Source organism: Schistocerca americana, chromosome 2 (assembly GCF_021461395.2).
Source record: "Schistocerca americana isolate TAMUIC-IGC-003095 chromosome 2, iqSchAmer2.1, whole genome shotgun sequence".
Taxonomy (NCBI): Eukaryota; Metazoa; Arthropoda; class Insecta; order Orthoptera; family Acrididae; genus Schistocerca; species Schistocerca americana.
In genome coordinates this window covers 522,772,181-522,916,359 of record NC_060120.1, presented here as the reverse complement: position 1 = coordinate 522,916,359, position 144,179 = coordinate 522,772,181, and the positions used below count along the sequence as shown (strand labels likewise).

General features: G+C 42.7%; 1 protein-coding gene across 1 annotated transcript; it reads left to right on the top strand.

Annotated features, from left to right (window-relative positions):
• The first annotated feature begins 24,787 nt into the window (after window positions 1–24,787).
• LOC124595202 lies at window positions 24,788–131,632 on the top strand. Its single transcript, XM_047133840.1, has 7 exons — window positions 24,788–24,961; window positions 38,035–38,365; window positions 62,745–62,917; window positions 72,868–72,974; window positions 94,882–95,057; window positions 117,627–117,850; window positions 129,908–131,632. Exons 1-7 carry the CDS (start codon window positions 24,808–24,810, stop codon window positions 131,407–131,409), a joined length of 2,667 nt encoding a protein of 888 aa, XP_046989796.1. The 5' UTR covers window positions 24,788–24,807; the 3' UTR covers window positions 131,410–131,632.
• Window positions 131,633–144,179: the final 12,547 nt, after the last annotated feature.

Genomic DNA, 144,179 nt, shown 5'->3' with positions numbered 1-144,179 from the left:
TTTTATATTAGCGAGACGCCTACCTGGACACACGCTAACTGGACCGTTGTAGTATACCGTTTTTCTTTTGTTAGTAAATTCCTTAAATCTAGACGGCGTCGGGAGACGTTTTACTTCTGGCTGTGTTGAATGGCAACTTTAGCCTCTGCATGCTGTATTTTGCACCTACAAAATGCAAAAGAACCAATAACCACAAAAAATCAAATAAAAACTAAAAAAAAGTAAAAAATGAAATAACCATTTCCTTCCTTGGATCACATCCGTAGAAACGGGAGGAAGGAGACATTCTGCACAAGCCTCGTGTTGCAACCCTTGCCCACCCTGCGTCAGTCAACCCATGACCTGACCCCTCAAGTTAATGTATTGTGCGTGAAAGTGCTATACGGGATAACATGTTTATGAGATATAAAAGGGCTGTTTGGAGTTTACAGCAACCTTTTTGACAGTCTTCTTTCGCTTAAATTCTTTGAAAGTAGTAAACCTATAGAAAACATTTGAGGTTCTTAAAATATACAATCAGAACGGAAGAATAAAGAAACAATAGCATCGCACATGTGGAAGTAACAGTAATTGTAATAATAATAACAATAATAAAACAAACAGTAGTAATAATAAACAAAATAAAATACCAATAATCAGTACATAAAGTTCAAACAATGAGGCGAAAGCAGACTGCCAAAAGAAAACGGCTACAAACTCCGAAAAGTCCTATTACATCAGGAAAATGTTACCCATATAACAGATCATGTGAAACGGTTAAAAAGATATTGTCGTTAGTAGGACTTGAACGCGATAGCTTTGGTGACGACCGCATGTTCTACCAACTCACTCACGCCACATCTACAAATCAGTCCTTCATAGACACGCCTTTCGAGTGCTCTGTAATAAAGGTGTTACTTTTAATTACCATTTACGCACCTTCTACTGGGTGACAGCACATAACGGTGTTTTGGTGGATACTCTGTCGACGTACAACGTTTCGTAACGATCTGAGTGTCTGACATCTGGAAGTAAGGGCATGAGAACCCTTGACGGCAGCCTTTCGCCCCTCCACCTCCTCCCCCCCCCCGCCCCTCCCTCTGCTCCACACAATCCCAGTCACGACACGATACATGGCCGCAGGCGTCCTCCTAAGGCACCGCCGCTGTACGGTGACGACTCTTGAGTCGATGCACGTGCCTATAATCATCTCCACTACAGAGAGCGCAAAACTTTTCCATACGTCAGAGTTTGACACGGCATTTATTTGTATTAATATCGTCAGTATATAAATTATCGCTTCATTTAGCACTTGCGACTGCTGTTACATGTCTTCTAATAGTGTTTGTGTATATTGCTACAGAGTACCAGCAAATCAACTCTTTCTTTTATAATTCAACATCACAACACTTAATTTGACTGATCGTAAAAGCAATTTGGTTTTTGTTTTTCGTTTTTTTTTAATTACGAAACTTCTTTTCTGGGTTTATTCGAGCTGCTGTTTCAACAGTCAGTATCACAGAAATCGGAAACCTAACATGTTTTTCAGATAAATTGTTGCAGAACGATAAGAAGAGCCTTCCCTTTTAAGGAGACTAGCGTGTTACTTCTTTTATCTTTTTTTTTTTTATTTTTTTTCTTGAGTCATCAGTCTTTTGACTGCTTTGAAACTGGCCGCTACGAACTCCTCTCTTTTGCCAGCCTTTTCATCTCAGAGTACCCTTCAATCTACGTCGTCAATTATTTGCTGGATGTGTTCCAATCTCTGTTTTCCTCTACAGCTTTTACCCTATACAGCTTGCTGCAGAACCAGGGAAGTTATTCCTTGATGTCATAACAGATGTCCTCAATCGCATCCTTTCTTCTTGTCAGTGTTTTTCATATATTCCTTTCCTCTCCGATTCTGCGCGGAACCTCCTCATTCGTCACCTTATCTGTCTGCCTAATTTTCAATATTCGTCAAATGCTTCGATTCTCTTCTTTCCTTGTTTTCCAACAATCCATGTTTCACTATCATACATGGCTGTGCTCCTAAGGTATATTCTCAGAAATTTCTTCTTCAAGTTAAGGACTATGTTTCACATTCGTAGATTTCTCTTCGCCAGGAATGCCCTTTTCCCGGTGCTCGTCTGCTTCTTATGACCTTCTTGCTCTGTCCGTCGTGAGTTATTTTGCTGCCTAGGTAGCAGAACCCCTAACTTCATCTACTTCGTGATCACGAATCCTCGTTGGTCTCTTTCCTACTACTTTTCATGGATTCTGCCTTCCTTCGATTTCCTCTAAATCCATATTTACTAGACTCTTCATCCCATTGAACAGATCGTGATTCTTCTCCAGTTTTACTGAGTATAGAACTGCCATTAGCAAATCTTCACACTGAACTTTAATCCCACTCTTGAACCTTTGCTTCTACATCCCTGTCGTAACATCCTTTTTAATAGGAGCCCTTTGTTCTTGGTCTTCTACTCTTATTGTTCCCTCTTCATACTTTTACATATTGTATACTACCTGCTTCCCCTATAGCTTAAGCTTATATTTCTAAGAATTTCGAACATTTTACACCTTTTGACTTTGTTGAACAGTTTTTTTATTGACAAATCCTATGAACGGGTATTGATTTTTGTTCTTTTTTAGTCTTGGTTCAACTATCAATCGCCACGTCAGAACTGCCTCTTGATCGTCATCAATATTCAATTTTCTTCTCCATTCTTCAGTATATTACGCTTGTCGTCAATTTGGAAGGATTGCGCTGATTGCGCGATAACTTACGTACCTGTCGGTATTGCTACGAAATCATGAAAAATATATTTAACGGTTCAAATGGTTCAAATGGCTCTGAGCACTATGGGACTTAACATCTGAGGTCATCAGTCCCCTAGAATTTAGAACTACTTAAACCTAACTAACCTAAGGACATCACACACATCCATGCCGGAGGCAGGATTCGAACCTGCGACCGTAGCAGTCGCGTGGTTCCGGACTGCAGACCCAAGAACCGCGTCGGCAAAATATATTTTGTAAATTTTGGTTTTTGTTTCATAGACAATCCACGAGGATCACCTTGAACTACACATTTTTCTTTCAGTTTTCAATATAATTTCGACTTGTTTACAAACATTTTTGTATCCGTTGTGCAAGCCCGAAATTCCCCTGCGGAAGAAGGACGTTGCGGTTTCCCGAGGACGCTGACGCACCGTTTCCTGCACGCACGCGAGCGTGGCGTGGCGCGGCGTGGAGCTGGATGGCGGAGGCCTCGCCTCGCAGCTGCTCTCTCACAGAAACTGAAAGGTGGGTGCAGTGGCAGAGCCGCAGGCGGCACGACGGGCGCCCTCGCACCCAACTCTCGCAGTCCTCCACGCAGTGCCACGGGCTCTGCGAGGCCACACGCAGTTCTGCTGCTCTGCTCCAGGGCAGCAGACAACATTTATGATTTGCCGACCAGAATGCTACCCTCTGCTTTCCGCAATACATTGCCTACACCTTTGCCTCAAGGTCTCACCATCCTTCAATTCTTTTTTCATGGGGAATCCATGATTCATCATTCAACACTTCAGAGCTTCGTTCGAGACTCATAATAATTTCCTGTGTCGGACTATGTCCTTTTATAAGTACTGTTGCGATTTCATTCGTAGTCCGACGTCTGTCTTCTCTAATGAACTCGGAAATTCCTTCGTTTCTGCGTACCTCGAAGGCAGTTCGAAGGCGACAGCTACGCAGCTCATTCGGAAGGTCGTCTTGCCATCTTTCGGATGCTTCACTTTATACCTAACACTGCTGGCGCCCACCCACATATCTTCATATGCACAGTTAAGTCACAGACAAAAGTCAGCAGTTGATTTGTCAGCTTACGTTTCATGTCTTAACGCTATCGAAACGAAATTTCAATGACGGAGATTTTTCTCAACATAGTTTGTGAATGCGTTATAGAAAATTGACCACTTCTTACTACACTAACTGATCAAAAGCATCCAGATACCCATTAATCAACACTAATATTGGAAGGGGGGCGGGGGAGAGGGTGCGTCCACTGTGCGCCTTTATGACAGCTTTAATTCTTCTACGTACACTTTCAATGGGGTGTCCAAATGTCTGTGGAGGAATAGCAGACCATCCTTCCCCAAGAGCCGGTGGTGATATTTCCTGGAGTGCAATTGGCGTTTTAGCTCATCCTGAAGGTGTTCCATTGGTTTCAGGTGGGGAATCTTGGCGGGCCAAATGAGTTAAGAAATGTTACTGTCTCCAAGCCATTGTCTCGTAAGTTCACCTTTATAAAAGGATGCACTGTCATGCTGATGGAAACAACAGTCGCCTCCGAACTGCTCCTCTACAGTACATAGTGCTGTAAAATGTTTATATCCTTTCGTATTTAGAGTTTTCTTATGCACAATAAGGCGACCACAACCTAAGCACGAGAGATATACCCATCCGGTAATACCATCTCCTCCACGTTTCGCTGTTGCCACTAAGCCTGAGGGCAGGTAAAGTTCTTCGTGCATTCGTCAAACGCAAACCCTTCCCCCGAAATGTAGGGGGCACAGCATCTATCATCACTCCAGATCGCTCATCTTCAGTCGTCCTCAAACGTCTATTAACGTTAACTACGTAGTATTATGCCGATACTAAATCAATCGCTAAATCCAAGATCACTTGATAATTAAATCAAATTACAGCAAAAAGAACATTTAGTTCAACAAAACTTACATATATGGTTTATGACGAAAATATCGACCGTTGAGCCCCATTCGTTTTATCTCCTTTCTCACATAAATTATAGAAACCGGACAGCCGGTAGCACTTTGAAACTCACGAGTCACTCCTTGCGCTGATTTTTTGCAGACACTCTCTGCAGTATTCGACGATGCCTGAGTGCAAGTACATAAGTACATGAGGTCTGCCTGGTCTTGCTTCAGCTACTGCTCTTCCTTCGCTTTTCCACTTCACAACCCTATCACCAACAGTCGACTTTCGGAGAAGGGCTGAAATATACCGGACTGGTTTGTTACTCAGGTGACATCCCGTGACTGGTCCACGTTGGAAGTCACTGAGCTGTGTCGCTGCTGTGTCGCTGCTCCTCTCCTCACGACACAACACTTCCCGTCTCTCGTAGTACCGGGGGGGGAGGGGGGGGGTCCACCTCTCGTGATGCTTAGGGATCAATCCCGAATTCAGAATTTTTTTGATCACGGCCTGTATGTCAAAACAGAGCGTAAATTCCGTCGGTTACGATATTGCAACCCTTCTTATTACTCTGTAGAGACTGTATTTGTAACAAAGGGCTATTTACGACTTTCCGTAGGATCTTGATATTATAGCGTCACCCACAGTGCCAACACAAGGTCCACTTGACGCAACAGGCAGCTCTCATCTCATTCATTTATCATTACGACTTGCTTCAATACAGCACGCCACCACTGTTTGTCGTTGTTGCGTCCATCAGTCCGAAGACTGGTTTGATGCACTCTCCATGCTAATCTATTCTGATCAAGTATCTTCCTCTCCACGCACTATCTACGGTGTTAGGAGACAATGCCTCAACGGCTGATCTAGGGCGGTTCTTATCATTCAAACTAAGGGCAAATGTGTTGCCTTCTCTCCCAGGGCTTCACCCTACCTCCACTTTAACTCTCCCTCGCTCCCTCTGGTGCTGTCCGTTCGTCTTTTCACTATCTGTGTTTCTCTTATCTTATGTTTTCAGGCTGAAGATTTTGTTGTGTTGCAAAGTGGCTGGCTCATCCTCTTTTTATTCTTGCTATCAGCCAGCCCAAGCTATCTGCTTTATTGTTTTAACACCTTCTGCCGCTTTTTTCCTTTTAGTAAATGTGCTCACTTTTGGCTCCCTTTCTTCGTTTTCTCCTTCAGTGTGGTTCTAAGGTTCCATTACGCCCTCTCTCGATTTGGGAAGACAGAATTCTTTTGGGGTATGCTTTTAATTGGTGCACTATGTGACTAAGGAAAAAGGGACTGATAACTGCGCCGTTAAGTTCCTTTAATTCACAAACGAACCAACAAACCATCTTTGTCTCCGAATAACCATTGAAACCTACATCCTTGAAACCTACATCCTTGTGTATCTGCTTACTGTATTCATCTCTTGGTCTCCCTCTGTGATTTTTATCCACCCCCCCCCCCCCCCCCCACACCCACACGCTTTCCTTTCATACTAAGCTGACGATCCCTTGATGTTTCTGTATGTGTCCTATCAATCGATCTCTTCCATTAGTCAAATTGTGCCACAAGTTTCTTGTCTCCCCAAGTCCGTTCAGTACCTCCTCATTAGCCACCCGGTCAACCCACGTAATCTTCAGCATTCTGCTGAGGACCACATTTCAAAAGCCTCTATTCTCCGCTTATCTAATCTGTTTATCGGCAATGTTTCATTTCCACACATGCCTAAAATACCTTCAGAAAAGGCTTTCTAACTCTTATATATATACTCGATATAACAAAATGTCCCTTCTTTAGCAACACATTTCTTGCCATTGCCAGTCTACATTTTATATCCTCTCTAGTCTGATTCCTTCAGAATCACTTGATGTTATTCGACTACATACCATTGTACTTGTTTTGCTTTTCTTTGTGTTCATCTTATATCATTCGTTCAAGAAACTATCCATTCCTTTCAGCTGCTCTTCCAAGTCTTTTACTGTCTCTCACAGAATTACAACGTCATTGGAAAACCTTAAAGGTTTTATTTCTTCTCCCTGAGCTATAATTATTGCTTCAAATTTATCTTCCGTATCGTTTGCTAAACTGAACTGAATAACATCAGCGATATACTGCGACTCTGTCCCACTCACTGTTCAGCCACTGCTTCCCTTTCATAACTCACGACGCTTATAATTGCCGTCTAGTTTCTGTACAAGCTGTAAATAGCATTTCCCTCCTTGAATTTTACCCCTGCTATCCTTAGACATTGAGAGAGGGTATTCCAGTCCACATTGTCAAAAGCTGTCTCCAAATTAACAACTGCTATAAACGTTTCTTTTTTCCTTTCTTTATCCTATCTTCTAAGACGAAAGTAAGATGTAACTTTAGTTCTGCCTGACGTGTCCCACATTTCTCCCGAATCGAAACTGATATTTCCCGAGGTCGATTTCTACAGGCTTATTATATAAAATAATTCGTGTTAGTACTTCGCAGACATGATTTATTAAACAGATAGTTTCGCAATAGTCACTCCTGTTAGCACCCGCATTCTTTGGGATAAGAATTATTACAATCGCCTTTCTCATGCAATTTGGGCACCATGTGGAATATTTATTTCTTGGCTACCTCTCTCAGGGCTATCAGTAGTTCTGACAGAATGTCATCGACATCTGGCACCTTGTTTCTACATAGATCCTTTACTGCACTGTAAAATTCTTTTCGCAGTAACTAATCTCCCATCTTATCTTCATCTACGATCTCATACCTAGTTATAAGATCATTGCATCTTCATCCACGGCCAAAAGTAGACGTTGCAAGTCGAGGATGACGCAACCGTCGACCAGCAACACGCCCGCGAATGAGCTACTGCCGACGAAGGCGTTATGAGCGCGGAGACATCCACCCGTGTGGCTGTACTCGTCTCCCCGACGCCCCATGTGGACGTTGTGTATAATATTTCCCCTCTACACATTTATACTCTGAGATACCAAGTAGTAGTCGTCTGGAGCCTCCAAAGGTAGTATGACCACATAAAAGCAGATCTCAGATTGAAATTCATTGGTGGTATCTTAAGGAGACGTAAATCATCTACTAAAGAAGTCGCTTACTCTCATTCGACAAAGTCTTGAATTCTTATCATTGGTGTTGGGTCCTTAGGAGGTAGGATAAATGGAAGCGATAGACGAAACCGACGAATCTTTCCGCAGATGTTCCAGAGACAGTAACGGGACGCGCTACGTGAGAGGCGTTCTGCTTCACGGGAAGTTTTACTATTACAATTTTGAGACCTTAGTATCCAAGAAGATTCGGAAACTTATTACTTCCTTGCGTGCAGGTCTTCCGAAATGATCCCGACGAGAAAATTACAGACTTTGGATGTCATGTGGAGTTTAGGCGAGACTTACTTATCACTAACGCCATTCGTGAATGGATTGGGGAGGGAGACGAAGAAAGGTACCAGAAGTAGCCTCCGATACACCCTGTAAAGTGGCTTGCAGTGCACAGAGTCCCTGTCCGAAACATGGTTATAATCAGCTAGGAAGTTTCCGAAAAATCTGTTTATAATTTCGTCTAGTTCATACTCTGTACTTAAATAAGTTTTTCCTATTTTCAGTATGCACTTTGGTGTTGTGGTAGTTACATGATGAGTAGCATGGAAGGCCTTCTGGCCCTCCCACACATGGTAATAAGACTCATCAAGCCAGACCATCTTCAGTTGTTGTGTTTCATTCCGCATATATGCATATGTTCTTTAGTATGCAATGGACATATTTCGTTATGCGAATGAATGATCGGACGCTCTGTACCGGCACGTAAGGGAAACAATTTGCACGGGTGACGGATATAATTTTTTTGAATCATTTCTCCTTGCACCTTGCGACCGCCGTGGATGCTGAGGATGATGTTTGGTTTGTGGGACGCTCAACTGCGCGGTCTTCAGCGCCAGTACAAAGTCCCAAGTTTTACTCAGTCCAGTTTTTTTCCACAGTCCAATCTAGCCATTGTCATGAATGATGATGATGATGATGAAATGATGAGGACAACACAGACACCCAACCCCGGGCAGGGAAAATCCCCAACCCGGACGGGTTCGAGCGTAACCGGCGAGGGGAGAGAGCTGATGGATTCCCAGAAAAGCTGCCGGCCTGCAGAACATCCGCGCCAGCCCAGCGGGTGAACAGACCGTGGGAGGCCGAGGTCACCGAGTTGCCTTCTGATGTTAGCAGTCGGCGGCCGGCGAGCGCCCAGGAAACCGTCTTATGAGGGCGAACGCCGTTGTCCAGAGCGGCGTCTTTTGAGAGAGACGCTAAGGCCTCCAACACTGTCTGCTGGGGCTTCGCGGAAGCGGGCATCCATCTGGACAGGGCTGTGCCATGGCCGCGTCTCACATATATGCAGATATTCCGTAAGTCATCCTGTGGTGCGTGGCGGAAGGTACCCTGAGCCATTACTAGCCATCTCCTTTCCTGTTCCACTCGCAAACTCAGCGAGGGAAAAGCGACTTTCTATGTGAGTCCTAATTTCTCGTATCTTATCTTCGTGATCCGTACGCGAATGTACATTGACGACAGTAGAATCGTTCGGCAGTGAGCTTTAAATACCGAGCCTCTAAATTTTCTCAGTAGTGTTTCTCGAAAAGAATGCCGCCTTCCCTCCAGGGAGTCCCATTTGAGTTCCCGAAGCATCCTCGTAACCTGTACGTATTGTTCGAACGTACCACTAACAAATCTAGCAACCGCCACTGAATTGCTTCGATGGATTCCTTCAATCCGACCTGGTACGGATTCTACGCACTCAAAAATAGATCGAATCAGCGTCTATATGCAATCTTCTTTACAGGTGAAGCTCACTTTCCTAAAATTCTCCCAATAAACCGAAGTGGACCTTTCGTCTTCCCCATCACAGTTCTCACATGTTCGCTCTTTCTCTCTCTCTCTCTCTCTCTCTCTCTCTCTCTCTCTCTCATGTCGCTTTGAACCGTTACGTCCAGATAGTTAAACGATATGAATGTGTCGATCATGGTACCGGTAGTACTGTGTCCGAACATTTCAGGTTGCATCTTCCTACTCATCCGCATTAACCTATATTTTACCACATTTAGGGCTAGCTGCAATTCATACACCAACTGGTAATTCTGTCTGTCTTGTACGTTCCTACAGTCACTCACCTTCGACACCTTATCGTACACGATGGAATCACCAGCTGCTGCCCACCCTGTGCGCCAAAACATTTACGTGTATAGAGAACAACAGTGGTCCTATCACACTTCACTGGGGCATTCCTGACGATACACTTGTCCCTGATGAACGCTCGCAGTCGAGGAAAACATACTAGGTTCCATTTTTTAAGAAGTATTTGAACTTGTGCCGTATGCTTGTACCTTCGTTAACAGCTTGTAATGGGCTACCGTGTAAAATTCTGTCCAGAAATCTAGAAATATTGAATCTGCCTGTTTCCCTTCAACCATTCGAAGAACATCAAGTGTGAAATTGGCAAGCTGAGATTCGCACGGGCGATGCTTTCTAAACCTATGCTGATTCGTGGATATAAGGTTCTCAGTTTCAAGGAAATTTATTATATTCCGACCTAGAATATGTTCAAGAATTCTGCAGCAAACGGAAGTTAGAGATATTGGTCTGTGATTTTGCGGGTCCGTTCCTTTATCGTTCTTATATACAGGTGTCACCTGCTTTTTTTTCCAGTCGCTTAGCACTTTGCACTAGGAGAGAGATTCACGATAAATGCAACCTAGGTAAGTGCCGTAAAATTGTGACCATATAATTAGCAAATTCCGTCACTGTCCGACGCCCGAAAGCTTCCGGCTTAGACATCTCGCGGAGGCCGTGAGAGGAAGGTTGACTACGGCAGTCATGCAGACTGGCGGGAGGAGTTGTCAATGGTGGCTACGGTGACGAAATTTGATAGTGAAAGATTTGATGTTTTTATTTAATAACCATGACTGGCGGAAAAATTGTTGTTATACAGCATTGGCTGGTCACTAGCGCAGCGGAGCTGAAGCTGTGACGAAGAAAACACAAGGTGGAGGCGTCCTGAGCATCGCAGGAGTCGGATGTTATTCTCTCTTCCGTACTTTATCGGAGAGTAGTTTGCTACAGACTTATCTCTCCAGTCAACCTGGGCAAGTAGAGTGTCGGGGTCGATTGTGGAGCCCTCTGCCTAGGACACCATCGGCCTCATAGCAGCGCACTCGACCACGGATCGCAGCCGTCGGCTACACGCCCAAGTTTACCGTCTGTGGTAACGAACGCCATTCTGCCAAACAGGGAATCCATCGGTCGATGTCAGGCTTCAACGCAGAAGCCTTTTCTTCACAGCGGATGCACCCAGGTAGGCACCCTATTGGATTTTTTCCAGTGCCTCCATCTATTTTTGTCCGTAAATTTGTCAATAACTCGCGGCGCTTCTGATTTTCATACAGCTCATATTAGAATTTCATGCTCATATTTGTCTTTTAGTCAACAAATCCCAGCCGGCCTTGGTGGCCGAGTGGTTCTAGGCGCTTCAGTCCGGAACTGTGCGTCTCCTACTATCGCAGGTTCGAATCCTGCCTCGGGCATGGATGTGTGTGATGTCCTTAGGTTAGTTAGGTTTAAGTAGTTCTAAGCTCTAGGGGACTGATGACCTCCGATGTTAAGTCCCATAGTACTCAGAACTATTTGAACCATTTTTGAACAAATCTCACTGTAATATTCTAGATCAGAATATCTCCTTTCCTACCAGTCATTATTTGTGGAGTTTAACCGGCTCAAGACGTGTTACATTGGGTTCAAATTAATTCAGCTTCTTTCCGTGCGTGGAACTGAGGGTGTGAGGTAAGCATCAGAGCAGCACTCTGGTCCTAATTATGCACATCGGTTAGGTACACCCACACGCAACCACATGCATAGTTCCACCTGTCACGTAGCATTCCCAGAGATGCTGGTCAGTACCTGAGAAGCAATGTTACAGTAGCGATCGACATTGATTTGGAGGGCCACACCAACCTCTGCTTTCCCTCCGGTTGAGGTGGCGTCAGATGACGGCGAATCCTACTCCAATACGGAACAACTAGTCCGCAAACAGAAGTCACTGACGAATCTCAAGAAACTTAGTCTTACGCCATCTGACGACGCCTCGATCTCGGAAGGCGTTACGCCTCGATCTCGGAAGGCGTTCTATTGAGCGCGCCCCCTTCCCCTCTAGCTCAGCGGTTTGTCCTCCGTAGCCTCTGACGCCTTCCCCTCCACCGCCTGCGCCCTCTGTTACAAGCCGTCATTGGAAGATGCCAACCAGCAGCGCGGAACCGACGATTGTACACCTGAACAACGCACTGTTGCTCTTCTATTTCTTGGACGAACGAAGTAAAGAAGGAAACGGAACGGCCTATGAAAACTGCGGGCGGGTTCGTTCCGCCGGTTGTGCCGTACGCCATCTCATAACAGTGAATACCGCCTTGTGCGGTCTGCCCTAGGCTAATGCCACTGGCGGACAGTAGCATTTACGGAACAGTTCTAAGGCGACCTACGATTACTGTCAATCCGTGTGCCGGATGAACTGGCGATGCTGACACCGAAGTGAGCCTATTACAAGAAGTGATGCTGGTGGTTATCTTAACCTATCAGGGTGTACCCCTTACGTTTCCCACGCGTCGTGTTCCGGTAGTGGTATGGCCATCCTACTTCATGAAGGGTAACCTGTCGACAACGTCCAGTATCTTCTGGCAGGGAGGGGCACGGCTGTCCCACTCTTCCACGTCCGAGTTATTAATGTCTACGCTCCTCCAGAATCAGAGAGGCGAAGGGAGCACTCTGCCTTCTTTGCGGACACAGTCTTACCTCTTCTCTTGGGGTGGCACGACGCATTGATGATAGGTGGTGGTTTTAATTCCACCCTGAAGATCAACTGCTGCGTCATTCGCCTGGGGCATAGTTTGCCATGATTCTCGACCGTCTCACCTTGTAGATACGTGAGGACACGTTCATGGTGACCCTCCCGGTTCCATGCATTACACAGCACATTCTTCTAGTCACATTGCTCAGCTTTGTATCTCGAGCTCGCTGATCGGAGGAACCCGACTGTCGGAGATTTGGCCTGTCGCATTTTCCGACCATGCAGAGTATGTCTGCACCATCACCTCTGTCGCCAGAGACTGTGCTATGGAAGAGATATTTGGAAGATGAATGTTGCTCTACTGGAGTCTCCTAACGAGGTGCTTAGTGCGATAGGCGTGCCCCCTGTCGTTGCTGCTGCATACCTAGTGTTATGTGGCCTACGACAAAGGCTGACGGGGTCTTTGGGTGGACAGTGACTTTGCTGCACTGCCTGTGCAGAAAATTTGTACCATTGCCTACGAAGTTCCGACGATATCTGGGCAACGTTTGCGTCAGTGGCGATCTACAGTGAAGCGTCGAGCAGCTCCCTTAATATTCGTTAACCGAGGAAATTTCTATCGGTACAGGTTCGCCTCGAGGGGAACGTTGGACTGTTCAACGTGGCTGATGTCTTACGTTGCCTTGGCATCGATTTTACCGCTGACCTGTGGCGTACTGTGGTGCAGTGCGGCGCTCAACTGCAGACGACTACTGCAACGTGTCAAGTTCTGACTCGTTGAACGTTGTCTCCACTCCCTTGAACCCCTGCAATACGCTCTATGTCAACACTCACACACCATGGCTCGACGCATGTCTTAAAAGTCCGCTACGAGTCCCTCACCCTTCCCCAGGCTTGACGACGTGTGGGTCTTTACCATGTTCCAGATAACAGTTGGTGACGTGGCGGCATTGCCTGGCGTGCTTCACCACATTATTGCTTGGTGCACATGCCCCATCGAATATCTCAACTCCCTACTATCACAGAGGACTCTTTTTTCGGAGCGTAGCTACCTTTCCGCCTCTATGCCAACTGGGTGGCCTACACTGAGATGCAATAGGCCCACACTCCCACTGTGACAGTGTTGTGTTAGCAGAAGAGCCAACATCGTGTTACTGGAGGAGGCCTAAATGCACGCGTTTTAGCTCACTCAGGCTGGCGTGAGAAGGGAAGGACTATACTGACGTGAGACTGGAACATGAAAAGGAATTAGAATACAGAAAGCGGACGTAATTAGTTTGATAATTAACTTTAATCCATTAATGATGAACGTCTCTCTTGACGGTACATGATTCACAATATTATCTGTTCAGATTATAGTAACTGAATATAGCGCCTTGCTAGGTCGTAGTAAATGACGATGCTGAAGGCTATGCTAAACTGTCGTCTCTGCAAATGAGAACGTATGTAGACAGTAAACCACCGCTAGCAAAGTCGGCTGTACAACTGGGGCGAGTGCTAGTGGAGTCTCTCTAGACTAGACCTGCCGTGTGGCGGCGCTCGGTCAGCAATCACTGATAGTGGTGACACGCGGGTCCGACGTATACTAACGGACCGCGGCCGATTTAAAGGCTACCACCTAGCAAGTGTGGTGTCTGGCGGTGACACCACAGACAGAACAGAGGTACCCGCATTACATGTGGTGCAATATATGGCAGGCCGTGAACGCCCCTTTTCTTGACACTGCCCCCACACTCTGCATGGTATATCACCGTCAAGGACATACTACCCAATCTTTCTCGTCTTCACCAAGTTCACCTCGCCGACTCTCCGCTTTGTGTCGCGTACTGGGTGTCGCACATGGACGATCATTACTTCTTTTGGGCCCCGCAGTAGATGTCTGGCACATGGTCCAGTGAATTCTGGAATTCCTCACATGTGCCACTCCTAACGGAATTACACTGCATGTGATGTTCCTGGATGGCGCGTATTACTCGCACACAAAGACTGACTCTGTGAACTGTTCCGTGGCCATGCAGTTCGATATCTCTTGGTTACTGGCGAAGAGAGTGTTCTCGATAATAGGACTAACGCGAAAGAACGACATTGCGCCGTTGTCTGTCATCTAAAATACAGGCAATACTTACCCAACTTCCTTTGGAGTGCTTTCTACGACCCACTACGTTGGTGAAATGCCCCTGGAATGAGAACCTGATTTGACCAGATTCACTATTTTTGGATTTCTGATACCATAATCCCCAACGGTATTTCTCTTTATTTTCTAGATGACGTGCACGGATTTCTGCATGGCTATGAGCGAATTCATGCCCTTCACTACACGGTTTAATACAAAGATTAAAAAAATAAAAATGAATAAATGAAATTCTTCTCTGTTACAGCTTTATGATACCCTCTACCTCCCATTCCTTTCCTTCTCTCCTAGATTAGGCAGAGCTACTGGGATAGTTGTAGTTTGGGGTCAGTGCTTGAAGTGGCAAAAATATTGCTTTTTTTAAGATGAAAGTGACGGTGGCAGATAGACTTTTTGTGTAGGTTCCTCCATAATGAGGAACGTGAAGTGGAGAAAAACAATAAAAAAAGGGGTAGCGTGTTTGCAGCGCAATCAAAACGTCCTCATTTACTGGTTAGAACCCACCCACTGATTAAACTTTGAATGAAAATTTTTAGCAATGGCGGCTGAAGATTTACTGAATAAGAAGTGAACCCTCATGTGGCCAACGGCCATGTCAAGGAGGGTACAGGTTCAGGGCACTATCTTTCCCTTGGTGTGGGAATCCGGAATTATCAGCAACGACAAATGGCATTAAGATACAGAAGGCAATGAAAACCACTGGATTAAAAACACATAACGTATCTCCATAGGACACATAGCCTGCAACTGGAAAAATGATATCTCCATTGGCAAAAGATTTCGAATTAGTCCCCGATTAACCTCCGGGAGGGGGTTGCCAAGGAAAAGTGACCATGATAAAAAGATGGAATAAGCAACGAATGAATGACTTCTGCGAGTCGAAGCAAAGAATGTCAGAAGTTTGAACGTAGTAGAAAAGCCAGAAAATCTGAAAAACGAAATGCAAAAGCTCAGTCTAGAAATAGTAGAGGCCTGTGGCGTGAAACGGAAAGAAGTTAAGGATTTCTGGTGAAACGCATTAGTATAATAACAAAAGCAGCATAAAACGGAATTACAAGAGTAGGACTGCGAGCAGTTTAGTGACAGGATTGTTCTCATGAAGTTCGAAGCAAACTAAAGCTGACCGTAACAGTTCAGTTATGCATGACGACATCACAAGCAGCTCAAAAGATATAGCATACATGGGGATACTGAACTGGTAAATCAATATGTAAAGGGAGACCAAAATCTGATAATTATAGGGGACTGGAAGACGGTTTTAATGGATGGAAGACAGTGTCACGGGATATTATGGGCTTGGCAGTAGGAATGAAGCTCGTTAAAGATGTAGATACTGTGATAAGGTGCAGCATAGTGGGCACTTAAGTTTAAGAGAAGTACTGAAAATAGCAATTACTGATGTTTGACAGACAAACATAGGTCCAAGGGAAGAAACTGCGAAGAAACCCTGAGTAACAGAAGAAATCACGACTTTCAAGGCGGGAAGGAGCGCCTGGTCCCCGGCACGAATCCGTCCGGCGGATTTGTGTCGAGGTCCAGTGAACCGGCCTGTCTGTGGATGGTTTTCAGGCGGTTTTCCATCTGCCTCGGCGAGTGCGGGATGGTTCCCCTTATTCAGTCTCAGTTACACTATGTCGGCGATTGCTGCGCTAACAAGTTCTCCATGTACGCGTACATACCCATTACTCTACCACGCAAACATAGGGGCTACACTCGTCTGGTGTGAGACGTTCCCTGGGGGGTCCACCGGGGGTCGAACCGCACAATAACCATGGGTTCGGTGTGAGGCGGTGGAGGGGTGAAGTGGACTGCGGTAGTCGTTGTGGGGTTGTGGACCACTGCGGCTGCGGCGGGGACGGAGCCTCTCCATCGATGGTAGGTTCAAAAATGGTTCAAATGGCTCTGAGCACTATGGGACTCAACTGCTGAGGTCATTAGTCCCCTAGGACTTAGAACTAGTTAAACCTAACTAACCTAAGGACATCACAAACATCCATGCCCGAGGCAGGATTCGAACCTGCGACCGTAGCGGTCTTGCGGTTCCAGACTGCAACGCCGTTAACCGCACGGCCACTTCGGCCGGCTGTTTGTAGGTCCCCAGTTAACATACAATACATACAATACAACAGAAGAAACACTGCAGTTGCTCGACGAAAGAAAGGAGTTCGAAAGTATTCAGAGAAAGATAGGAATACAGTTATACAAATGGCTTAAGATTAAATAAATAGGAAGAAGAGGGCAAGCAAGGCATAATGGCTGCAAGAAATACATGAAGAAATGGAAAAACTAATTTGAACCGTGTTGTAGCTCGCGTTGGTGTTGTTGGTAGGTTGGGATCGTGTAATAGGGTCTCATTCTCTTCTTGTGTTTACTGGCGCCACTACATTTGCTAGCGCTGTCTGTCCATGAGTGGCAGCAGCAGCGGTTATCGATATTTATTACTATGGTACTATGTTTGGAGGGACGTCAAGTGTTTTCCCCGTCGGAGTGAATCAGGGAGTTCGGTTGCGATGGAGCAGGAGTGAGGTCCGGCAGCGCGGGGACATGCCGGGACCACTGGTGGCACACAGGCACTGCTGGATCGAGGAGGCTGTAGTTGCGAGGGCCACAACCTCGTCGTCCACCGGACCCAGGACGTTTTAGTTGAGTGAATATTAAATCAGTAGTGAAATATCCACGATTTTGAGATCACGCCATTTGTTTGCACGTTGCTGCTCGCAGGGTCGCTGAGACGAAGATCAACGAGTGGAGTGTTTGGAGTTGGCGAAATTAATTAACCATCCCCCACTTCTTATTATTAGTCATTGAATTCCTTGTGTTATTATTGGTGAAGTTTAGCCAGCGGTATTTTCTGCCTAGTGGCTGCTTACGCCCCAGTACCTGACCTGGAGATTAGCGTATTTTCACGGCAGTGTACCTTTCCTCGCCTTGCCGCTGCTGTCCGGTAAGGCGTGTAGTTCGACAGCCTCCTTGGTTGTGGCTCGGATATTTTGTTTCTTTTGGACTACTTTGGCCGTAGTGGTTGCTTCTGTTTCTGGATATTCTAAATACCAGATTCTGAAGGCGCAGTGCTGTCAGCCGGTCCTGCCTTGCCTGGGTTATTCCATCACTGTATTGGTTATCAGACGTTAGGTAGATTTTGCAAGAGTGTTGGTATGCGTTTAAACTGTCACTAGTTTGAGTTGCCATCCTATTAAGCGAATACAACTCTTGGCTGCCTGTCTCATCGTTCACGAAATTGAGTGATTTTCCCAGGTCGATCCATGGAGCACTGTCTGAGGCCCACTTCTCTCTTGATTTGGTCAGATTGTGATGATTATTGTATTAAAAAATATTTTAATTTTGAATTATTACTGTTTCGGCCTTCAGTCGACAAAGACTTTGAATTTCTTGCTAATAAGGCCTGCAGTCATGAGTTTAACTTGTCTTAAGAAATTTTAATTAGACAAAATATCTTACCACTGAAATGTTCATGATTGTTCTTTAAATATCTCTCGAAGAAGACTATTTGCTCCTCAAAAATTTGCTATCCAGGCCTTCAACCGTCAAATTGTTTTTTGAGTTATTACTATTGGGGCCATCAGCTGACAAATAATTTGAATTCCTGGCCTTCAGCCGTGAGTGCAACTTGTTTAAGAACTTTTTTAATTAGACATTGTGTCTTAACAGTCAAATTTGATAATTGTTCCTTATTGTCCACTTATTTGCAATTCCTTCCAAATAAAGTGTACGTGATATAAAAAAAAAACCTGAGCAACCAACTGTAACTGATTATGGCCCAGTCCACACCGAATCCTACCTTTCACTAATACCAGGTCTCATAATTATCGTCGTGAGGACTGACTTAGCATACAGAAAAGTCGAAACAACATTCAGGGGAAATTAAAAGCAAGGGTGGTAATACTAAGAGTGCAATGGAAATTCAGTTGTTAAGCGAAGAGGAGAAAGCGGATAGGTGGAGAAAGTGCATTGAATACTTCTATGAGGGGAGGACTTGTCTGATGACATGATAGAGAAGTAATTGAAGCAGACATGGAGTAAATATATGATCCTCTATTAGAATCGGGACATAAAAGAGCTCTGGAAGACTTAAGACCGAACAGGACAGAAGTAATTGTTAACATTGCACCGGAATTTCAAATATCGTTGGCGGAAGTTGTAACCAAATGACTATTGAAGCTGGTATGCAGAATCTATGAGATTGGCGATGACCGTTAGACTTTCGGAAAAATAAAATTCACGCAAATTCGAAGACAACAATAACCTGTAAGTGCAAGAATTATCACCCAATCACCCAATCAGCTGATGTATCCAAGTTCCTGACGAGAATAATGTACACAAAGTTGGAAAAGAAAATTGAGGATGTGTTAGATGACGGTCAATTTCACTTTAGGGAGATAAATGCACCAGAGGGGCAGTTCTGACTTTGCGCTTGATGATGGAATCGAGACTGAAGAGCCGGCCGAAGTGGCCGTGCGGTTAAAGGCGCTGCAGTCTGGAACCGCAAGGCCGCTACGGTCGCAGGTTCGAATCCTGCCTCGGGCATGGATGTTTGTGATGTCCTTAGGTTAGTTAGGTTTAACTAGTTCTAAGTTCTAGGGGACTAATGACCTCAGCAGTTGAGTCCCATAGTGCTCAGAGCCATTTGAACCATTTTCGAGACTGAAGAAAATTCAAGACGCATTCATACGGTTTCTTCACCCAGAAAAAGCATTTGACAAGGTAAAACGGTGCAAGAGCTTAGTAATTCTAAGAAAACTAGGAGTAACCTACGGCGAAAGACGGGTAACATACAATATGTAGAAAAACAAGAAGGGAATATTAACACTAAAGGACTAAGAAAGAAGTGCTCGGATTAAAAAGGGAGTAAGACAGTGATGCAGTCTTTCAGGCCTACTGTTCAATCCATACGAGTACGTAGAAGAAGCAATTAAGGAAATAAATGAGAGGTCTGAGATTGGAGATAATATCCGGTGTGAAAGGATATAGTAACTTTTCTTCTCTATATGCCGGCCGAAATGGCCGTGCGGTTAAAGGCGCTGCAGTCTGGAACCGCAGGACCGCTACGGTCGCAGGTTCGAATCCTGCCTCGGGCATGGATGTTTGTGATGTCCTTAGGTTAGTTAGGTTTAACTAGTTCTAAGTTCTAGGGGACTAATGACCTCAGCAGTTGAGTCCCATAGTGCTCAGAGCCATTTGAACCATTTCTCTATATACACACATCAAAAAAGGCTTTGCATCGCCTCGGTTCCGAGAGTTCAGCAACCTGTATAGAAAATTGGAATAGAGATCGACATACACATCATTTCGGCCCTTTTTATTGTTCATGAAAACCACACATTGCATGTTGCACAACTATACAGCGAGACCTTCAGAGATGGTAGTCCTGACTGCTCTACACACCGGTACCTCTAATGCCCAGTAGCACGTCCTCTTGCTCTGTTGCATGCCTGTCTTCGTCGTGGGATACTTTCTACAAGTTCATCAAGGCACTGATGGTCCAGTTTGTCCCACTCCTCAACGGCAACCTCAAGACACTGACTGCGCCACGTGTGCATGGCGACACCTGATGGCACGGACTGTCGCCGTGGACAGTGGTCATGACGTTTAGCTTATGACTGTAGTGTCTTCTTAATACAGGTGTTCCAAAATAATGTAATCGAGACGCCCTGCTACACCCACAGGACAGGACAGGTAGTTAAAATTGCGGAAAGGGACCAGAATATGTGACTGTCAGTTCCTCTCGAACATACAACTTTATTATTTGATCAAACATTACAGGAGCCCAAAAAAATTTTTTTTGAAATACACAGCTTTAATCTTTGGTACTTAATTACCGGCTGAAAGCCACTTTAATTTAATAATGGCTGAAGGCCAATAACTTAAAACGCAAGCATAATCAGAAATTTAAAAGGCAAACCTTATCTTACAACAGTTCTTTATTTAGGCTGAAGGCCCAAAGAATCTGTGATTTTCAGAGCAAACAATTTGAATCCAGAAATCGGCTGAAAGCGCAACACTTAAATCTAAACAACATTATTAAAAAAAACAAAGGCATTACGTAAAACAGTTCTTAATTAGGCAAAACGCAACCAAAACAGAAATTTAAAAGCAAAGCCTTATCTTAAAACAGTTCATCAGTTAGGCTGAAGGCCCAAAAAAACAGACAAAAGTTAAATTCAAATCGGCTGAAGGCCTAACACTTAAAACTCCATAACATTAATTTTTTTTAAATACCAAAGGCCTTACGTGAAACAGTTCTTTAATGTAGGCTGAAGGCCTTAAGAGCAAAACAACTCAAACTCAAAATCGGATGAAGGCCCAACACTTAAAATTCAACAACATTAAAAACTTTAAAATTCCAAAGGTCTTACGTGGAACAGTTCTTTAAATTAGGCTGAAGGCCTAAAGAGTCTTACGACTTAAGGGCAAAAACAACCTTAATTTTTAAAAAAATCGGCTAGAAGTCATACAGGTACAAACAACAAGAACAAATCAAAAAAATTGCAGTACGCCCAAGGGCGCTCAGATGTTCGGAGGGTAAGCCTGGAATTCAGACACTAACGCTCGCTTAGGTGAGACAGGCAGTTGGGCCAACCATTCACGATCCGACGACACCCCAACCGACCGACAGTCAACGGACCCACCGACAAGAAAACTGCCACTTCACCTGACCAGGGCACAACAGATAGTTCAACGTAACAACGTAGAAGATATTGGCGCCCACTACCAATCACACATGGAACTGTCAAACTACACACCGTGCTGGACAACCACAACACAACGAGGAAACTACACTGCCTTATATTTACGTCAACGGACAGGGCAGGTAACCGGAACGTTAACGGCCACAAAGCAGACGATTCCTCTGGTGCACTTCAATTCAAATAACCAAATACAATGAAACTCCACCGGAGGGTGGCTAGAATTTTCCAACTTGAAAACCACGTCGTTGCTCGCGGGAATATCCCAACAGCCGACAACGAATTCCAAACGACACTATGTGAACAGTCTTGACTTGCTTGCAGGTTAAATCCAAACTCAACATTCGTGCCCAGGGTCGGTGAGCCACGAGCCTCGTAACAATGGGAACAGCCGCACACACTCCGACACGGCGTAGACACTGCCAGCGCCCCCGGCCAAACTACGTCCCGTGGAGAATTCCTCGCTGCTCCACGCCTACCAACCGACTGAAGGCCCGGAAGTATTCAAAGGACCAAATATACGTCGGCCGATGAGACGACCAACCGAACGACCAACCAACGATCGTCCCGCTCCAATCTTCCTCCGTCGGACAGTTCATGTGTATCGCCAGCGGTCGGCGAGCACTGTCTGTTAGCGCCTCACTGGCGCTCCGTCCCTCGACTTCTGTACTGCTGCTTCCCGACTGCACGACGACCCGGAAATGCTATCGGTCGCTCCAGAGATGGTGCGACAGTGCACTTATCGATACGCGCTGCTGATGCCACTCACAGGCAAGTAAGGTAGGAAGTTAGTGACGCCAGTAAAGGGAATAAGTAAACGAGGCGGCAGCACCGTAATAGAAGATGACAGACAATAAATGGGATAAACGCGAGCTGTGCACGGCTCATTAATACTCATTGAAACTGAATCTCTCTTCAATTATAGGAGATAGAAGTACAGTACAATTTTTGTGGTGCATCTTAAAGTCCAACCAAAGGTGGTAAATGTTCGAAATGGCCTTCTTCCACAGCAAAACGCCGTCGATAACGACTTACATCAGGGCAGCATGCCAACTGTACTCCCCCCCCCCGAATAGAATAGCATCACAGGCCTGCTCAGATTTCTCTTTAAGATTAACCAGTGTTTGTGGTCTTGAAGTGTAAGTGTTCTTGAGAGTACCCAACAGACAGAAGTCTAGAGGGATTAAACCGGGAGAGCGGGCTGGGATCTACACACTCCCACTTCGTCCTATCCATGTGGCAGGGAATGTCCGATTGAGAAATGTACTCACATTAGTGTGACAGTGAGGTAGCTCTCCATCCTGTTGAAAATAATAATCTTCATTTTCAAGAAAGGCGTTAAGACCAGGAGCTATCATACGGAACATTTCTACGTAAAAGGCCCCTTTGACAGTGTTTTCAAAGAAGCAGATCCGATTAAACCCTCTAGAAGACAGACCACACCAGACGGATACTCCTGGTAGATTATCATGCCTTTCGTCGGTTGCGTATGGATTCTCACTGGCCCAATATAGATAATTATGGCGGTTAATTGTGCAAAAACAGACATAATGTGTGATGCGATAGCAGCATCAGTGATTGTATAATGTTACTTATAATCCGTCTTGATTGCAAAAATTGTTTTTTATTCATATGACCGGTTTCGGTTCATTCAGAACCATCTTCAGATCTGATATTTCAGTTACAGGAGTAAACCGTCCAAATCCAGCAGCTTTCACACGTTGCGTCACTGAAATATCAGATCTGAAGATGGTTCTGAATGAACCGAAACCGGTCATATGAATAAAAAAAATTTGCAATCAAGACGGATTATAAGTAACATTATAGCCGTTAATTGTTGCATTACGTTTATAGCTCGGTTCATCCGACCAGAGAATTAGATCATTGAAACGTTGATGTTCTGCACGTTTGCTAATGAATACTCGCAAAATTCACTTCCCCTATCGGTATCGGTATCATTCCCCTTAAGAGCATGGGAAAGTCTTGGAATGTAAAGCTTAGATTTCCGAGACCGCAGAAATCTATGAACACTCCTTTTGCAGACCCCAGTCTCACGAGAGCATTATCTCACAGATTTCTTAGGGGACTGTGTGTACACATGAATTATTGCTTCAACTCTTTCGTGTCTGTAATCCTTACCCTTGTTGGTTCTGGTGTTCCAAAGACAATTCTCCAATGACGTCGTATCTCACTCACATTTTTTTTTTCCAGTAACACTCCAGTACCCACTTCCGTGATCCAGCTATACCGTCTTGGTTATTTACAATCCTGAAACAACATACAACGTTGTTATGTTTTCGCCGCCTTCTGATTTATTACCCGCAGAAATTGTATTTCTACCTTTTACTAAAAAAATTAAAGAGATATTCAATGTCAAAAACTGTTTACATTATTTTGGGACTCCCTCTATATTCATCGTCGCCGGCCGTTGTGACCGAGTGGTTCTAGGAGCTTCAGTCTGGTACCGCGCGACTGCTACGGTCGCAGGTTCGAATCCTGCCTCGGGCATGGGTGTGTGTGATGTCCTTAGGTTAGTCAGGTTTAAGTAGTTCTGAGTTTAGGGGACTGATGACTTCAGATGTTAAGTCTCATAGTGCTTAGCGTCGTTTGAACCATATTACATTCTGGAAAAAATTGGAGTCAGCATCAGTTACTTTTCTGTCCAAATAACCAATCTTATCTACTACTTTCAGTGTCTCGTTTCGTAATCTAATTCCCCGGCGTCATTCATTAGCCTTATTTTGCATTCTGTTTATGTTCACCTTGTATACTCCTTTGAAAACACAGTCCCTTCCGTTCAACTGCTCTTCCAGGTATTTTGCTGCCTCTGACAGAAATACAGTGCTATCGGCGAACCTCAAGCTTTTCTTTCTTCTTCCTGAACTTTAACTCTTCCTCCAAATTTTTCTTTGGTTTCCTTTACTGCTTGCTGGACGGGGTGGCCGAGCGGTTCTAGGCGCTACAGACTGGAACCGCACGACCGCTACGGTCGCAGGTTCTAATCCTGCCTCGGGCGTGGATGTGTGTGATGCCCTTAGTTAGGTTTAAGTAGTTCTAAGTTCTAAGGGACTGATGACCTCAGATGTTAAGTCCCATAGTGCTCAGAGTCATTTTTATATTCATCGTCACTGTGATCAACACAGTTATTTTCACAGTAAGTTCTGTCTTGTACAATCAGCTTGCGATTTAGTCCTAAATAAGGGCAGGCCAGACGATTTTTGCGTCCTCTTCACGCCCCCTACAAATCTCTTAGTCAAACTCACCGTCTTCCTAAAAGCGTGACGCAGACGTACGTATAAATCGATCGAGTAATTTTCTCTGTCGGCTTTGTGTTGGCGGATGGCCACCTTCACGGCATAAAGAAATGTGCCTGTGATCCGGGCTGATGGTGTCATCCTTCCTGTGGTGCAATCGTCCTGCGGAAAGACTTCCGCCGCACTTGTCGTTATAATGTGGGCCCGTGCTCCCAGCAACGCGGCCCACTCTGTGTTACCGCCTCAGTCTCAACAGTCAGTGATGTATCCAGCAGGCCTGGCCACGACGCTGCTGGTGCTGCTGGCGAGAAATGTCACCTCCAGCCTCGACTGTGTCTGCAACGACATCGACTACGTCACCGACGGAATCTGTGATGGTGAAGGAGTGATCTGGAAGATTTACTGCGAAGGTTTCGGTGAGTACGGTCTCGTACAGTATCGATTCACGCTTCGTCATCGAACATACAGTCATAGCTACTCAGAGACGGTTTCACTTGCTAGTACTGTTGTGAAACGAAGTAAAACATTCTCGACTCAACAGCAAAGAACTATTTTTATTAGGGGAATAACTGCACGAGGTACTGGCGGAAGTAAAGCTGTGAGGACGGGGCGTGAGTCGTGCTTGGGTGGCTCAGATAATGTAGGTCACCAGTAAAATGCAAGGTGCCATCTATGAAAACAATTGGCTGTCCGTTGACATTCTCCAACGCATGCGACTCCTAAGCAGTTATACATTCAGTAAAGCGTACTATACGGACCAAATATTTCCAGTCCCCAAGATGCAGGCCAAACACGTGATGAAACTCTCTAATAGATTTATCTGGCAAGAGCATCTGTTCAAAGTGAAATACACCGCGCTGACGTCTTCCAGACAGGCTGGCGGACTCAATATGCCTGACATTAACGGAAAGCGTACTGCGTTATATATTAAACGAATCACCCACTTGTTGGACAAGGAACCTCTCAGCGTAACCAGTTGGCTCTTCCGAACCTTACAACCCACCGATTTGCACCCACCCATTGATGTACATTACAAACTACGACATGTCAAGCAGTTTTTTCTTGAAGTAAGCTATTTTGATGGACATTATATCACGCAGGATTTACCGACGACGCACCTGCTATTAAAAAGATGGACATCTCCAATAGTCCGGAATCCCACTGAACTTATATGCCCGAGTGTTCATTGGAAGGCAGTTTGGGACAACATAAGTTTAACCGTCCACACTGCTGAGGTGGGGTCCACATGGTATAAAGTGGTAAACGATGTTATACCCACTAATGAAAGGTTGCATAGAATCGGCTTATGTGACAGTGATAAATGCGTCCGCTGTGGTCTGGTCGACACCTTACGCCATCACTTCATTTGTGGCGGCCATCCGATTAACTGGAAATGGGTGCAGCAGAGGCTGGGCCTGATTACCCGCAGCAGCCCAGCCAGCCACTGCACTGACATCCTGCTCTGGCCGGACACGAAACATTTTCCCGCTACCAAGAACAACACCGTGATGTGGATGTTAGGACAGTTTGTGACATATATCATCATCCACAATAGTGAAGATAATCTCATTAGTTTCAAGGCTTATATGAAAACGGCACGTTGGAAGATGAAACGTTACCCAAATTTCAGGACGATGTTTGGTAACATGTTAGACATACTGTTTGGAAAACAAGGCGTAGGGTAATTCCCCACGACGGTAAGGACACAAACTACGTGCAAGAGTATGTAGCGAACAAAATACACAACGAACAAGGGGTTACACCTGTTCCTAGGACTGCTCCCGACTTCTCAATGGTGTTATTAACTTCATTTGACGTGTTCCTTAATTTATGTTGCCTGTGCATGTCTTTGTTATTCGTTTGTATGCTCCAAATGACTTTGTGTGAAGAATTTGGACGGTTGTGAATCAATCGACAGAATTGCAATTCTAATTCTGCCAATTATATCCAAATATATATATATATATATATATATATATATATGTTTGCATTTTCGTTCTATGTCTTTGCCTGGACTGAAGATGCTCTTGTCAGTTTAACATTTGTGTTCTGTTTTGTAAGCTTACAAATGTCACTATATGGTACTATGTTGAAATGTGTTCTTCAGTCTATTGTAGGATACAATTCGCGTTGAAACAGTTCCAGTACTTCATTATTTTGTTTTTGTACTTTTGTGCTTATATGATTGTTTTAATAAAGAAAAAAAAGATGGTAGAGCACTTGCCCGTTAAAGGCAAAGGTCCTGGGTTCGAGTCTCGGTCCGGCACACAGTTTTGATCTCCCAGGAAGTTTCATCATGAAGTATGCTTTGAAAAATACCCGCCCATAGCTGAGATAACGTTTTTATTGAGTCCAAATCGTTTCCCATATGTGCGAGACTAGGTGGAAAGCAGAGGTTGCCAGACGTGACGGATATTTTTTTGAACATCGAGGCGTGTTCGCGGGGAGGTTGTGAAGTATCTTGTCATATTCGGACCCTTTATATAGTGTATATAATTATGCGTTTCACATATTATGTAGATTCACACACTACAATACAGAGCAGCTGTAAATGGATGTAGCGAATACAAAGAGTGTGAAGTTCTTCCATTTGTAAATTAACTATATTTATTCATATGAGATGTGGGTTACTGTAACGTTGAAGTTGCTTAACTAAAATAAAAGTACTTCGATGGAGTCCCTATTTTCGGTTAACAGTGATAACTACCCGCAATCTTATCAGAAATAATGATAGTGCCATAGATTACGGGCGACATCTTCAGAAGTAGCGGTAACCCGCAGTGGATAGGAAATGGTTTAAATGCTTGTTGAGGAGAACGACCGCCGAGATAACCTCATCTCGGCTCCTTTGTGGAAGATCGTACTTGTACGGCTCTGAGGTCACTCCTCGCGGCTAAGCGTCTGTTTCTTTACAGAGATATTAAGTCTTATTCTTTTTTTCTTAACTTCACAGCAGAGGACTCTCACTGTCTGTTTTCTCACGCATTTACTCAAAAAGTTTTCAGTCGGACTTGCCAATTATTATTCTATCCCTTCGTAAGGTAATCAGCTGGAAGAAAAGCTTTTGCGCGCCAGAAGGCCCTAAAGTTACTGACACATGAAATTACACTGAGGTGACAAAAATCATGGCATAGCGACATGCACTTATACAGATGACGGTAGTACCACGTACACAAGGTGTTAAAGGACAGAGTATTGGCGAGGCTGTCGTTTGTAATCAGGTGATTCAAGTGAACTCTTTTCCGACGTGATTATGGCCGCACGATAGGAATTAACAGATGCTGGACGCGCAGTGATTGTTGGAGCTAGAGGCATCGGACATTTCATTTTTGAAATCGTTAAGGAATTCAGTATTTCGAGATCCAAAGTGTCAAAAGGGTGTCGAGAATACTAAATTTCGGGGATTGCCTCTCACCACGGACAACGCAGTGGCCGACGGCCTTCACTTAACGTTCGAGAGCAGCGGTGTTTGCATAGAGGTTTCAGTAGAGTTTTCAGTGCTTAGAGTCAAGCAACACTTCCTGATACAACTGCAGAAATCGATGTAGGACAAACGTACGACGAATGTATCCGTTAGGACAGTGCGGCGAAATTTGGCGTTAGTGGGCTATGGCAGCAGACGACCGCCGGTGTGTCTTTGCTAACAGCATGATACTGCTTGCAGTGCCTCTCCTGAGCTTGTGACCATAGGGTTTCCCCCTAAGTGATTCGAAACCCGTGGCCTGATCAGATGAGTCAGATTTCCGTTGGTAAGAGCTGACGGTAGGGTTCTAGTGTGGCGCTGACCCCACGAAGCCATGGACCCAGGTAGTCAACGAGACACTGTGCAAATTGATGGTGACTCTGTAATGGTGAGAGCTGTGTTTATATGGAATGGACGAGGTGCTCTGGTCCAAAGGAACCGATCAATGGTTGAAAATGACTATGTTTGGCTATTTGGAAACCATTTGCAGCCAATTTTTATGGATGATGTTACGCCATGTAACTGGCGATTTTTTGAAGAGCCTTCTGGACATTTCGAGCGAATGATATTGCTAGCCAGAGTACACTATTGGAGGGTAGTCCTGTTAATAGGAAAAGCTAATCAGTAGAGTTACCATTTTTACAGGCTTTGACCATACGTTGTGTCTAATGGAAAAGGAAATCAGATATTGACTTTTTATAACCAACCAACTTAAATACTAAAATACTTAGATACAAAAGTACACACTTATTTATACTGAACATTTCACTTCAAGAAAATCTGTTTCTTACAGGAATTTACTTTTAAAAGCTATTACTCTCATTATTTATGACTATTTTATACACACAAATAATTTAAATACAAAATATCATCAAGAAGTTGTTTAACGTAATAAACTATTTAGATAGTATTTTACATATGTAAACGTAGGCTTCCGAGGCCGTTGTCACAGTCAATAAAATTCTTCACGGTTTGAGTCCGCATTGTCATCTGTAAAATTCCGACGTTTCGGTGACTGTTGCAAGCGGCCTTCCTCAAACTGTATTGCAATACACCCTGAGGAAGACGCCTTGCAACAGTCGCCGGAACGCCGGAATTTTACAGATGACAATGCGGCCTCAAACCCTGAAGAATTTTATTGACAGTATTTTACATACATTACTTACATTCAATACAAATAACTTCAACCTCCAGTATATCACATTTTATCATGTAGTACCAATAGGAAAAATATTCAAAGCAACAAATTTAAAAAGTATAGATGAACTATAAACCAATAGTATAATACACAGTGTCAGACACATGAGTCATTCTGCTCCAAGCTATAAGATTCTCTTCATATTTATATGCAATGCCACCATTTTTAACAATTTTCGTGTTTTCTTTAATGCATTAAATTCCTGCGTTTTTCGACCCATACACCAACATATGGCTATTTGCGGTTGCTTTGGTTTGCACAATTACCGGCTTTCCAGAGGTTTTCTTTGCTTGTGTTAAGAATAAGGACAAGACTCATTGTCTCCATGACAATAATCATGGGGCTGGAAAGGACAGCTACACATCTTTTGATACATGGCTGCCTTGACAGCACAGATTTGGGTAAATAATTGTATCAACGTGTCAAGCAGACGTAATTCATTACCTTAAACGACATAGTGTTCTAACACTATAACATAAAACATTATTTCATAAATGTGATTAAGTTTCACCACGCCACGCAACTGTCAATATGCACTTGCATAAATACCGATCAGCCTCTCCCATCCAATCTACAATTATTTTCCTCCATAACACTTTTCCGATTTTTGAGGTGAGTTATGTACAAAATATATGGATTTGTTCGTCAGCTTGGGACTCCTACCTGCTTGGATTTATAGATGTGTGGATAATCTCCATGTTTTATCTGCACTGTGATGTAGCACCATCAAAAATTCGTACTACGAACTACACTCTGCAGCATGTGTAGATGTCGAAGCGTTTCCAACTCTAGCAACAGCTGCAGTTCTCACATCATTGCCCCTATACTTACTGCACTAAAATGCTTACTGATCACGTATGCTATTTGACTCTCACAGGCAAGGCACGTGACGTCTCTGTGTGTGTACGGTGCAGCTGGAGATCTGAGACAGGCAGAGGACGTAGCACATCAACAGACGCTGCAGGCATGACGTCTTGCTGCTGTACAGCCTGTCCCTTTGTTCATTTACAGATATGCATCAAGATGTGGTGCTGATGTATATGTGGGCGCAAGATACACGCTATTCCAGTATTTGAGGTGATGCTCGCTAGATGGTGCAGCAGGCGACTGTGTAACTCAAGTAAAACCTTAATATCCTAATGAAATTTAAACGAAGTACAGACTATAAATGTATTTGCAGCTGAATTATTAGCATCAGTACAGCTCATCTTATAACTGAACTAAAAGGGCTTTAACTGATATCAATATGACACAGCAATAAGAGCTTAATAAACTTATATGAAACAATTGATCTAATTTTATGTAATGCCCTACCAAAGTGGTAATTCACAATGATTTGCTGGGCGCAATTCGTGTCTCTGTTTAAGTGGCACACACGTTCTCATAGTATAAAGAACATCATTATCAAATAAATTATGGACCATACATGAAGTCAAAAAAAGGTAGACAATTATTCTCATAATGACAGTAACAAGTAATAACAACAGATTACTCAGCTATACAAGAGAAAAAAGATACGAAATAAGTGATACTGCAAAGGACATGGAAACACATTATTAATGTATAAAACTGCATGTGGCTCAGTACCATGATACTAATACTCTCCACCACCAGGTTGACATTCCTGCTCTTAAGAGCAGAAACGTGCAGATTAAGTAATTATGTGCTATGAACATTGCACCAGTGAAATCAGTCCTCGTATGCGTCCAATTCAAGGTGTTAATATTACCCAAGGTCTAGGTTAAAACGGGTGTAAAATAGGAACCAATGTGATAAAACTGTCTCCCTCAGACAAAGCGTGATAATTTATTTCTGTATGTCTGTATTGTTTGTAATGTGCATGTGTTTGAAAAGAATATGATGTAATTTTTGAAGGCTAGGTGTGAATGTAACGGTACATCGATTACTGCCAACAATTTAACAGTAAATCCTAGTATAATTATATGATTAGTGTGCTTATCTGCTTTTCTCAATTTCCACAGGCATGATAAATGTATGAGTTTGTAGTATATACTAACTGCAGCTAGCAATAAGTTGTCGCTCAGGGCTTAGGTAGTAATGTTACCCAGGACTCAGGTGCAGCAGGTAAATGACAGGAAACCAATATGAGTAAACTGCTGTTTACAATATACATGGGTATATACATATATATATATATATATATATATATATATATGTATGTATACAGAGAGCAGTTGTCAAGACGAGTCATATTTGTTGCCTAATGCTAAGTGGTAATGTTGCCAAGGTGTAGATTATAGCAGGTATAAGTTAGGAAATAAAATGATTAATCTGCCTATCTAGAACCGAGTATAATAACGTATTCCTGAATATCTGCATTGTATATCATGTACATGTGCCTGAAAAGATGCAGCAGCAGTTCAACCAGGTGTCAGTCTCAACATATGCCTTGGTTACTGGCTTATATTAAATATAAAATAACAGTATGAAAGTCCTGAGTATTTAAGTTGATTCCTGTTTGGTCCTATTTGATGCTGAAGACGTGATTTCAAGATATTGTCAGTTCTGAAGCCTACTGTGATATTACATTATTTAATGTAGTGCTCAGTTTCTTCAGATATAATCCCGCTGTAAGGCCTTGAAATGTATCTTTTACTTTCCTTTTTATAGTTTTTTCTAAAGAATTGTTTATTTTTACTTAATTTATTGACAACATTATCACACCTGTTTCTTTGTAATCGTTAATATTTGTTATTTATTTAAATATCAGAAGCTGCTTCAGAATCACATTTTGTGGCAATGGCACATTAAGTAACTGCTGTACCCCTGTGCAGCAATAAGACATCTTATATTGTACAGCATATTGTACAGAATTTATGATGGTGTGTGTACATATTAGTTTGCGATAAATACTGAATATGTGTTAACCTTTAGTAGGCTCTTATTATCATTTTATCTTCAGTTATGTCATTTCATTATCAGTTATTATCAGTCAGAGCTCTGGTCGTTCAATTTTTTAAGATGGACTGAACTGGTGAATTTTAAATGTATTTATATCCTGTTTTTCATTTAAATTTCATTAGAATATTAAAATTTTACGTAAGTTACACAGTCGTCTGCTAGCACCGTCTAGACACCATCGCCTCAAACAGTTCATCAAAGGTAGCAGCCATCAGACATGTCATTACTGCAGTTGTGGCAACTCATGTTTAGGTGATGTGTATTTCAAATACTGTGTTTCTTGAGCATTGTAATGACCATCAGCTGCAATACTATAATCATATGCCATGTTGTAATAACGTACTTTACGATAGTCTCCTCTATAAGATAACACATATAGCGATTAAACTGTGTCAGTTACTAAGTTTTAAAGCATAACGTCTTAAGTAAGACGATAACTGTTACATGCACATATTCATTCTAGTGGATAGTTCTGAGTTTTGTCAATATGTTCCCTCATTTTCACTGCCTCTTTCTTACCTTAACATACGTTTTTCAGTTTTATGATTTTCGTTGTACTTGATTTGTCATGAACGATATAAAGTTCTTTCACCTATACATAATGTATGGACGTTGCCTCTTTTACAAAAGATTTTAAAGATGTGTTGAGCTGTTGTGGTAATTACAATATCAAGAATATTTTTATGGTACGCCTCCTGTTATTACATCTTGTTATATGCATTTGAACTTTGCTATAGCTTTGTGTGAAATTTCGTATTTTGGATCTGTAATTTGGTTTGTATAAGCTGTTTATGTTGCTGTATTCATTTCGGTAATTTTAAATCTTAGATGTGAAGATGACTTTTGTGCAGCAGAAACTGTTAATCAATATAAAAAGTTATTTGTTATATTAACTTCGAGGACTTTCAACCCTTAATATAAAAAAAGTCTTATATTTGTTGCATAACATATTGGAAAGTCGAAGTACCTCAAACAGAATGCACTTCCCCGTGGTAGCAATTATAGATCCTGGAAAACTTGGTTCATACGGAAAAAGACTGAAGCTTCCTGCACATGTTATGCGATGGACCATGGTTCAAGGCAATCAGAGGGGGTCAATATTGACTTACAAGTAAATTATAACTAATGATCACAGAAATAGTTATTAAATGGAGTGCTATCAAATTGTCCATGAAATGATTTTTTTTAATGGGCGACTTAGCATGGATAGAGAGTCCTCCAACATACATAGAAGTAGCCACGGAGAATTAGTTTGGCACTCTTAATATTTGTGTTTTGTGTTAATTACCTAGCAGAAACTTTTAACACAAACCTCAAGTTGTGGAGGTGTCTATATCGAAGTGCTACATGAAAAAGCTGCAGATGCTGATACGATTTGAGACTGGTGTCTAGAGGGACAACTTGGATGGAAAGTTCATAAATAAAAAATTCGGCAGGTCACAAATCGGAACATGTCAGCTCGTAGAAATTGTTGGGTATAACAATTTGTGGAGATATGATGTGGTACTGTCACACTGGAATAATAGCTGGAGAAGCAAGTACTAGACTATGGTCCGTTAGTAGAAAACTGGAAAAGGAATCAGTGTATACATGCGGATGAGAATAAAACGGTTGTTACTCGAGTGTATAGGATCAAAATCCAATGTGACTATCTGGCGACATCAAACATACACACAGAGGGCAAAACGGATGGTCATAGGCTTCTTTCAGGGTGTCATGGGAATCTTGCAGAAGCAATACTGCAGAAGATGGAGATCAGCTACACCACAAGAGACTGCGAAGTATCAAGATCAGTACTAAGCGAGGAGTCTGTGAATAAACTAGAGCCAACTACGCATCATTCGCTTAGGCACCATGAAGACAAGGTTAGACTAATTACCTCATGGCCAGAGTAACTTAGGAAGTCATTCTTCCAGTGCACCTGTACACAGCTCTGCCATCTTTGACATCAGCTGTGGCTCTTAACTGGCTGGTCGTCTAGTCGAACAGTGCTTGGATGTGAGGGGAGGATATGTCGTTCAGTGCTACCTCAGCTCTGTCTCAGTGGCTGCTGACTGGTGGTTTGCCAGTCTCTCAGCAACCTGCGACAAAATGTTTACAGTGGCTGGCAGAACTGGGGAAAATCCTGATCAGGGGAAACTTCTAAGCTCTGTATCCACCGTATTGAAGAATGGCGTGACAGCATGGGCTCCATGTAGTCTTGAACTTATTTGTGCAAATATAATGCCTGAGTCGAACATATGGCAGAGTCATCGGCTTGAGAAGTCGGAAGTGCAGTGAAGACTGTCCAAATTAACGGATATGAAATATGTGTCAGATGGCACACTGTAGTACGACGCTAGGTGCTGGGCATGCATGACAGTGACGAATTCAACCTGACAACCTTCTCTCTCCTTGGAGCGTCAACACAGGGAAACGTCCGTCGTGATGCTGAAGTCAGAACAGGGACTCGTCTGGAAAGACGACGTGTTTTAACCTTTCAGAAGGTCGTCGTGCAGCACACCATTACTGGCGATCCTTTCTCTGTGTCCGCGTTGAGGGTACCCACCACCATGGTCGCCGTGCTGACGGTCAGCTGAAAAACTGATCCTTTTCCCGTGGAAACATGTGGTACACTTGACGCCATGTTGACGTTTATTCGTTTCATGCTGTTGTGATTTTAATAGTTGATAGTGTTGATGTAACTAGAACTTGAGTGCCTGCCTAGCTGGGATGTTAGCAGATATTTACATAAGCCACTTAGAACAAACATTTTTCAAGGTTAACAGTCACATAAACAACCAACTCATCTACTACAAAAGGGAATGTTCATAGTACAATAATTCTTTTTGATGGTACCTATGGGTAAATTGTTACATTAGCGTCAGATCTGAGCAGCATCAACAGAAACGTTCAGTTCACTGTTGTACATGAGACCAGCAACAGCACCAATTTCTTAACTTAAAAATCACCAACAAGAACCACAAACACCATTTTCAAAATTATAGAAAACCGACAACTACTGATGTGTGTATCAACAGCTCATCTTGTCATCCAAATCAGCATAACATGACATATTTTAGCTCCACGCTAAATGGCATACGTAAGACTGCACTTGAACCAGTTGAAAAAGAAAGCAATGTCAATAAAATCATAGCCTCAAAATACTGATACAGCTCTCTCACGATAGATAGACTATCACGAAAATCCAAAAACTTTCAGACAACAAAGCTTCTCATCAGAGAACAAAGCACTTAACACAAAATAAAGTAAAAAGCACTAGAAATATGCACTACTTTTCTTAGGGAGCATATCTTACAAAACAAAAACGCAATCTGTTTAAAAACACAAACATTTAGATCAGATTCCACATAAATAAAGATCTTGAGCAGATAGCAATTCACAACTTAAAGAATAATGAACCCCTGTACAGAAAATCTGCCTGATACAGACTCAGCTGCCAAAGCTGCCCTTCCTACTATATAGAATGAATTGAAAGGAGCTTTCTGACTCATTTGAAAGAGCATATAGATGTCATACGTTTGAACAACAGAAATAAATCTATGTGCACAGTGTGCACAACTATCGACAATCACGGAGTAAAAAGCACTGAAGACCACATACAAGTATGACATGATGCTGGAAAATGTGGCTTTATGAATTTGCTTGAAGAGATTGAAATATATGTACATAAAAGCAAATCACCAGGAAGTCTGAGCAATGAATAGACTGAGCTAGTCAGTGGCGCCTTTCTTGAAAATTTCATTCATCTGCTTTCTAGTTTAAAATAAGCACAACACCATTTCACAGTAACAAGACGCAGGCACTAACTCAACTTGAAATAGTACATAAAATATAACACCTTGCTTATTCATACAATGTCTTCAACGAGCTGTGAAGCTTTAATGTAATGTCCACTATTGTGATATTCAATTATGTACGTCTATCCCTCATCATTTACGTTGCTTGCTGTGTATACTACAATATTGATGTGCCATTCCAGTAACGGTTTATAACAAACTGGCTTGTTTATTTGTTCATCTTGATTTTCATCAGTTGCCATTTAGTATAACTTGCAAGTAATGAAACGTTTGTAGTTTGTAAAATTTCTGCTGTCACATCAATGTACATACCAAAATGTCTGTGAATGAAATTCTGTAGCATTTTTCAAATGGTTCAAATGGCTCTGAGCACTATGGAACTTAACATCTGTGGTCATCAGTCCCCTAGAACTCAGAACTACTTAAACCTAACTAACCTAAGTACATCACACACATCCATGCCCGAGGCAGGATTCGAACCTGCGACCATAGCAGTCGCGCGGTTCCGGACTGCACGCCTAGAACCGCGAGACCACCACGGCCAGCTTTAGCATTTTTATGGTTGTGAAATAGCCACACTTCCATTTAGCTAGATTTTTGATGTTCATGAGTGGTGCTTACACTGAGTATGTACACATACAAGATTGATTATTTAATCCATAATTGGGAACAACTCAAAATAGAAATGAGATACAGCCAAATGCCTTAGATAAAAGATACAACTGACAAAGACGGTAACGCATTGCTACTAATTGCCATGACTTACAACGTCATTTTCAAGACTATTTGGAGAATAAATTTATTTATTTAAATGGGAAACCTAATATTTGATTTAAGATTTGGAAAGAGTAGCAACTTTTACCTACGAAATACACTATACAGAGTCATGACAAGGTTTAATGAAGGTCAAATAAGCAAAGTTGGTTTTAGTTGTGCTACTTATTAACTCGGAATAGAGGAGGAATGCAGCAAAATACACATTTAGATATAAATTAGAAGGGGCATGAGGGGTCACGTATGATTACCAATAACAGTGATCTTAAAGGTAATTATTGACAGTCATTCGAAGGCTGAGTTCTGTTTCAGGGAAATTCCTATTTATTGTGTCGGATTTGGAAAGAACAAAGAGAAACTCTAACTTCAAATTGTAAGTAAGGTATTTCTTGACAAAAATAAATACAACGCAACTTATAAAAGTTATTTTGGCATCTACAAAACAGAACAAACATCCACAAGATATAGATCATTAATTTACAGTCGCTGTGTGAGTTCCATCACATCTCATTCCTCAGGACGTCGCTCCGAATTTCTATCTGACATTATATTGTGCTTTATCCCTCCACTATCCCGGGTTAACCCCTAGTACAACTAAACACATATTGGCTTATTTGACCTTTACTAACCAAGGCTATGATCTTGAATAAGAATCGTTTTAAAAGCAAAATTTTTCGCTCTTTTCAAATCTTAAATCAAACAGAATGGATACAATTAAAAAAGAGAAACACTAAACTTTAAATCACGTTCATGTACCGGCCACCATTAGTAGAAATGTGTGACCCATGTTTGCCACCCCATCTGCAACGTTTATCTCAAACATTTTACTGTATCTCATTTCTATCCCTATTTATTCCCCATTATGGATTAAAATAGTCAACAGTGAGTATCAAAAAGTGCTTTAAACAGTCTTCTCTATGCACGAAACAAGCAGTCTGCATTGCAACATAATTGTGCGCTATTTTCAAAGTAAGTAAATAAAATATTATTTATAGTATTCTGTTTGCATCGTTTGAAATTGGTATGAGGCACAGTTACAGATAAATAGACAGTTTATCACGTCGTATTTTGGTTGTAAGGCACCATTACTCCAAGAAATTTGCAGCACATGGGGGAATAAAAGAGGAAATTAATCCAAACTGCCACAAAAAGATGTACATTAACGTCAACAAGCCGTCTGATGATGAACCTATCGATTCGAAACCGGCAACAGCGCACTGTAAAAGGTGGCTGGTTACTGTTACCTTTTCTGCAAACTTCAACCTGTGGTCAATAAAACCTGTCTAAGCAGCTGGTACGGTAGCCTCACGGTGACTGACCAACGTTCCACAGATGATTACTGGGTGCACGAGACGTGCGAGACCCTCGCACCGCCGTCCGTGGCAGCGCTGGCCCTGGCACGCCTGGTGCCGCGCAGCTGGAGCCGCGGGCTTTCCCCACCAGTGGAGTGGGAAGCCCCGCGACCTGCAGGGGCAGTCCGGCGGCCTACAGGGGGAGTCCCGCGGCCTGCAGGGGGATCCCCGAGTCCTACGGCAGAAGAGGGGTGCGGCGGCGCCCTGGCGGCGTTCCGCGGCCTTCAGGGACAGCAGGCCAGGGAGCTGTTCTATATAGACATTCCGTGCCACATCGCTACCGACTGCATCGACTCCTGCCGTGTACACGGGTGAGTATGCCACTAAAGGCCACATCAAGTAATCGTACGCCTGATCCGCTCCTCTGCTTCTTAAATTTATTCTCTACCCTGCCAACTACTTTTCTTATTTTCTCAGACTGACGTCCATCAGTAAACATTGGTCACTTCCTACGAGTCATTGGATAAACGCTTGTGACTCCTGTATACGCGAGAGACGTTTCATAAATGATGCACACAAACTTTTTGTTTCACTTACACATTTACTTATTTCTTGCTTTTTCAGTATATCTTTACAGTCCTTGAATACATTCTCCCTGCTTCTGTATAACTGAACCCCAACATCTCAGAAGCCCTATTATTCCATCCAAGACCTCTTCCTTTCGTCTATCGAATGTCTTGAGTAACGATGGTAGGAAGCTCTTCCAGAGAAAGATAACGACGTCCATGTATGTCTTTTCAGCTTCCACAACAATTAGAAGTGTGGTCGATTCTTGTCCGAGCTGTAGGGAGGCTTGGGCAACGCTTTCAATTCGCATTCGCGCTGTTTATGGGTTGCAGCACTGCCGATATGCGAGCGAGTATCGTCATAGAGAATGAGCGGCCTAGCCTTGAGCAAATGACGACGGGTTTTGTGCATTTTTCTGCTCACATTTTGCATGAATTTACGATAATACACTGCTGTCACACTTCTTTTACGAGGGACTCCGTCAGTCATGACGATTCCTTGGTAATCATAAGTACACATCATCAATTGCTTGAATTCTGATTGAACGAGTCGAAAATGTTTTGTAAGTGGAGAATATGAAGATTTTCGCTCACTGGACTGTCATTTTATTCCGCTTTCATCAATAACGACTATTCGACACAAGAATGCTTGACCTTCACTGCCGAATCGTTGTTTGAGCAAGGTTATAATGTCCAGACGTTTATGCTTCTCTTCAGCAATCAGTGTGGGACCCAAGTCCCAGAAACTTTTCTCTTCAACAAACTATTTCTCATAATACGGAATATCGAGTTTGGGGGAATTCTTGTGGCTTCAGAGAGTTACTCACAAGTCGTACAGCTATCTTCTTGAAGAGCGTCTGCCACAAGTTCCGCACTTCGTTCTTCTGTTGACGTTTTTGGCCTTCTGAGTTCTGGATTGTCGTCTACGCTCATACGACCTCCACTGAAACGACTAATGCAAAGTGAAACTGTACTAGGGTGCACTGTAAACTCACCACAAACTTCACTTAACGCACTGTGGATCTTGATGTACGACGTCTGATCTTCAACAGTCACATTATGGAAGTCCCCCACAGGGTCCATTTCCACATCTCGTCAATTTCAGATCAGAGTACACATCGAAAAAACAAAAACTGTGCTTCTTCCTCAAACTACCAATTAAATTTGACGTAATTCTCGTTGTTGTTGCATCAAACCATCCGCAGTAATACCAACCTCTGTATTATTTATGAAATGTCCCGTATAAGAAGGATAAAAGAACGAACCCGAAAAATTACAGGCCATTATCTTTAACATAGGTTTACTGCAGGATCCATGTTCATGCGAAACCCAGCTTGCCCTTTTCTCACGTGAGATCCTCCGAACCTTTGATGAAGGGCATCAGAGGGATTCCATATGCCTAGGTTTCCGAAACGCACGTGACACGGTGCCACACTGCCGACTGCTAACGAAGGTACTAGTATACGGACTAGGTTCCCAGATACGTGAGTGGCTAGAAGAGTTCTTAAGTAATAAGACCCAGTATGTTGTTCTCGACGGTGAGTGTTCATAAGAGATGAAGGTATCGTCAGGTGTGCCCCAGGGAATTGTGAGGTGACAGCTGCTATCTTCTATATACATAAATCATCTGGCGGACAGGGTAAGCAGCAGTCGGCCGCTGTTTTCTGATGATGCTGTGGTGTATGGGAAGGTCTGGATACAAGATGAGTGAGCCAAAATTTGGAGTTATTGTGATGAACGGCAGCCATCTCTACACGTAAAAAAATGTGAGGTAATGCAGATAAATAGGAAAAACAAACCAATGTTCGACTACAGTATTAGTAGTGTGCTGCTTGACACAGTCATGATGAATAAATATCTAGGTGTAGCGTGGCAAACCAAAATGAAATGGGATGAGCATATAAGGACTGTAGTAGGGAAGGCGGTTTATTGGGAGAATTTTAAGGAAGTGTGGTTCATCTGTGAAAGAGATTGCATATTGGACACCAGTGCAAGTCGTTGTTAAGACTGTTCGAGTGTTTGGGATCTGCAGCAGGTCGGATTAAGGGAAGACATCGAATCAATTGAGAAACCGGCAGCTAGATTTGTTACTGGTAGATTCTAACAACATGCAAGTACTATGGAGACGCTTCGGAAAAACAAATGGGAATCACTGGGGCCGGCTGGAGTGGCAGAGCGGTTCTAGGCGCTACAGTCTGGAACCGCGCGACCACTACGGTCGCAGGTTCGAATCCTGCCTCGGGTGTGGATGTGTGTGACGTCCTTATCTTAGTGAGGTTTAAGTAGTTCTAAGTTCTAGGGGACTGATGACCTCAACAGTTAAGTCCCATAGTGCTCAGAGCCATTTGATCCATTTTTGAATCACTGGAGGGAAGACGACGTTCTTTTCGAGAAACACTATTCAGAAAGTTTAGAGAACCGGAATTTGAGGCTGACTGCCAAATATTTCTACTGTCGCCAAAGTCATCTCGCGTAAGGGCTATGAAGAAAAGATCACAGAGATTACGGCTCGTGCAGAGTCAAACAGATAGTCGTTTTTCCCTCGTTCTGTTTGTGAGTGGAACAGAAAAGAAAATGACTAGTGGTGGTACAGGGTACCCTCCGTCCCGCACCACACGGTGGCTTGCAGAGTATGGATGCAGATGTAGATATACAGTAGACATCGCCTTTAGCTTTCACAGCGGCCTCCACTGGGCGGGCAAGAAACTCCACAAGTTTCTTCAGTTCCATAACACACAGCGGAAGTTACCCCCTGACGATCATTCGGTAAAATTGCCATTCTGTAATTTCCACTTTCTTCGTTGCTTTTTTTCGCCCAGTGGTAAAACTAGTCCCAGATGATTTGCACGAGATAATCATCGGGTGATTCAGAGCGCCACTCAAGGTGTGGTGGGTTGACTGAGCGTTTGTCAGACCAGGAATGTGTGCGTGCGGCCCTATAGACATGGCTGCTTCTCTCATCTTGTAAGATGAGAGTGTCCACGGCACACTTATCACAAAAATATAGGAGAAGGGGGATCGTTTGGTGACTGAGGATGAGGAAACCGTGGTTCGTGTCCACGGTAACCTGAAACAGCTGGTCCAAGTGGCGGTAGGAAAACTAACCCCCCCCCCCCAAAAAAAAAAAAATAATCACAGAACCACTTTGGACCTGAGCTTAGCCCTCTGCACACAGCAGGGTAAACGTCTCTCATGGCCGTCGGTGTCCTGGGCGCCTCGCATCATTTCAGACGAGCTGAAATAGCAACATATCGGTTCACGCTAAATGCCTCCCCACAGCTGCAGCTCGCTGCCTGTGTTAACTAGCCCACTGGAGATGCGTATCTTAACTATGCAATTGCGAGCAACGGCATTTCTCCAGGCATTCGACTCAAAGTTTCTGGTCTCTGCAATTCCCTTCGTGATGCTAGCCCGGAAAATGGTTGAGGCCACCCTGCTTTCTATGGCAGCACAATTCGTGTCGTGTTGGAAACACCCTGCCATTGACCAGGAGTGTCACTCGTCTCCGCCATCTGCCGGCTACGATCATTTTAAGATCACTGCCGTTACGCAGCGTCAAGTGGTAGCGACTGGTACACCACTCCTTACACACATATTGGACGGTCCACGTTGATACACCAGAAAATCGGTAACTACTTTCATGGTACAGTCATGGGCAGTTCGAAACGCAATAGCCGCTTTCTGCCATTCTTTAATATCTCCGCGTCGATACATCACAATCATCAACACGACTGAGATGGGTCGATGCAGAGATACTAAAGATACAAGGAACTGGCACATCCACACAGCAATTACCTCCACATCGTCACGACTGATGACTGCAGCCGAGGGTCACGTTGTGGGACGGCGAGTAAGCTACTTCACTGGTTTAATGTTTTGATGCCGTCTTTAATCACGTGAGCCTGGCAACTAATTTGGTGGTCAGCCAGAAAGGGAAAGTAAACATACTGACCTTAGTTTCCAGTCTGCACGGCCACATTCCGGTCCAGCCCACTGAAATAAAAGTGTCTATTTCCCATTTGTTTGCGGGATCAGGACTATGACTTCAGTAAAAGTTTAAAGTTCCAATCATGATTTAATTTAATTAAAGTTTCTCACAAACAACACTTAAAATTGCTTTATGTTCAATTGAAAACAAGTATTTCTAATCTAACAGCATCTTTGGCAGTTCAGAGGCGACCTCTACGGTAACTTCCTACCAGATTGTTTTTCGCCCTGACTAGCATCACTCAATTGAAAGTTCCCAATAAATGTTCAAAAATTAATGCTCGCCATAAAAGTGGAAATAAATTCACCACTTGCCCCGCGGAATTGAATTTCACACGGACGGCGCACTAACAGTTACTTTACCGAATTCTAAACGATCCAGGAAGGTGTACAGTCCTCGCGAGTTCACTATACGTTTTCACTCCCAAATACGCGCTTGTCACAGTTCGGCTCTGACGTCATCCGAGGCAGAGCGCGACCAGACGTTTAACTGGCGTGGACGTCACAGTGTCTGAGAGCGAAGCGAACCTTCCTACTGCTTCAGGGGCTGTATTTATAAGGTGCCGGTGCGGACTGCCGAGAAAATATCAGTTGTCTCTGTCTACTTGCATTCGGCGGCAGTCTACAAACGACCGCTATCTCGGGCACATAATCTTTAATAATATAATTACCAATTATTTCAGAAACTTCTTAATTTTTGCTGGTATGCAGATAAGCAGTTTGAAAGCACGTAGAAAGTTTCAGCTCGCTAGAATGAAAACTTTGCTTAATAGAATTTATTTAGTGGAACTAATGGTAGATTGTTGCCTCTGAACCATACCTTTGCTAAGACTTATATCAGTTGCTATTTATGTTACAAGTCTTAAACTTGGTGTAGCTCTATTATTTGATATATTTGATCCTCTGGTTTAACCAAAATCCTCTATCATTAAAATTTCAAGTACTTAATCTACAACACCTAGATACATTTTAGTTACAAAATTAGTTTCTATTTATTTACTCAAATATATAAGAGGTAGATTAACGTGGACTCTCTGTTACTATTTTTAGGGTGTACTGAAGCATAAAACAAATTTTCAAGTTTCTAAGTCCATTGTTTAGCGCCTCTGATTTTTCCGAAAAACGTGGATTCTGGTGTTAATTTTTGTTTTATGGTTTTGGAAACCAGCATCACTTACTTCTAACTTCTAACTGCACCTTCTGACCAAATTCTGGCTTCCTAGCGTCATTATTTAGCGCCTCTGATTTTTCTCTTAAAACGGCATTTTTCCGTAAACTATTAAGTTTAGAACATCAAGACTTGGTGTGGAACATTATTACACTAAACTATAATTTAAAGTTTTAAACATAAATTTTGACTTTTAATTTCATACTAAATTGTGGTGTAATACTTGTGCGCTACATGTAGACGCGTTAAGGTGACGTGGCGCTACTAGCAGTGAACTGGTGTAAGTCCTGGTGCACTCGCTCGCCTCTGTATCTCACACATTATACAGCACTTGGTCTGCTTCAACGTGGCTGTGTGACACGGGATTACTTAGATATTTGCCGTTCCCAGGCAGAGAAAAAGCTTTCTGACCCTCATTTCGACATAAGTGTACCAGCAAGTAAATTACTTCTGTTCGTAATTGACTTGTACAGCTACTGCTGCTGCTAATAATACGAGTGGCGTTCACTAAGCAATGCAATATTTTTTTTCTGACAGCGGGTTGGTTTTATTCAAATGGTTCAAATGGCTCTGAGCACTATGGGGCTTAACTTGTGAGGTCATCAGTCCCCTATAACCTAGAACTACTTAAACCTAACTAACCTAAGGACATCACACACATCCATGCCCAAGGCAGGATTCGAACCTGCGGCCGTAGCAGTCGCGTGGTTCTGGACTGAAGAGCCTAGAACCGCTCGACCACAGCGGCCGCCGCACAATTACATTTCTTTGCCATTTATGGGCAATTTTAGTTATGAACTAACAAAACTTTTTCGGGGTGGGGGGGGGGGGGGCTTTCTTACAGTATTTTCCGCGGTAATGTTGGTAAACTTTTTCCCCATTTCCATTTTATAGCTACATTGAAATGTGTAAAATTCGTCGACTTTTAAAGCGACAAACTCGCAAGTATCATATTTGAGTCAAAAACCCCTAATGGCTTGGCTTACAAGACGACATAAGGCCGCAGACGAACAGGGCTCATATTTCTGCAGAATTACGAGAGCCCCAATATTACGTTAATAGTACCGATTTCACAACTTAAAAAAAGGCCTCACTGGCGCCATATATTTGGTCGTTAAGGAGGGACAAATCTTTGTCGTCCATATGCCTAAATTTTTCAATTTCTTCCTAAATGTTTAACTTCTTACCCTTTTGCCCAAAATACAAGATCTTAAGATTTACGTTTTTTAGAGCAATGATCACGCATGTATGGGAATTGCCATTATCTGACGACGCAGTTAACAGAGAACTTGACAATCTAAAGTGTATCGTCCGTAATAATGGCTACAGTGTTGCGTTAGTTGATATGTTATACCAAGACAAAACAACGGTGTCCCTTCGGAGTACACTTAATGCACCTTCTGTCGCGGAGCGCAATTACAAATGGTTCAAATGGCTCTGAGCACTATGGGACTTAACGTCTGAGATCATCAGTCGCCTAGAACTTAGAAATACTGAAGCCTTACTAACCTAAGGACGTCACACGCATCCATGCCCGAGGCAGGATTCGAACCTGCGACCGTAGCGGTCGCGCGGTTCCAAACTGTAGCGCCTAGAACCGCTCGGCCACACCTGCTGGCTTGGTTTTATTCACGATTCCAATACACCATATCATCCTCCACCCCTTTGTCTGCAAAAATCTATTTTTCAACATACTCTCCGTTCAATACGACGACATAACACCGCCTAACTGGCAGGGCCTGTATGCCCGCATGGTATCACTCTACTGGTCTACATTGGATCCCACGTCTCGCTGTACCAATAACATCCCCATCATTCACATACTCCTACCCGCGGAGTACATGCTTCACTCCGACAAACATATGAAAGTCTGAAGGGGCGAGATCCGGGCTGCAGGGTGGATGAGGGAGAACGCTCCAGTGAAGTTTTGTGAGCTCTTTTCGGGAGCGCAGGCTTGTGTGAGGCCTTGCATTTTCGTGGAGAAGGAAAAGCTCTTTTGCGTTTTTATGGCAACGAACGTGCTGAAGTCGTTTTTTTATATTCCTAAGGGTAGCTTAGTACACCTAGGAGACGATCGTTGTATTATCAGAGAGGAAATCAGAATAACCCCTTCAGAGTCCCAAATGACAGTCGCCATCCCTTAACCGGCTGAGGGGACGGCTTTGAACTTTTTGATCTGAAGAGAGACGGATGGCGCCGCTCCATGGATTGCTGCTTTGTTGCCGGATGTGATGATCACATGTATTATCACGTATGACGATGTTCGATGAAAGAATTGTCACGATCAGGCTCGTACTGTGCATGCAATTCCTCACTGACGGTCCTGCGGTGCTCTTTATGGTGTTCTGTTAGGTGGCGAGGAACCCAGTTGGAACACACCTCCGTGTACCCCAACGGGTGGACGAGTGTGTCCGCACTACCAACAGAGAAGTGCAATTGTGCAGCGAAGTGTTTCCGTCCATCACCTCGAATGAGAGTGTCCGCAGGTTCCAACATTGCAGCAATCACAGCTGTATGCACTCTTCCAGCACACGGGAGCTCGGACTGGTTTGCTCGACCTTGTTGCAAAGATAACTGGCGCCTCGCCCAACGACTCACCGTGCTTTTGTCCACTGCCTGGTCTCAGTAGACGTAGAGCGAGCGTCTTTGGTTTGCCGCCAAAAGAAACTCAGTGACAACTCTCTGCTTGGAACGCACCTCCGTTTTACACTCAATTTTCAAGGCTACGTATTGCACCGCCACCTGTTGTAACATATAACTGTAGAAGCGAGAATACTCACGCTTCTTCCACAACAAATTCTGCATTAGCCACGAAAAAATATGCGTTGCATTATTTACTGAACGCCCTCGTAATAATAATAATAAATATATGCGTACTGAACCCAGCACATTCACATCAGCAAAGAGTGCTTCCCCTGTAGTAAATTCCTCAAACACATCTTCACAGTATAGTTGCTGCGTTATGTAAGAGTTCATAGAGACCACTTCAACACTGTTGACTCAGTCCTGCGTAATGGATGACCGTAAATAATAAATGAGTCTTTTCAGGTGCGTGAAAGAGCAGTCAGTGAACAATTGTTTGTAGCAGCTGACTTACAAATTCGTAGTGCAATCTCCAATTTAGAAACAGATGTCGAACGTGGTTTTCATGCAACCTTCTATGCAGAGCACTTTAGGTTTTTATTCCGTTGACCTTAGATTAGTCATGGGTCAGCACACCACATTGTGCATGGTGTGCTCCAGTTTCACAAAGTGTCTGCAAGATGGGTGCCACGGCGGCTGACTCCTGAAATCAGAGAACGACGTGTTGATGCTTGCGAAGAACTTCTTCGGCGCTTTGAACGAGAAGGTGATGGCTTCCTTGCAAGAATCGTTACTGCGGACCAAACCTGGGTTCACTTCCACCAACCGGAAACGAAGAGAGCGAGCAAGGAATGGCGCCACTCCTCATCACCAAAACCAAACAAGTTTCGAACAGAACTATCAGCAAGCAAGGTTATGCTCTCTTTTGGGACGAAAAAGGCTTCATTTTGGAGCATTACATGCCTAGAGGGACCACTGTCACCAGTGCGTCATACACAGATCTCCTAAAAATCATCTGCGGCCTGCAATCAAATCAAAGCGACCTGGATTGCTGTCAGCAGGTGTCCTTTTGCAACTTGACAATGCAAGGTCCCACACAGCCCGTACAACAGTTTCAATAATCACAGACCTGCATTTTGAGTGTCTTTCCCATCCACCATACTCACCAGACCTTGCCCCAAGTGATTTTCGTATGTTTGGACCACTCAAAGACGCAATGGGAGAAAAGAAGTTCCGTTCTGATGAAGAGGTACGCCACGCGGTGTATGAGGGGTTGCGAGGACTACCAAAGGAATTGTTTCTAAAGGAATTTATGCACTTTGTAAGCGCTCGGGGGCTTGCATTGAGCGTGGGGGAGATTATGTTGAAAAGTGATACAGCTTTGTACCACTTCTGCACAATAAACAATATTTTAAAAAATATTTAAGACTTTCATTTGACTCACCCACGTACTTAAAAAGCCTACGTTGAGATGATGTATTTACGTGATACTTTGCAGCTTCGATAGGAAAAGCATTTAAGTGGAATCAGAGAGATAGACAGCCGGCATTTAGTAATTTTATTCGTTGGTAGCATATCTTTTACGGTGTTGCTTAGCGAAATTCGCCATCATATTGCCAGTTCATATACTGGAAGATTTTAGTTTATCGCTGCAAGTATTAAATTGAAATATTGGATTTCTATCCATCGTATACTCCTGTGCATAGTACTTTTTCATCGTGATTGAGGTTAGCTTTGGTAGTAGTTAACCTTACGAACCTAGTCATATCATGTGAGCCAGATACCTCATTAAGACCAGTATTAACATATCCCGGCAGCTACCAATAGCCCCATTATACCACTAAAATATTAATTGTGGCAATCCTTCAGCACATAGCGTCGTTGTAGTGATAGTGTGATCTGTAGTGAGAGAAAATTAACATCCAAGCATACTTGCCATCGTTGTGTCTGGATGGACGATCATTCCTGAATACACAGATTACGTCGTTGATCTTAGGTATTGTTTTGTCTGCACAGTTAATGACGTGTTCCAAGGTAGAGGCTACACTGTTCGGCGTTGCTTTCTCTCTCACGTGTCGCAGTGTTGCTAGAATCTGCTCATACTGTGTTAGTTCTACGAGTAGTTTGTTTCTAAAGGGTGGCTCAGTACATGTTGCAAAGATCAGCTCGCTAATGCTATGGTTTTGTGCACTTGCCCTTCACCTTCTGTTTCGATCTGAAACATTTCTACCTCCTAGACGAAACAGGCTTGGAAAATTGAGGATGATTTAAAATCCTATTGTTTACAATGCTCCCTTGAGTTCTCCAAAGACCTGCTGACAGTCCTCTGTCCATCTATATGGCACATTCTTCCTTAACGGTGTCCTCAAATAAGGCGCTCTGAATGAACATCAGGATCCAGTAAAATACCTACACCACTGACAGCGTATCCCAAGAACTTCTTTTCTTTTCTCGTAAATTGCATTTTGCACAATTTCAACTTTATTTCATCACTTTCTATAGCTTCTAAAACTGCATCCAACAGCACACAATGTTCTTAACAACTAGGAATCGAAATCAACACATCGTCCACGTAGATTGTAATCCTCTTTAACAATTCGTCAGCTATTGCTTAGGACATTGTCCTAACTAAAGAGCGAGCTTTGACTCTCAGTTCAAAAACTATCATCTTTTAATGGTCACACAGACCCACAAAGCCGCGCAGAGGGGCCGCGCGGGTTGAGGCGCCATGTCACGGGTTGCGCTGCCGCTACCGCCGGAGGTTCGAGTCTTCCCTCGTGTGTGTGTTGTTCTTTGCATAAGCTAGTTTAAGTAGTGTGTAAGTCTAGGGACCGATGACCTCAGCAGTTTGTTCCCTTAGGAATAGACACAAAAAAAGAAGACAATCTCACAAATAGGAAAGGTGTGTACATCCTGCAGTCTTTTGCTAATGGTGGGTTCCAGTATCCATAAGTTACATTCATAGATGTGACAAAATTTTGCACATTTAAACCTCTGTAATAATTTTTCTATATTTTTAGGACTACCACTCACTGGTAATGTCATTTTGTTTAAAGCTCTTGCATCCAATGCAGGCGTGATTCATTGTCTTTTAAGGGAAAGACAAATAGGGGATTATTACAAACACTAATATCCTGTTCAAAAACTTTCCATTTGAGCGTTTCCTGAATCAATTCCCTTAGCGCTTCCTTATGTACATCATCCACAGCAAATAGCTTCCTAAAAGGAAGTGTTATATTCGTGTGTGGTTAGATAACATTCATAACCGCGAACTAAGCTTCTCATAAAATATTTCATTAGGCTTCTGCAAGACCCAATTTAGCTCATTCTTCTGCGTTTCTATCAGAGCCGATATTTCCTGTACTCTTCAGTTCTTATCTCGATCTCTCGGATTTCAGTGGTTTCTACTTCCGCTCATTCTCTGTACGTGTATTGGCTGTTATCTTCGCTGTTATGGTCTCCAGTCCAAAGACTAGTTTGATGCAGCTCTCCATGCTATCCTATTCTGTGCAAGCTTCTTCACCTCCGAATAACGACTGCAACTTACATAATTCTGAATCCGCTTGCTGTATACATCACTTGGTCTCTCTCTACAATTTTTACCATCCCCCCCCCCCCACAACAGTACAACCCAATAGTAAATTGGTGAACCCTTGATGTCTCAGAATGTGTCCTACCAACTGATCCCTTCTTCTGGTCAAGTTGTGCCACAAATTTCTTTTTTCCCCAGTTCTATTCAGTAATTCCTGTGATATGACCACCTAATCTTCGGTATTCTGTAGTATCACATTTCAAAAGCTTCTCTTCTCTTCTTATCTAAATCGTTTATCGTCTATGTTCCACTTTCACCAAAATACTTTCAGAACAGACTTCCTAAAACCTAAATCTATATTCGATGCTAACAAATTTCTTTTCTTCACAACGCTTTTCTTGCCATTAACGGTTTATATTTTGTATGCTCTCAATTTGAGTCAGCATCAGTTATTTTTCTGTCTAAATAACCAATCTTATCTACTACTTTCAGTGTCTCGTTTCATAATCTAAGTCCCCCTGCGTCGCCAGATTTAATTCGACTACATTCATTAGCCTTATTTTGCATTCTGTTTATGTTCACCTTATATACTCCTTTGAAAACACAGTCACTTCCGTTCAACTGCTCTTCCAACTATTTTGCTGCCTCTGAAAGAAATACAGTGCCATCGGCGAACCTCAAGCTATTCTTTCTTCTCCCTGAACTTTAATTCTTCCTCCAAATTTTTCTTTGGTTTCCTTTACTGCTTGCCGGACGGGGTGGCCGAGCGGTTCTAGGCGCTACAGTCTGGAACCGCACTACCGCTACGGTCGCAGGTTCGAATCCTGCCTCGGGCGTGGATGTGTGTGATGCCCTTAGCTTAGTTAGGTTTAAGTAGTTTTAAGTTCTAGGGGACTGATGATCTTAGAAGTTAAGTCCCATAGTGCTCAGAGCCATTTGAACCATTTGAACCTTTACTGCTTGCTCAATATACAGACTGAATAACATCGGGAATAGCGTTAGAGCGAAATTTCATGGAAGTTTTGGGAATCAAAAGTGTTGCTGCCTAGTTTGTTCCTTGGATTCTGACTGAAAATCACACCATAACAGCGAGAAACACGGAAAAATGTGGCAGCCAATTTGTTAGAGCAAACGGAAATAAATCCAGAATTGTTGAGCCATGCTATCACTGGTGATGAAAGTTGGTTTTTTCAGTACGATCCAGAGACAAAACGCCAAAGATCGCAATGGTGCTCAAAGGATCACCCAGACCAAAAAAAGCTCGCATGTCAAAGTCAAAAGTGAAATGCCTGCCTGTGTGCTACTTTGATTCCAATGGTATTGTTCATAAAGAGTGGGTGCCTCATGGACAAACAGTTAACTAATATTACCACAAAGAAATTTTTGAAAGACTTCGTAAAAGAGTTCTTCGTGTCCGTGACAACATGGCTGATAATTGGATTCTGCATCACCATAATGCGCTATCCCATATTGCTCTGTCAGTACAGCAATTTTTAACCTGAAAACAAATTTCAGTACTACCACAGCCACCTTATTCACCACATATCACTCCGTGCGACATTTTTCTATTTCCAAGAGTAAAAACGGCTGTCAAAGGGACACCATTTTCAAACAGCACAAGATGTCCAAAAAGCTGTGAAGAGGGTCTTGGAGGATATTACAGAAGATCAGTTCCAGAAATGTTACCATCAATGGAAGAAGCGCCGGAGAAAGTGTGTGCAATCAGAAGGGAACTACTTTGATGGTGACAACACTTAACTTGACTAAAACGGTAAGCAACATTTATATTTTCACATCAGTCTCATTACTTTATTGTCGCACCTCGTACACCGTTGAATGTACCTGCATAATTATATCTATGTGCAACACATATTTCAAGATATATCACAACATCAAAAATAGATCAATATGTATCACGTCTTCAACGCTGAGATGCGTGAAAATCTGCCGCGTCATGCAATGACTTTTAGATTAATTATTAGTCACTCGCTGATCCGATTTAGAAAAAAATATTGATATTGAGATGGACTGAATGCTGAGGAAGGACATAGGCTACTTTATAAAGTGTTGGTAGTAGATACTAAGTTGAAGAATATAACGCGAATTGGGGAAAAATATTTACCCTTTCAAAAACCAAATTACTCTTTGACTTTCGGTGTTCTTCATACATGAGAAAATTATTTTCTTGGTTGATATATGTTTCATGATACGAAAAAAATGGTTCAAATGGCTCTGAGCACTATGGGACTTAACTTCTAAGGTCATCAGTCCGCTAGAACTTAGAACTACTTAAACCTAACTAACCTAAAGACATCACACACATCCATGCCCGAGGCAGGATTCGAACATGCGACCGTAGCGGTCGCGCGGTTCCAGACTGTAGCGCCTACAACCGCTCGGCCACCCCGGCCGGCTTCATGATACGATTCAAAATACTGAATGCAAGGCTTATGTAATCTTCAACGTGTTTATTGCATACTTCCGCACTATTTGTTGCATAATGTACACGTTGCGTAAAGTACAGCTACTACGCGCACTGTCCAGTACTTGAGAACGGGAGAACTTGGTGGCTTGCAACGAAATTTACACATAATTTCAAACCGTTACGAAATTTGTCTCGTTGACAACACTCACAAGACGGTGAAAGGTAAAAAGTTTTTCGCTTACTGCATTTCCGCTGTTCATGTAGTAATCTGTCTTGTCAGGCATGACGTCATGATGTTTACACTTACTGCTTCTTTGCTACTAATTCTATTTGCGACACATTTACAAGACAATATGCAAATATGCTGCTGAATGTACCTACAAAATAATATTGCTGTACGACTCGCATGTAGTTCAGGTGACATGAGGGAAGGAGCCAACGGACAGATAAAATGGGAGCAGGAGATGGGCATAGGGAGGGGAAAGCAGCAGGTGGATGAAGGCAGGGGCAGGAGCAGAAGCACAGTGTGTCAGCAGTAGGTGAAACAGAGAAGGGGGAATAGGGGCGTAAAGAGGAGAAATAAACACATACCACGGCAACGCCAGGTACTTAACTAGTTTACAATATGATCCTGCTCTAAAATTTTACTATCCAAAATTCGTTCCTTGTCAATCTAATTCCTATAATCGCTGTTATTATCCTCTCTTTCACGAAAATCTGCCACGCTCCCCTTAAAAATACATAGCCTTCATCTCTCGCTTCTATTACAACTGTTTTACTGCACCAATATTGCAAATTTTTGTTTGGTGTGGGATTACAAATAGATTTGCTAACGGATTTGACATGTGCTCGTACAGTATGCAAATGCTAACCCTTTTACAGACTCCTATTAATTTTCCTCACCTTCTGTGCTATCATGAACGCTAGTACTACTTTCTACTGGCTGTCTAGAATATCGTTCATCTCATTCGGTTGGTTGCTGCTGTTGGTAATCGGGATTCCTTTCCCTGTTCCCTGCCACAATATCTACTTCTAGCAGGATAGCCTCGTCATCTATACCTTCTCCTAGAATGATTCAATCGTAGTACATCTATTCTATTTACATATGCTTTGATCCTATCCTCATTTTGCCTATTGTGAGGCCTATAATCTCTATGTGCATTCTCCTCTGACTTCTACCCTCTCCAGACAGAGAATAAACTCATTAATGGCATCCCTGGATACAGAAATTACCTTGTATGGCCAGTACAAAGGCAACTTATTCTCAGTTCCCATAAAAATCTTCTCAGTTTGTAATTCAGTGCTCAGTTGCATAAAGCTGTTACCCACTTTTGCACAAATGTGTTTTAGAATCAAACTAACATTTATTTCAGCTTAACCAATATTCCTCAAAGAAACCTGTTAATTAACTTCAGATAAGTTTCCCCATACAGGAGCTTCTGCCATTTACTTCGATATCACAGAGCCTATTTTCTGAATGTTGTTCCATAATATAGGCAATACATCCTCAAAGTTACTCCAGAATTTCTTATGCAGCACGGTTTAATTAGGGTCAAATCTCAAAACATTTTCTGTCGGTAACGTATGCAATTCTAGATGATTCTCCACACCACAGTACATCACATGACCATTACTGTTAGGTAAAATTTGTTCTACTCTTTGAAAATTACAATCACGGTGATGCAAGTTATCACTCAGAGCTGCACTACATTGCGTCAAGTTATTTTCCAAGTTGTTAACTCTTGCTCACACGGTCACACCAAACTCTTTGCACCTATATTTTGTTCCTTTTTTCAAAATATTATGGTTATTGTCACATTGTTCTTCAATACAATGTTCTTGAACCTGAATTCAACTTTACCTCGAACTGTTGGTTCTCTTCAGCAACTTCCTCACTTTCCACTGTTACATAAGCGTTATTACATTTCTGTTCCACTTAACCAATTTGTCCTTTCAAGTTATTATTAAGTTCTGAGATGTCATTTGTCAATGAATCTATTAAATTAGAAACAGTTTATTCGGTTCCCAGTGTATTTCACTTTTGAACTCTTTAATTTTGCTTAGAATTCTGCTTAATGTTTAATAAACCTCTGGTTAAGCCCAGAAAACAATCCAGTGGTTTCATAGCTCATATCAGATATCAAGCAATTCATTTTACTATTAATGTCGCCACTCAACCAATTCATTTCAAAAGTCAGTCCGATTCTTAAATAGACGTATTTGTTCTCTGTGTAGATCAACCTGAAGATGCCTAAATAAGGCGAAACGCATAGTTGAAAAATTAAAAATTAAAATTGCAGCCAAGACTGTTTTTGACCAATGATCTCGATATTTCAATAAACGGTTTAAAATTGAAGTCTCTTCACAATCATGGTAAAAGAACCGAGAGAACGAGCGATTTACTTCTCCTTAACTGAAGTTGGTGTGGAGCGTTTGCGAAGTTCAGTACAGGAGAGACTCCAGAAGACATTGCACAATGACAGCACCAGTCCTTCCGCTAAGCACGGGAAGTGCTTGATTCTCACTGGGTGATGACCTGAACAGCCCATCACAATAGCTCCTGCTCTCAAATATCCTCTGTAGTCCCTACGTTGTCATACGCGGTATCAGCGATGTATTTCGCTCCAAAGGTGACCAAACAAGCTATTAAGTTGGTGTTCATAAAGTTTTGGCTCATCAGAGTACATAATAGTCTGAGCTATTAACGGTACAGCTGTAGTAGCAATGCAAGAATCTGTGTCGGGTATGAAATAAATAGAAGAAAAATTCCATAATGAGATTTTCACTCTGCAGTGGTGTGTGCACTGATATGAAACTTCCTGGCAGATTACAACAGTGTGCCGGACCGAGATTCGAACTCGAGAACTTTGTCTTTCGCGGGAAAGTGCTCTGTCGATTGAGGTACCCAAGCACGACTCAGGACCCGTCCTCATACCCTCAGTACTGCCATAATGCCGTCTCTTCCCTTCCAAACTTCACAGAAGCTCTTCTGCGAACTTTGTAGTAATAGCACTGCTGGAAGAAAAGATATTGCGGAGACATGGCTTAGCCACAGCCTGGAGGATGTTTCTAGAACAGGGAAGGGAAATACGTAAAGCCTCCATACTAAAACAAAACAAATTTCAAATTTTAAAAATTCTCGTTTTCACCTCTAGTAATTATCCGCCGTCCACACAACTCTTTGCTACTACAGTGTGGTGCCAGTTAGTACTTGTGGTGCCAGGTTGAGAGGTGTGTAACGACAGTCAGGAAAGAAGTTTGTTGGCAATTCAAAATAGCATCAATTTAAATCATATCCAAATCAAGAAGCGAACTCCAGTTAACATTTACAGTTTAATAACATAACTGATAGCTACTCTAAAGCAAGTCCAATAAGAAAGGAAATATCGAACTTTATAACTACTACAGTAATATTTCAGACTTAACTCTGACAGTACCCATCTCTTAATGTCACAGTTTAAAAGGTATCCCCTAAAACTCTCAGGTCTATGCCAGCGTTCACATTCCTTTTTAAAATAATTTCGTAACTCACGTTTTGATTTCAGATCCAGATTGTCCCATCCACAGAAATCAGACCCAAACTTTAATCAGCAGAAGTTTAAAAAATTAAGGCATAGTCTAACCAGGGCCACCCAAAAACAAGCAGTGGGCAAAACCTTAACAATAAAGATAGGAACCAAATTATCATCGACGCCACTGACGACAACCACAACAACTGTCATTCGATTGGCAACATTACCATGGAGCCTGTGAATGATGGTCAGCACCGAGTAGAAAACATCTGTACAAATTTTAAAAAAATAATAAAAAATAAATAAAAAATACCACTTTTAAAGCTGTCAGTAAGAAAGGATGTAGGATGTCCGTAACCCAGTCCCTACGACACAAAACAGGTTGCTATTGAGCCAAAATTCGGTACACTGGAGCTCCCTTTAATACAAGCGGAACTGAGCTGACACTGAGCCAAGGTAATATGCCAAAGGCGAACCAAGTTTATGAAGACAGTTTCCAGCCAGATGGAGACTCATGGCACAATGGACGCACTCACCGCCGTTGTGATGTTAGGCGACGTTTTCTTACTGGTGCCTCGACAGGGAACGCGGCGCTGGGAAAGCCCCGCCTCTGAAACGGTCCCAAGATGGCCCGCTCGCCAGCTGCTGCCAGCGTGCGTTCTCCTTCAGCAGCGCGGGCAGCACACCATCTTCATTATACGGCAAAGTCTTTTGGTATTGCACTGTGATTCATACACCCTACTCGCTAAACTGATACTCTAAGCTTCTCATATGACGTCTCTGAAGATATTATCAAGTTCAAATCCTAAAGCAGGATTGACAGAGAGGTACCACACGTAACGCTGACACCTGTAAAAGGAAATCATCAAAGACGCAACTAATGGTCGTGATAACCAGTGTTGTAGGATCAACACAGTATGTTCTTACTTTGTTCTTTGGAATTTTACAGTGGAAAATAAATAAATGAAGAACGCAAATGTTTTCTTTAATCTCTCTACGTGGAATACAATTTAATCTGAATCCTGAACTCACCACATAGTATGATACAAGTTTTTTCTCGTAAGTAACATTTAACAGAAATTTTCAGATGTAAATGCAGGCTTTCTTGAAAATCATTATCGTTAAAAACATGATTTCAATAAGTTACACTGCTGGAAACAAACTTAGTTCAGTATTTTAGTGATTTCCAATTCACTCAAGATACATTGTTGCAACAGTTCATATGGAGTACATAAAATGATTAGGTTTACAGGTCAATGGCACAAGCGACTCTGAGGTACGAGGTATCCATCCTGCTGAAACAGCCGTATTAGTACACAGTGAGCCTCCACAGGCGGCAGTGCAGGCCCTGAGTCTGGCATCCAACCGATTTTACAGAAGACGTTTGTTATCCTGGGACACAATGGATATCGCTTCCCAGGATCCCACCTGCCAGACCTGTCCATGTAGTTTTGTGAGAGTTGTTGGCTGGCGAGTCACACGAGCCACTTCCCGTCCTGTCATATCCCACACGTGCCCAATTGGAGACAAGTCCGGAAACCGTGCTGGCCAGGGAAGTTGCTGAAGGTCTTGCATGGCATTTTGAGTTTCACGTGCAGTGTTTGAGCGAGCATCATTCTGTTGGAATAACGCATTACCTTCCTGTCGCAAGAATGACAAAATAAGGGGCCTGACAACATCCTACACATACCAAGTGCTGGTTAGAGTCCCCTCCAGAAGCACCAAAAGTGAACGAGAGTTGTAGCATCAAGCATCCCAGACCACAAGGTTTGGGGTGTGGCCAGTGTGTCTCGGACGAATGCATTCTAGCGACAGCGCTTACCAGGTCTACATCATACGTATAAACGACCATCACTTGGGTGCAGGAAGAATCTGCTTTCATCGCTGAAGACCACAGCACACCATTCCATCTTCCAAGTGATCCTCTGATGAAGCCAATCAGCCATGCAAGTCGATGCTATGGTGTGAGTGGAAGACAGGCTAAAGGGGTGGGAGCCTGTTGTCCAACTGTTAATAACTAGTTCTGTGTTGCGTGGACATCTAGAATCCTGTCTGCGACTGTGAGGATGTTCACGTGACCACTGACACCAGCGTCGTTGCACAACTGATGTAGCGCGACTTACTGTTGCGGCAGTTCTCCAGAAGGACCATCCTGCCACTCGGAAGGCCACGATTTGACACCTTCCAAACTTGCTATGTTGGTCATAGGAACCATTAACGCCTCACTGTGGCGTGGTTGAGTGCTTGCTTCACACCTTTGCACCACTGAGCCTTCTTTCTGTGGGCATTCCCTATTAAGTGGTGTGCCTGGTAGCTATGCCACTACGCTGTCTTTTGGCGGACGACGTTAAAGCCATTATCGGTACAGCTACTGTCTCCCAGATAGCATATGCCGTTATCGGATCAAAATTGACGTCGTATTTCCGGCAGTGTAGCATTCTAGCACTTGTTGACTGCAAGTTTTGTTTGTTGTTGGGATAGGATATTATCGTTAACATAATATGCACCTACCAAGTATTCCAGAAGAAGAGATTTGTTGGCGTGTGTCGCTGCAGGCATAGCCCCACAGTTCCTACAGAGCGAAGCAGGTGCAGCAAGTAGCGCTGTGTCAGACATTCACTGCCCGCAGGTTCTGGAGGACGGCGCTTCAACATCCACATGTTAGCTGCCCATTATTTCCATAAATCCTCTTAAGGGACAAGGCCAATTTCCTTCCCCAACTTTCCTCATTTCAAGACTGCGCTCCGCCTCCGACGGCCCTGTGCTTGACATGACGTCAAACCCTCGTCTTCGTCTTCTTCTTTACTTCTTAGATGGAGTTCCGAGTAACATGTTAAGAGTAAGAAAGTCAACAACTGGGCATGTTTCGAATCAATCAATTGAAGTAAGGCTCTACAGCATGTGCTCTAGGAAAGACAGTAGTTCGGAGATGTAGTCCCCAGGAAGCCACTGGGAATGCTAAGAATGTATAAGACTAGGTGTTGTATTTAAATCCACTTCTACACGCTACCCATCAGTATGAAGTGCATGGAAGAGGGTACATTTCATCATACCAAACACCACACTGGAAAGTAAAAAATTAACACTCATAAGCAATGTTTCTGTAGGAATTAAGTTTCATTGCCTCATTATATTGGTGCATCAGTATTCCAATATTAAATGTAACTGGGAAAACAGAAATTATGGAAAGAGCAAAACGCCCAGCCACTGTAAATCACTTACAAGATTTCCACAAGATTCAAGACTAAGCTATCATTGTAGGAAATATCTGTTTCCTGCTACAGACGGAAACATGATTCAAAGAAAAGAGAAAGTACAGATTCAGGTCGACAATGTACCGAGCGTGTTTGCAGTTCTTTAGGTCGTCAATTAAAGGAGCCTTCTCTTTCACAGTTGCATCCATTTAAATTTCAGTAATTCCTCTCGCCATATGGTCCACTTACAAAAAAGAGGCAGTAACTGGTATACTGGAAAGTGAAGAAACGCTGAAAGAGACTCGTTCGAAGGTAACTGAGCATTTGCTTGGGAGAAGCCTCGTAGTGGTTTTCAATGATGGTCGCCAGAATAGCTTAAACTTCTAGAGGTACAGAGATGAGATACCGCCGTCTCATGTGCAACAAGTCAGAGCTCGTCAATGCTTTCTGTTCATGGAAGTTAATGTGAATGCGTTTCGCGCTGCAGAGGTTTCTGAATTTTTCTTACGTGAAGATATTGATTCCATAAAATGGCTCGTGATGATTGAGAATTGAGTCCTTTTGCCCATTATCTAGAATGCACTTGGAACTCCGTCAGTAGCCAACAAAGACTCCCCCACACGCCCCCTGCCAATACAGTACTGGAATCACCAGACAGAGAGCATTCGTGATAGGTAGGGTAACAGTTACTTGTAGTAAATAAACTAATCATCAAACGTTTTGCTCAACCCTTATATCTGGGAACACGAACGGGCTTACATTCCCGTGCAGCAGAGTGTGAGAAAATCAGACTTATGAAACTAAAAATGCAACCTCACCGTAAAAGAAGAGCGAAACAACAACCAAAATAAATGAGGTCGGTTCCAACCTCAGTTAAATCGATGTCTGTTGCCAGGAAAGATTCATCACCATGTTGCCCCGCCCCATGCTGTGTAGTGTGTTTGGATTCCCCTCTCAGTTGTTTTGTCCACGAGGTGGTCGAATTGTTGCAGCTTCTGCCTCTCTTTCTCGTCCACGGCGGCCTTCCTGTGATCATCCAGGTTGTAACGAAGCATTAAAACTTTGGAGCAGTCCCAGTACACTGATACGCCAAAACGCTATCGCCACTGCCCAACGCGAGGATGGATGTCGCCTATTGGCGTTGCGGGAACGTGACACGGTAAGGAAAGTATAGAAGTGGATCAAAGGCGGATGGGGAATCATTCTAGAGACGAAACGGGCCGAAAATGGGGAAATATACTAACATGAGCAACATTGTCAAACATGATATTATTACCAAGAGCCTGTGAACGAGTATCTCGAAAAAGGCGTAGCTGGTCGAACGTTCACGTGCTGCTGTATTGAGCATCTATGGAAAGTGCTAGAATGACAGTGAAAGTACCACTGGACGATAAGTGGCTGGACATCTACGGCTCTCCACAGAACCTGGGATTCGGAGGCCGAAATAACGCACTGCTGGTGCACGCACAAGTGTTTTGTAGCACATCATTCCTGTCACGTTTTTGATCATAGGACTCCACAGCAGACGACTCCTACTTGTTGACGCAACGACATCGTCAATTACGAAGCAGTGGCCACGGGATAGTCGAGACTGCAAGTTGGATCAATGGAAACGCGTGGCCTCGTCGTATGAATAACGTTTTTGCTACACCAGGTCGGTGGCCGACTCCACAAACGCCGTCAAACTCGCGAATGGCGCTTCGAAACGTGCAGCGCGCTACGGGAGCAGGCTGGTGGGAACAGTATTATGCTATGGGAGATATTCTTCTGCCTTTGCATGGGGCCTGTAATAGTGATCAAAGACAGCTGAGGTTCACCTGCATCGCTTCATGCTTTACGCCTTCCCCAACGGTGATGTCATCTTTGAGCAAGACAATTGTTCAGAACAGTAGCACAGTGTTTTGAGGAACATGACAGTTAACTCACACTGTCATCTAGGCCGCAAAGATCGACTGATGGAACCCATCTGGGTCGCTACCACTCGCTAACGCCGCACCCTCAAGCAGCAGCCCTTTGTTTGCGGAAATCAAATGAATTGCGCTAGAAATCTGGTGCCAAATATTTCAGCCGTCTTTATTCCATAGAAATAACACATACATGAAATGAAATGGTACACAGGTGGTCATAGGGTTTTGGCTCGACAGTGTAGACTCATTAGGTTCCCTGAAAACAGACACCACTAGCTACGCAATTCGTTTGATACCCATCGCCTGCAGAAAGTTATTTACGAGGAGACCATGATGTTCCCACGCAGTATCCTTTTGAAAGATGAAGCATCACCGGAATCTTGTGTGTCGAGTTGGACGGCAAGCTGAAGGCTACTGTGTAGCGCTAATATTACCGTCGGTACCCGTCAGAAGTATCACCTATCCCTTCATCGTACCAGCCCAAATCATAACTGCCACCGCACCCCCACCCCAAGCCAAGCCCGTGGGACTGCATGGATAAGACCCGGTCACCTCCACACTCCTCTACGAAGATTGCGAGGCTCGATACAAGTTCTATAATACCCAGTGAAAGTAATCTGACACTGTAAACCAAGTTCCGTTCGAAGTGTTCCCTTTCTCAGTTTCTTTACACACCAGGATCCTGATGAATGTGTAGTGTTGTTCTTATGGACGCGAAGCAACCAAACTGATGGTGTGCAGCTGGTTGAGTACTCTCTGGGTCGACGTAGTCCTCATATTTGACATCATAATGAATGAGAGTTAATGGAGACGTGTGCCAAATCCAAGTAAAAGAGGGTCATAGCCCTCCATTTCTAGAAGAAAGAGGGACACAGGATCTTACTGACACAGGAACTTACACATCCTATTAGATCGGATCAAAAGTTTCCCACACCTACTTCCCTAAGTAACTAGGTCACGAACCGATGAAACGAGATTGGCTCAATAGTAAGTCTAGTACACCACATCGTCGGAAACAAGTGGGGACAAAATTCAGATACACTACGCAGTGATGCAGCCTGTCTTGTGTCCTCAGCTACTGAACATGGTGTCGCTGCATGGTAGAACAGCCCACATACAAATAACACAGAATGATGGCCTGAGGAGCATTAATAGCACTAACATGTCAACTCCCACTCAATGGTTCTCTCTTCTGTCCAGTATTGCTCCTACTAGACAAAGGCGCCAAGAGAATCAAAGGCACCGCGGAGAGTTCCAGAATCCATTAACTGAAGAAATTTGCGGGGTGTGATCTTTCGCTTCACGAATACTCAAGACCCTACCATATCTGAAAGGCACAAGGGAGACATCCTCAACAAGTGAGCTTGTATGGAAAGTGTTGCTTGTGAGTGTGGTGCCAGCAACATACAGTGAGAAATATGGCGGAGAGCTGCGCATTGTAGCCTGAGAGACTTGCCCAAATTGTCACCGAGTGCAACGATCTGATTCTCAGATTTAGACATTACCCTGGGAATATATTGCGTATGAATATCTGTATGTTGTGTAAAGAGACAGGTCTATAATGATACTCCTGTACTAGACCATGTTCTAGTCCTGTCAGAAGTTTGGATGTGTGCACAGGCGTTTTTGATTTCAGCAGAGGCTGCTCCGTTTACAAAAATGTGTCAACAGACTAGTATACCCTTCATAATTTACACCGGAATAACTCAGACCAATACCTTGCTTAATCCTTAATGCCCTGGAACTCTTTCAGTGCAAACAATAAACACTGTGGAAGGGGCAGTTGAGTTTAGCTTTCTCTATTTTGTTCCAGAAAATACAGTCCTGTTTCATAATATCATTTATTATGTCAGCTGATTCCATTTTCTTTTGAAAGGTTGAACGACGTGGAATGGAACTTGGGAACGCTGCCAAATGATCATCTGAGGGACAGTATTCTTTCCCCTTTAATGCACACTGTTCGGCGCATCACAAGAGCCATAATCGTCAGGAGATGGTGCTATTACCGACGACAAATTAAGTTTTCTGTCCGACACTTGAACAAAACTGGTGAGTATCTTTTAGGTAAGTTTTATGTTGTTAAATACCGCGCAATGTTCTCAGTAAGGCACGCCATCAAGAAAACCTCTCCTGAGATAATGTATACATACATGACATTACTGTGTCGGCGCCGACAACAGTGTCAAAATTCATAGAAAACTACTGTCGTAGAAGTAAGTAATAAGCGAATCGGACGAAAGCATTTATTATGCTTACTAATGAACACGAACTCTGACAACAATTTTCAGCTGATGTCAGATAAGCACGTCAGACAAAGAGTTAGTCGCCCGCGGGCAAGATGACGCTACTACTGCACAGTTCACTGCCTGTAGCCTAGATAACTGAGTTCGGGGAGGAAGAGAGTGTCCACAAGTTTCTCCAGGTGTGCCACACCCAGTAGCCACTCATCAGATCCCGCACAGACACCAAATTGCGAGGATGTTGGCTGTTGTGCTTCACGCTCCAGACCGTCACATTTCCTGTGAGACTATAACCGTGTGATTAAGCGAACCAGTGGATGCGTTATAGGACGTCTGAGTAGTCGTCAAGCTAGGGACTGTCGTCTGGAAAGACAGGAATGTCCACCGCACGCTCTGAATGAAGATGGAGAACAAGAATGGGCTACGAAATTGCTACACTATGCGATGCCGTCTAGGCTGCATGTTTTCAAAACTTCAACGCACAGCTCCAGAAGGCGTTCTTTCGAAATTTCTGGAGATTTGAGGCCATCTGGTGCCCTGAGTAGCCCATCTGGAGGTTTATTGAGACCTACCTTTTAAACACACGCTACGGAGAGTACATGGATCCACTACCAATGCAAACCCCAATAGATCAGAAAACATGAATTGCAAGAAAGTAAGAATAGACCCTGCGCCACTACGCAATGGTAAACGTGGATTCCAAACCACATTGAATTTCGAAAATTTTGATTCTCTTGTTTATTTATTTATTTATTTCACATGGTCAAATTAGGGCATTTATGTTCTCTCTTACATCTAAGCAGACATCCTTAGGGATTGAACATTACAACATGTATAGTACATCAACAGTATATAGTTATAATAATAATAACAATACTCGTAATAGAAGTAATAGTAATTATAGTAATAATAGCAATAATAATAATAACAGGTACAGGAATGAATATATGAAGCTTAAGAAATGTTCTGTAATATCATTTTTAGTCAAAATACACGTACTACCAAAATGTTAACCCCATGTTTTTTTAATTCATGCGGATGTCAAACATCCCAAAACATCGATTTCGGAGAAATTACTTATCTAACGATTTGCAAAATCAGGATTCGTTACTTTCTAGTATTTCTACGCCATTCTAGTAACATATTACTCCATTATAATAATATCAAAATTTTATGTACGCAGCTGCATTAAGTTATGGCTGCCAGCAGAACAAGAACGATACCGCACCGGGCTTAGCCTTTGAGCTGAGAGGAACGAAGGGCGAGTCTATCTTTCTCATTGTCACTCTTTGTTTTAACTTGGAACTGTCGCTAAGTATCGAAAGCTTCCCCATGGGCCGTGTGATTAGAAGAGGCCCGAGATATGGGAAAATTCAACACTGATTGCATCATGACCACACAGAGACTCCGAAATCAGATATTTGATTGTAAGGTGTATCCAGTGCTATTTTACTGTGGTCCTGTCGGTCACAAAATGGAAACCACGGCTTAGACATTGTCGTAGCATTGTACTAACTTTCCAATACCCTTGTCATAGAAGGCAGCTGCCTGTTCTTCTCGACAATTCTCTGCGTCGGTCTGCAGCTCGTTATGTGTGCAAAAATGTTATCTTCATATCCCTCCTCACTGCCTCTGCAGTGTACGGCCGAGAACTGTCATGAAGAAGGAATTGTATGACAGTTACGTTATGTGAGCTGCAGGATACCAGGCGAAATCTCTCAGCATGCTCTCACACATGGGGAGAGATCATTCTCTAGGCATCTTTACGTACAGAGATGAAAGGACATACAAGATATGATCGAAGGGCATACCAGAAACACTGCTCAACACGTCTGTGCAAACTTTCTTGGATTTTCACTGTGGTTTCCATTTCACCACCGATCGGACCTCAGTAAACGAATAGTCCTCGTAAAATCGAATTACAACTTAGTTATGATGAATAGTGGACTGAAGCTTAAGAGAATGGTCCACAAGAACAAATGTGGATGAAGTGAGATACTGAAGTGCTGGGCATATGATGTGGTGTGCTGTAATTTATCCAAGGCTGTAGATATTACGTTAATGAATTGCACAATAGGCAATTCATTTGAAGAGAACAGACATCAGTAAAAAGGGCAGTCAGAGAAATTACACAGACAAATGTAGATATAAGGTAGGTAACAGCGAAGAGGTCTTGAGTAACATAAAAAGGACTTCAACTGATTGACAAAATAAGAAAGTATACAAATATTCAAGAAAATGGAGGAATACAACAATGTAATCCCTTAGGAACGAAATAAATAGGAAGTACAAGGAACACAAAGAGAAATGGTTGCTGGAAATATGTGAAGAATTATAATAAGATGTGTTCGTCGGGAGGACTGATTCATTGTAACGAAAAGTCAATGGAACATTTGGTTAAATTTAAAGCAAGGGCATCAACTTTGAGGCTGCAAAGTTAATTCCACTGATCAACAGATAAAAGAATGGATAGGTGTGTACAATACACTGAAGGCATCCTCGAGGGGAAAGGCTTGTCTGTTGACGTCACTGAAAAGAAACTGGAGCTGCAGTGGAAAACATAGGTGATCCAAGTAGTTAGAGCTTAAAACAACGTTGGAAGACCTGCGGTCAGATAAGGTGGACGGGATAGATAAAAATTTTCTGAAATCATTAGTCGAAGTGGCAGCCAGACAATGATTGAAGTTGAGTGTAGAATCTACGTTGTATGAGTTTGGAGATACACCTCACACTTTCTGAAAAATATAATCGCATTACCATGAAGGTAGCAAGGGCAGTTGTGCGAACTGTCGCACAATCAGCGTAACAGCTCATGTATCCAAGTTCCTGGCAATCGAAAAGAAGATTGAGAATATGTGAGAATATGTAAATATGTAAATGAATTACAGAGGCGGTTCTGAGGTTGCGGTTCGTGATGGAAGCAATACTTCAGAAAAACAAGAATAAGACTGGAAGAGCAAGAAAAAATGCTGTTCTTTCTTCTTGTCGGCGTTTTCCCTATGTTCCATTCTTCACCGATTCTGCGGAAAACCGCCTTATGTCTTCTTTGATCAGTCCACCTATTTTTCAGATTGCTTCCACAGCACTACATCTCGAACGCCTCGAGTTTCTTCTTTTCACTTTCATACAATCCTGTGTCCCAAATTTTGCCCTCAAATTAGAGCTAATGTTTGATAATAGTGGATTTGTTTTGGGTTTTGGGCGAGAATGCCACTTCGCCTGCCTGTTCTAGTCTGGTTTTTATGTCTTCCTCAATATTTCCGTTATGAGTTTTATGCTTTCAGGGTAGCAGAATTCCTTTACTTCATTCACTACCTCGCCCAAAATTTTTATGTTAAGTTTATCAGATGTGTCAATTCTGGCACTTTTATTTTGACCGATTTATTAATTGAAGGGGTTGTAGAGTTTTCTCCTTTTCTTATCTTCAGTTTCCTATCGGATCATCCTGTGTGTTCATTAGACTGTTCATTCCAGTCAACAAGTTCTACAGATATTCTTGGCTTTCAATCAGGATAGCAATATCTTCAGTCAATCTTATTCTTCGATGTAATGTGTGAAAGATTACATTCTCCTGTTACTCCCTTTCTAATGTGAAAACTTGGTTGTTGGTCTACGATTCCCATTTTTTTTTCTTCTTGTTTCTTGGAAAAATGAAATATTACCGACTTTTCCTGTAGCTTACACCTACGATCCTGAGATTTTCTAACATCTTGCAGTATTTTAAACTGTCATTTGATTTTCCTACGTTGGCAAATCCTCTGAACCTGACTTGATCTCTCGTAAGTCTTGCTTTAATAATCGATCACAGCCTCTGTCTCTATGGTACCTTTATCTTTCCTAAAACGTAACTGATCGTGTTCTAGAACTTCCTCAGTTTTCTTTTCCCTCTTTTGTAAATTAAACCTGTCGGCAACTAGGATGCATGAACTGCTAAGCTGATTGTGATAAAAGTCCTAGCACTTATTTGCCCCTGCTATCTTAAGGACTGAGTGGATGATATTTTCCCATATTATTTCAGTTGTCTTTACACTTTGTCTTCCCTGTACTTCTTATTTATTTCATTCCTAAGCCACTTGTGCTGAATTCTTCTTCTTTATTTGGTCGATTGAAGTATTTTTTTCTGTTATCCAAGCTGTCCTCGCTGCTGCCATCCGTATACCTATTTTGTCTGTCCAGTGATGTTATTCCCTTTTTTAGAGATGTCCATTGCTCTTAAACTGAATTCATTACCGAAATACCCTATGCCCGTAACGTCGAGATGTATTCTTGACCTATTGTTGTTGTGGTTGGTTTGTTGTCGATTCTGATGAGAATAATCCTATCACCGAGCTGTTCACAGAAGCCTGCCGGTGTGGCTGAGCGGTTCTAGGCGCTTCAGTGTGGAACCACGCGACCACTACGGTCGCAGGTTCGAATCCTGCCTCGGGCATGGATGTGTGTGATGTCCCTAGGTTAGTTAGGTTTAAGTAGTTCTAAGTTCTAGGGGACTGATGACCTCAGATGTGAAGTCCCGTAGTAGTCAGAGCCCCTTTGTTCACAGAAACATATTCTCTGCTCCTCCTTCCCATTGATGACGACCCCTACATACATCTCTTCTTTTTCAGCTTGATATTAGCCCATATTCTGCTGACGAGAAATCCTTTTCTTTCCATTTCATTTCACTGACCCTCAGTAGTTATAGTTTGAGCCTTGGTATTTACGTCTTGAGATATTCTACCTGACCTACCACGTTCTGATTTCCGTCACTCCACGCTTCGACTGCTTTTGGTTTACGCAGTTTTCGTGTTGCGGTCACCTCTCACTCTGCAGTGCCCACCTGCAAATACCAGTGGAAGACAAATCCGGAATCTTCTGCCAATGGAGACATTCATGAAACATTTTCAATCACAGGACACATATTCTGTGGATTACATTACCTGTCTTTAATGCCATGGTTTCTACTGCCTTCAGCATACTCATGCCATTGATTCTTGTTGAGTCTTCTGACCTTTACGGGTAGTTTCGTTAACAAGGCAGATGACAGATCGAGGCTCACCGCTTGTACTTGAAAGTTTTCAGCCACTTCTGTCTTAGATAGCTTTAGTTTCATGAGGAACAATATCGAGCGCATCCGGCTGATTATAGCATATACGAAGATTCTTACGTGTTCTCTTGCTCTCCCAGTTGAGGTCATTAGGAAGAGAGGCTAGAGACAGAGTTACACGGCATTTCCATGAGGTCTCCTAAAAGCGTAAATTCTTTCCCTGTTTGTTATTTTTTAACTACGAAGGTGACAGTTTTCTAGTCGTCTCTTACATCTAACTGCAGGTACTGAAGGATGTTCATAAAAAAAATATTGTATATAGGTTTCAATCCAACAAACAGTATGAAAAATACACGTTTCGATCAAAACGTATTCGGTATATGTACTAATAAAAGGCATGGCAGCAATGCGGAGAGAATTGAATCGAGATCGAAGACCATCTTTATGACACTGTTAGGACACACAGTTGCTGTAATGCCACGTGTTAAAAAAATTAAAATAAGTAAAAAAAAAAAAAAACGACGCACCACGAATGAATTCTCCGAATGGTACGGAAATCGGTAGAGCTTATGTACACGTTCAGATAAACAAATGATTACAATTTCATAAAAACTGGGTGATTAATTCAAGATAAAGAGCTTTACAAATTGTGTGAAAGGCGTTAGTCCACCTCTGGCCCTCATGCAAGCAGTTATTTGGCTCCGCATTGACTGATAGAGTTGTTGGATGTGCTCGCGACGGATTTCACACCAAATTCTGCCCAACTGGCGCGTTACATCGTCAAACTTCCGAGGTGTTTGAAGGTGCCTGCACATTATGCTCTAAGCGTTCTCAATTAGAGAGAGAGGTCCAGAGAACTTGCTGGCCAAGGCAGCGTTTGACAAGGACGAAGACAAGCAGTAGAATTTCTCGCTGTGTGCGTGCGAGCACTATCTTTCTGAACTGTAAGGCATGTGGCTTGCCATGATGCGCAGCACAACGGGGCGCCGACATAGAGCCGTGCTATAAGGATGCCACGAAGGACAACCAAATGGGTCCTCCTACGAAATGAAGTGGCACCGCAGGAAATCACTACTGACTGTGGGCCGTATGGCGGCCGACAGTCTGCTTGGTACCCAGATACATCCTTGCTGGTCATAAGGTCTCAGCTGGAAACGGGACTCACCATTGAAGTCAGTTCTACTCCAGTGAATGAGATTCCAGGTCTAATGTGCCCGACACCACTGCAAGTGGGCTTGTCGGTGAACTGTCAGTGTTAGTCGGCCTAACGGGCGCCGTGAGCTCAGGCCCATTTCTGTGAGCCGCCTATTTAGTGCTTAGTTGTGGTCACTGAAGCGCGAGAAGCGCGTAGGATCGATGATAACGACGAATCCGGGGCTCTGAGTGCTTCTGACGATTGCTCGGTCCTCACATTCTGTCGCCTCCCTAAGTCGACGCATCCTTCTGGAAGCTGTATTCTGCCATGGTTCACCCCGTCCTGCCTGTACAGAAATAAATTCTTAAAAAACTTTATGCCCTCGTATCGTCATGTCCGCTGTTTACTATTCTTACCATCTGGGCGGTGAAACAGCGCTGCAGTGACACACATTCATCCGCCGGCCGCCAAAGTTACAATTTCGCATCTTCCGTCGATATAAATAAGAATTTATAACCTCGTGGTCCGTCTTGATATTCTTTTTGTTTGAATGTATTATGGGTACTACATGGTTCAACATTCATTTCGTATGGACTAAGAATATATAACCTCGTGGTCCGGCTTGATATTTTTTTTTTTTTGAATGTATTATGGGTACTACATGGTTCAACATTCATTTCGTATGGACTATGAAAATAAGAAATGCTTTTTGAGTATCGTCTTGAAGGATTAGTTGCGATTTTGAAACACATGCTGTGTCTGTTGATGAGCACTCATTTATTTATTTCATTAACAGCACAGAGTACCCTCCACCTCGAAATCTAAGGTCGATCGAGGGCTGCTAAATCTAATAGCAAAGAGCTCATATTTTTACAGTGTTATTGGTACGCATTTGTTAAAGCTATTTTAAATAACATAAATAACAAAGTACATAAAAAATTTTCTACTTTTGCAGAGAATTTAATGCTTTAGGACTGCCAAAGTTGTTTCTGCCTAGTTGAAGAAAATATAATTTATATAATGCAAAAGTCGAAAAAATGTCATACAATAAGTTTGTTAAAAATAAGGTACAACACGTAGGGAGAAGTGATATGCTACATTTGGATGTGTTAATATAGGCTAAGTAGCTTGTTGGTTGATCACATCAGAGATGACGTTGTTGTGGGTTTTTTGTGTTCGTGTGTGTAGATACATGGGGAGTTGCACGTTGGGACACTGTATTATATTCAGTAGACTTTTGTATAATTGTTGGTAATTGTGGTATATTATTTGTGATACCTTACATACATACACACCTGGTGGTATACAGATTATATACTGATCTAGCATTTGATACATGGGGTACACGAATTTTAGTTTTACATGAAGAATAAACGTCTGGTTGTAAATTCAGTAGTAGAAATAGAATGTAGTTCAGTGTCTCTTGAGTGCAGTAATCCTTAAATAACTTAACCCCTTAGATTTTTGGTTTTATACATGGTTTATACAGAAAATACATCTGATGTATAAAAAACATTGGTTGTAGCTTTACATAAAGAACAGAATATACTTCTGCCTACACATAACAAAACGTATAATACATTACTGCTTGTGTACAGTATACTATACACAACATGCAGTGCGTCGTTGGGAAGGAGGAGCCTCGGAACAAAAATTCTTTCGTGCCTTTTCCTCCCAAACGACGTTTGCCTTTTTACTAAAGTCCTTTTATGTGGTGTCACTCATTCTGTCAGTGCTTTGTTTGTTTTATGATTGTTACTACCTGTTGTGTTGTTCGTGGCTCTGTTATGACGTATAGAGTCGTGTGTTGTTGGTTTGGGTCCCTTACGTCTTGATCCCATTTTAATCATATTCAACCTTAGTGTGTTGCTTTATTCCTCAGTTTAGGAATCTATGGTCGTGCTTGCGTCCTCCGACGTGGTTTGTTGTGTTTTTGTGCTTGTGTAAGCCTCCTTACATATAGGTTTTGGCGCTTGTATTCTTCGTACAATGTGTTCGATACACTATCAGCTACGGGATTACATATTATTCTGGCGATGTCATTATCGTTCTATATAGGTCCCACATGTGCTACCGTGTTACATCAGTACGATGCGTTCTGGTGTCCCAGTTTCTCCACAAATGCATATTTCAGTGTTAGTTAGTTGCCGGTCAGGAAATGGACCATCCTCTGGCTTGGGTCGACGTGTTTTAGTTGCAACATTTCGCGTACGTTAGGGAAGAAAGAGTGAACTTGGCGACCCTTGTCGAATGCCTTGCACTCTCTCTGTCATGTTTGAATCCGCCATTGTTTCATTTGTGTTTTCTTTGTGATGATGATTCCTGTAATCTCGGTGAATTTATCGAGCTTGCCGTTCTTAAGTCCCCATCACACTGCAGCGTGTCTCTAGTGATGTGGAGTTGAAGGCTCCACTCACCCTCATGAGTACACTACGCTGACCTCGTCTTGCAATTATCTTGTTAGTCTGTATGTTCAGTCTTGCACTTGCTGTGAAGCATGCAAAGCACGAGCATTGCTGACGGCGGCTTTTATGATGGTATATGTCTTCCTGCCACAACTCCGACATGCTCTGTGGCTGAAAAATCAGGGGACACGGCTTGCTATTCACGGATTCGTGCCTTCCTCTAGATGTCTGTAAAGTATAACTTCGTGTGGTATTCTGCTGGAATATGCCACTTGGTATCATGCACACAAAGGGTATGACATCAGAGTTTACCATTTTGCTATATAGTGGCGAGTATTCAGCCCCCTTCAGCAATTTAGAAATGAGTTCTGCTGACATATCAGTAGCTTCCCAAACGATGATACCATGTATTGGAGAGATATGTATGTCGAGTATCACCGCTTCCTGAGACTTTTCAGAAGGTCGTCTGAAGAAAAAGCAGCGCCAGGCTTACTACCACAAACAGAAAGTCATTCCCGTCGATGAATATCACACCATGTCCCAGTCGACACTGGGTCTGCTCGATCCAAGTCTCTGTTGTCAGTGGTAAAAGCTACATGGCAAATCCACATCTCAAACCAGGTTCCATGAATCGCTTCCTGTCGGTTGGTGGTCTTCTTGCCACACTCTTGTCCTCAGTCCATCATGTCGCCACATGCTCTGCCATCAATATACTGCAGCCAACTGTACTTGTGATATTTCGGTGTGACGTTATCAAGTCCCTCACGCCAAAGATTCGACGTACCTCAACGTCGGAAAGGCGTCAACAAACTACACATGCACATACTCTCGACAATATTTGTTGTGCTGTGCCCCTACTAGCATTAGAAACACACAACATCTGTATCATGTACCACGCGTACCACCAAATACCATCTGTAGTGATGTCATTTTGCTGGACTGAAAATACTGAGAATAATCTCGCATAAGGATGATGCGATAAAAATAGCCCATAGACACAAAAAATACTGGAGTATGAGTTTCGTAAAGGTGTCTGCGTTGCAACTCTAAACACTTCCGACATGTATGTAGTTTCAAAAGTTCTACAGTTTTACAGTCTGTAAGCTGGTTAAGGGAGGAAGTGAAAGTTGTGCTTTAACAGAAAGTGGATGCGCTGGATTATTCACTGGTATGTCGCCTTTCTCCTCCTCCTGCAGGATTCCTGGAACGCTACTCCAGCTACAGGCGAGAGTCCGCGCAGCTGCTCTCCCTCGGTGTGACGCATCTCTCACACCTGTTCATTCCCCTCGCTTTCGAACACATGGTAAGTGGCGTTCTTTTTTTTCCTCCTATTTTGAGCTGCGCTATATGTGCATGGGTTGAAAACCTGACACACACAGCCCTGTGTAAGTATTCAGTTCTCAGTATCTGTTTCCTGACTTACCTGGCTCACTTTGACATTACCTTACCTCTCCGACTGTAATGTTAACTCTGAAGGAGTTCTGACCCATCTCTCAGGCTGCAGTCCACGTGGGGCTGTCAGACAGAGAGTGAAAAGTCGAAATAGGTATGGGTAGGAAAGAAAGTCTTCTGCATCTTTTTTTTATTTCTTACTTTACTCGAAGAAAGCCATTGCAAGTTGAAATGCAGGTACATTAATAACCAGTGTAACCGATAGGATGTTGAATGCAAATACACAAACATGCATGCATTGTGCTGTAGAGGTGTCAGATTTTAGTTGTGGAGCGGAGTACCATGCCTGTTGCACTTGGTCGGTTTACACGGGATCTGGTAACACTATTTGTGAATAACGCTGGAGTTATTGTCCAATGATGACACATATGTGCTCGGGTGGGGACAGATCTGCTGATCGAGCAGGCCAATGCCACATGTCGATACTCCATAGAGAATGTTGGGTTAAACTAACGGCCATAGTCACACAAGGGGTGATCCCTGTGGTTATGGGACCAGGCAGACAGGTTTTTTAGGTTAAAGCCAATTTCCAGACAGACAACAATCAAGGAAAATAGAAGAAAAGAAACTTCATACACAGCAAGTAGGGATAAAGCTAAGGGTGGTATCAACTTACTTCACCAAAATATCAGGGGAATAAAAAATAAAGTAGATGAGCTGATAATGTGTTTAGATGATCTAAAAACTGAGAATGAGATTGATATACTTTGTCTGTCTGAGCACCACGTAACTGTAGGGACGGAAAATGTCAGTATAAATGGGTATAATTTGGCATCTTTCACTTGTAGATCTAGTATGGATAAAGGTGGAGTTGTCATTTCTATAAAACAATGGTATAAATACAGAACTGTTGAAGTAAGCAAATTTTGTGTTGATCAGCACTTTGAGGTTTGTGCTTGTGAACTTCAGCTAGATAATGTTGTGTTGATATTAGCAACAGTGTACAGGTCTCCACTAGGAGATTGGGAGCTTTCATAAAGAAGTTTGATTCCCTATTATGCTGTCTGTCAGCCAAAAAGAAGTAGTGTGGTGATTTCAATGCTAACTTTCTACGCAATTCTGATAGGAAAAGTAAACTAGAAGTGTTATAACAACGTATAAGTTAGAAACAGTGATCAATTTCCCTACACGTATAGCTCAGGACAGTAGTACTCTAATAGATAATGTGTTTGTACAGCAGGAGGATCTAGAACAAGCACACACTTTGCCTATGGTAAACGGATTATCTGACCATGATGCACAGCTGATTAACTTCCAAAACCTAACAGGCTGTACACTTCAGAAACCATTAAGTGTAAGTGTGAGGGTGCTCAACCCGGTATCTATAGATCACTTTAGAGATAGTTTAGGAAATGTAAACTGGGAAGATGTATATAATGAGCCAAATGTTAAAGATAAATGCAGCATATTTCTTGATAAATTTGTATCCCTTTTTAACATGGTTTTCCTAAGAAAATTACTAACTGTAACACCACAAACTTTTCAAGGAAACCTTGGATTACTACAGGTATTAAAGTGTCTTCAAAAAAAACTGTATGAGACAGCAAGAAATAGTAAAGATCCAGAAGTAGTTGTACACTATAAAAATTATTGTAACATACTGAGAAAAGTTGTAAGGAAATCAAGAAATATGTATGTTAGAGAAGAAATTAACAACTCCAGCAATAAAATCAAATCAGTATGGAATGTTGTTAGAAGGGAGACAGGAAAAGTAACCACCGGGATAGGCAGTATTACTGTTAAAGAGAATGAGACCATCTTAACCAACAGTACACAGGTAGCCAATGTATTTAACAATCACTTTTTAAGTGTAGGAGAAAAAATTGATGAAAATAGTTCAAAAGAAATTGCCAGGCAGTACATGGAAGAGTCAGTGTTGAAAAATTTTAGTCAGATTAAGTTTCATGTAACAACCTCTTGTGAAATAACGAAAATTACTAAATCTTTGAAAAATAAATGTTCTGTTGGAGTAGATGATATCTCTAACAAGTTATTAAAACTATGTGGAACAATTACAGCTGATGTTTTGAGTCACATATGTAATGCATCACTGACTCAGGGCATTTTTCAAGACAGGTTAAAATATGCCATTGTCAAGCCTCTCTACAAAAAGAGGGAAACCCCAGATGTCAATATTTACCGGCCAGTACCCTTGCTTACAGCATTTTCCAAAATCTTTGAGAAAGTAATGTACTCAAGAGTGGTTACCCATCTCAACAGTAATGAGATGCTTAGTAAATCACAGTTCGGATTTCAGAAGTACTGTTCCACTGAGACAGCAATATACAATTTCACTGTCCACATAGTAGAGTCTTTAAATAGTAAAATATCACCAGTAGGAATATTCTGTGACTTATCCAAAGCATTTGATTGTGCACACCATGACATTATGTTAGATAAATTACAATTCTATGGTGTCAATGGAACAGCATATGAGTGGTTTAAGTCATATCTACAGAATAAGAAGCAAAAGGTCTCTTTACATGCTTAAGTGATTCAAAGGAGTTTGCCACTTCATCTAACTGTGGTGAAATTACATGAGGTGTTCCACAAGGTTCGATCAGGGGTCCCCTCCTGTTCTTGATATATGTGAATGACCTCCCATCTTATGTGAAACAAGATGCTGATCTGACACTGTTTGCTGATGATACAAGCATAATTATTAATCCAGTAACAGAAAATCCGATAGAAAATTATACAAATGTCTTTGGAATAGTTATTGATTGGTTTTCTGGACTTGCCCTGAACTTTGAAAAAACACATTACATCCAATTTTCTGTTGCAAAAAGTATAATTTCTTCAAAGAACATAACACATCAAAAGAAGTCAGCTGCCAGAGTGGAGCATACTACGTCTTTGGGTGTACATATAGATGAGAATTTTAATTGGAAAATTCATATTTTGGATCTGCTAAAGCGACTAGGTTCAGCAACTTTTTCAATCAGAATAATTGCCAATTCTGAGGATGTAGAAATTAGTAAGCTAACATACTTTGCATACTTCCACTCTCTGATGTCATACGGAATTATATTTTGGGGCAACTCAACACTTAGGCAAAAGGTATTCACTGCTCAAAAGAAAGTAGTTAGAATAATGTGTGGGGTTCATAGTCGTACATCGTGTAGGCATCTGTTCAAAAGGTTAGGAATTCTTACAACTGCTTCACAGTACATTTACTCAGTAATGAAATTTTATCTCAGCATCATGGACCAGTTTAAAATCAACAGCGACATTCATGGTTACAATACCAGAAAAAAGAAAGACCTACACTATTCTTTACATAACCTATATTTGACACAGAAAGGGGTGAAATATGCGGCTATAAAACTTTTTGATAAATTAACAGATGAAATAAAATGTCTGACAGACAGCCGTAATAGTTTCAAAAAGAAATTGAATGCATACCTCCTTGACAACTCCTTCTATACTATAGATGATTTCTTGAATATGAGTAAATAAATCTGGAGATATAATTTATGCATCTTGTGCAATTTAAAGGAATGGGATAGATAATAGAAATATTTAGGTGTAACACTATAATGTAAACAAAAAAAAGAAAAAATCTTGTTTCCTGTGCGAATTTCTTTTGCATTTGACACATTCCACATCATAACGGTTTTCCGTGTTATTGATGAATGGAACACGTAACTAACTAACGATGTGAGGGAGCGTTATCGTGTTGAAAACACCCCTGGAATGCTGTTCATGAATGGCAGCACAACATGTCTAATCACGAGACTGACATACAAATGTTTCGTGAGGGTGTATGGGATAATAAGAGAGTGGTTAGGTTAGGTTAGTGGTGTTTAACGTCCCGTCGACAACGAGGTCATTAAGAGACGGAGCGCAAGCTCGGGTTAGGGAAGGATGGGGAAGGAAATCGGCCGTGTCCTTTCAAAGGAACCATCCCGGCATTTGCCTGAAACGATTTAGGGAAATCACGGAAAATCTAAATCAGGATGGCCGGAGACGGGATTGAACCGTCGTCCTCCCGAATGCGAGTCCAGTGTGCAAACCACTGCGCCACCTCGCTCAATGAGAGAGTGCTCCTGGTGTCATATGTAATGACACCCTAGATCATAGCTGTGCCTGGCATTCAGAAAGGTGGCTTCCAGGACCTCAGGTAGCCTTTCTCTAACCAACAGACGGTCATCACTGACACAGAGGCAGAACTGCGCGTTTTCGTCACCACCGTTGCCAGCATTCACGTACAGTGGCTACATTCCAGCTCATTCTGCAATAACCTGGTCCAAACTCAATGAGGTGTTGATACTGACGTCTTATCCGTTTTAAAGATCTTCTTGGCTAAAGTCAACTCGCTACGTCCAAACTCAAAGGTAATTAATGCTCAAAACCGTTGTTATTGCTGCTGTTCTTGTTGTTGTTGTGGTCCTCAGTCCAAGTACTGGTTTCATGCAGCTCTCCACACTATTCTATTCTGTGTGAGCCTCCTCATCTCCCAGTAACTATTGAAACCTACGCATTTCTGATTCTCCTTACTGTATGCCTCTCTTGGCCTCCCCTAAGATTTTTCTCCCTGACATCCCTCTAATGCTAAGTTGGTGATCCATTGACGTCTCAGAATGTGTCCTATCAACCGATCCCCTTTTTTGGCCAAGTTGTGCCACAAATTTCTCTCCTTCCGAATTCTGTTCAGTATTTCATCTTCAGTTACATGATCGACCCATCTAATATACACCACTCTTCTGAAGCACAGATTTCGCAAGCTACGAGGGTTGTCCAGAAAGTAAGTTCCGATCGGTCACGAAATGGAAACCACAACGAAAACCAGAAACGTTTTATTTACAACAGTTAGGTACACCTTCCACCTACTTCTCTACATAGTCGCAGCTCTAACTTCGAGTATTGTCGTAGTGTTATATCAGATTTCAATATCCTCATCATAGAAAGCAGCCGCCCGTGCTTTAGGCCAATTATCTGCACTGGTCTGCAGCTCGTTGTCTGTGGAAAAATTTTGTCTTCATAGCCAGCGGTTCTTGTGAGCAGAGATGAGACTCAGGGGTAGCCAATTACGGACTGCATTGTGGGTGATCAAACACATCTCGTCGGAAACGCTGCAGGAGCGTCTTCATTGTGCCTGCAGTGTGCGGCCGAGAATTGGCATGAAGAAGAAACTGCTCGACAGTTGTTTTACGCGAGGTGCATGACATAGGCGAAATCTCTAACCAGGAACTCATACTTGGCGGGAGACGCTATTCCCTACGCATCTTTGTATGCTCACTGTTCACTCAAAACTGAAAAGAGCGACGCGACACAATCGACGGGCAGTACAGACACTGCCCAACACATCTATGCAAAGCTTTACCAGATTTTTCCAGTGGTTTCCATTTCGCGACCGATCGGAACTTACTTTCTAGACAACCCTCGTATAATTCTCTTTTTATCTGAAATGTTTATTGCTCATGTTTCTCTACCATATATGGCTACACTCCAGACAAGTACCTTCAGAAAAGACACTTAAATCTATATTCGGTATTAGCAAATTTCTCTTCTTCAGAGATGCTTTTCTTTCCATTGCCAGTCTATATTTTATATCCTCTCTACTTTAGCCATCATCAGTTATTCTGCTGCCCAAATAGCCGACCTGATCTACTACTTTAAGTGTCTCGTTTCCTAATCTCGTTCACTTCGCATCACCTGACTTAATTCTACTATATTCCATTACCTTTGTTTTGCTTTTGTTTATGTTCATGTTACCCCCATCTTCCAAGACAATTTCCATTACGTTCAACTGCTCTCTCAAATCCTTTGCTCTCTCCGACAGAATTACAGAGCCGTCGGCAAACATCGAAATTTTTATTTCCTCTCCCTAATCTTCAATTCCTATTCCACATTTTTCTCTGATTTTCTTTACTGCTTGTTTAATGTACATATTGAATAACATTTGGGGTAGCCTTCAAACCTGCCTCACTCTCTTTTCAACCACTGAATCTCATTCCTACTCCTCGACTCTTACAACTGCCGTCTGGCTTCTGTACAAGCTGTAAATAGCCTTTCACTCCAAATATTTTACCCCCGGCTACTTTCAGAATTACAAAGAGAGTATTCCAGTCAACATCGTCGAAAGATTTCTCTGAGTCTACAAATGCTATAAATGTAGCTTGGTCTTTCCTTATATTGTCATATAAGATAAATCGTATGGTCTGTAGAGCCTCATGTTTCCCTACACTTTTCCGGGGTCCAAATTGATCTTCCCTGAGGTCAGCTTCTATCAGTTATTCAATTCTTTCGTAAAGAATTCGTGCCAACATTTTGCAACCACGACTTATTAAACTGATAGTTTGATAATTTGCACACCTGTCAGAAACTGCTTTCATTGGAATTGGAATTACTACATTCTTTTTGACGTATGAGGGTATTTCGCCTGTCTCATACAACTTACACACCCGGTGGAACAGTCTTCTGATGGTTGTCTATCCAAAGGCTATCAGTAGTTCTAATGGGATGTGTCTAAACCCGGGCCCTTTTTTGACTTATGTCTTTCAGATGTCTGTCAAATTTTTCTCGCAGTACCATATCATCCACCCTATCATTCTTGACATCCAGTTCCCTTTCTATAATATTGCTTTCAAGTTCATCTCCCTTGTATAGGAGCTGTATATACTCCTTCCACTTTTCACTTTCCCTTCTTTCGTTACGACTGGTTTACCATCTAAGCTCTTGATATTCATACAGCTGCTTCTCCTTTCCACAGTCCGCCTGCTTAGCTGGGTTGTAACGTGCTTGCCTCCCACGCACTGCGCCCGAGTTCGATTCCAGGCCAGGTTGGAGATTTTCTCCGCTCGGGGACTGGGTTCTTTTGTTGGCCTCATAATCATTTCATCCTCAAAATTGACCGCAAGTCGCCCATTGTGGCGCCGACTGAAATAAGAGCTGAGCTTGGCGGCCGAACCCGAATGGGACATCACGGCCAACAATGCGACACGATCTTTTGATTTCATTTTCCTTTCCCCAAAAGCTTCTTTAATTTTCATGTAGGCTTTATCTGTCTTTCCCAAGTGAAATATGCTTCTAAACCCCTACGTTTGCCCTCTAGCCATTTCTTCATATCAATTCTGCTCTTCCTGTCAATCTTATTTTTAAACCTTTGTATTTCCTATTGCCATCTTCATTTGCTGCATTTTTAAATTTTCTTCTTTCATCAGTTCAATTCACTATTTCTATTGGACTTCGTCTTTTTACCTACTTGACTCTCAGCTGCAATCATTAATTCATCTCGTAAAGCTATCCATTAGCCTTCCAAAGATTGCTTTCCCATGTACTAGTCAAGCTTGCCTAACACTCTGTCTGAAACTGTCAACAACCTCTGTTCTTTCAACTTATCCGTATCCCATCTCCTTAATTTCCTATTTCCAGTTCATAACCAATAAATAGTGGTCAGGGTCCAAATCTGCCACTGGAAGAGCCTTACAACTTAAAACCTGGCTCCTAAATCTCTGTGTAGCCATTATATAATCAATCAGAAACCTTCTGGTGTCTCCAAGTCTTTTCCACGTATACCATCTTATTTTGTTATACTCAGTCATGTGTTGGCGACGATTAAATTATGTTCTGTACTAAGTTCTACCAGGCGGATTCCTCCTCTTTCATTCCTTTTCCCCAATCCATTTGAAACGTCCCCTTTGAACAATTATACAAGACTGTCCTTAAACTGACACACAATATTTTGTTAGCGTAACGCAATCTGACTTTCAAAATTCCCTACAAAAGAATGGCCCTCACTAACATTAAACTATACCTTTCACAAATCACTTACCTCACAAAAATCTTCGCTGCTCAAGCTACTGCAATACAGCGAGCGCCACTACTGCCAGCTAAATAAAAGATTCAAACTATGGAAGGCACTAACTACTGATAGGAATAGTTAGCAAATGAAAGATATTAATAGAGAACAAACAATTTATTTACCTTGATATCATCATATATAAATATAGCAGTTCATGACAAATTTCAAAACTCCGCCATCTCTCTCCCCACATCCACCACTGCTGGCGGCTCACCTCCAACTGCGCAACGCTACGCGCTGTTCACAGCCAGCTGCCGCTGCCCAACACTGCAATGGCAAGTATTACAACAATGCAAAGCAGCCACAGACTGCACACAGCACAGCCAGTGATTTTCATACAGAGGTGGCGTTACCAATAAAAAACCTAAACAGCCTACTTACATAGAGAAAACATAAACAGCCTACTTACATAGAGAAAACATGAACAGCCTACTTACATAGCCCCCATGCTCCCCACAAAAAATTTTACAAATTTTTTTTGGGCAGTGGCCAATAATGATTTGATAAAATTTTTCATAATTACAGTAACAAAGAAATCAAATGCACACACTTATTGATACAATGTTGGTCAAAAGCTAAAATTGTCTCACAGTCCATAAAGACAGTCCTAATCGTACATAACAGGAGAATAGCAGTGTTTTTCTCAAAGTCTGAGCAGTAAAAGAAAATGCACACGGAAGTAGTGGATTTCCATGCAGTCTTGAAGAAGTAGTGTTGTCCTTCCAATGGAAAGACAGTGCTGACTCTCGACATGCAGACAGGTAATGGGCCACAACAGAGCAAACCCACAGCAGAGTCAGTCGAAATTTTGAAGAGTATTAATAGGTAGGTCATCACAGAGCAGACCCACTGTAGTCCTGGTAGAGATTACAGTATTGGTGGGCCATCAGAGGCGCAGACCCACTGCAGTCCTTCCAGAAATAATGGTATGGTGGGTCATCATAGATGCAGACCCACTGTAGTCCTTGTAGAGATAATGGTACTGGTGGGTCATCAAAGATGCAGACCCACTGTAGTCCTTGGAGAGATAGCCAGCAGCCATCTGTTGTGACTGTGCAGGTGCACAATCACCGTTGAAGAGTCTTGCGGATAATATAGCAAGTCCATAAACCACCACTTGTGCACTCACAAAGTTTTTGAAATTGTCCTTAGAACCAGCAATGCTGTTATCCAGTCCCTTGCTGAATTATTAACACACGTGCAAACACTAACAGTCCCTACTTCTCACATATTGTCCATATACTATGACCAACAGAAACGTGTGCAGTGAAATGTAACTAACAAGTTAATAATATCATGAACTGGTGACAATTACAATTTTATAATATAAGAATACAATAACAAAGGTACAAAACACATCATTAAAAACATAATAATACAGATAACGTTTGTAGTAATAGGGGCTTTACAAAAGAATAGAAATAAACATATACATCAGTGTTACAGGAATTATGACATAAGTAAATACATAAAAGATCAGAATAACTTTTGAAACATCAACTTTACACATGATCATTAAAACAAAACAGAATTAATAATGTCTAACATCTTTACAAAGTAAATAACATATTATTAACGCAAATTATATTTGAGGATAACAGTATTCCTCATCATAGTTCATGTAGCTGAGTATGAGAAAAATTCTACAACAAAAGTCTGATGAGGTAAACATATAAAGACAGGAAGAACATATATACACAAGGGTACCCAAACACATAGTGGGATAACACAAAAGGAAAGGACAGGGTTTGTTTCATTGCAGTATTTTGCAAACAAAACTTTCTTTGCTTCTTGGAGATCTCCCTTCATTCATCATTATTCCCAAAAGTCCTATCTAAGCCTGCCTACTGTATTTCGTTCACATCCTCTGTCAAAAATAGTTTTTCTCTCTGCTTTCTGTATTCTGTTCACATCCTCTGTCAATAATAGTTTTTCTCCACTGTACAGTATCCTTTTTATTTTGCCAGACTATTTTCTGATAGCTTCTCAATGCATTTCTTATAAATTTATAATAGTTAGTTTCTTATATAGTCTCCTCTTAAGCTAACTTAAATCTACTGAGCTCAGATACTAAACTAAGGGACGAGGCAATGCAGCAGCACATAACAAATTAACACAAACAGCAATGCAAAAAAAATGGAAAATTGCAAAGCAAGCTACAGTAAATATAAATTACCAAGCAATGCAACATTACAACTAACATGAGCCAATGTACAGTAGCAAGAAAAATAAGTCAGTAGTAAAATTAGCTTAACAGAGTAACACAATTTAAAATTCAGTAGCACTATGCCTGGCAAACAGCAGCAGCAAATATAAAAAATATAAAACTTATATCTATACATGACAAAGCTCAAGCAGAAAAAATATTACAGTAAAAACAACAATGCAGATAAGGGAAATGTATATTCACATCTTAATATCTATGTAATTAAAGTGGTGCACCACAACAACTGATTGTAAAAAGAAATATTACCATGTACTTGAAAAGAAAATTATGTGTTACTGTTACTAGTTCCTTCTTATTGTTCTTTCCTTTCCAAGTGCTCCTTTTTTAAAGAATGTGGATCATAAAATAATTATTTAATAGATCTGCTGACAGAAAGTGTTCACATTAGCAAATGCATTTCATTTTATAAAAGCAATGCTGCAACACAGCTGGAAACTAGATATCAAATGAAATAAGCAACTATGAAAAGCAAAGCATAAAAATATCATTCAATAGTCATGTGGCATTTCGTAAGTCAGTAGCTCTCAACTCTCATAGAAAGACACTTGTCATAATCAGGTGTGCAGATGTACGAATATTTCCCATCAATTCATAAGCATTGCAGTAATTAGCACAAAGTACGAGTAATCATATGTTTTCAGGTAAAGAGCGTGTAATATTTGCGATGCTTTCTACAAAGGAATGTCAATAGCAAGGTTAATGGAAGTAATGAGGGTGTCGCATATGCAATATTTTCTCTAAAGGAATGCCAGTGGCGAGGATAAAGGCCTGCCTTTTTTCTTTTTTTTTTCTACCTGTGCTTCCGGAAAGGCACACCCTAATGGCTTGTTCTCCAGGTGTTTGACACAGCTGCGTGCCCACGACGCATTACGTGCAGGTGGTCACTTAACTTTCTTACGGAAATATTTACGACACCAGTTTCCGCTACAGTGACAGTCTCACATAAAAATATTTCACAGGTCAAGAATTAGCGTTGCAAATCTGTAGAAAGAAAATCCTATGAATATAACGTTGTCCAAAAAATTTTCGCCGGCATTGTGATACATTCACGCATTTACACACATTTCATAACTCTTAAAGTACGATTCTTGGTTTCCAACATCCTTTTTCACAAGTCAAGAGTCCCTACCCACTATTCATTACTCCTTACCTTATTACACATATACGTATCCATCGACACTCGTCAATATTTCGTCATTATAAATATGAAGCATAATCAAATAACTCATATAGCCTCAGCCTATTAATCGTAAACATACCTCAGCAGCATAATACACATCGTCGTCGTAAAAATAACATAATAACACCTCAGTCAAATCTCAAAATCGTCGTAGCTTCCTCCAATAATTAAAAAAAATTCTCTGCTCATGTCAAAAGTGTCATCTGCCTCAAACGTACTTTAAAAATCATGAATCCATACCAAATACATCATTCAAAGCTCTCATAGTATCACAATGGTTCCGAAAAAATATGAAGAGTTCACACAGTACAGACAAAATACAATTTCGTAAGTGTGAAGTTATCCAACGGTGTAATTACGTAAACATGTGTCACTGACATAGTAAAAAACATGTTTATCTCTCAGTTAACTGATCAGATAGCTGTATAATTTGTGTGTTAGAGAAATATGGTACCGATGTGTAAAGTTGTATAAGCAAATACCATATTAGCTAGGGTTCCTTGTGGTTGCCACACACATGGTACACAAAGTAAGCGTGTACCCCCCTGAGGATTAATGTAATTATACCCTCAGGTGTTACAGATTACAGCAAAGGAATGAAATGTATCACGGAAAAACTTCGTATCATTGTGCTTCAAATATCTTTAAAAATAAATGTTTTAAGTACAAAATTAATCACTCAAATGCGTGTCCTGTAGCGCTAAATGTGCGTCTTGCTGTAAGATAATTCTGTGGAAGTGTCGTACTTATCGTCCTCCGAAAGCTAAGTTCTGCAGAAGTCAATGTACTTACCCCATCATAAACGAAAGTGAAATGCTTTGTGTATAGATATCGTACTTATTATGTACATTACTGTGATCAAGAAAGTACTAAACTGTAAAGTATTGTTGTGCTACGAAAAAGGCTCTCACATTGTAGCCTACTACTAAAACATGTTTTGCTTTCCAGAAGAATTCAGAAAAACTGTGCGGATATAAAACAGAAACACCGCAAAAGCAACATTGTATATTGTCACTCATTAGTAGCGTCGTGATAAAATCGTGTAGCTGTCACATAAACTAACCACTGTGTCATCTGGTATCTCACAGAAAGTACTTTAAATCCAGAATATATTTTCAAGTAAACCAAAATGTTGCATTAAAATCTCATTAGCAGTACTGGTAAATGTTCTAAGTATGTAAGCCTTATAGTCGTTTCATAATCGTGCAACTAACAAGCAAGAATGTACACACACAATAACACTGTGACGTCTGTTCACTATAACAATGCATTCGTCATTTCTGTTTAAGTAAGTTCTCTTGGTTCTTGATTGGATATTTAACTTCAAACATTGTTGTATGTTAACAGATTCTAAGTCTGACAATGCATATTAGTAATGTGAAGCGAAAAATTTATGGCCCTGGCTAACGTTAAACTATACCTTTCACAAATCACTTACCTCACAAAAATCTTCGCTGCTCAAGCTACTGCAATACAGCAAGAGCCACTACTGCCAGCTAAATAAAAGATTCAAACTATGGAAGGCACTAACTACTGATAGGGATAGTTAGCAAATGAAAGATATTAATAGAGAACAAACAATGTATTTACCTTGATATCATCATATATAAATATAGCAGTTCATGACAAATTTCAAAACTCCTCCATCTCTCTCCCCACATCCACCACTGCTGGCGGCTCACCTCCAACTGCGCAACGCTACGCGCTGTTCACAGCCAGCTGCCGCTGCCCAACACTACAATGGCGAGTATTACAACAATGCAAAGCAGCCACAGACTGCACACAGCACAGCCAGTGATTTTCATACAGAGGTGGCGTTACCAATAAAAAAACCTAAACAGCCTACTTACATAGAGAAAACATAAACAGCCTACTTACATAGAGAAAACATGAACAGCCTACTTACACATTTTTACCTACTATTCATCCTTTTCCTACTATTGAATACCAGTCCCCCATCACAATTAAAATTTCTTCCCCTTTAATTCTCTGAGAAATTTATTTTATCTCATGATATACTTCTTCAATCTCTTCCTCATCTGCGGAGCTAGTTGCCGTGTTAATTTGTACTACTGTGGTAGGTAAGAAAAGGCCTCCCCACTGACCCCAGACAGTAAACGCATCCTGCTGTCACCGCACCATTTCGTCCAAGTAGCATCATAAAGAAGTGACCTCTGCGCAACAAACGTCACGTGAGTTATGTGTCAACAGTGCACTTGCTTCATACAGCCGTCGACCATGCAGTTAGCACATGATCAATTCCGCAACGGTGTTGTAGGAACCCAAAGGCTGAAAATTGCCCACTGAAGCAAATATTATGCTAACTGGGGACTGGACTGAAACTGTTTAAGCTAGAATGCTTCAGATTATTCGGTAGAATAATAAGTGATGTGGGAAACAGGTCTCACATATAAACTACCATTTCATCTCACTTTAATTGCCATGTAGCAACGCCTTCAGTCACAACCGTGTAACATGCAGCAGATTTTGGTATCAAATACAGAAGAAATATAGACAAAGCTGAGGTAGTTAATGAAGTAGTATCTTTCAAATTGCAGTAGTAATAGCTGGAAGAACATTAACATACTGCACTTTTCGATATTTTGAAGAGGTTTCTCCTCCTTTCTGTCTTTTTTTGTTTGTTTAGGTTACAAGATCTTCTCAACGGAGTTTCAGAAAATTAAAGATGATTAAAAACCACTTAAAGGCGGGTATAGGTGAAAAAGGCTGTCAAATGCAAGTTATGTTTTCGGTAGAATAATACACAGATGCTGAATTAGACTTTAGAGACATAAGTAATGGGTTTGCTTCGCTCAAAGCATGGAATTTAAAATTAAATTTGTAATAAAAACAAAATTATTGGGAAGGAATATGTTCTCAACACGTATTTGCAGCCCTTTCCTTGTGTTTCCAATTAGTAATGTGTACACTTTTAATAACTTACGAGGAGCAAATAAAATGTGCGCTAGCTGATTTGTAAAATAACACATAGATTTTGATTTATTTTCAATCTTTACAGTGATTTTACTCAATTTGCAATTTATTCATAACAATGATACACTCAATTAAATGTGCGCAAATTTTTTTCATCTCTTGTTGTTGTTGAGATCTTCAGTATGAAAACTGATTTGACTCAGCCCTCCTTGCTACTCTATCCTGTCCGGTCCTCTTCATCCCTTCATACCTAGTGCGTCGTACATCCATCTGAACCTGCTTTCACTATTCAAATCTTTGTCTCTCTGTCTACAAGTTTCCCCTCCCGCCGCACCCTGCACTTCGATCCATTTGCCAAATCGATAAATTCCTTGATGCGTCAAGGTATATCCTACAAAAACATTACTTCTTTCGGTGTATTTGTCCCTAATTTTCTCTTTCCCCGTTCTTAATTATTTAGCGTTTCATTTACCAATCTGATGTTCAGTATTCAGCTACAGTGTGTTCGAAAATTCCCGTTACAAACTTTAAGACTTGTAGAGGGGAGTCAGTGGGCACTATTGTCAACTGAGACCCATGTCCGGAAACGTACAGTGTCCGTGCTACAGCTGTGTGGGAACATGTTGGTAATGTGACCACCTTTACAAGTGACTGATTAAGCGTAACGCCTTACATAAATTGATTTACAGTTCCAGCCATTAATAGCCAAAAAAATCGCTCGTGTTCTCTTCAGCGTAATGCGCGGCGTCTTCTTGGAGCACCACGGTCACTCCTGCTGGCAGTGAAGATACCATTTCCCGAATTGTGAGTATGCGATAGAGTCTTATGTTGTGGAGAATGATCTCGATAAAGGCGACGAGCAGCTCTTCAATTACCATGAGCTGCATCATACACAAGGCTCGTGTCGGTGTATTCTTCAAACCTGTACTCAGCGATGTCGCTCTAACACTCACAGGGATGTGAATCAGGCTCGAACCAGGTCAGAGAGGTAGGACAGACGTCATATGACATCAGCCGATCCGACGTTACCACTCCCTACGACGTCTACCCTGTTGCATACTTACCTAGCAGACATGTTTTCAGATGGCTGTAGCACGAAAACAGCACGTTTCCGGATATGGATTCCTTTTGAGAATTATAATGCTCTTTACAACTCCTAGATATTTGTTATGGAAATTTAGAAACATCCTGTTCAAAAATGGTTCAAATGGCTCTGAGCACTATAGGACTTAACATCTGAGGTCATCAGTCCCCTAGAACTTAGAACTAACCTAAGGACATCACACACATCCATGCCCGAGGCAGGATTCGAACCTGCGACCGTAGCGGTTGCGCGGTTCCAGACTGAAGCGCCTAGAAGCGCTCGGCCACTCCGGCCGGCAGAACATCCTGTACATCACGGCATTTCAAAAACTTCTACCTACTTCTTGTCCGCACAAGGTCCGTACAAGGTTACACTCCAGAAAAATACCTTTAGAAAGTATTTCCTAAACCTTAGGTTTAGATTAGATGATAACAAATACCGCATTTTCAAAAAACATTTCATGCTGTTGATCCTGCGTTTTATACCTTCCATAGTTCGGCTGTCATCAGTTACTTTCCTGTCCAAATAACGAAACACATGTTCTACTTTTAGTTTCTCATTTCACAATCTAATTCCCTCAACATCACCTGATTTACCTCGACAGCATTTTTACTTCGACAGTATTCCATTACCCTTATTTCACTTTTACTAATGTTCACCTCCCAATTTCTTTCCAAGACACAACCCAATACGTTGAACTACTCTTCCAAGTTCTTAGGAGTCACCGACAGAAGTACGGTGCCATCAGCAAACTGCAATAGTTCTTATGTGTTCTTCCTGAACTTCAGTTCTCTTTCAAAATTTCACTTCGATTTCCTTCACTTGTTATGTCTTCTTCCTGAACTTCAATTCTCTTTCAAAATTTCTCTTTGGTTTCCTTCACTAGTTTCTCAACATACAGACTGAATGTCACCGTGGGTGTCATACACCACTGTTTCACTCTCTTATCAATTAATTCTTCACTTTATTTCGTTCGAGATTTTTAATTTCAATTTGTTTTCTGTGAAAACTGTAAATAATCTATTGGTCTCCGTATTTTACTCCTGCTACTTTAAAATTTCAAAGTTTTAGTCAAGTCCAAATCATCAAAAGTTTTCTTCAAATCTACAAACGCTGTTAATGTTGTTTTGCCTTTCTTCAACCTATCTTCGAAGATAAGTCGTAGATTGAATATTACCTCGCGGATTTCTACATTTCTCCAGAACCCAACAAGTACTTCCCCGAGGTCTTCGTCTAAGAGTTTTCTGTTTCACCTTAAATAATTCATGTCAGTATTTTCCAAACGTAAATTATGGGTTGGTAGTATTTAAACTTCTCAACACCAACCATCTTAGTAAATGGAATTATCATATTCTTCCATTTTTTGCCTGTGTCATACATCATGAACACCAGGTATAATAATTTTTTCCTGACTGGCTCTCGCAAGATTCTCAGATATTCTGGAAAAATGCCGTCTACTTTAAGGGCCTTGTCTTTTAGTGTGATGTGAAATTACTCTCTAATTACCATATCTCCCACTTTATCTTCATTTGCTCCCTCTTCCCTTTCTATATTGTGACTCTATCGCAATCAATTTAAGACACACGGAGGTGAAAATATCGGGAAATATCCTAAAAGTGGATGACAGCTGTTGAACATGTGACATCATCAGATGACGTACCTCGCCGCACTTGTAGCTGTTGGGATTGTCCATACTGTTCTCGCTGGTAGGGGACAGTGATCGACATCACTCCGGTAGACTATCCGTTTACCGTAAATGTTAACCGATTCGTCGGAGTCTTGCATTACCACTACCACCAGCACTACCACATCACATCGGATAAAGCAAAAACGAAAACAGACTAGACTACTGATGCGATATGTGGCACTGCCCCCTGCCGAGGAGGATAAGATAGACAAGCCCAACCGCTGTACGTGCGACGACGTACGACACCTGGTGATGTCAAATGTTCAACATCTGTCACCCACATTTCCCGACTTCTGAGGCCCAATATGTCTATCTTAAATTACTTGACTCAGTGTCATCTACATCCTTTCAGAGATTTCTTAGTGACAATAAGAATCACCTTCTACACATACTAAGACAAAGAAAAACGGCGCTCAACGAACGAATTACTCGAATGGGACGGAAATCGGTAGACGTAACGTACATGTGGAGGCAACCATATGACTACAGTTTCATAAAAGTTGAATAACCGATTCAAGAGAAAGAGCTTTACACACCGAGCAAGTCAGTAACGTGTTGCACTAACTCTGGCCCCTAAACAAGCAGCTATTCGGCTTCGCATTTATTGACAGACTCGTGAAATATCCTCTGTGTCAAATTCTGTGCAGTTAGCGCGTTAGATCTTCAAAATCCCGAGATGTTTCAAAGGTCCAGCCTATAAAGCTCCCAACGTTCTCAATTGGGGAGAGATCGGGCGAATTTGTTGGTCAGGGTACGGCTTGGCAAGCACGCAGACAAGCAGTAGAAACTTTCGCTGTGTTAGGGTGGGAGTTATCTTGCTGAAATATAACCCATGATGACTTGCCACGAAGGGCACCAAAATGTAATTGTGCCGTGGACGACAACGAAAGGGATACTGCTCTGCAAAGAAATCACACACCAGACCATCACTCCTTGTCGTCCGGTCACACGACGAGCGACAGGCAGATTGGTATCCCACAGCAGCCTGGAATGTCTCCAGACGCGGTTCGCTGGTCAACGGCGTTCATTTCTAAGAGGAAACCATTACTGAAGACAACTCTATTCCAGTCAATGAGATGCCAGCCTCCGGTTGCTTCGTTTTACCAAGGTCCCATCTCCTTAATTTCCTACCTTTTTCAGATTTCTCGAACTTCAGTCTGCAGTTCAAAACCAATAAATTATGATCAGAGTCCACATCTTCCCTGTTGGAGATCTGGTTTATAAGTCCTTATCTTAGCATTATTTATTGGATGTGAAACTTTGCAGTGCCTGCAAGTCTCTTCTGCGTACAGAACTTCCTTTCATGATTCTTAATCCAAGTATTATCGAGGATTAAATTATGTTCTGTGCAACATATTATCAGGATGAAACTGCCTGGCAGATTAAAACTGTGTGCCGGATGGAGACACGAACTCGGGACCTTTGTCTTCAGAGAGCAAGTGTTCTATTACGTGAGCTGCCCATGCACTACTCAAGGCCCCTCCTCGCAGCTTTACTTCCGCCAGTACCTCGTTCCCTACCTTCCACGCTTCACAGAAGCTCTCCTGCGAAACGTGCTGTAGTAGCACACCTGGAAGAAAGACTATTGCGGAGATATGGCTTTACAACAGCCTGGTGAAGTTTGGAAGGTAGGAAACGAGGTACTGGTGGAAGCAAAGCTAAGAGAAGGGTCCGTGAGTCGTTTTGAGTAGCTCAGATAGTAGAGTACTTACCTGCGAAAGGCAAAGGTCCCGAGTTCGAGTGTCGGTCCAGCACACAGTTTTTATCTGCCAGGAAGTTTCATATCAGCGCACACTGTGAAAATTTCCACAGTGAAAATTTCAATCTACCAGAGTGCTTCCCATTTCATTCTTTCCGCGCTGCCACCTTTTCTTCTCTTCCTTTTCTGACTACCGAATTCCAGTCACCCACCAAAAATAATACCTCGTATAACGTAAGTATATAATTTTCTTTATTTCAAAATATGTACATTGAATGCCTTCAGCAACTGCGGAGCTAGTGGGCGGCTTATGTTAAAGCCATCCTCAAATTTTTTGGGCCCCTTACGGCTGTTGCTGGCGGTTCCTCGGTTTTCGCATGATGAAACGATCGTACACAGTGATCATCACTTGAAAAACCGAGGAGCCGCCAGCAACAGCCGTAGGGTGCACAAGAAGTCTGAGGATGGCTTCAACATAAGCCGAGACTAGTAGTAACAAACAAATGTTATTGCGAGCTCGACTGTTGTTTTTATCAAAGTTAGCACCAGATCCCTGCGCTCCGCGGACAATGTTGCCTAAATTTATGAAATGCAATCATCCTACACAGAATATCACTTACAAATCACTTCGTGTCCCATCTCAGAATATTTATTAAGTGCGAAGGACTTGTACAAAATAGGACTAGCAGAAAATATTGAACATATACAAAGAAGGGCTGCACGGATGATCATAGGCTTGTTTGACCCACGGAAGGGTGTCACTGAGATGTTGGAGGGACTGAACTAGTATACTTTAGAAGATAAACGAAAACCTCCAGAGGAAGTCTGCTAACAAATTTTCGAGAACCAGGCTCAAACGATAACTCTAGAAAGATACCACAATCCCCTACTTATCACTCAAGCAATGAGTAATGTTTCTTCTGGAATACATTTGTCTGAGCAACAAATTTAATTGATTGACATTTCAAGACCAGGCGTCAATGTAAGCACAAGATCAACCATGCTAATACAGTAATAACCGATGTAACCGCCGGAACCTTGAATGCAAACATGCAAAAATGCATGCATTGTATTGTCACTTTGTGCGATGGATGTCGATAGCTGTTGCACTCGATCGGCCAGTACAGGGAGTTTTAATGCTCTTTGTGAATGGCGCTGGAGTCGTTGTCCGATAACAAAGAAGAGACGAGTTTCTACCGCAGAGTGTGCTCTCAGCAGCTCGCAGATTGCAGTAAAAGTGCACGCCCTCAAGTAACCCGTGCCCAGTGCACCATTCAAGCGCCAGTGGATTTTTAAATGGGACAGTTCAGTGTACTTCCGCTAGTATACAGTTCAATACAGCTCTTCTCCGAAATATTGTGGCAGCAAGTCACTGACATCCGAAGGTTCTCTCGGAATTTTTTGGAACAGAGCCTATTTCATATTTCACGTTCCTCAAAAGCGTTTGTCGAAAGTATGTCATCTTCTCTTCCGTAAAGCTTGCATGTTCAGTACACCTTCCAGCAACAAATCTAGCAGTAAGCCTCTGAATTGCTTCTATGTGTTGCTTTAACCCTGTCATGTCTGGATCCCAAACACACGAGCAGTACTCGAGGAATTGGTCACACAGGTCTTCTATATGGAGTCACCTTGATAGATGCGTTACACTTACCTAAAATTCTCCCAATAAATCGAAAAACACTATTCACCTTGAGACCTGAGCTTCTCCTGGTGTATACAACTTTCAAATAACTTCCGGGAATTCAGGCGGGTAACACTTCCAGCGACCACCGATATTTCGGCGAGAGAACACCCCGCAGTCTTCAAGGCAAACTGCAACGAACAGGCGACGTACATGCAAATTTAAAACTTCGGTCCATCCCTGTTAACGAGGTTGATCGCTAATTTACTCTCAACTGCCTCCTTAATAACACTGTCCCAATAGCTGGACGTGCACGCCAGTATCTCGGTGTTATTACATAACATGGGGTGACCAGTATCCAAGCAGTGTCCGGCAATTGCAGATGTACTTGGCTGCTGTAATCGTGTGTGCCGATTATGCTCAGTACATCGGTCCTCCATGGTCCTGATAGTTTGACCGATATATACCATGCCACAGCTACAAGGAATGCGATATACACACGCCTTAGCAGACCAGGATCATCCTTAACAGAACTCAAAAGCACTCTAATTTTAGATGGAGGTCGGAAAACACATTTCACATCGTATTTCCGTACAATACGACCGATCTTGTTGGAAGTGTTTCCTATGTAAGGCAAAAAGGCAGTGGATCCGATGTACAGTTGGTCGATAGCGCAACGCACGTTCAGTCTGTTTATCACTATAACCATTTTGACGAAACGTAACTTCAAAATTGGACAGCTCAGCTGGCAAAGTCTCAGCGTCAGAAACGACATGTGCCCTGTGTACCAAGGTACGAAGTACCCCTTCACACTGAGCCGGATGGTGAGAACCATTTGCCTGTAAGTACAAGTCGATGTGAGTACTTTTCCTGTAGACTGCATGTTCCAGTGATCCATCATCCCTCCTCCTAACAAACACGTCAAGAAAGGAAAGGCAACCATTCTCTTCCACCTCCATCGTAAAACGAATGTTCCGGTGGATCGAGTTCAGATATTCTAGAAAAGCATTCAAATTCTCCTTACCATAAGGCCAAACAACAAAGGTATCGTCAACATATCTAAAGAAACAGGCTGGTTTCAAAGGCACCGACTCCAAAGCACGTTCCTCGAAATCTTCCATAAACCGTGATATGTTGACGATACCTCTTTTCGAAAATCATTCAAAAATCAGAACAAAATCTTCGTAGACTTCCAGTCGCTTCAGGTGGGCACACACATGTTGCAACGTGACGCCGTTGGCATCCCCCAGAATATATCATTCATACTGCCACGAGAACATGCATTCGTGCTTTAAAATGTTTATAATGTAACTATTTAGAAATATCTACAACTCTCTTACCTGGCGCTATAGGTTAAGATTTGTGTGTATCTCCTGAAATATCGCTAGAGACGTACGTAGTCCTGCTTCACTAATAATTTAAATGCTGTATAACAGCCGTACCTAGAAGTGGAAATTTTGATTGGCTGTTGCTTGTGAATGTAATGGAAGAAATCTGAACTGTTTTTCATGTGTCTCAGGGTAACCATATGAGTGATGAACTACTTCCTGGATGGATTAAGAACGTAAAACGTGTGAGAGACATGTTGCACACGAAATTAAGAGGCTGGGTACAAGATACGCAATTCGTCATCGACCAGACAGTGAATTACAAGATTGAAGAGGACAAGAATAGTTCTGGAAAGTATATTCTCAGGTATAAACCAGCGCACATTCAAACCTTTTTCAAACTCACTGTGATTCATAATTGTTTATTTCGTTTCTTTGCCAGTAGCGTAGTCTTTACTCTTATACAAACAACTGAGATCACTGAGATCATTTAATCGAGGATAGAGTAAGAGAGCACTGGTAGATAGACAGTAATGAATGAGACGGTTACGTCAACTAATAATTTACAAGTTTTACGGATCAAGTTTATCTTCTGCTTTTAGGTTTGTCTTCTATCTTTAAATCTCCCTCATATTACGCACCAGATGAGCAGACCAAACCGTTACAATGAACAGTGTTAATTCTTGGACCAGAGGAAATACTGTTTTTTTCCAGATATTACCTAACGTTTCATAATTTGTGGCAACAACGATAACTTGGAAACACATCCGGTACCTGACACAAAAACTAAATTTGTCGTCACAACGAACGCAACAAAGTAAATAGCTGCCCATATATGAGATTCATGCTAATATCGTACATTAATGCCTCTGGACCAATGTCATCGTTTCGGCGAGGAGTAGAGTCCGCGAGTCATGTTAATCTCAATAAACGAAGTGAAAAGCTATGAAACGATGAGGATGAAACAAAAAATGGGATGTTGACAGAAGTGGGGAGACATGGTTTTAACATCTCAATTTGGACTGGTGTGTTTAAATCATTTCATTGCATAGGGCGTAAATGCTGCAGGCTTGGAGAGAGAGGGACAGCGTATGTGTCTCTCCAGTGGTGGACATATGAGGTCATGGAATAGCCAAGTCAGGATTGTCGTGGAAGGTAAGTAGCACGTGAGGCCCGAGAAGTTTTACTTTACATAGGCTATCATGGAGGAGTTGATTACGGAGTGGGTGTTGGTGGAATGGAGAGGATTGCGGCTGATATGTCGTTGGCAAGCTTTCCAAGAGTTACTTGAATCTGTGGGTAGTGTGGCATTTAGTTTATAGCATGTCTAACTATAGTCGAGGCGTCTTTTTGCATTAAGCATATTATGGACGTTTCTGTGTAATTTCTGGGGGAGGCAGGAGGGGGGTGGGTGTTGTTGTGTACCAGTCATGGGTGCAGGAGAAGGAGCGTTAGGCTTGCTGGATTCACTGAAGTCAGTTGGATGCATGGGGTGGCTCTCTCTCTCTCTCTCTGTGTGTGTGTGTGTGTGTGTGTGTGTGTGTGTGTGGTTGCAGCTTCGGTCAAGCTTATCTGTAGGAAGAATGTGGTGTTGGAGATACCTTCGTTGTGTGGAGGTAGCTTGCTGTTTGGATATGCGTAAGCTCCCAGAAGGTGTTCCAGATTTTTTGGTGATGTTATTGGATTATTTTAGTTCTGTTGTTGCGAGATGGCTGTGAATGTGAGAAGTGTAGATTAGGACTGAAGCTGGACTGGTGTTGGTATCGCTTCCAATCAGATGACTTATGAATTATGTTTCTGAGGACGTTGGCAGAAATGTCATTTTGGGGATTTTTGCGTCGAGGAAGCAAACTATATACCGCAGAAGGCAAGTGATTAACTGAGGGGCCCACTTAAGTTCAGCATGGGAGTGCTGTATGTATAAGTCAGTAAAAATAACATAGATGCAGAATGTTAATCTATGAGAGCGAGTAAATTGAATGGGGTGGAATAAGTCGTAAAGATACAAACACTGCACAGTTGACTGTTAAGAAGGTAAAATACATGTTTAGAATAAAGTTTTCAGCAGAATTATTGTAGAGGCCATGTAGCTGGTTTGGGGTGTTTGCAGTTTCTACTCCACATCTGGCATGGCTACTGCGTGTGGTTATTGATCCAGTGTAGGTTATAGGGAGACATAAAGGTAATGTGGCAGAATAAAAGCAAGGGTATTATGTTGGGTAAGAGTGTTGGTGTCTTGGGCTGTCTTGAAACAGATGTTGGAATCAAGGATTTGTGTATTTGTGACGCCATTTAGATTTAGAAAGTAGTGTTGGGAATTGAGTAGCTCCAGTTAAGGTTAATAAACTGTCGAGCTGCTCGTGGGAGAAGGCAGCGATCACATTGAGGTGGAATACAGCTGGGGCACATAGGGACAGCTGTTGTAGGGTATGTGGATGTTCGATATAACGGATAATTATGAGGACGTTGTTTACAAATCTGACTATATTATAGTCTGTACGCTATGACAGTCTTTGTGTAGGTGATTAGACCTGTAGTGTCGACAGGTCGGTGGGTTTTTAGACTGATCTGTGTTGTTTCATTGTAGTGAAGACACCCAAGGCAATGGATGGCTTGCAACTGGACTTCGGATGGTTCTACTTTATGGCGTTGGAGGTAAATGAATGTTCTGCTTTTAACTAGTTGGTCAATGCTGCTGGAGGTTTCTGATAAAACGCAGATAAAACCGATGGGTCCATAGTTGTTATGGATGTGCATGCCGGTCCGTATTTCTAAGTTGGCGTTTTATTTAATTTCCTGCATGTCCTCATCTACCATGACCTCAGAGTTGACACTCTACATCATGACTGTAAGTCCTGGCAGGTGGGTATAGGAAGGTGACAGTGTATGGAAACAAAAAGCAGGATGTCTGCAGAGTAGGATTGGAAGTGGGGACTCATGGTTTTGGTAATAATAGTAAGTTTCATAGGCATGACTTACGATATTTATGAGTTTGGGGAATATATTCGGATTTCCTGTGAAAGTATTTTCTGGTTCTGAACTTTTTTTCTATGTTGGGGCAGCATGAATGTTAAGTGCTTGGGTAGGCGAATTAGAAGGACATGGGTAGATTGGATGACGATAATTGAGAGGATGTATTTCTTTCATGTCTATGAGTCACTGAGATCTTCTGTGAATTGATCTTTTTCTTTTTTAAAAAAGTGGAGGCATTGTCTGCTCTATTTAGTTTATGCTGTCTTATAACTGTGTGGATATTGTTTATGGGATAATAAGTAGGACTAGTTGAGTGTAGGTAGGGACATGAACAGGAGCTTATGGTGGGTGTGATATCAGTGCAATGGTGGCGAATATGGCTGGAGCCACTGGGACTGCCCAAGATGCTGGCTGTGCTTTCGTACACGGTGCTGAGGTGGCGATGATTTTTGACAATAGAGCAGGGGATGTCACTTGCGATGGAGCCGACGATGATCACGGTTTTTTTGTAGGTGGCAGTGATGGCGGTGGATCATTTGGCAGTGCCAGTGGTGAAGAAGCTGCAAAAATGGAACTCCTCGTGAGAGGTAAAACATTGAAGAAGACGAGTAGGCACGAGAAATTACTGGCGAAGGATGGCTGCAGGTGAAGGAGCTTAGGTGGTGACATGGTTACTATCGGTATGATGCAAAGACGAAGTCTGGCGGTCTATCAGGGAGGGGGGGGGGGGGCAGAGGTGAGATGGTGGTGGCGCAAATTTGACGCCGTCCTTTTAATTTATGGAATGCAGCAATACCGCATTACTCGCATCTTCTATATTTTTCGTTTATAGTAGCTCACCTGAAAATTCCACCAGTGCAGTTAATTACTCCAGACATGTAAGGTCTATAGTAAAGGAGCCAATGCCCCAAGTCGAAATAACAAACAGAACACTGACCCTTGCAGACAGTCTTTCTGCTCACACTAGAGATGATTGTCTACCATGGTAGCTGTCTCCCAGGCAGTAGTACAGTGTATATATACATAGTTTCCTTTAGCGAGTAACTAAACTGGCCACTTGAGTTTGTCCAAGGCTTCTGTAATGAAAATAAACAATCACAATCGCATTATTTATTGTATCTTCTTCTGTACTTTAAACATAGCTGCGCTACAGCAACGGTTCCACGTAAATCAGACTAAGAACAGCCGACCAGTTGCAAAGGATAAAGTAATCTTTACCTAGGTTTCAATAGATATAAATCTATCTTCTTCAGAAGACGGCAGTATTATAACATGAAGTGATATGTCCTTATCGTTTAGGCAAACATCCGCATAGTTACATTAATCATATAAAATATAGCCCTGAAAACCCTGTTTTCAGGGCTATATTTTATATGATTAATGTAACTATGCGGATGTTTGCCTAAACGATAAGGACATATCACTTCATGTTATAATACTGCCGTCTTCTGAAGAAGATAGATTTATATCTATTGAAACCTAGGTAAAGATTACTTTATCCTTTGCAACTGGTCGGCTGTTCTTAGTCTGATTTTGTATCTTCTTCTGATTTACCACTTCTTGCACGAAGCGGCCAGCGAGCAGTGCACGGCAGACAATGAAGACGTGAAGCCGCCAGGTGGGGGAGTCGCTGGATGTCGTCAACTACAAATAGACTGGACAGACGAACAAGTAGCGGATGACAGACACTACGACCGACCAGGACACAACACGAGGCAAGCTAGTAAGAACTGAGGTGATAAACACTGCGAGACAACAACAATGCAGGAGCACTCCAAAAAACAACAGTAGGTATTTCAATACACGTAACTCAAACACAATGCAGCCGAGATGCATACGCGAACTACGGCGAGTACCAGACTGCCGGGGTAGCACCTTGTGGCACCGACCGGCAGTGGTGGGTTGGGAGGGCTGTCTGTGGAATCCATCAAAACGTCAGCAGATGGTTGGTAATGGCATTGCCCTTCTGATCTTTGTGGATATGAGAAGGAGCCCTAGGGTGCCTGCAGTGAGCCGGCGACAGCGTAGCTGAGTAGAGGGCCTTGTGCACACCAGAAGGAGGTGGAGTGTTGGGTGACCTGAGGTGCCACAAATGGGAACGAGAACAGAGTTGGTTATGGTGGCGGCGCTGGAGCCCCATTTACGTCTGTACCAACATCACATGCCAAGCATGGGTCGCGAGTGGTGTGGCGGGAGTCCAAGCAGCACTGCCCCAATACGAGCAAGCCCACTTGACTGTGCCCAGGTTGCAGCACTTATACGGTCGTAAGTGGGGCTCAGAAGGTGACTGCATCACCAAATCGACCAGGGTCCGTGGTTATCACCGATGGAGGAGTTCGGCTGGACTGACTGAAAGGAGCATGGTGCAGGAAGCACTCAGGATTAAGGTAAGGGCCTATGTGGTGGCAGAGAATTGAACCGCTTTTGTCGGCTGTTGTTTAAACATCCAGACCAGTCATTCTGGTGTGCTATTAGAGTGCAGGTGGAACAGAAGGGCACATATGTGTTTCATACTGTTGCCCTCACAGAATGCGTGGAAGAAGGCTGCTGTGGATTGGGTGCCATTATTGGAGACCAAGGTACGAGGCAGGTCTTTGATGGCGAGAACCTGAGTCAAGGTCATGAGTGTGGCATCAGTTGTGGTGGACGCCATGTGAACCACGTACGGGTATCTGGAGTATGCATCCACAATGAGTTACCACATCGATCCCAAGAACAGGCCCACAAAATCGAGAGGGATGCAGTCCCTGGTGAGGCAAGGCATGGGCCAGGGGGCAAATGATTGTGACAGGCTGACCTGGTGATTTGCGCAACTGTGTGCCCATGGACCAAATGTTTGATGTTGCGATGTCGGGCCAATACACATGCCGGCGAGCCAACGCCACTGGGTCATCCCTCAGTGTCCATTGTGTGGCAAGCGTAGAACGCAGTGACATAAATTGGGTGGGACAATCATGTGATGGATGCCAGCCATTATGGCCAACAGAAGGACACCCACCACAAATGAGAGCCTGTGGGAGAGGTGCCGCCAGGGACTGAATACCGTTTTCAAACGACATGTCAGATATGTGGGCCAACAAGGGGTCATGTAGTGGAGAACCTCCCACAAAATGGGGTCCTGGCATGTTGCAGAGGTGACATGTGCAGCCATGATGGGAAATCCATCCAGTGGGGGGCCTGAGGAGAGGTGTGACAAGGCATTGGCGTTGGAGTGTTGAGAGGTGGTCTTATATCGGATAAGTGTAATTGCATAAAAACAGGGCCCAGCTCTAGAGACACTGGGCAGTTCACTTGAGGATGTGTGTGTGTGCGTGTGTGTGTGTGTGTGTGTGTGTGTGTGTGTGTGTGTGTGTGTGTGAGGCTGAAGCATTGGTTGCCTCAATCAGGGGGCGATCCAGAGAGAAGGAGATCAGGCAAGAGGCAGACTTGAGCATAGTTTTCAAGTGGAGAAAAGCTTGATCATAGGCAGGGGTCCAGTTGAACAGCTCCCCTTGGTGACGCAAGTGATTGAGGCCCTGTGGAACGTTAGCAGCCTGGAGTAAAAACTTTAAGTAGTAGTTAACCTTGCCCAAAAAAACATGGAGGTCAGATAAATCCTTGGGTTGGGTAAGGGCGTTGATGGCCACAACATTGTGATCCGATAGCCTGTGGCCTGCAGAGTGTGGAATAAGGTATCAAAGTCTTGCAAATGCCCATGGCGTGTCTGTCAGTGACCAAGATGTCATCGAAATAATTGACAAAAGCTGAGATGGGCTGTCTAACCCGCTCCAGGTACTTCTTGAAAATTGCCATTGTCAAGGAAATTCCAAAGTGAAGGCGCTTGTGTTTATATAATCCGAACGCCGTGTTGATGACTACGATGTTCTGGGATCCCTCATCTAAGGGTAATTGGTGTTAAGCCTCCGCCAGGCCGATCTTAGAGAAGTACTCGCAATGTATGAGTTTGGCGAGGTCTTCCTTCTGGGGAATGGGATAGATTTCAACCAGATACTTTGCATTGATTGTAATTAAATCCCCACATAGGCGAAGAGAGCCGTTAGGTTTCCTGAACGCCACAAATGGGGGCGCCCAAGCACCCGCCTTTATAGGCCCAATGACGCCAGCAGCCTGTAGTCGATCGATCTCTTGCTTGACTGCTGAATGTAACGCCACTGGAATAGGTCAATCCCCAGAAGAACCATGGCTGAGTATCTGGTCAGAGAGCAATGTGCTCCTGGAAGTCTGAAGCACATTGTAAGTCAGACTGAAACAGAGAGGCATAGTCTGAGGACAGAATGTCGAGGTCCTGGAACGGAACAGCAGTGGAAACGACCTTAACTTCGTCAGAAATTTGTAAGGGATCCGTGATCCCTTACGAACATAGAAGCTAGTATCCGACGCCCAGGTCGATAGCAGACAGGAATCGATTGTCGAGCGCTACAGAAGGCAGTGAGACGAGTGTCGAGTGCGGAGCGATACTGCAGAGAGTCGAGCGAGCGGTGGTGCGGGAAAGACAGACAAGAATGGTGGTCGAGTGAGTTGTAAACGGTAAAATTCATTGGAGTATGACGAGTGAGCACGTCCCCCTGATCGTCGTGGGATTGACCCTCACTAGTACCGATTCGCGAGTGATATGAAACAGAAAGTGACAAGTGCCGAATTACGTGTTTCGCGTCAACTGCGTCGGCCAGCAACAACCATGGATTGCAGTGAGGATTGTCGTGAATGTTAACCATCAGCATTGCGTGTGACGAAGTACTGAAAATCAGCAACCAATAAAAAGATATAACTGTAATTAGACATGTAAGGCGAAGGTAGCAACTGCCTCAGAATTTGCGTGTTCGTAGAAAATACAATACAGTTTGTACATCGCAACCTTTGCGGTCCTCGATAATAGACAAACTTTCAATCATTCCACTATTCAGTTGCAAAACAGCCGCACTCGCTTGAAATACCCCCGAAACCATAGCAGAAAAACCGATAGCCTTTCATCCATGAAGCATACGGTCATATAATCATAATAATTAACTGTTTGGCGGCTTCGATAAATTACACAAAATCCAGAAAAAGAATTTAAACGGGGGTGTTTCAAATTGAAAAACCAAACAGCATAATATCATCAAGTCCAAAAATGTTTGAAGTCGAGGGATGGTCAGGAGGTGCAGAATGCGTTTATAGGTGGCAAGGACCGAGAACCGCCCACAGAGGGAGATAGGACAATCACTGTTTTTTACCAGTCGCTGAGAGGTGGAAGAAAGCTCCGGGGAACCCAGGCGTGTATGTCGCGCGAGAGCAGGCAGAAAAGCACTGCGCGCAAGACAGATGCAACCCACGCGACCGCCTACGAGGGACGACTGGCGGCTCCGAAGCCATAGAGATGTCGGACAATGCGGAGTCTCGACGACGTGGCTCTCTGTGGGCTGTACCACGCCGACGACGCGAGGGAAGCGCTTGTGGGAAGGACTCTACTGTTGCCACCTACTGCCTCGCCATAAGACGCTCGTCCGCCGCCTGTGCGATTTCAAAACAGTGAGCTACGCGCAGAATGTGTTTCAGTGAGAGGTTATCGAGTTTCAATGCTACCGTGCGGACCTCTGGATCGGGTGCCAGGTGAATGACAACATCCCTAATCAAGGAGACCACATATATCACCTTGCAATGGTCATTGCTGCAAGTGAAGTCGCATTTGCAGCTGAGACCCTGCAAGTCTGTGAGCCAAGAACGGTATAACTGAACCGGCTGTTTATGGTACTCATGTAACTCAAGCCCAGACGTCACGACATGGTAGTGCTGGGAGTAGTTAAGGTCAGTAGCAGAAATATCTCGTTAAAGGAGAGAGCGATGGGGTCGGACAATGGTGCCAACCGGCAGAACGGAAAGAACGTGTCTGCCGATGCCCCGTACAAGAAAAAAGGTCGCTGTAGGGAGTCATTCGTGGCTTCAAACGCTGTGAAATGTTTCAAATGATGCAAGTATTTTTTCCAGTCTCCCTTAGCGTCGTCAAAGGGCGGACATGGGGAAGCGTTCAGAATCCAGGACACCCAGGAGCTGATGCGGGAGGGCGTCTCACGCCTTGACTTTGTCCATTAGCAACTGCAAGTACTACTGCAACTGGCGCTGCTGCTGCTGCATGAGCTGCTGTTGTTGCTCCAGGAGACAGATCAACTTAGCCTCCATGCTACCAAACCTTTCACCTCGTCGAGAACGTTATAGCCGCGAGCGACCGGCGAGCGGTGCACGGCAGAGAATGGAGACGTATAGCGCCAGGCGCTTGAGGTGTCGCTAACTACGAACAGAGAAGACAGACGAACAAATAGCGGCCGACAGTCACTACGACCGACCAAGAGACAACACGAGGCAAGCAATCAAAAACTGAGTTGATAAACACGACGAGACTACAGCAACACAAGATCACGCCAAACAGTGACAGTAGGTATCTCAACACACACAACTGGAACGCAGTAGGGCCAAGACGCACACGGGAACTGCGGCGAGTAGCAGACTGCCAGGGTAGCGCCGCACGTGGTACAGAGAGTGGCGCAATCGCACGGTGGGGCTCGTGGTGCAGGTCCGCGCCGGAGCACAGAGACCCCTAGTGGGCATCCAGGTCCATACCCTCTGGCGCGCATTACTCTTCCCCGCCTTGCGACACCAGAATACGTACTCCTGCATTCACTGTTGTAGTCTAAATTGTATCGTTATTGGTATGTACTACAGTGGCAAATCGTTCACAAGTTTCGGGACTTTTCCTTATACAGGATGTCATACATAAAACCAGTACGTCTTATGTACCAGTTAACCATCTCCAATCTAACTGCTTCTGAAGTGGCAGGTCTGTTTCAAAACTTGGGTACACAGCATTTAGCCGAAAAGTTGATTGCGGCTATGTGTTCGTGCGTCAGTTTTTGTGAGAAGCCCGTACTGTTGAACTGCTACAGAAAAGTACCATTCTGCATTAGAACAGCGAACTGATGTTGTGGATTTTTATGTAAAGACAGTTTCCATCAAGGAATGTTAAAGAATGTTTCAACTGAAGAATCCTGGTAAGAAACGCCCCACGACCAGCGCTATTCAAGAACTGTACAAGAAATGGAGGGCTGTAGGATCCGTTCACAACGTGCAGAGGAACAGGCGAGTGACGGTGAGGACTGCTGAAACTATTAACAGAATTCGCACGAACTTTACGAGATGTCACTGCTAGTCAGCAAGGAGACTATATCCCGACAGCTTAATGTATAACGTACATCATGTCATCGTGAACTAAAAGATATTAAATTAAAAGCCCATCATGTGGGTGTGGTGCGAGCTTTGAAATTTGAGGACCAGGAAAATGGAGTCCACTAGCCTCACTGATTCTTAACATCAATTTATAGTGATTTCCTGGACACCTGACTTTACTTCACGTCAGATAAGGCCTGGTTTCATTTGTCAGGTTATGTGAACTCCCCGAATTTCAGATACTGCTCTCAGGACAACTCACATATTCTGCACAAGGCACCTCTCCACTGAGAGAAGTTACGTGTTTGATGTTTGTCGTCTGGCATGCCCATTATTGGCCCCATATTTGTCAATTACATCTCACACACTGACAGATATCTACTGTTCTTTGACTCTTTCTATGCACAATTAACAGATGCACAGAAGCTGTATGCAGTATTCCCACAGGATTGAGCAACTGCTCACACATGCAATCAAAGTATGGCGTACATCACCAATGCTTTCCCTGAAGACAGACTTGTCGGTAGAAGCCTCTGTCCCTAAAGGTCCACAGAATGAAGGGGGCAGGACGTCAAACGGACAGACTTGGAGCATAAGAGGCACCACAGAATTTCCACTGCCTACACTTTTATATATAAATTTATAAAACTTTGTCAGTATGACCAGGAATGATTCAGGATTCACATTCATAGCAGTAGAAGTTCAAAAATAAAACAAAATAATTTTTTGTGAAATTTCATCATTTTTTCCGTAGCCGGCAGGTGTGGCCGTGCGGTTCTAGGCGCTTCAGTCTGGAACCGCGTGACCGCTACGGTTGCAGGTTCGAATCCTGCCTCGGGCATGGATGTGTGTGCTGTCCTTAGGTTAGTGAGGTTTAAGTAGTTTTAAGTTCTAGGGGACTGATGACCACAGATGTTAAGTCCCATAGTGCTCAGAGCCATTTTTTCCCGTCCTATTGGCTGCATTTTTTCCTATAGGTACACTTTTCTCCGAGTAAGAGAGATTCTTCGATGAATTTTGCACAGCATAAAAACCATTCTTACAGGTTTATGAAACTCTACAATTTATTTAACTTATGAAAAAATTGATGAGCCTTTACATTTTAAACTTGATGTTTAGGAGAAACTCAAATTTTTTTAATTATCTCAATTTTTAAAGTAGTTTGTAATAGATTTGGAAAATTCTAGAGTTTCATACACCTATAAATATTGTTTGTAAGCTGCACAAAATTCATCGAAGAAACACTCTTACTTATGAAGGAAAATGAACCTACAGCAACAAATGCAGCCAATAGTACGTGAAAAAATGATGAAATTTAACATTTAAAAATGTTTATTTTCTTATGTTTTTGAACTTACACTGCTATGAGTGTGACTCCTGGATCCTCCCTGGTCATGCTGACAAAGTTTTATGAATTTATTTGTGAAAGTATAGACAGTGGAAATTAAAATGTCCTGTGGTGCCTCTCCTGCTCCAAGTCGGACCGTTTGACGTCCTACCCCCGTGTGACATTTGTTTATGGGCCACTCTAAAAAGCAAGGTGTATGCTGACAATCCTCGAACAATAGATGATCTTAAACGGAACACTACTGTGAGAAATTAACAACATCACGCCTGCAGAATTGCAGTGTGTCGCTGGTAACGTCATCACACGAAATGAATGATGTCTGGTTGCCCATGGTCACAACTTTCAGCATCTCTTATAAACGGGCAACTACACGTTTTTTAACGTTACAATATCTACTGTTTTTTAGTTAATTCATTGTCACCCGAGTCTCGGGCATGATGTATACCGGTTTGATGCGGGAGACACTGTATATTACTTTAGTGGAAATTATATACTCACCTTCTTCCTGCGGCTGGTCCTGGCGGAGATTCGAGTCCTCTCTCGGCCATGGGTGTGTGTGTTTGTTCTTAGGATAATTTAGGTTAAGTACTGTGTAAGCTTAGGGACTGCTGACCTTAGCAGTTAAGTCCCATAAGATTTCACACACATTTGAACATTTCTTCCTGCGTGTAAAGGCTTGCTTCTGTCGTCTTTGGGAAAGAACCTGGTCCACATCTCAAAAGCAACCCTCTCCCACAGTTCGTCCCCAATCAAACCCCTGTACAGTGGTCATCCAGACTGTTGTATCCACATGCTCTATCTTCAGCACTCAAACTGTGACGTCTTGTAGCAAGCAAAGTACTTCAGTAGGAGGTCGAGCATACACTACAACACTCGCACAGATCACTAGTAATTTATTAAATCATGAGCTTGGTAAATGCTTTACTTTCTACACAATTAGAGTACAGACAGTTGACGTGTATTGTATCCTGTCTCTCACCCTTATAACACCAGCACACTGTTCACTGTAGAATGAAAGTTCACATAAGAGTACAATTCTTTAACTAGATTTAAAGTTCAGAATAACTGTTCCATGCGCACGCAGCAGGATCTCTACTATGGTGGTACTTTCGTAGCAAGCGGTGATTACAAGTAGTCGCTGATTACAGCTCGTACAGGATACAGTGGACGATGCGCAGTGACTAGTTTTCGTCCAAAGCAGGGGGTGAGTTCGTTCATTTATTCAGAAGGAGAAGCGTTTCCGGACACATGTCCACATAACATCTTTTCTTTATTTGCGTGTGAGGAATGTTTCCTGAAAGTTTGGCCGTACCTTTTTGTAACACCCTGTATATGAAGATGGTAATGTCCGAAAGAACAGATACCATCGGTGACTATGCAGCTCGTTGGAATGAAATTATAATGAAATGAATACCCTTAGCTGCATACAGGCGTTGATATAAGTCAACGGGGACAGTCGAAAATGTCTGCCTCGACTGGGACTCGACCCCGGGATCTCCTGCTTACAAGGCAGACACTCTATCCATCTGACCCACCAAGGACACAGAGGATAGTGCGACTGCAAGGGACTTATCTCTGGCACGCCTCCTGTGAGATCCACATTCGCAACTTATTGTCCCGCACTATATTCATAGTGCCCCTGCCCATTATACTCATTACTTGTGGCTTTACTGCTGATTTCCGTAAGAGTTCAGGCACTGTTTGTGCATCCGCACAGAAGAAGATGGTCAAATGGCTGGTGAGCCTTATATATAAGTACAGACTTTTTTGGTAAACGAATGTAATTTTTAAAGGTCATCGGTAGCTGGTAAAACGAGAAATGCAAAGATTTTTGGAATCACATGTGAAGACATTACTTTTTTTTGCTTTTTACAAGCTACTGACTTTAGTTTTCCTCAGTTCCTCTCTTAATAAACTTAACAAACCACTGTTTCAGCATTCTCTCGCAATTGTGTCTGCACAACATGTTAGTAAGATGAGACAGTGTAAACTCCGCTGTGTTTTGGCAAAAGAAGCAAATTTTGTCGTAGCAGCCAGAGAAATGTGTAGGTCCTGTTCAAAATTCGCCACTCATGACGCTTCTCTGAATGTTACAGTTGGTTAACAAGCAAGGCGAAAATGAATCACTGCATTTTTGAATAGCCGGCCCGCGGTGGCCGTGCGGTTCTAGGCGCTATAGTCCGGAACCGCGCGACCGCTACGGTCGCAGGTTCGAATCCTGCCTCGGGCATGGATTTGGGTGAGTGCCTTAGGTTAGATAGGTGGTTAGTTAGGTTTAAGTAGTTCTGAGTTCTGACCTCAGAAGTTAAGACCCATAGTGCTCAGAGCCATTTGAACCATTTTTGAATGAATTCTTTTGAGATACTAACGAAAGCAGAACTGACAGTAGATCTTTTTCAATGGTCACCATGCAAGTGTGGGCGTGGAGGGGCTCCACTTAATATTTACAAAAAATGTGAGCGTTGGCTTGAGTTTAAATTGCCACTTAGCCTCCAGTATTTCCCCTGCAGCGCTCTGAGGGACCCCCCAACACTGCTGCTCTCCCCATGCTTCCCCAGCCGACTTGTAGCCGTGGGATTTTTTGCACACTATACCTAGAGACTGGCAGAGCTCGGAACATAGTTAACATCGCGGCTGCAGCGGCGCAAGGAATCAGGTGACAGCTCTTCTATGCTGACGTCTCCGAGACTTCTCTGCATCTGGCATCGACTGTCTTTACTTTTGGTGCCATCGTAATGTACCAACATCTGCATGGAAACTCTTTCTGCAGACGACACCACACAAATAAATTACTTTCAAAAATGTTCAAAGGTAAAAAATGCAAATGCCATGCGACCAGGGCCTCCCGTCGGGCAGACCGTTCGCCAGGTGCAAGTCTTCGATTTGACACCACTTCGGGGACTTGTGCGTCGATGGGGATGAAATGATGGTGATTAGGACAACACAACACCCAGTCCCTGAGCGAAGAAAATCTCCTACCCAGCCGGGAATCGAATCAGGGCCCTTAGGATTGACATTCTGTCGCACTTACCACTATTTTTTAATCTCATTTTGTTCTATTGTTCGTTACTTTGTGGCGGGGGTCCGATGACACTCGTTCAGGTTGTTTGTTGATCCGCTGAGCTACCGTACTGGCATCCATTCAGCTACCAGGGGCGGTTGTTCAAAGGTGTGTTACTTCCCAAGGGACCAAACTGCTGAGGTCATCGGTCTCTAGACTTACACACTTCATGAACTAACTTATGCTAAGAACAACACACACATCCATTACCGAGGGAGGACTTGAACCTCCGATGGAAGAGGCCCCGCGATCCGTGACATGGCGCCTCAAACCACGTTGCCATTCTATACGGTTAGTTTCATTATGATATGGATCCAAACTTCATGTACCTAGCTCATTAGCGGAGCTGGAATGGTCCTGTATGATCACGCACAATTGCCAGCAACTGGAATCAGGCAGAAGCAAGTGATTTGTTTTCTTCAACAACGTGACATTACGTGTCTTGCAAACGAATGCCTTTCGGTGAAACCTGGGACCCAGAAATCAGACAGAAGTTGTTGTAATAACTTTTCACTGCTTAACTGACGATTTTGCTCCAAGAAACCCTTAAAAGTCATGAACGCAAAATACTATTACTTTACTTTTTTATTACCGCTTTTGGCTTATCTACAAGCCACATACAGATTTGCAACATGAAGATTTGCGTCTAATTAGTGCGGAAGAGTAACTTGTTGATATACAAATTTCACCGCATGATACATACAATAACAAAATACATTGGTCAGTGTACGACTGCCAAACGGTGGGACCCATCGTCATAGTTCGCGAAAGCAGTGTCGTTTGTTATACAGACTATTGAAACAATGATACAGATTATCCTAAAGACATTTTTATATCACGACAGTAACTTTATAATGTCAGAATACTCGACAAGGAAATTTAACAATTACCCAGAATAAAATGTCGTAATATGCAAGGCGCATTGACAAAATCAGACAGTTCACATATGAACACACAGAGATGATGCTTGTCGCATCATGTTATCCTAAACTTTAATGTGACAGACATGATATCAGTGTCCACGTATGTCAAATGCCTGATTCTGTCATGGTGCATTATATATGACGAGACTTTATTCTGGGTAAGAGTTGAAGTCTCAACTTATATTTCCGTTTTGTGTATTCCTGCATTATAATACAGGTACTATTGTCATTATTTAAAAATATTTTTAGAATTACCTACATCATTTATCCATTGGATTCTATAAGAAACAATCCCGCTCACGATAAATATGACAATGAGTCCCTTCGTTATGCAGTTGTACACTAAGCAACATATTTTGTTATGGTACTCGCACGTATTGTGTGATGGAACTTTGATACTAGCAATTTGCACTTCTGCATTCCTAGATGCAAATTTCTGTGTGGCAGACTTGAAGATGACTTGCTGATGAGCCAAAAGTAGTAAGCAAAAAAATCATATTTGTGATCTAGATTACTAAGGGGTTTCTTTCAATCCATAGCTTTAACACAACAGATCATGTGTCTCCAAATTTGATCACGTCAAAGAATAGGATAACGCTGATATACAAGGACCACTCTACGAGGGAATGACTTCTTCTGCATGTTAACTGGCTGTATCTGTACCTTCCATCATCCAACAGGGAAAACAATCGTACATTAATTACAAAAAAAAAAAAGAAACTGTGTCAGAATTCAAGTAACTGCTCTTCATTCCCTTGTCCCATGATGCGATGTACGTGATACACATACATCGAATCTACTTTGTCTTACGGACATCAAGTGCCCTTTGAAACTTGCACTGTCGAGCAAGGGACCCAAAGCCCCACTCACGAAGAGATGTCCCCAGAGACTGATTGCAAAAACATGTATACAAACAATTCTCTGCAACAGTGTAGCGTTATTTCTTTGTGTTTTATGTCTGGAAACTAGTACTGCTATACACGAAGGTCGAAATAGTCTCAAACGCATGAGTACATGCAAATGTGGATGTACACAACAATTCTGCACATAAGCAGAAACCCCATGGAAACACAAACACTGACATTTTTAAGCTAATAAAACAAAACGCGTATGGTAAAATGATTACACAGTTCCAGTAGTTGGAAAGAAGGATTTTAAATACATCAAGTGATCAAATCGTGCTATCCTCAACAAACGTATTGTAAGCTAGAGACTGGATAAGGGGACCTATTTTACGTTACATTCATGTCCATCGATTAGACATCATCTTTGCCTGAGAGTTCTGCTTTCAACAGTGTTAGCAGTACTGAGAAACAGAATTGTTGCAACTGTTCCATGGTTTGCAAGCTAGCGTATGATGGTGGCAGTTCTCCGTCTTCCAAATAACTAAAAAGTCGTAACGACCATACACAAGAGGTGCCACATTTATCGATAGCGCACGGAAATCTTACGTTAAACAGTGGCCCCTGTGTGGGTCACCCCTGAGTTGGCTAACTAGACATAAAATTAATTTAATTACTACAAACCCACAACGAAAAAATGACATCGTAGAGAATGAGTGTCATTGAAAAGCTAATAACAAGGAGCTCCGGTATCACAAAGAGATTTATTAACTAATATCAAGGGCAAGGGAGAACAAACATATAAACAGAAACTTCAACATTGTAACATTTCATTAACACGAACTCAGGTTGGTTGGCAATATACTTCGGGAACCGAACTGAAATTTAAGTGTAAATGAGACTGGCTACCGTGAGTGGAAGAACGTCAATATAGGCAAGCACACTATGCTGTATAGTTCCACTGATTGGTCTCTCGGGTGAAGATACAATTAAGCATGCAATGGACACTGGGAGTGACTACTGCGAGTAAAAGGCTGCTATGAATAAAAGATGGTCGTGAAAACGATTGATAGTCTTCTGAATTTAGCGAAGCTGCGCCACGTTACCGATATAGCGGGTGAAGGACGAGACGCTTTCGTCGGCGTGCAGGCGCTGCTGAAGCATCGTACTGCGGAAGATGAACCCACGTCCGCCGGTGATTGTCTCACGTCCGCGAAAATATAAAGTCTCGCCCGGGTGTCCGGACGTCTTTACAACTAACTGCTCTCTCCGTAGAATTGGAAGAACTCTAGCGACTGTACTCCGCGACGGTCGAGAAGCAAGTGGTCAAAACCTTCCGAAAATCCCGTTCCCCCTGATGTTCTCAAGTAAACCTATCATGGCCCGGCAGTGGTTACAGTGCCAATCATGTTTTCTAGCAAGGAGGCCCGATCTTCCTCAACCAATCACTGCAGTGCAATACACATTCTGTTCTCCGAAAAAACGGTACACAATGCCTGGAGGTCCTGCAGCCGCAACCCCTGGCGCATTTCACAAGATGAGGGAAGCTTCCTAGTGGAAACAAGCACTGTCTCGTCCATAAAACGATTTAGTGGGCGGCGTTTTGGCGGAGCGAGGCGGCATCTAAGAAACGCGACATCCGGAGAAATTCGTCGTCCCGTCTCACCGGGTACGCTGTTCTTGTAATAAACACGTTAGCTGGGCGCCAGCCCGACGCTGCTTTACCTGGATCTGCACATGTGATAAGGAGACCAGGCTCCCACAGCCCGTCCAGTCGCTAATAAAGCAGTTATGCCGGCGACAGGATGCCCGGCGCCGCTAGTTTCTAAAGAAGTGTTATTTCGCATTCAGCCACGGCGTTCCCACCCTCTTGCTTGGCCGACAGCGGAAAAAGGCTGACCGCGAAATGACGGCCTATAAAACACTGCTCTGCCGCGCCCACGGCCCGCTTCGGTTACTACAAAGGAATCATCGAATTCGTTTGCTGATCAGCAGATTTCGCCTGCGTGTCAGCCTGGGTCTGGGAACCACGACATTTCCCTTTCACGGGAAACCACTCTCTCATCCGATCCACCCCAGGTACGACAAACGACCCGCCCTCACAGCTTTGCTTTCGTCAGCAGCTTCTGCTGGTTCTAAATTTCACAGAAGTTCTCTTTCACACTTTCAGGGGGTACCACTTCTGGAAGGAAGGGTACTGCGGAGAAATGGCACAGACACAATCTGCAGCATAGCTTTCTGCAGGTGTTGATCTCGTATGTTACCGGAATTATGTGAAATCCAGTATTCTATACAATGCCTAGGTAATATACAGAATACCTAAAATCTAACGTCAATGTATATTTTATACATAGCCTAGGCATTACATACTTTGTCAGATTGTCTTCTGACACAGTATATAATAATCCCACTATTTTTCTTCCGGCTACCCCTATTTGAAGTTGTGTATGAGTCTTTGTTTAGTTGTTGCGAAGTCAGTGTATTGTTGTGCAATGTTCAAATATCATGCCGAGGATATTGCCATAATAATTTCCAGTGCATAGAATCCCGCTGTAGATCCACAGATACTATCCCATCATCCTTCCTCATTGTTCTTGTATCGGCACAAGGTAGTTTAATTTCAAGACAGGAATCCCGCCATGCTGACATGCAACGATAAACAACGAAGTGAAATATCCCAGCTAAGAATCAACGTTGCTAAGAGCTTTGTTTTTCTAGTAGAAATCAGTTACCAAAACATAGTCAACGATATGAAAAAGGCTAAGATGACCATGAAGAAGGAACCAGGGGACTATTGGCTGCTGAAACACTATGTCGTAATAATGGTCGACAACAAAACTAAGTTTGTCTATCCTGTTAAAGAAGGTATGAGTCCTATTCAATTTTACGTCACAGACTGTGAGTTATCTGACGAACTCCATAAGGCCCATTTGGCTATGGGTCACGGAGGGCGGGGCAGGATGTTGGAAGAACTCTCACCCAAGTGTAAGAACGTTATACGTCATGATATTGAGCTGTACGTTCACTTTTGGAAGCATTGCCGGTGGGAACCAAAAGGCGTTGTGGTCAAGCCAATGTTTTTTTCCGGAATTCAGTTCCCGACGTCAGGTCGGTCTTATCGATTTTCAGTCCCATCCTCACAGAGAATAAAAGTTTATATAGGTCTAGCAAGATCATCTGACTAATTTTGTAGTTCTCAAGGCTCTGAAATGAAAAAGGAGTGGAAGAAGTAGCCTACAACCTCATCGACGTATAAGGGTTGCCCACAAAGTAATGTACCGCAATTTTTTGTCAGCAGAACACAATGTTACGAATGCGGAATGTTATGTATGTATTATTTGAGGTCTCCTGAGTGAGCGCGCCAAGTTTCCGTCACTTCCAACAGATAGCATAGATGCACACATTTCCAAAATGGCGTCTGTAGGTGATGTACGTGCCTTCAGTGAATTTCTCACTGCAGAGAAAGAAGTAGTGAGGAGTATTCACAAACGCCTGTGCATAGTCTATAGAGCATCTGCTGTTGTCAGAAGTACAGTTAGTCGCTGGGCACGGAGATCAGGTCATCATAAGGCGATTCGGCGGAGTTCCACGACTTGCAGCGGTCAGGGAGACCATCCACGGCTGTCACACATGACGTGTTGCAGCGATCTGATGTTGTCATTCGCGACAACAGACGCATTACGACTCGGCAGTTGGCACTTCTTCTGTCAATCAGCAAAGTAAGTGTGGATGCAATTATCCGTACTCTTGGATATTCAGAACAGTGGATCACAAATCGCACAGAAAAAACATTTGTCTTGATTTGTTGCAACATTTTGAAACTGAGGGGTAGGCCTTCTTGTTCCGGACTGTGGCAGGTGATGAAAGCATTTTGAGCCAGAAACGAAACGACAGTCGGTGGAACGGTGTCATTCCCACTCCCCATAGAAGAAAAATTTCGCCGATAAGGCCCTGATAACCGTGTTCTGGGATTGCGAAGGTGTGATTCTCACTGATGTGATTCCAAGAGGCGGCACCATTAATTGTTCAAATGTGTGTGAAATCTTATGGAACATAAACCATTAATTCAGAATCGTACGTCAACACATTAAAAAACTCAAGATGCGCTTCCGGTGACTTCGGCCCGACATCAATGCTGGAAATGTTTTTCTGCAACACGATAACGCTCGGCCCACACAAGTCTGAGGACGGCTAAACACATCGAAAAACAGGTTTCTACAGTATCATCCCATCTACCCTACGGCCCTGACCTAGCCTCCTTGGACTTCCACTGGTTTGGGCCATTAAAGGATGCCATTTGTGGAAGACATTTTGAGGACAATGAGGAGTTGATACACACAATGAGGCACTGGCTCCGCCACCAGGACAACGGCCAGTCGGTGTGGCCGAGCGGTTCTAGGCGCTTGAGTCTGGAATCGCGCGACCGCTACGATCGCAGGTTCGAATCCTGCCTCGGGCATGGATGTGTGTGATGTCCTTAGGTTCGTTAGGTTTAAGTAGTTCTACGTTCTAGGGGACTGATGACCTCAGATGTTAAGTTCAATAGTGCTCAGAGCCATTTGAACCACTTTGAACCAGGACAAGGATTGGTGCCGACAGGGCATACACGCCCGTGTTTCGCGCTGGAGGAATGCCATAGAATGGGATGGAGATTACGTGGGGAAAAAGGGTATGCAGATAAAACACCACTCTTTCGTGTGTGTCTCATTATGTTCAATAAAGAATAGTTGAAGAAAAAAATGCGGTGCATTATTCTCTGGGCAACCCTCGTATTTATGTTGCTCGGTGCTCCAACGATTCTACTGTCTGATAAAGGCAGAAAATTTTGCAAACAATGTGGTAAGCAGCCTAAAGGATTATTGGCCCACCTTGAAGATGGTCTATGCTAAGCCGCGCCTCACACAAAGTCAGGGGAGTGTACAAAGAACAAATCAAGATATTGAAAATATGTTTCAGGCTTGGATACAACCTGCTGCAGTGACGGACTGCGGTTAGTCCAGTTTACGAAAGACAGAGCTTTCCATTCTGCAATTAACAAGTCACCACACCAAGCCCTGTTCGGCTGAAAGACTAGAGTAGGTCTCTCGACGTTGTCCTTGCCTGACGACGTTTTACAAGACAAGCTGTAGATTCTGAGGAAGAGCTGGAGAATGTAATAGAGAGCGTACAGACAGCGAAAAGAAAGACGAGATGAATTCTGCTCCCTGCAGAAGACGTAGGTGTGAATGGAGTCCATGATGGAGGAAACCAAAGCAGTGATGAAGCCATGGTTATCGATGAGACTTCCATTCCTGTGTTTACCGAACATCCTTCTTTTTCTGATATCTTTTACGTCTGCTTAAAAGAAACCATGGGTGCTCATATATGTCAGAAGTTTGGAAGAAACGTTCATGCCATTTGTGTACGTTTTCGTAAAGCCGATGACGGCGACGAAGTAGGAGGTTATGGGGTTAGCTTTTTGTCCATTGTTCACGTCAATATTGAGAAAGCTATCCAAAGTGAAATGGAATCGAAATGGAACCTTGAGGTCCATACGAAATAAACGAAAAGGGCTTCTGACAAAAATTTCTTCCTGCACCTTTGAGTACTCTGCGCCAGTACCGATTCCCGACGTCTACAAAGGGCGGGATGACTCAAGCAAACTGTTGACATTTGTTATGAACGTGACGGTGGAAGGCTTTTACCGACTTACGACTGCAGAAGGAATCTTGAAGCAGCTCTAAGCAAGATCAGAATTCACCGGACGTCCAAAGAACTTGATGAGAGTTGAAGACATTCCTGACCACAAAACACCTCTCCGATCCGCAGCTACTTCTCAGTCCACAGAAAACAGTCAGGGATTCTTCAGATGTATCTGCAACACGGAAAGCAAAAATATGAGGTGACATTGTATCAAAAAGAAAATTGAGTGCAATTCAAAATATCACTCCAGCCTTTCCTGTTGCAAGAAATAGGTCGTGCCAGTTCTGTTTTGTCTTCTACGGGTAACAGCATTCTGTTCACATTCTTCTATAAATCGCGAAATGTATGCACAAGATCAAACTGCTAAAATGAAAAGTGCTTTTTTCGTGAAGTAGAAACGTGAGTACTTACTGCAATAAGTACTTCAGCCTCTGTTCTGCTATACTGTTTTCTAGTAAGAATATTCTGCCCTTTATCTCGTAATTTTGTTCTTTCTGTTTCTAATACATATTAATTAATGAAGTCTTCTCATGATGCGAATTTTTAACACTTCGCGTAAATTGTCCTGGTTATTCTGTATAATACACAGGGGTCATATAAGCTGCCTACGAAAGGTATGTAAAGTTTCACAAAAAACTTATATTTCATAGTTTGCCTAAGACCATCAGGCATTCTTTATATTACCGAGGCATTCTAAAAAACAACGAAATTTCACGCAATGCTGGTAACATGTATATTTTGGGTCTGGTACACGGCTTCAATCTTTCAGGAAGTTTCAAATCACCGCACACCCTGCTTCTGAGTCAAAATTCATTCTTCATATTCCTACAGTCCAGTATGTACTGTACATGATTAACCAAGCTGATAATATTAGTTTTCCAACTCTTTAAACTCTCATTCCACGTTACAGGCGACCGCTGTTGAGTGATGCGCTACTGGTCTACCATGGGGAGTATCTCTCCTTTCATGACGACTTCAGTGAGCTGTGTGAGGTGCAACATCCAGAGGCTTCACAAATGTTCGGTCTCGCCGATGCGCTGTACAACTTCTATCATCGCTACTGGTATGATAGAGCACTGGACTACAGATCACTGGACTTTAACCAAAAATATAAATATTATACCAAGACCGTGGGTAAGTTTAATAATGGGCCTCATCCATTCCGCGTTTATGTACTGATGACAGTCAACCGTACTCTGATTCGAGGAATTAGGTTTGCAAATCACTTCAGGCATTTAGTTTTAGATCTTCCATGACTTTCTGTGTCACACAGGGAAACTGAATGTGTTCTTTTCGTCGTCAGTTTTTCGAAGGTTAGCAAATCTTCATTTGGATCTATCAGAAGATGAATACCATATTTTGACGTGCTATTGAGTCTTTCGTTATGCAAGGTGTAAAAAAAACTATGTATACAATATTTTAGACTGTATAGAAAACATATAAAAATACATTTTTATGTGATAGAAATGTCATAGCTGCTCAGTATCCCAGCGAGGAAGGTTTTGACGCTAGTAACATTCAGAGGTGGTATTCTAACTGCTGTTTGATGGAAATGTGGTGCATTTGTATTAATGCACAGCTGGTATCTACTTTCTAATGACTGTCTAACTCGCTCAGAGTCACAGGTGACTCAAGAATAATGGTTACAGCTTCAACCACATGGGCAACAGCTGATCTGATCTGATGCGTCTATCGGTGTCTCATACACGAAACACTTCAGCTTCGTCCACAAACCAATTTCCATAGGAGGTCAGCAACATCTCTGAAACAACGTTCACCACACGGCAGTTTGAACACCGTCTGTGAACATCGTTATCAGCAAAACCAGCAAAACGTTCATATAACCCTAGTGCAGAAACAGAGCACTGGACAATTGTATCATATAAAGAACTGTTTCTTTTTAAGTTCTCTAAACAGTCTATGTGCACATAATTTTATTTTGTACCGTATATCTTGCTTGTTATAAAAATGAAAATTTGACCTTCTAACGGAACAGCAACATACACAATTTAATTTTTTGTTATAAGTGATGTAGCCTTCTACATTTCTCATACTTTCTATGTTTATTTAATGAGTAATATTTGGCTTTTCTACTGAATAGTTTATTGCACAACATAAGCTTATAATATACATTTCCGGTACAAAGTTGGTACACCTGGAAAGATGACGTCGACTTTGATTGTGTGGCGGCATATGCCACCTGGGGGATAGTAGATGTGCTGGTCGTATCAACGTCGTCCGCCACCAAATTACGTAGTGCAGTAGCTACCAGAGATCTGTCTGTGTCTACCCTCTAACATCCAATGCTCACAGCCAGAATGCTTGTGAGCTGCAGACGTGTGAAGCAAGCAGGCAACGATGCCATGGAGATGCACTAGTGCCTCCTACAGCCAAGCGAGCGAGTTTGGAAGGTTATCAAATCGTGGCCTTCCGAGTGGCGGAATGGCCCTTTTGGTAAAACTTCCATATAATTTGGACGCCCTGCGTCATTTGTGCAGCGCTACTGGTATCAGTGGTCGTGTGAACATTTTGACGCAACCACAGATGAAGTTGGGGATGCCCGTGCAGCACAGACACCTGCAGGGATCTTCCTATTGGAACAGCAGCACTGACAGATTGTACGGCTACCACAGCACAGGTGAAATGAAATGTCGTGTGGCTAAGGCCCCCCGTCGGGTAGACCGTTCGCCTGGTGCAGGTCTTTCGATTTGACGCCACTTCTGCGACCTGCGCGTCGATGGGGATGAAATGATGATGGTTAGGACAACACAACACCCAGTCCCTGAGCGGAGAAAATCTCCGACCCAGCCGGCAATCGAACCCAGGACCTTAGGATTGACATTCCGTCACGCTGACCACTCAGCTACCGGTGCCGGACACAGCACAGGTTCAAATGGTTCAAATGGCTCTGAGCACTATGGGGCTTAACATCTATGGTCATCAGTCCCCTGGAACTTAGAACTACTTAAACCTAACTAACCTAAGGACATCACACAACACCCAGTCATCACGAGGCAGAGAAAATCCCTGACCCCGCCGGGAATCGAACCCGGGAACCCGGGCGTGGGAAGCGAGAACGCTACCGCATGACCACAGGTAACAGATCTTGTGAGGCCAGATGTGTCAAGACGAACTGTTGCGAACCACTTATTAGCAGTGGGACTACGGGCACGCTCACCTCTAGCCCATCTTCCAGTCACGCCGTATCATCGACGTGCACAGCTTGACTGGTCCCGTCAGAGGATGACTTGGAATGGCGCACTGTGGTCTCCAGCGATGAAAGCGGATTCTGCTTGCACATCAGTAATGGCCGTTTCCGCGTATGGCGTAGACCTGGTAAGCGCTGTCTAGTGGAGTGCTTTCACCAGGACACATCGGTCCCATCTCAAGCCTTATGGTCTGAGGTACGAAAAGCATTAACTCCCGTTCACCTTTGGTGTTTCTGGAGGGAACGATAACCAGCGCTTGGCACGTGCATAATGTTGTTAGACCCATCCTTTTGCTGTTCTTGCAATCAGTAGGTGATGTGTTGTTCCATCAGGATAAAGCTCGCCCACACGCTGACTGTGAAGTCCAACTTGCCCTGGCCAACACGATCTCTGGGCTTGTCTCCATGTGAGGGATATGCTGGGACGAGAAGTGACTCGCGCAACTCGTCCATTAATAGCTCTTACTCAACTACGTGTACAGGTCGAGCAGCCGTGGCAAACGTATTCCAGGACAGTACTTGCCATCTCTACGATCGATGGAAGCCAGACTCAGCACCTGCATTGCTGTCTGTAGAGGCTACACTACATAGTAATATGGGTGTTTAAAGAGGAACGACAGGCTGATGGACGAAAGTATTGCTCAAATTTAGGATTATTTTCTCCGTAGTGGAGTGTAGTAGACAAATTGGGTTTGATGCAATGAATAAAATGTACATTGAAGTTTTTATTGGTATTTTTATTGAAAAATGTTAATATCTACGCTGCATAATTGAGGATTTTCCCGAGGCAGCTCTGAAAGGGGATAGATCGACGGTTGTCGCTGCACTCCGATTGTGGTGATGTAAAACATGAACATATCACGCTGAGGGGAAAGTTGAAGGATATTTGCCATCGTGAAGATGAGCGTTTCGCATTAGACTGTTAGAACTATCCCTCGAGGTCTCCCAGGAGCTCCGTAAGCAATTTAAGGTGAATGCTAGGACGGTTGTTTTGGAGGGCACAGCTGAGTTGCTTCCCCATAATTCCGCAGTTCTGTCTTGTGCTCTGTCTGTAATGGTTTCGTCATGAACAGGACACTGATCCCAAATCTTTTTACTTCATTCGTTTTATCTAAAGCCTTATCTGTGTCAGACTCACATCCCCCAAATTAGCTCGGATCTCCACTCTCCGAACACTTTACAATTCATTTTAAAGCCCAGAATGCCAAGCACTCTTTCCCCTCTCACAGACAACCTCTACCAGGTGATTAAATTGCCATCTCCTCTCAAGTTCCTCGTGTATCTCACAAATTCTATAGATCCTGTAAACTTGGAGAAGAAAGCAACAGTTTTCTCACGAATCCCCTGGTTCGTGTTGCACCTATATTAACATGTTGTACCCTCCCTCCTGTTCAGCACCTTTCGAATCGTATTCCAAGGAAACTTCCTGTCCCAGGACTGCGTGCTGACATTCCCCCATCTTACTAGCTATAATTGTAGCGTTTATATCGCCTCCGTATGTCAAGGCTACAATACATCATCTGACCTCCCAATGAGCATAAATTTCCCCACGCTCTTCCCTACACCCGCTCACAAACCTACCGATCCATATAACCTTTTCAGCCCTCACCTCCATCCTATCTTAATAGCCTTATAGCAGCTACCTTGAGCTGACCTCAAAGGACTTTCCAGAAGCAGTAGCTTTATCTTCACCTTAGCACCAGCACCAGCATCACCATCGCCATCTTTGCTTCTTTAGAGATACATTGCTTTTTAATTTATCTTAATCTTGTTAATTTAATTCATTCTAGCGGTAAAACTATGTAAATATTTTACAATGTCAGTTTGCTGCGGAGTAGCAGTATGTATGCAGTCTGCCCACCACTCCATCATGTGATGAGAATGAAATTAATAGTAAAGAAAAAGACGTATCAACATCAAAGCCGTGTTATTGGCCTTGCATATACCTGCCCGTGCATAAGAGTCTTTTGTAATATGAAACTTCCTGGTAGATTAAAACTGTGTGCCGGAATCTCATTCTTTTGTAATGTATTTGTCTTATTGGGTCTAGATTTGCACTCATCAAACCAACGCACAACATACAGTGGATGATGCACAGTATATATCATTTCTCTTCGCTTTCTATTTTGAATCTGAATGGTGTTCAAGAAAACAGCTCCCAGTGCATCTCAGAAAGTAAGAGGTCAAGCTGGTTTGGACACTACAATGCTTTGCCGGCCATGGACCTATGTTTATTGGTGGGAGACGGACGCTTTGATGTGGTCATCCAGCCATTGCACAGTTTCGGCATTTTCTGTGTCGCCAAACCATTCTAGGGGTGAGAAAACGATAAGTGAGAAACGAAATCTTAGCAGCTATCCCAGAACAGCAGATGTTTCGAGTTTTATTCCAACACTCAACCACTCATCGACCTAGCCATTATACACTCCTGGAAATTCAAATAAGAACACCGTGAAATCATTGTCCCAGGAAGGGGAAACTTTATTGACACATTCCTGGGGTCAGATACATCACATGATCACACTGACAGAACCACAGGCACATAGACACAGGCAACAGAGCATGCACAATGTCGGCACTAGTACAGTGTATATCCACCTTTCGCAGCAATGCAGGCTGCTATTCTCCCATGGAGACGATCGTAGAGATGCTGGATGTAGTCCTGTGGAACGGCTTGCCATGCCATTTCCACCTGGCGCCTCAGTTGGACCAGCGTTCGTGCTGGACGTGCAGACCGCGTGAGACGACGCTTCATCCAGTCCCAAACATGCTCAATGGGGGACAAATCCGGAGATCTTGCTGGCCAAGGTAGTTGACTTACACCTTCTAGAGCACGTTGGGTGGCACGGGATACATGCGGACGTGCATTGTCCTGTTGGAACAGCAAGTTCCCTTGCCGGTCTAGGAATGGTAGAACGATGGGTTCGATGACGGTTTGGATGTACCGTGCACTATTCAGTGTCCCCTCGACGATCACCAGTGGTGTACGGCCAGTGTAGGAGATCGCTCCCCACACCATGATGTCGGGTGTTGGCCCTGTGTGCCTTGGTCGTATGCAGTCCTGATTGTGGCGCTCACCTGCACGGCGCCAAACACGCATACGACCATCATTGGCACCAAGGCAGAAGCGACTCTCATCGCTGAAGACGACACGTCTCCATTCGTCCCTCCATTCACGCCTGTCGCGACACCACTGGAGGCGGGCTGCACGATGTTGGGACGTGAGCGGAAGACGGCCTAACGGTGTGCGGGACCGTAGCCCAGCTTCATGGAGACGGTTGCGAATGGTCTTCGCCGATACCCCAGGAGCAACAGTGTCCCTAATTTGCTGGGAAGTGGCGGTGCGGTCCCCTACGGCACTGCGTAGGATCCTACGGTCTTGGCGTGTATCCGTGCGTCGCTGCGGTCCGGTCCCTGGTCGACGGGCACATGCACCTTCCGCCGACCACTGGCGACAACATCGATGTACTGTGGAGACCTCACACCCCACGTGTTGAGCAATTCGGCGGTACGTCCACCCGGCCTCCCGCATGCCCACTATACGCCCTCGCTCAAAGTCCGTCAACTGCACATACGGTTCACGTACACGCTGTCGCGGCATGCTACCAGTGTTAAAGACTGCGATGGAGCTCCGTATGCCACGGCAAACTGGCTGACACTGACGGCGGCGGTGCACAAATGCTGCGCAGCTAGCGCCATTCGACGGCCAACACCGCGGTTCCTGGTGTGTCCGCTGTGCCGAGCGTGTGATCATTGCTTGTACAGCCCTCTCGCAGTGTCCGGAGCAAGTATGGTGGGTCTGACACACCGGTGTCAATGTGTTCTTTTTTCCATTTCCAGGAGTGTACAACCCATTTCCTCTTCTTGATAATTATTCTCACTATGAGAGATGTATGTGAAAGGAAGTTATACATTTATACAAGTGTTTTACAGTTGTACTCGCAGAATATCTCTCTCTTCCGCCACAGTTTTTTGCCATTATTGCTCCGTCTAGTACAATGGAGGTTATACTCATATGTCGTAGCACATAACCTATCATCTTTTCATTTTGACAGTGTTCCCCATGCATTCTTAACCAATTGCTCACAAACCTGCTCATTTCTTATCAGTCCACCTAATTTTCAACATTCTTCTGTAGCGACACATCTCAAACGCTTCGATCCTTTTTTGTTCTAATGTTGCCATTGTCTATGATGCTGAGCTCCCAATGTACATTTTCAGAAATTTCTTCATAAGACTAAATCCTATGTTTGATGCAAGTGGGTTTCTCTTGTCCAGAAGTCCTCCCTTTGCCTATGCTGGTCTATATTTTGTGTCCTTGCTTCGTCTGTTATGGGTAGTTTTGCTTCCAAGGTAACAAGTTCCAACTTCGTCTACTCCAAGATCACTAATTTTGACGTTCTCATTTCAGCTACATGTTATACTTTTCTCTTTTTCCAGTTTGCTCTCGATCCATATTTTGTACTCGTTAAACTGTTCATTCCATCCAAAGAATGGAGAAGGCACGTCATCAGCGAATCTTATCATCGATATCCTTTCATCATGAATTTTAATTCCACTCTTCAAACTTTATTTTTTCCCGTCATTGTTTTATCGATCAATGGATTGAACAGTAGAGTAAAATTACTACACCTCTTTCTTACACTATTTTTAATCGGAGCACGTGCTTCTTGATCATCAATTATTATGACTCCTCCTTGTTTCTTGTACATACTTCACTTCTCTCCCCATAGCTTACTCATATTTTTCGTCATCTTGCACAGTTTTACATTGTCGAACGCTTTCTCTAGGTCGAGGAATGAGCGTTTCGTCATTCTTCTTCAGCCTTGATTCCGATATCAACCGCAACGTTTAGACTGCTTGTCTGGTCACTTTACCTTTCCTAAAGCTGCTCTGATCGTCATTTAACAGATCCACAATTTTCTTTGCCATTCTTCTGTATACCGTTCTCGTCAGCAGCTTGGATGTGCGAGCTGTTAAACTGATTGTTCAATAGTTTTCGCACTTGCTCGCCATAGCTATACACGGATTTGTGTTGATAGCATTTCCTCGAAAATGTGATGGTACGTCACCCATCTCATAGATATTACATACTAGCTTGAATATTTGTTTATTTGTCACTTCCCACAATAATTTTGGAGACTCCAGTGGAATATAATCTATCCTCTGTGCCTTATCTGATCTCAGAGCTCTTTTAAATTCTGACTGTAATACCGGGTCGCCTGTGTCATCCATATCGAATCCAATTTCCCCTTTTATCACTTCATGAGACACGTCCTCTTCCTCACATAGGCCTTAAATGGTATTTGCACTACACACTCACTCTTCTGATTCTAACGGTGGAATCACCTTTGTACTCCTAATCTTACACCGTTGCATTCAGTTTCACCGAAGGTTCTTTTGACTTTCATATACTTATACTGTTTCGGTCCTGCCTTCGATCATTTTATTTTCCATTTCTTCACATCTACCTTGCAGCCATTTCGGACTGGCTGACCCCATTTGCTATTTAGTTTATTCGTAAGTAATTTATAATGCTTTATTCCTGTCTTTCCTTGGCCATTTCTGTATCTCCTTCTTCCGTCAATCAGTTTAAGTATGTTTTCTGTTTCAGAAGGTTTCTTCCCAGTTACCTTCTTTGTAACTATGTTTGTTGTCCAAATTCTGTGATTTACGTTTTTAGAGAGGTCCACTACTCTTCAACTGAACTGTCTACTCCGGTGTTCCTTCTTGCAGTCTCCACATCCTTAGCGAACTTTAAGCTCGTCTCGACATTTCTCACTACTACGGTATCGCACTTCCTTTCACACTGATTTTTTTTCTGACGATTGCTCCCTCCTGCGTATATCTCGCGAAGAGACCATGAGGATAAAATCAGAGAGATTAGAGCCCACACAGAGGCTACCGACAATCCTTCTTTCCACGAACAATACGAGACTGGAATAGAAGGGAGAACCGATAGAGGTACTCAAGGTACCCTCCGCCACACACCGTCAGGTGGCTTGCGGAGTATGGATGTAGATGTAGATTCCCTTAAACTTCAGTCTACTCTTAATCGTTACTAATCTGAGTCTATATCCGCTGCTGGATAGACCCTTACATTCCAATATCTGATTCCGAAGTCTCTGTCTGAACATCACGTGATCGAGCTCGAACTTTCTCGTGTCTACACGTCTTATATCTCCCCCTCCTGTGATTCCTGAACAGAGTATTCGGTATTACGAGTTGAAATTCATTGCGGAACTCCGCCTTTCTCCTCTGCCAAGCCCATTACATTCCAAAGTCCTATCTTCTAATCCCCCCTCGTACAACAATCATATTTTCATCTCCTATTACTTACTGAATTATCCGTTCAGTATCCCAATACAATCCTCTGTCTGATTATCCGATGCTTGGGGCGTTAGCTTGTACACCGGAACTATGATAGTCAGCCTTGGTTTACTGGCGAACCTGATGCGAACAACAGTATCACTGAACCGTTCATGTCCTACTTTCCAATTCATAACGAATCCTACTCCCGTTATATCACTTTCAGCTGCTGTTGATATTATCCCGTATTAGTCTGATCAGAAATCTTTATCTTCTTTCCATTTCACTTCACTCACTCCCACAGTATCTGGACTGAACTTTTGCATTTCACTTTTCTGACCTTCTAGCTTTCTTACCACGTTTAACCTTCTGATATTCCATGGTCCGACTCGTAGAATGTTAACCCGTCGTTGGTTATTCAATCTTTTTCTCATGGTTACCTCCCCCTTGGCAGCGCACTCCCGGAAATCCGAATACGAGATTGATCAGGAATTTTTTCCCACAGCAGAGATTATCATCACACTTCTTCTATTATATGAATCATGTCCTGTGTATACACAGTATGTGTATTTAATGCAGTGGTTTCCCTTTCCTTCTGCTTCGTGCCGTTGATCATTGCCGACTCATTCGCATTTTAGGGGCAGTTTTCCACGTCAAGGCTAAGAGACTGCACTGAAGCTCTATCCGCACCTTCGCCCTGACAAGGCTTTTGGCAGAACGAGGGTGACTTCTTACGCCAGGTGTCCTTAGCCACGATTGATGACGATATCTATTCAAAATTCAAGCAGTGGCTGCGTTAGAACCCGATATCCAAGGACATGTTGGTTCGTAATCAAAGATGCTACCCGTAGATTACTGAAAACATTTGTATCTAACAGTTATGTATGTGAACCATCTTGCCTTAGGGAACTATGTTTCTCCTTGTGCCTCGTCTCATCTCGCGAAGCGTCCCTGTAGTGACGCTCCGAAACATTTCCGCTTCACTTTAGCGAAATTTGCCATTGGTTTTGTAACCTTCAACCACATGGAACCCAGATATCCCAGTTGGCGTGGTAACGTCTGGAATTCGTGTTGGCCACTTCATTGGCGCTGCAGATGTTGCAGACACATGCCCAAACGAGAGCGACGTTTACCGTTAAGCATCTCGCCTGAAAATCAAAGTGTTCTGTACTTCATCCTACTGTAACCACAAAATATCATCCGTGGCAGCCTTGTTATCGTGCTCAGGAGTTTTTCAATTTCAAATGAAAATTTCTGTTCATTTACCCTTCAAAAAAGTGTTGTCGAGACATGTGTCGTGATAATATCCTGGGCCATATAACACGATGTGGGTTCCTTTCCAACTCTTGCACATAACAGTGGTTTTCCTTAGGCTAGAAAACGGTATTCCTCCTGTGCGAACTGCGATATGTAGCACATTTATTAGAAAAGTAGTGACTCGCCCCACCTTTGCATGGGTAGCATTTTCTAAAGCTGGACGCACTGCAAATATTAACTGATGACCATCCAAAATGCAACACCATGAAGGAAACATCCAATTCGGATGCAATTTGTGTCACGATTAGCATTTCAGTGCATGTTCATATCACGGGCGCCAGTAGCTCCACCTGCAAGCGCTGTATAAACGGGGAACAGTGTGGACGTACCGGAATTGATCTTTCGCACGGCTGTTTTGTGTCAGCAGCTTCAGTATGCCTCGTAGAAGGCTGTGAGGTTTCGTAGTTCGACCGAGGAACAATAGTTGCCTGTATGGATTGTGGAGTATCCTTCAGAGAAATCGGTGACCACGTCGGACGGAACCGAACAACTGTGATGCAGATCTGCAATCGCTGGTCGCAGGAGGAACGGCGGACCGACGGGACCGGCTGCACCAACCTCGCTGCACCGCTACACGTGGTGGCAGGCTTACTGTGCACATGGCTGTGATGGATCGCTCTGCCACATCACCAACCGTATCAGAAGAAATTCAGTCTGTTGCGCAAGAAGTAGTGTGCGCGCGTACTATACGACGTTGTTTGCAGGAGAGTGGACTACTGTCCGCAAGGCATCCATTAGTGCGTTTACCACTGAGTCAACGGCACAGGCATTCGATCCGGCAATGATGCGGTGAACGACAGGCATTCACAACCGAATGTGGCGACATCGTTTTTACCGGTGAATTCTGGTTCTGCCAGCACCACCACAGTGGTCGCATTACTGTCTGGAGGCACCGCGGCGAGAGACTGTTGCCTCATCCACCGCCAAACTGGTCCTGCACCTGATACTATGGTTTGGGATGGTACTGCATTAAATTCCTGCACCCCCCAACTACGCCCTGCTGTTACACAGCCAGTCACAGTTACATCTCTCAAGTGCTGGAGCCTGCTGTCCTCCAATACCTTCGGGGCTGGCTGATGGCCACATTGCAACAGGATAATGACCGACCACATCTGGAATGCTGTGTTCGAGACTTCGTCTCACCCATCGGATTGCATAGCAGGCTTGGCCTCCTTGTACTTACAATCTCTCTCCTTTGGAAACGTCTCGTCCGTGATTGCGGAAAGCCTGGCCGGGGATACATCACTAGTTGCTACACCAGATCAACTTTGGCAATATGTGTGAAGTATCGTGGGCAGCTTCAACAACACATTCGGAGCCTGTTTCATTCATTACCTAGGCGTGTAGTAGCCGTTAGAGCAAGCAATGGCAACAGATCAATACTGACTTCATCATCTTCCTCACATCAGATGAGGCCGTATTTTCAATCATGTGATCTTTGCACAACGTGTCATCTCCCAAATAAATTTCGCTGCGATATCTCCGGCCCTTCTTGGAGTTGCATTTTGGATGGCCAGCATTGTATTCGGAAACTGTCCTCTTCCAGTGAAAATCCTACATTAGTTTTTCAGATTAGCATTCACATACGGACAGAAACAAGCGGTAGGGGACTTTAACGTATAACCTAAACCCTTCCATTTTCAGATCTTTTTTCATGGAAGCCACGCCTTGTGGCCACCGTGCTTGACATTCATCTGCTCCTTTGGAAACTCATCTCATTGGAGACAGTTCAGTTGATTAAGGGACGATGGCAGGTACTTCCTGTCTTTGACGCAGCACGAAAATACACGAAGTTTCTCTCTGCCACGCAGGGTTTCTTTGCTAGGTAGATCATTGCAAATGCTCTGATCCCCTCTGTAATAGAATTTCCCAACCTGTGAGCTACACAGTGTGTGTAGCCGCCACCAATCGCTGCGTTGCAATCTATCTGTGTCGACATTGGATTCGCAGCGCAAACAATACAACACTGGAACAAAACAACACAAACTGACAACACTGCTATTTGTCAGCTTCAGAGCAGGAGCAATACCTATTCATTTCCTCAATTGTACGAAGTCAAGTGGGTTACGGGGACTCCTCGGATACGCTGTAGATGAAGCAGAGGTATGTGGTATTCACTCCATCAATCTCAGATATCTGTTTTTCTGAATACGTTATTTATATTTCCGTTTCGTCTTACATCGTTGTGAGCGATTACTCCTTGATATTTGTTGATTATGACCTACCCTATTCTATTCATTGATCATCTATGATTTAGATAAACGACACCCAACTGTGCTGTCCGGAGGAAAATTCGAATGCAGATACCACCAGTATACGAGCATCACCAACACTTGTTTGTTGTGATTGTTTTTCAGATGAGGAGTGGCAGCTGGAAGACAGAAGCAACGCTACGCTCTACGTGGACACTGGCTGCGTGCAGCTGTTGGTGAATGCCCTGGACCATCCCACGTGCCCACTGGAAGACCTGCCACCAGAGAGGATCGAGCAGCGTGATCAGTGCCGTGTGCAACTTTGGGACGACATGGTGCAGAGGTCACCCCACATACCTGTGACCAGCTACCTGGCTTACACGCAGAGGACAAACGTCAACCTCTGCCTCTTGGCCTGGATGACTGTCAACTCACACAGCATTTGTCAGGACGTCCCCTTTAGTATGACGCAGTCCGTACAAGATGCTCGCTGCTATTTCGATAGCCCTGACGACCAGTCGTGTCTGCAGTCGAACGATACAGATGCCATCTGCTCTGTTTTCAGAGCTCTTCTGTTGCTGAAATGTCGCGATTTTTCCTCACATAAGCCTCTAGAGGTGTGTGCCGTCAAACTTTACTCAGATGGATCGTACTCTACAGTGTTCAATGCAACTTGGGGAGAAGGTATCTACAAACAGTATGGAAAGCCAACACAAAGAGCCCTGAAATACAAATACGGTTTAAACAGCGCCACGTTGAAATACAAGGATTTTAAAATTGACAACTTAAAACCATTAGAAATCTCATTTATAACACTAAATATTCTTTTCCGCTTATTGACTGCAGGGGTATATATGTACCTTCCCCAGTTACGTAATTTACCTGGAAAGATATTCTTGTCCTTTCAGATCACGGGTATAGTCCAGATCCTGTGCTCCGAGGTCGTGTATCGTATGGTAGGCGTCCCTGACTTATCGACAGCAGTGCTGATCGATAGCGCCCTCACACTTTTAAGTTGTTTCTGGCTAAACTCATTCTGCTACCAAATGTTCGCATGCATTCGTTATCTCAGACTCCCTAACGACCTGCTACGTGCTGAAGCAAGCCAGATATTCCGTCGTCAGGCGCTGTATGCAGTAATAGCCTGGAGTACTGTATGTGCAGCATGTATTGCTTTCGAAAAGACAAGCAAACATTACCTGATGTACAGTCGGATATTATTCCTGCTGGGTATTACACTGTCGATATCTTTCAATTTGATTTGTCTCGGACTGCTGGGATACATGTACCTATGTACTCGGAATTCCATGAAGCAACTCAAAATTTTTAGTGGCGCTAAATTTGCTTCAAAGAAACAACTTCTTTTTATGTCAGTGAAGGCTGTAATCTTAAGTGGAGTAGGAATAATCATTCGAATTGGGTTCCACCAGGCACAGGGTATAGCTCAGTTTGTGTACTACGTACATATCGCTACAATGGTGCAGGGACCAGTGCTATTCGTTTGCTTCGTTTGTAACGAAACAACACTCCCTCTTTTCAAGAACATGATACTGTCGTGGTGGGACCCAGACATCGTCTGTCACGGACGAGAGCTCTGTTCCGCAGAGGAAAGAAATCTGGCAAGGACCCTCAATGAACAGACTTTGGCTGCAGAATACTCGTTGTAATCTTCATAAGGATCCTTTTAACGGACTACATTCATTGTAGACCATAATAACGTCTGTGACTAGTTATAAAAATAGAATCTACTTCATGAGATTACATTAACTGCGGCCGATATCGCACAGTCAGTACTTCAGCTTACTAATTTGTACTTTGTTTATAATTGTGTGCTTGTTTGTACATGTTAGTCTATTTATACGCATTCTAATACAGTGAGATTAAATAATTACTTACTAATTTCCATGAAAATAAGAGAAAAGTTCTTGCCCTACTTCCTCTGCCCAATCATATAATGAAGCATTAAAAGGAGTATAAAATTTAAATAACGCCACCTTTTTTATGTCTAACATTTGTCAGAGGTGAAAATAATGCGAGAACTTCCTGTTCACTATACGTTACTGTAACCACTGTTCTATAAAGTTGAGGCAAAGCAGTGAACTCTTACAATTCATTTACAAGAATCTTTTTCCTTTCGCATGATCATTCGAAACTTTTGACAGATATCAGTATTTATCTGATGTTTAAAACTGCATAGCCACTTTGTACGTAAATAATTGCAGAGTCGTGCCACTATTTGTATCTCACACCACGTGGAATAATGCGGTATTGGATCTGGGACTGGTGCAAGGTATCACTTTTTTCTGGAACTTTTGAGGGACTATCACTTCTGAAAACGCTTTGAGCACCTGAAGATTGTAATACTGTATCATATTCAACTAATTTCGGACATAATTCGTAGGTGTGCCTTTATTTATCAATATAGCTAGTTAATTTAGATTATTGATAGTATCCGAACTAAGGATAATTTACATAGGTGAGTAGAAGGTGAATTGAGGGATCAGAAGTAAAGGGCTACAAGTGACATACCCCCCAAAAATGAGGTAAGTTCACCTAGAGCATGGTAAGGCAAGTGAAACTGTCATGTCAAAGGGATACAACTGAAATTCCACTCTGTATTGCTCCACGGTGAATGAAAAGAAAACTAGCTACAAGATGTCACGAAAGACTTCCACTCTTGTAAGATTATATTGATCTTTTATGTCGTATGTTATCTAACTATCCTTTTTACGACACGTGACAAGAAGGAAGTGACCTATACAGTGCGAAATATTTTCAGCAATAAGATAGTGCATTACACAGTATTCATTCTTAGTATGTGTCACTATCGTAAGCCACAGAAGGGATAGTGCTCATGTAGCGTTATATATATATTGCTCCAGATAGCAACTGTGTGATAACTGAATTGATAACAACCAATAATGAAGTATTATGGAGAAAAGTTGAATCGAATATCCTTAATTACCAATATTCTGGAATCAAAGAGATACAATATAATACAGACTATTATGAACTGTGATATCAAACTGATCATTTATATTAAATTGTTACTCCAGCATGAGAACAGAAAATGCTACAAAGTATTTTTATGTCTAGTACAAATTAAAAACTTGAAACTCCATTTCGATATCTCGAGAGAATTTTGAATCCCTGTGAACTTTAACTTCAGTCTTCTAGGAACAATAAAAGTGTACTTATACCCCTTTGCTTCTTACCCACTCAATTGTAATTTAAGTAATATGACAGGGGAAATTAAGGGGAGTTGGAACGCCCTATCCCCACAGTGTTAAAGTTACTGACTTGGCTTTCCTGTATTTCAGGAACCACTGTAGCCATTGGCATGAAACTTTTACAGGACATTACACTGTATCTTCAGAGTCCAATGAACTACAATAATTGCATTTCAGCTACTGCTTTCGGAAATGCAATTTTTTAATTACACGGTTAAAATCTTATGTAACTTTTTTGTACGTTATCCTAAATAATTTTAATTAAACGTAACATTATGTTCTTCTTTTGGTTCAGTAGACTCAGAATATATACGTTATTACTTCCTGAAAATTTGAGTAATCTACTCAAAGTCATTTTTTATATTTAGGGAAAAAAGGAAACAGAAAATGTAAACTTGCGGGAACGGCTTCTAAAGTTTGAAAAGACTGTAACTCACTTAGTATGTGCTTAATTTTTTATTTTTAGTCACTCAGAAGCACTCTGCACCATACTGTATATCATCCTCTTGATCTTTTTCCAAGTTTTTCTTCTTTTCTTCTTTCTGGACTCCTTAGTGGCCAACTGTGCTGCATATTCTGCTTTACCAATGCGACCTTGCCCATGGGAAGTCAGTCCATATAAGATTATTGAAAGACCGATTGGGATTTTTAGTCTCACCAAGCAGGCGCTTCTTCAGTAATTCAGAATTTTCCAGGTTTCTGGAAATAGGTTTTATGATATCCATGACTGCTGCTTGAATGGAATATTTATGGCTCTATGAACCGTTTGAGTACTGGGCATTGCTGTAGTTGCACCATGAATCAGTTCCAGGAGGGCAAAGGTGGTGTACTAGTTTTTCATCAGTTGACAGTCCGTGGAAGAAGCTAACCTGCCTGCTTCATTTTCAACAAATCCTCAGTATTATATCTAATGGCTAGCCCATAATACTGATGTAGTTTATCAATCATTTTGTCTGTCACCCTGCCTCTTATGATTTTACCATCAGAAAGTTTCTTGTCTCTCAAACTTTGTTTCAACTTCCTCAACCTGGTGCCCATCCTCACCTGGACATGATCTTTATAACACAGCAGTCTGCATCCTTCTATATAAAAAAATTACCGATTTTATTAGATCTTGAAGTAATGCATGTAAAAATTTTAAGATTTTCAACTGGTGTAGATTATATTTTAAAAAATAAAATAAAATACTCCCCTTGTGAGTTTATAAGTGATATTTACATCATTTTATTCGAAAAATTGCAAATTCTATAATGAGATAAATATACGAAAATGTGAAAAAAAAATTCCCGTTCTAACTCCCCTTAAATCATTGTAAAAGCAGAGAAGCAAGTTGCTGGTTACAACTGAAGGGCAGCAATGTGTGAATGAACCTGTAATGGCGTTTGTTGGGCCGATTAGTGGTTGTGTACCATTATTGATTGATTGCCATTGTTTACTTCATATAGGCTATCAACTGCGCTTATAGTGATTTCAGAGTCATCAAAGTTCAAGTCTCTGTTTGCATTCTTACCAAGAACAACCACTCTTTTAAGCCAGAAATCACAGTTTTTTGCTCGCCCACAGTCATTAACGTAAATTCAACTATTTGTCTATCATGTACTAAATTTTCTAGTCTGTTACACCTGTCTAAAGCAAACGTGATGGCTGTGCACATGCTTGTTAAATTTTGATCAAGACTTCTTATTGTGTTAGAGACCTCTTCATGAATCTGCATTATTCGTTCATCAAGGTCTTGGCATTGAGAGGGAATTGTGTCAGAATACTCGTGCATTCAGGTTTTGTAACACACTATTTCTCTAGGTATTGTTTAGTAACAGCATCATAGCCATTTACAGGGTCTTTTACATCTACGATCCTTCTTCCCTTAAAGTGAACGAAAGTCTTAGCCACCTTAAAATTGTTCTTCAACTCTTTCCGAAACCGTCTGGTTACAAGTCTATCTTTGAGTCTATTGACGCATAAACATCATTGATTTCTGATCTAAATTCTTCAATTGAGTCTCCATCGATGTTAGACTCAAAATTCTTAACGAGTTTGTTTCCATTTAACATGTTTAAAATGTCGTTGAATCCATAATTCATACACAAGAGTTTCAAGACAAACAGGCACAGATGACCACAGACAAATTCATCAAAATTTTGTATTCTCTCGCTGTTGTGATACAACTCATCTTCACCCAACTAACTAGCGAGCTGCTTAGGGATAATCCCACCAAACAAGTTAAAAACGAGCTTTATGTTGTTGTTTTTGTAGTAGCAAATACAGTGTGTGCCAACATGGTTTGAAGTGTTTAAGTTCACTATGCCACATTCAAAATTTTTCTCCTCATTGGGCAGTTCAAAACTGGCTCTGAGCACTATGGGACCTAACATCTGAGGTCATCATTCCCCTAGAACTTATAACTACTTAAACCTAACTAACCTAAGGACATCACACACATCCATGCCCGAGGCAGGATTCCAACCTGCGACCGCAGCGGTCGCGTGGTTCCAGACTGAAGTGCCTATAACCGCTCAACCACGCCAGCCGGCGGCAGTTCATCAATCATGAAAACACCCCGAAAATGATCAATTTTTAGCTGTTTAGCCAGTGTTTCTATGTCAAAATTCGACAGTGGATCATCAATTTTTTTAAACATCTTTTCGATTATTTTTTTTTTGGTTACTTTTGTCCAGCGTTACCTGAAGGACTTCTTCCAGGGTTCTTCTCCATCTCCAAATTGATTGTGTCTTTTCTTTTCGTCCAGCTCTTTATCACCTTTTTTCTTGTTTATGACTGATTTTGCGATTGCTGCAGACCCATCAACAAGTGAGTCAGTTGTTGCGAGATATGGTAAAGCTGCCAGAAATAATAGAAGAAAGGCACCCTCATGCTTCTGTTTTGTTAGGTACTCGACGATTTTTTCACAACTGGTATGGATAGCGTGACGAGCAAACTTCCACCTGCTTCCTTCTCATTGTTCCGCTTTTGGGCATCAGACAAGAATGGCTCAATCGCATATATTTGCTCATTTTTCAACCTCAAATTGATTGATTTTGGCCTTGTCTTACCGCTTGGAAGCAGTGTATAATTAACTGAAAGGCTACCCAGTTATGAAGGTAAAAAAGCGATGAACAAAAATTTTTACAGGCCCCGTCAGTTTCAATCCCCATGCCTAATTTTTGTTTGCCGTACATTATTCCTCAAACTACAGTTGCATCTTTTTCTCCTTATGAAGCATCACTTGCATGCATTCCTTTTTTTGCAGCTAGTTGAAGCTCTTTTCGGCTTATGTCTTTTTTCTAAGTCTCTGTTGTCTCTGTATGCTAGGTCATGTCGTTTGCACGCCTCATCCAATTGATTGATTCCTTCATCTCCTCTAGCTAATCTTTCTTCTAACTTCGTCCCCAGACCACAAAATTTGTAGCTTGGAAGAGGCATTTCGAATGGCAATTTGTTGATGAGAGTGTTTACTAGACTTTTTCCATGTTTTTCACGCGTCCAGAATGTGTGCTGAAGATTGTTCAAAAATCAAGTATGGAATCCCCTTGGGATTGTTGATGATGAAGTCGCTAAATTTGTTCGTCAGCACCTGCGTTATGCCAACTTTTTCGTTGTGAAAATTTTTGTTCCCTGATAGTTCTTCGCCATGGATAACTGCTAATCTGTCGATTAATTGACGAACATCGTTCATCCAAACATGTTCCATCGGTCTCGTTGTGTATTTTTTAACCAAACCGTCGCCAACCATGGTCTGAGAACTGCTTTGACTGTCCGAACTACCACCAGCTCGTTCAAATGACTCGTTGAGATTTGACGCTGAAAAGGCGTGGAATTATTCATCAACGATAATTCTGATTAAGTTATTGTACTTGTTGCCTTTACTCGACTTTATTTTATTGGGGTTGCTCTCGGTGTACACAGCGTTTGAATCGAACAAAATTCTTGCGTAATTCTGCAAGTCGAGAGAATGAAACTTGTCATCAGAATCATTCAAGGTTGTATCATTTTTAGTCAAGAGACTCATTAGGTCACTAGTCCCATCATACTCCTTATCACTTTCAACCTGTCATCATCAAACTTTATCGGCAATTTTCCGACATACTTGGAGGTGCCAACTGGCCTTATTCCAAAGACGTGGTCTTCACTGTGGTTGATAAATTCTAGCATTCTTTCGTTTATGTTGATTCGTTTGACGTCTTTACCTTTCATTTCACTTCGTTCTTCGTCGTCTTTGCTCTTCATTATGCCTCGTTCTTCATCGTCTTTGATCTTCATTTTACGTCGCTCTCCTTGGTATTTTGCTAGCAGATTACATTAGCGTGTAATCTCTCTCTTCGTCATCAGGATGCTTGATTGATGGAATATCGTGAAATTCATCAAAATGGTGTTGTTTTTTTCGACTTCTCTATTCTCTTGAATGGCCTTCAGTACTTTATCACCCAAGCCTTCAATTGCCTCTTTGACTTTTTCAATCAAGTTGGTTCTTTTTTTTTAAAAAAAAAAATTTCATATTCTGTCCTTGGCTACTTCTTCCACTTTTGAACTGTTCGTATATGTCCAGATGTGTGTGAATTCTTAAGGGACCAAACTGCTGAGGTCATCGGTCCCTAAGCCTACACACTGCTTAACCTACCTTAAACTAACTTACGCTAAGTACAACACACGTGTGTGTTCGAGGGAGTACTCGATCCTCTGACGGGGGGCAGCCGCCCGGACCGCGGCAAGACGCCTCAGACCGCGCAGCTACCCCTCGCGGTTTTTGAACTCTTCCTTTAGTTGTGCCTTTACTCCCATATTCTGCCTGGCTTTCTTGACGGCTTCGGGATCGTATGCTTTCAACATGCTCGTCCCTTTAGAGCGCTCGTATTTTGCGAACATTTATTAAAAGAAAAATGTTGGACATCCATCGTTCATCGTTCAACGTTAGCATTCATCGTTCAGTGTTTGCGTTCATCATCATCGTTCAACGTTTGCATTCATCATCGTTCAACACGTGCATTCAACGTTAACGTTTGCATTCATTCATTCAACGTTCGCGTTCATCATTCTACCTTTGCGTTCATCACTCAACGTTCATGTTCATCGTTGATCCTTCATCGTTCATAGTTCATCGTTCAATGTTCAACGCTGATCGTTCATCACTTACGTTCACTGTTCAAAAAATCATTAATATTCTCTCTATACTTGATCTTAACATGTCAATCGTGATGAAACCGTGTTTGTCTCTATGCCAGCATCTACTGCACAGCTCCTTAAAGTCGTTGAACTTCAAGTCACCACCAACTAATTCATGATTGATATGACTCAAACTCCTGTCGTCCTGCCTGAAGGTGTTCAAAAACTTTAGGTTGTCCCGCACTAGCTGTTAGGCATTTTTGAGTATGTCTGGGTGAAATAAAAACAATCTACCCCCTTATGCCTCCCTCTCGTAAAATATTCTCTGGCTATGTCTACATCTACATCTACATTTATACTCCGCAAGACACCCAACGGTGTGTGGCGGAGGGCACTTAACGTGCCACTGTCATTACCTCCCTTTCCTGTTCCAGTCGCGTATGGTTCGTGGGAAGAACGACTGCCAGAAAGCCTATTTGCAGGGTCAGCCACTTTAGTTTGTTAAATATCCCCGTAACGCTGTCACACTTACCAAATAACCCTGTCACGAAACGTGCCCCTCTCCTTTGAATCTTCTCTATCTCCTCCGTCAACCTGATCTGGTACGAATCCCACATTGATGAGCATTACTCAAGTATAGGTCGAACGAGTGTCTTGTAAGCCACCTCCTTTGTTGATGGACTACATTTTATAAGGATTCTCCCAATGAATTTCAACCTGGTACCCGCCTTACCAACAATTAATTTCATATGATCATTCCACTTCAAATCGTTCCGCACGCATACCCCCAGATATTTTACAGAAGTAACTGCTACGAATGTTTGTTGCGCTATCATATAATCATACAATGAAGGATCCTTCTTTATATGTATTGGAAATACATTACATTTGTCTATGTTAAGGGTCAGTTGCCACTCACTGCACGAAGTGCCTAACCGCTGCAGATCTTCCTGCATTTCGCAACAATTTTTTAATGATGCAACTTCTCTGTATTCTACAGCATCATCTGCGAAAAGCCGCATGGAACTTCCGACACAATCTACTAGGTCATTTATATACATTGTGAAAAGCAATGGTCCCATAACACTCCCCTGTGGCACGCCAGATGTTACTTTAACGTCTGTAGACGCCTCTCCATTGAGAACAACATGCAGTGTTCCGTTTGCTGAAAACTCTTCAATCCAGCCACACAGCTGGTCTGATATTCCGTAGGCTCTGATTTTGTTTATCAGGCGACAGTGCGGAACTGTATCGAACGCCTTCCGGAAGTCAAGGAAAATACCATCTACCTGGGAATCTGTATCTAATATTTTCTGGGTCTCATGAACAAATAAAGCGGGTTGAGTCTCACACGATCGCTTTTTCCGGAATCCATGTTGATTTCTACAGAGTAGATTCTGGGTTTCCAGAAACGACATGATACGCGAGCAAAAAACATGTTGTAAAATTCTACAAAAGATCTTGAAAACTGGGACTACTTGTGCTCTTTTCCAATCATTTGGAACCTTACGTTCCTCTAGAGACTTGCGGTACACGGGTATCAGAAGGGGGGCAAGTTCTTTCGCGTACTCTGTGTAGAATCGAATTGGTATCCCGTCAGGTCCGGTGGACTTTCCTCTGTTGAGTGATTCCAGTTGCTTTTCTATTCCTTGGACACTTATTTCGAAGTCAGCCATTTTTTTCGTTTGTGCGAGGACTTATAGAAGGAATTGCAGTGCGGTCTTCCTCTGTGAAATAGCTTTGGAAAAAGGTGTTTGGTATTTCAGCTTTAGGCGTTTCGTCCTCTGTTTCAATGCCATCATCATCCCGGAGTTTCTGGATATGCTGTTTCGAGCCACTTACTGATTTAACGTAAGACCAGAACTTCCAAGGATTTTCTGTCAAGTCGGTAGATAGAATTTTACTATAGAATTCACTGACCGCTTCACGCATAGCCCTCTTTACGCTAATTTTGACATAGTTTAGCTTCTGTTTGTCTCAGAGGTTTTGGCTGCGTTTAAACTTGCAGTGAAGCTCTCTTTGCTTTCGCTGTAGTTTCCTAACTTTGTGTTGAAACACGGGGAATTTTCCCGTCCCTCACAGTTTTTCTCGGCACGTACCTGTCTAAAACGCATTTTACGATTGCCTTGAACTTTTTCCATAAACACTCAACATTGTCAGTGTCGGAACAGAAATTTTCGTTTTGATCTGTTAGGTAGTCTGAAATCTGCCTTCTATTACTCTTGCTAAACAGATAAACCTTCCCCCCTTTTTTATATTCCTACTAACTTCCACATTCAGGGATGCTGCAACTGCCTTATGATCACCGATTCCCTGTTCTGCGCTTGCAGAGTCGAAAAGTTCGGGTCTGTTTGTTATCAGTAGGTCCAAGATGTTATCTCCACGAGTCGGTTCTCTGTTTAATTGCTCGAGGTAATTTTCGGATAGTGCACTCAGTATAATGTCACTCGATGCTCTGTCCCTACCACCCGTCCTAAACATCTGAGTGTCCCAGTCTATATCTGGTAAATTGAAATCTCCACCTAAGACTATAATATGCTGAGGAAATTTATGTGAAATGTATTCCAGATTTTCTCTCAGTTGTTCTGCCACTTATGCTGCTGAGTCGGGAGGTCGGTAAAAGGAGCCAATTATTAACCTAGCTCGGTTGTTGAGTGTAACCTCCACCCATAATAATTCACAGGAACTATCCACTTCTACTTCACTACAGGATAAACTACTACTAACAGCGACAAACACGCCACCACCGTTGCATGCAATCTATCCTTTCTAAACACCGTCTGTGTCTTTGTAAAAGTTTCAACAGGATTTATCTCTGGCTTCAGCCAGCTTTCTGTACCTATAACGATTTCAGCTTCGGCGCTTTCTATCAGCGCTTCAAGTTCCGGTACTTTACCAACGCAGCTTCGACAGTTTACAATTACAATACCGATTGCTGCTTGGTCCCCGCATGTCCTGTCTTTGCCCCGCACCCTTTGAGGCTGTTGCCCTTTCAGTACTTGCCTGAGGACATCTAACCTAAAAAACCGCCCAATCCACGCCACACAACCCCTGCTACTCGTGTAGCAGCCTGCTGCGTGTTGTGGACTCCTGACCTATCCAGTGGAACCCGAAACCCCACTACCCTGTGGCGCAAGTCGAGGAATCCTGCAGCCCACACGGTCGCAGAACCGCCTCAGCCCCTGATTCAAACCCTCCACTCGGCTCTGTACCAAAGGTCCGCAAGTAGTCCTGTCGACGATGCAGATGGTGAGCTCTGGTTTCATCCCACTAGCGAGACTGGTAGTCTTCACCAAATCAATTAGCCATCGGAAGCCAGAAAGGATTTCCTCCGATCCATAGCGACACACATCATTGGTACCGACATGAGCGACCACCTGCAGATGGGTGCACCCTGTACCCTTCATGGCATCCGGAAGGACCCTTTCTACATCTGGAATGACTCCCGCCAGTATGCACACGGACTGCACATTGGTTTTCTTCCCGTCTCTTGCTGCCATATCTCTTAGGGGCCCCATTACGCGCCTGACGCTGGAGCTCCCAACTATCAGTAAGTCCACCCTCTGCGTCCGCCCAGATCTTACAGACTGAGGGGCATCGTCTGGAACAGGACAATCAGCCATGTCCGGCCGAAGATCAGTAACCACCGGAGACAGAGCCTGATACCGGTTTGTCAGACAAACTGGCGAGGCCTTCCATTCAACCCTCTGGAATGTCTTTCGCCCCCTGCCACACCTCGTGACGACCTCCCACTCTACTACAGGTGAGGGGTCAGCCTCAATGTGGGCAGTATCCCAGGAAGCCACAGCCATAGTGCCATCGGGGGGATGCATGGGATGAGCTGGCCGTCCCCGACAAACCCCCATCCGGACCCCCACAGTGATGCCCATTGGCAACAGCCTCAAGCTGTGTGACCGAAGCCAACACTGCCTGAAGCTGGGAGTGAAGGGATGCCAACTCATCCCGCATCCGAAGACAGCAGTTGCAATCCCTATCCATTCTAAAAACTGTTGTGCGAAGTGTGTCTTGTGTGTCTTGATTTTTGAGAATGAAGTCGTCGAAGACTCCAACTGAATCACCTTGACATGCATCCAATGGTATAATTTCATCGCTGTGTTCGATAAGTGAGGCAATCTTCTCATTACGCCTGTCTTCTATGCTTCTACATCTTTTTATAAATGCATTGTACTTTCGCTGGTTGAAACTTTTGGAGTATACATACAGCTGGTTGATCTTCTTCCAGTTAAACCAACCGGGGGCCAAAATGTAGTTGTCAATCATCAGTGTTGTGTTTCCACACCCGCTCGGCCCAATTATTGCACATTGGATTGAACTTGGCAAAAGTTGACCGTGCTTCTTCTTTGACTTCTTTTCTGGAGTCCTCACCTTTGACTCCCAATCTGTGCGACTGTCAACGTTGTCTTGTCTACAACTCATTTATTTAGGTTTTTATTGGCATAAGTGAGTATATCGTCGCACTCTAAAGATGGTGTTGGCAGTCGTCTGTTTCTACTGAATGGTACCTCGTCTATTCTCAAGAAGCGGTTGACTGTCCACATAAGAAATTTAAAAATTGTCTCGTTGATTGACTTCTACTCAACCTTTTGACGCCAAACATCACGTCGAAAAACAATAAACTATACTATCCACCAGCACAAGCAGCGGCAGCTGAAGTAGCAATAGAGATTCCTGTTGGTCAGCACAGCTTGAAAAAACTGGAGAAATTCATTCGCTCACAGATGCCAAATATTCACATCAAGGCTGATGAGACGTAAAATAGAGTTACCATCGAAAGTGACGTCAAAATTTTCATGGACAGAGACGACTGTGTAGGCAACATCTTAGGCTTTAGCAACCAAATTATTGAAACCAATCAAAAAACTGTAGCTAATGATGTACCCAAAATAATTCCGTTTGAGTTGATCAACATAGATTTTAACCTTGCTGATGAAATGTTTCTGAAGCACACAGACCATTTTCATAGGGAGACCAACATCATCACCTCATTCCAGCCAAATGCAGAATTTGGGGGACCAATTATTCATGAGCCACCTTAACCCGTAAATGTTCCAATTTTTGACATCGTTCATGACTTAAAAGTCACTGTAACTGACTAAAATGATCATTTGATCGACTTCAATGGTGCCTGTGTCACCGTAATTTTAAAACTGGATCATTGAAATTTTTCCTAAATAAATCATCGTCAGTCAACGTGGTTGTAGACTACATCATGAATCACATCAAGAGCTACCAATTCTACTCATTCCCCGTGAATGAGAAAACAAAAAAATAGCTTGAATCTTCCCAAAGAGGAGACAGAGATTAACATCAATATTGGGTCCATCCAAATCATGCGCAATTGTACATGAACTTTACGGTTGTTAAAGTTGATGGGTCAGATTATCCAAAATACGATGGGAAATCCAATAAAAGATTGATCCAGAATTATGTGGCAAATTTGTTCGATGTCATCACCATAAAGAAGGGAAATAATATTTTGTCTAGAAGCGAACATCCTTTTATTTCTTAATCAGTTCTGTTAATTTGACTTCATCTCTTGCTGATGAAAGATGTATAGAAGGACACATATTACATACTAAAAAATATGGAGAAAGGAACAAGAAGTATTGTATCCACTATCGATGCTTAGAGGAGACAATAATTTTTAATTGGAGTTTGAGTGCTGGAGATGTGCTTCTTAGATGATCTGATTACAATGACGCTAGAGTTAAAATAAAAGATATATTTCCTCTGGAAGGAAAAATTGTAGTTCAAAATATGTAAATCCTGTTACCGTTGTTAGATATGATCCAGAATATTCGCTTGAATTACAACAAGAAAGGCTAGAAAACCCAAAAATTCCAATCTCCTTCTTTGAGCCCCAAACAATCTAATTTGCTGGACTACAGTGAAAATGAAATTTTGAGCTGGACATCACAAACTACTACAATTCTGTCGAATTTGACATGCCCTACTTCATCTTCGTTGTTTTCCAAACCAACCAAAAGAAAATCAGCTGCTTGATTCTTCGTTGTTCGATCATGTCAAGTTGCAGAATTTCTATGTCATAAATGGAAGAAACGAAGTTTTTCCTCAATAATTATGGGATC

Coding starts and splice junctions, on each gene's coding strand:
- LOC124595202 (XM_047133840.1), top strand. CDS start 24,808: ATGTATCCAGCAGGCCTGGCCACGACGCTGCTGGTGCTGCTGGCGAGA. Junction 62,918..72,867: donor CCGACACTTGAACAAAACTG/GTGAGTATCTTT, acceptor CTCCTCCTGCAG/GATTCCTGGAACGCTACTCC. Junction 72,975..94,881: donor CCCTCGCTTTCGAACACATG/GTAAGTGGCGTT, acceptor CATGTGTCTCAG/GGTAACCATATGAGTGATGA.